Here is a 119,656-nt window from a genome sequence, read left to right on the forward strand (position 1 = left end):
TGCTAGACCACGTGTCTGTGGTCAGATGTATCTTGGCACCGACACTGTGTGCCAAAGATATATTCACTTGCCGCTGAACATGGCCATATAGCTCTGGGATGCCTTTCTGGGAGAAATATTTCTTTCCGGGGACCTTCCATTGCGGTGTGTCAATGGCCACAAATTTTCTAAAGGCCTCCGAATCCACCAGTTTCTATGGCAGTAGTTGGCGGGCTAGCAGTTCCGACAAGCCATCAGTCAGCCGTTGGACAAGAGTGTTATCCGGCGTCATCAGGTTTTTACGCTCGAACATTTGGGCCACGGAAGCCTGCCTTCTGCCAGATGAATGCGACGACGGCACGGTGGACGGTGGAGTGGAGGACAAATGGGAGGAGAGAGGAGAAGGAGAAGAGGCAGGATGTGGAGCGCCGGGGGTGTGGCTTTGTGGGTTCTGACGGCGTTGCTCCCACTGGGCTCGGTGATGGTAGGCCAGGTGCCTTCTTAAGGCGGTCATCCCTAGGTGAGTGTTGGGCTTACTGCGACTTATGCATTGACAGCATAGGCTGCAGATGGCAACACTATTGTCAGCAGCTGACACGTTAAAAAAAGCCCACACTGCGGAGCCATGTGCCAGCGTCCTGGGAGTGCCATAAGTGACCGTGCATGGTGGATGGCTCGCTCCAGATACATTTGCAGTCTGCTTTTTGCCTCCTGTGCACTGCGAGTTCTGCCTGCTTCTCCTCCTTCTCCTCCCTCTCTGCTGCTCCGTCTCTCCCTCTGAACTCCCCTCCTATTCCTCTTTTGTGGGCACCCACGTGACGTCCATCGACACGTCATCATCGTCATCTTCACCACCACTGACATTTGAGATCTCAGAGTAGACAGCAACAGCGGGGACCTCCCTACTTGGGCTGATCTGGATACTGTCGTCAGACCACTGGGTGGCGGCCGTTGCTACCTCCTCTTCCTCATCCGATGTCAAGAATGGCTGCGCATCGGTAAGGTCTGGGAATGGATGGGAAAATAATTCCTCTGACTTGAGTGGAGGTGGTGGTGTATTTGTGGGTGCACACAGCAGAGAGTGAGGAGGGTGCAGATACAGAGGATGAGGATGGTGCAGAAGCGTAAGGGTGAGAGCCACTCAACCAACTCTGGAGCGCCCTATGAAGTAATCGTGCGTGCCTTCTCTAACTTCCCACTTAGGCTCCGGCCTGGTGCACCTGCCCGGCCCCTATCACCCCTGCGGAACGGCCTGCCTCTTCCTCTGCCTGTCATTTTCAAAATGACCCTGTGCCTAAGTCCCTAGAGAAGACCAGTATTTGTGGAAGCATTTTTTTTTTTTTTAAATGCTTTTATTTTGAAAAACTGAAATAAATAAGAAAAAGTATACATATTACGCATTGCCACGTCTGCAACGACCTTCTCTATAAAGATATCACATTACCTACCCCCACGGGTGAATGTCGTAAAAAACTAATTTAAAAAAACTGCAAACACAACAATGAATTTTTTGGTCACCTTGCTTGCCCATGGAAACCCACGTCATGAAGATCACGGTGCAAAGTCTTTGTGCTGATGTGATTGCTAGAGGAGGTTTGGACTCTGCAGTTATTGAATCAGCAGAGCGTTGGTGACTTTTATGCACTATGCTCCTCAGCATTCGGAGACCCTACTCTATAACTTTACATGGTCTCCACTTCATGGCTGAAGTCCTGTGGTTTCTAAACACCTCCAATTTGCAATAATACCACTCATAGTTGATAGTGGAATATCTAGGAGGGAAGACATTCATGATCTGATTTATTGCAGTAGTGGCATCCATGTTGGAATTCACTGAGCTCCTTACATCAACCCATTCTTTCACAAATGGTTGCAGAGGCAGAATGCATGGCTAGGTGCTGGATTTTATACATCTGTGGCAATGGGAATAAATAAAACACCCGAATTTAATGATTAAGAGGTATGTCCCAGTACCATTCAGAATAATGAACACATTGTATTAATTAAATTGATTGTTCACCCTCATGTAAATGAAAGTAATGCAGTATAATATACATGATGGTTGAGAATGAGAACTTTCTGGCTGAAAGCTATCCTGAACTAGATCTACCTAGACTAGACTGTATCAGTCTAGGGTAGAGCGTTACATTTGCCACTGGTTTATTTATCTTATTAGGAGTGTTTTTACTTACACAGTACATTGTAGTAAAATCCCAGCAGTGTCTGCAGGATTTGGTTGAGTTTTCAATCTCTGAAGTGTTTTCATTCACTGACAGATAAAATGTGCATTTTCTTATAGAATGAAGTAACTTTATTTACATTAAAGAACCAGTTGGGTCCATTCACACGTCTGCAAAATGGGTCTGCATCCAGGGGCGTAACTAGAAGTGACTGGGCCCCACAGCAAATATTTGTAAGGGCCCCCCCAGCGCGCTTCGCACCCTCCCTCCTCCTGTGTAAACCCCACTCCTTTGGCACAGTGTAGCGGTATACTGTATATTGTGTGGCACAGTGGATGCTATATGTGTATAACATAAACATATTTCATATGAAAACTTACAGTTACTTGGCCCTTGGGGATCTCGGACACCACTTCAACACTTTCGCCGGAGGCTCGGCGGAGCTGATGTTGTGCTTTATCCTAATGAGAAAGATTTCATAATAAGGATTTGGAGAAGGGGCAGAGGGATAGCAGAGCAGGGAGAGGCTGGTGCTGCTACTAGGGGGCTCATACCATAGGGGAGTAATAAAGCCCACTATAATGCCCCCCCCCCCCAGTAGTAATAATTCTCCTTATAATGTGACAGTGCAAAAATACCCCCTTGTAATGCCCCCAGTTGAGCTAATGTCCCATAGTGCCCCATATGTCCCAGTATAAAAATACCCCTATATAGTGCCCCCAGTAAATTCCCCCATAGTGCTCCTTCTCCCCCCTTCCTGCTAGTGCCCCCCATAATGTACCAGTATAAAATGCCCCATATATAGTGCACCAGTAGATGCCCCTCAGTGTCCGGCCTCTGATAGGCTGCCGGCCTAGTGTCCCCCCATAATGCCCCCCAATAATGTGCCAGTAAGTGTCCCCATAGATGCCCCCCCATCATGTGCCTGTATCAAGTGCCTCTCTCCTCCCCCCTCCACATGTGCCAGTATCATAGTGCCAAACCCCCCGTGTGCCAGTATCAAGTGCCTCTCTCTCCTCCCCCCATGTCCCAGTATCATAGTGCCATCTCCCCCCCCCCCCACAAAAAAAGTGCCAGTATCAAGTGCCTCTCTCCCCCCCATGTGCCAGTATCAGGTGCCAACCCCTCTCCCCCCCCCCATGATGCCAGTATCAGGTGCCTCTCCCCCTCTCGCCCCCCCCCCCCATGTGCCAGTATCAGGTGCCAACCCCCCTCCCCCCCAGGGTGCCAGTATCAGGTGCCTCTCTCCCCCCCATGTGCCAGTATCAGGTGCCAACCCTCCCCATGTCCCAGTATCATAGTGCCATCTCCCCCCCCCACAAAAAAAGTGCCAGTATCAAGTGCCTCTCTCCCCCCCCCATGTGTCAGTATCAGGTGCCTCCCCCCCCCCATGTGCCAGTATCAGGTGCCAACCCCCCCTCCCCCCCAGGTGCCAGTATCAGGTGCCAAGCCCTCTCCCCCCCATGTGCCAGTATCAGGTGCCTCTCTCCTTCCCACCCCCCATGTGCCAGTATCAGGTGCCAACTCCCCCCTCCCCCTTAGGTGCCAGTATCAGGTGCCAACCCCCCTCCCCCATGTGCCAGTATCAAGTGCCCCCCGCTCTCCCCATGGCAGTAACAGTCGGATATTAAAAAAATAATAATAAAGACTTCTACTTACCTCCATGTCAGCGATGCGATGCAGCCTCTTCCTGTGTCCCGCCCTGTATGTCCATATATGGAGTCAGTGCTTGTGTATTTCAAACCCACGACCTTCTGTATCAGAGGCAAAGCATCTAACCACAAGGCCATAAGAGCTGCCTTGCTGCTGACTGAAAAAAATATGAGACTTCTACTGTTATAGCTGGCTAAGTGTACATCTATACACATGACAGCTGCTCATATATAGAGATATAGCAGAGCTGAGTGTGCTGGGACAGCTGTCATATAGAGATATAGCAGTGCTGGGTGTGTTGGGGCAGCTGTCATGTGTATAGATGTACACTTAGCCAGCTATAACAATAGAAGTCTCATATTTTTTCAATCAGTTGCAATGCAGCCTTTATGGTTGTGAGGGTAAATGCTTTGCCACTGGTACATTGGAGGTTGTGGGTTCGAATCCCAGACACATCAGGAGACTTTAGGAGACGTAAGATTAGATCACATTAGCGAGGGGGCCTGGTCAGCCGCCGCCGCTGCTGTGAAGGGGCCCTGAACATTAAGACATCGATATTTAACTAACTTGAAAATAAACTGTCACACACACTGCCGGGGCGCCGAAGCAGCTGCTTCCCCGGTAGTTACGCCACTGTCTGCATCCATTTCACAATTTTGCGGAACAGGTGCGGACCCATTCATTTTCAATGGGGCCGGAATGTGCTGTCTGCATCCACATTTGCTGATCCGCACTTCCGTTCCGCAAAAAAATAGAACATGTATTATTCTTGTCCGCAATTGCAGACAAGAAAAGGCATTTGTATTATACAAAAATCGCTTTTTTAACAAAATGAAACCATGAAGAGAATAAAGAAGACGATTGCAGGAAATAAGGTATTTTATTAAAAATGGCAATGGTGACAGCTTAATATGGTCAAACGAGGTGACAGATTCCCTTTAATACATACTGGTATTTGGTATGGAAATAAGGGGTATGGACATTCCCGCCCAGGTTCAGGTCAATGTCTCCAGAACTGTCCCTGGTTGCCTGTAGTTGTGCTGAATGAACTGTATTGTAGTTAAGAACAGATTCAAGTATTCACACAGGAAAGCAGCCAGATGATGAGACAAAAATTTAGGGCTCATGCACACGACCAATGTTGCTTTGCGGTCCGTTTTTCACTGATCCATTGTTCAGTATCTGAGTTTTTTTTTCTGTGATTTAAGTCCTCTTCTGTTCCGTTATTGCACAAAACATATCCGTATGGTTTCCGTATTTGATCCGTTTTTTTGTGGATCGTATACAGAAACAGTAACTTATTAATCACCAAACACATGAGCAATATGAGCTGGGCATAGCATTTCTACAGTATGGATCCGCAAAATATGGATGAAATACGGATGACATATGGATGTGTTACGCGCGCGTTCCGTATTTTTTGCGGACCCATTGACTTGAATGGGGCCTCGGACCGTGATTTGCGGACAATAATAGGACATGCACTACATGCGCTAACTTCTGTATTTTCTACAGCCCCATTGAAGTGAATGTAAAAACACCAAGTTGGAGCTCACCTCACCATACACCACCGAGGAGCACGGACACAGAACCGGAACCAAGGCTGAGAAGTAGCAAAAAAAGTAGATTGTTCAGCTTCACCTCGCAGTGCGTGTTTTATTAGGAAATGTGCTAGGTGTGGGAGCACACCAACAGGTTCCTTTATACATAAACGTAAAAACACCAAGTTGGAGCTCACCTCACCATACACCACTGAGGAGAAAGGACACAGAACTGAAACCAAGGCTGAGAAGTAGCAAAAAAAGTAGATTGTCCAGCTTCACCTCGCAGTGCGTGTTTTATTAAGAAACGTGCTAGGTGTGGGAGCACACCAACAGGTTCCTTTATACATAAACGTAAAAACACCAAGTTGGAGCTCACCTCACCATAAACCACCGAGGAGCACGGACACAGAACCGGAACCAAGGCTGAGAAGTAGCAAAAAAAGTGTAAGTGAATGGCTCCGCATACGGTCCGCAAAAAAACCAAACAGAAGCGGAAAGAAAATAAGTTTGTGTGCATGAGCCCTTAGGCAGATGACAGGCCAGGGATCAAAATCAGGAGAAGAACAACTGGTAATAACCAAATGGCAAATCCAAGGAGCATGACAAAAGCAGAAACATCAATCAGGAACAGTGCCAACCAAGGGATGTGCCTTAAAGGGGTATTCCCATTATAGACAATGGGGGCATATCGCTAGCATATGCCCCCATTGCCTGATAGGTGCAGGTCCCACCATTGGAACCCGCACCTATATCGAGAACGGAGCGGGGAGCGCTGTGGCTGGAGGACCCCAGATTTCCCGGGGTCCGTCCACCACCAAGCGCTAATCCCTGCCTCTCCCATAGAAGTGAATGGGAGCGTACCGCGCATGCGCGGTCCATGCTCCCATTCATTTCTATGAGGCCAACGGAAATAGCCAAGCCAGGGTTTGGCTATTTTCGGCTGCCCCATAGAAATGAATGGAGGGTGGCTGTGCATGCGCAGTGCGCCCTCCTTCACTTTCGGGGCTCCGTTCTCGATAGAGGTCTCAGTGGGACCCGCACCTATCAGACAATGGGGGCATATCCTAGCGATATGCCCCCATTGTCTGAGATAGGAAAACCCCTTTAAAGGGATTAATTGAGATTTAAAAAAATGGGCTAACAGTGAGAAAAAAGTTGATAAAATAAAAGCAATACTTAACAGTTCAATCCCATTTTTATCATGTTTTCTAGTAGATCAGCACTAGAGTTACATTATCTCTATATAAGTAATGTAGACTACTGCACCGACTCCCTAGAGCGCTCTGTCCTCTATATACTATACCAAGCACAGCGCCAAACACTGTATAGTGTCTGTGCCTGGTACTACAGCTCAACCCAATTCACTTTAATGGGATTGAGCTACTACATAAAGGTCATGAGACCAATGGATATGATATCAAAGGACGAGGATGACTCCTACAGATCCGATATTGATGACTTAATCTGAGGTTAGGTCACCAATATTGAAATCCTGTAAAACCCTTATAACCAACACCTTGACGGCCCAGAATAACTGCATAGTCTGGGGACTGAACTATTACTTTAGAATTGGATTGAAGTTGTCACTTGTCTAGCTCCAGACTGTTTACCTGCAATCCAGGATAACTATTGGTAGTGCGCAGTCTGCTACAACTCATGATGTAGATTGTGAAATATACATTACATTGAAAAAAAAATCTGAATTTATATTTTTGATCTATGCCAAAATTATATCAAGCATCACCATATTTACTTCTATACTCAGTGCTGCATACAACATGAAATTAATTTTGGCGATATTTCATTTTTAATGGATTCTCTAGTGCAGAGATGCCCAACCTGCGGCCCTCCAGCTGCTGTAAAACTACAACTCCCACCATGCCCTGCAACAGGTTGAGCATGCCTGCTCTAGTGTATTAATACGTAACCACTGCAAAATATGGATAAGTACTTAAGGGGTTTTGTCACGTCAGCAAACAGCATTTATTATGTAGAGGAAGTTAATACAAGGCACTTACTAATGTATTGTGATTGCCCATATTGCCTCCTTTGGTGTCTAGAATCATTTTTCCACCACATTATGCACTTCTTGTTTCCATAGTTTCGCCCACCCTGTAATCCATCAGGGGTGGTCGTTCTTGCACACTATAGGAAAGAGACTGGTGCTTTTTCCTATAGTGTGTAAATGCGACCACCGCTGCTGGATTACAGGGTGGTCGTAACCATGGAAACAAGCAGTGCATAATGTGGTGGAAAAATGAATCCAGACACCAAAGGAGGCAATATGGGCAATCACAATACATTAGTAAGTGCCTTGTTTTAACTTCCTCTACATAATAAATGCTATTTGCTGACGTCAGGATGCTGAGTGTGCAGGTCTTTGAATCTGCAACGATAAATCTTGGTTTTCTTCCTAGTAGTGTCTAGTACTTACTTACAATGGACGGGTAATTGTATCAGATGTAGATCCAAGATGCTAGGAGTGAAAGCGTTACCACAAATAATTACTACACCTTTGTTGAACAAAGGAACTTGTCTATCACGTTCAACCAGAAAAATGAGAAGCCTGTCTGCCCTGACTTATCCAGGCAATGCGGGAAAAAAATAAGGTCAGGTCCTAGTTTTTTTTTTATTATGAGAAATTAATTACCCATTCAGATTAGATCAATGTTCAAAAAGTCTTCTTTTATAAATAAAAGCGACCCTGCAGTCCAAACCGTAAATGCCCTCCGCATCTCCCATACTGCATCTACTCCTCCATTCTGGTCACCTGCTGGATTCCGTTCAAGATGGGCACCCTGTCTAACCCCTGGCCTCAGATGATGATGTAGGTGCTATGATCCTCTGCAGATAGTAAGTGTAGAGAAAAGGTAGAAAACTATCAGGAAGAGAGCAGTGCCATAGACTATGGAGTAACAGGGTGCACCATTCAATATTGTTGTTAAAGGGGTTGTGCAGGGCAAAGATATAAGTAGGAACAGCATCTATCTTGTAAAGGCACATGCGCAGCTGCCCTCCGTTCATTTCTATGGGGCCACTGAAAATAGCCGAGCGCTATACAGAAATGAATGGGAGCAGTGGCTGCGCAAGCGTGGTGCAATTCACTTCTAAGGGGAGAGCGCTTGGTAGTGGCCAGACCCGCGAAAACCTGGGGTCCTCCAGCCACCACTTTCCCCGCTCCGTTCTATATATTGGTGTGGGTCCCAGCGGTGGGACCCGCACCTATCAGACAATGGGGGACATATCCCAGCGATATGCCCCCATTGTCTCAGATGGGAATACCCCTTTAACTTCAAAACTGGCTACAATACGTATGAAAATAATTTCCCAACTGGTTCTCTCTGCTCAAACATCTGGTCTACTGAAACTCCAGGTTATATTGCAGTTCTGCGCTGGATACACGGGCCATTATAAAGGAATTTTACTGTAATATTTTATTCATCCAACACTGAAAAATTTCTTTTTTTTAATTTATATATTTTATTTATTTCACAAAGCTATATCTATTTTAGTTTCATAAAGTTGAATCAAAAGTTGTGACAACATGGGGTTAAATATACATAGAGTCAGAACACCATGAGTAATACTACTGCAGTATTTAAGTCAGGGGTGAGGCAAAATGAGAACTCCACCTCAAACAGAAGCCGCGTTTTGATTTCTATTCCTGCTATGTACTTATCTCCATTTCAGGGAGGAGAGTCACCATTCTAATTTTTGCTTAAGACAGTAAAAAGTCGAGAAGCGTCGCTGACTCCACCCTGTCTGAGTCTGATCTTGAAATCTGGAGTTACCATGCCAGAAGCCTTGAGACCCAATTCTGGATAACAAATAAACAGGGTATAGACTTATAAGCAATATACTCATGGACTGGGAACTTAAAGTGGCCCAATGTTGTAGGGGGGGGGGGGTGCAAAAAGACAGAAGGTGGGGCAACACGCTAGTGCAAAATACAATCCCAGCAGAAACACAGTGCAGCAGAATATATTTCCCCAAAAGCTATCCTTCTGTTGCGGCCATCAATAGCTGCCATTTTCTGTCCTCTTGCAGTAGTCTCTAAGGAGCAGGGGGCTTAGGGTGGGAGATGCAGGCCACAGCAGTTGAATTCAGAGAACATGTGCGTTCGCTGGCTGGGTACATGAGGTTCTCACCACGGAGAGCTCATTATCTACCTGGCCAACAGCAGAGAAGAGGGCTTGGGCGGCCCCTTGGACATCGGCCCACCAGGTAATTTCCCTGTAAGGTCTATGGCCAATCCGCCCATGCTCATGAGCCCTGAAGCAGCATACTGTAGGTAATGATCCAGGGTCAAAAACATTATAGAAATCAAAGCAATCCAGTAGTGCTGCTAAAAGTTCTAGTGCCTGAAGTCTCTATTTCACAACTTCACAGCTCTTTCAGTAAAGAACCCTTCTCATACTGGAAGAATGAATCACTTTAAAGTGGACCTGTCAGGTCTTCCATGATGTCCTAGGAGCAACATAAAAAATAGGAAAATATTGCTTAAACTGCTGCTAGGACTGAGAAAGTCATTCACAGCTTTCATTATATACAAAAGTCTGCAAGAAAAGCTGTCAATCACTGTGTCCAGCCTTTACTAAGTGATGGCCTATACTTAGGATAGGACATCACTAGAGGATTGACAAGGGTCCGACACGGCACACTCCCGCCAGCACCGGAAAAGTCAGCAGCTCCTTCAACCTTGTGGTGGAGGGATCTTGATACTACAGGGCTGCTCCCACTGAAGTCATTGAGAGCAGCACTGTATTAACAAGCCAATTAAGGCCTATCCTGTGGATAGCCCATCACTTAGTAAAAGGCTGGACAAACAGCTTTTTATATTAAAATCCGAAAAACAAATAAAAACAATATATCCCCAAGCTCAGCAACTCTGTACTTCTGTATATTGCCCTCAACTGAAGTAGCACAGGAGACCTGAAATAATTCTTTATCTGAGACTTTATCTGAGACTCACCTCCATGTGGAGTATGCCGATGGCATAACCCATGTTGTGTTGTAGCTGTTTCTTCTGTATGTGTTGACATGTTGACAATTTCCTTTATTTGCAGGATAATGGCCCTTTAAAAGAAAGATACCAGCAATGACTGTCAGTGCAAGGTGGGGGTTCAGACCCTAAGAGCAAAAAAAAAGTGATCTCTTCAAATGTTCAAGCAAGGCTTCCACTCCAATGCTGCTCTGCCAAGCAGAAGTGAAGAGCTGGTCCCCATAGGTAAAGTGAACAATGATGTGGCTAGTGTTTCACCCATGCATCGGCACTGTGCAGGGAAAAGAGGAATTCTTCCCCCTGTTCTCATGCCAATAGTGGTGACGATGGCCAGTGCATCAAGGGGCACCATATAAGCTTTAGATGGCAGAAAATTTAAAGAGCGGGTTGAGAGGGTGTCTCCCTACTATATGTACATTTGAGAAAATATTGCTATAATGTCAAATGCTGTGTGCATCCTCCTATAGGGGGTCCGCAATAGCGACAGGTCCAAGCAAACTAGGCCTGAGCCATAGTCCCTTACCACAGCTACAGTAACCTGAACATAGCTGCATACATAAGTGACAGCCCACAGAAAGTGGGAGAAGAGGGACTCTCTCTCTCTGCAAACTTTTTACAGAAGTGGGCTGGAGTGGTCTCGCTCCCTTCGAGTGTGCCACCAAAGGTGAAAGAGTTTGCAACTGAGATGGCTGTAGAGCACAACTACAGAAGCAACGACTAAAGTGGTGATCAGCAAAGGTTGGCCAGTTAATGTCGGAGAAGAGAGAGTCTCTATTCCCACTAATGTGTCAAGTGAGAAAAGAGGTAGCTGGGAAAGGAGTTTGTGTTTCCATGTCTGCAGAGAAGTCGATGCCCTGGCCAATGTATAAGTCCCAGAGAACACTGGAGCATCAGGAGGATGGATGGCACAAGCAAGTGCGAGAAGCTGCAAAGAGAAAAAAGTGGACTCCAACACATCTCAGGCCTAGACGGCTGAACATCACCCCTGGATCAGGCAGGCTCCCCCATATAATTGAATGGATACTAAAGTATTCACTTATGACACGGTGTCACTGTTACATATTACATAAGGGCTTATAACAAACTGCAGGTCCTTACTAAGGAGTCAATTAGCCAGGTAGGGTGCCAGTTGCTTAGAAGAAGCTGAAGGGTTGATGAGTGACGCAGGTGGGTCTCAAGGAGGTGCCCACTAGTCAGCAGGGATTTTTGACTGGCCTGGGTGAAGTAAGAGTGGGTACTACCACTATAGACTACGACTTGAGTGCTGAGAGCAATCCTCTGCGCCACAGGCTTGAAGAGACATTGTAGGCCTATTAAAGTGTAACTATCCTATGGCCAACAACATGTTAAGTTGCCACAAAATTGTCCAGGTTGTAAATAAAACTGCCTCATGTTGTGATGTGACGACCAAGAATGATACCTAGACCATAAGACTATTTGCCTCTAAGTGAGATAAAGTTGAGTTCAACAGGTGTCATCTACATTTTTCCATACCATGCCCTATTGCCTACCCCACAGATATCTTATATTAGCACATGCATGCAACGCAAAAAAACACTACCTCAAAATATTTTGTTCAATGCTTTTTTTTCTGCTCAGGTTCCCACTATTTTATGGGACAACTGCAGCTAACCCCCTGGACACGTATTAGAGTGATCAGCCCATTAACAAGGTTATACTCCATCTATAAAACAACCTTACGACAAAAGAACAGACTAATATTCAAAAAAACAAGACTAGTTGGCATAAAAATGCTAGCCACATATTAAGAAACATTTACCTAAAATAACTTGTTCAAAGTCCATTCTGGGCAGTAAACAGAGCGGTGGACTTTGGATCTTTGAACAACATCCTACTGCAAAAGTGAAATACTAGTGTAGTCATTTTCAATCGTGATGGAAAATGAATGGATTATTCAAGGGCTTTATGTTCTTTGGTTCGACATGTACAGTACAGACCAAAAGTTTGGACACACCTTCTCATTCAAAGAGTTTTCTTTATTTTCATGACTATGAAAATTGTAGATTCACACTGAAGGCATCAAAACTATGAATTAACACATGTGGAATTATATACATAACAAACAAGTGTGAAACAACTGAAAATATGTCATATTCTAGGTTCTTCAAAGTAGCCACCTTTTGCTTTGATTACTGCTTTGCACACTCTTGGCATTCTCTTGTTGAGCTTCAAGAGGTAGTCCCCTGAAATAGTTTTCACTTCACAGGTGTGCCCTGTCAGGTTTAATAAGTGGTATTTCTTGCCTTATAAATGGGGTTGGGACCATCAGTTGCTATGAGGAGAAGTCAGGTGGATACACAGCTGATAGTCCTACTGAATAGACTATTAGAATTTGTATTATGGCAAGAAAAAAGCAGCTAACTAAAGAAAAACGAGTGGCCATCATTACTTTAAGAAATGAAGGTCAGTCAGTCAGCCGAAAAATTGGGAAAACTTTGAAAGTAAGGGCTATTTGACCATGAAGGAGAGTGATGGGGTGCTGCGTCAGATGACCTGGCCTCCACAGTCACCGGACCTGAACCCAATCGAGATGGTTTGGGGTGAGATGGACCGCAGAGTGAAGGCAAAAGGGCCAACAAGTGCTAAGCATCTCTGGGAACTCCTTCAAGACTATTGGAAGACCATTTCAGGGGACTACCTCTTGAAGCTCATCAAGAGAATGCCAAGAGTGTGCAAAGCAGTAATCAAAGCAAAAGGTGGCTACTTTGAAGAACCTAGAATATGACATATTTTCAGTTGTTTCACACTTGTTTGTTATGTATATAATTCCACATGTGTTAATTCATAGTTTTGATGCCCTCATAGTCATGAAAATAAAGAAAACTCTTTAAATGAGAAGGTGTGTCCAAACTTTTGGTCTGTACTGTATGTGTCTCCACAACTGATGGCAGCTGCAGATAAAGTTGTGCACCAGCTGAGGATGTCATTACTAGATAGCACTACTAGAATTTGCTACTAGGGTCGAAACTATATAACTGGCGGCTAACACTAGGCTAATAGTCATAGCATTATGATAAACTTTTCTCCTTTTAATTTTCATTGTGGATCAACTCTGACTTGCCAACCTACAAAAGGTTGGTGCCCCCTGCCCAAGACAGTCCCTTTCTATTTGCTGTATGGGGGCATTGCGAGCTGATAAGGAGTTCCTTTTTCAGGATACCCTGCAAGTTTGCAGAATAGCTTCATATTTTGCTTTAGATACACTGGAGAAATAAGGCATTCCCAAAATCCAGTCAGAAGCCTTATCGAAACTAACATAAAAGCAATCTCTGGCAAACAAGATATGGAAGCCAATGATTTTATCTTGGTCATGCACTGCTGGTTTACAGCCTGATCTGATGACTAGGCTGGAATTTAGCCACATGGGGATAAGATAACAGGGTCTTCTTGGTTGGAAGAAGTCTTTATTTCAGAAGGATATTTAAAAAATGTTTATTTAAAGGGGTCGTCCCATAAGAAATACTTATCCCCCATACATAGAACTCTATGGGTACAGCCACACGGTCAGATTTCCTGATGGACCGTGACCAGGAGTGAATTCAAAGAAGAAGAGAAGTCATATCTGTCCTTTATACTTTCCCTCCCTTTATGATCCACACTTGATTTTGGCTTCCGAAATGCCATGCAGGAACCTGGGAGGGTGGCTGTACCCTATGGGCTCGGCTTTCTCCTCCAGTCCTATATAGATGATTGGAATGGCTTGACCGTTGCTGCATTCCAATGGGAACTGCACAAGAGAAATAAAAAATTAAAATTAAAATTATTCAATAAATACATAAAATATTTTTTTAAAGACACCAGTCTGTCCCTGTCTTGTTAACAATATTTCTATGGATTCATTTAATAAATTTGAATTTTGATTTCTTGTTTTTTTTGTGGGTTTTTATTGACATGGCATGGGTATTTGTATGTGTTTTCTAGACTCTAATTGCGGTATATCCATTCAAATGGAAAAACATGGGGCCCCTGATCTGGTAATAGATGGAGGCCCCTTCTTGGACCCCTGGCTGATCAGAAATTTTTCCCCTATCCAAGTGTTTGTCATGGGACAACCGGTTTGATCTCAGTGGAGGCACACAGTGGGCCCAAAATGGGCAGTAGTCTCACCAAGCATCATTGTTTGAGGGCATATCCCAGCCCTGGCAAAAATTATGCAGGGTGGCCAACGAAAAAGTAGCCTGCCTCCAGCAATAGTATGATGAGATGAACAAGCAAGTGGGTGTTTTTTTTTTGTTTTTTTTATTTACCCACAAGTCATAAAAGATGCTGAAAGTGGTCCGCGTTCAGGTCTATGCATTTTTGGGCACGTCAGATTGTATTGGCTGATACTGCTTGTGATGCTGTTTAATTATGAAGGAGTGAACTGTGAGCAAGGGGTTATGTCCACCACGTTCCCCAGACTTGTCCACATGTGGGAAGATTTAAAACAGAAAGTGTCCACTAACAATCCACATGCCCTGGATGAACTTAAAGAGGACCTTTCAATAGAATAAAACATCTAAACTAACTTCCCCTGGGTGGAGCCTAACTATGAAGATACCGGAGGTTATACCGGGAGAACGGAGCGGCGCCCAGGTATAACAGTAAGTGCGGGGGGATCCCTGGGCACCGCTCTACATGTCTGTATAGTTAGTTTAGATGTTTTATTCTAGTGAAAGGTCCTCTTTAAGTTCATCCAGGGCATGTGGATTGTTAGTGGACACTTTCTGTTTTAAATCTTCCCACATGTGGACAAGTCTGGGGAACGTGGTGGACATAACCCCTTGCTCACAGTTCACTCCTTCATAATTAAACAGTTCATCAACACGTGAGTTGTTGGAAAAAGCAGGACATTTTGTCTTCTGCAGCATCACTGTTGAAGAGCTCCAAGCAGATTCAGCCAACATAATCCGACCTACCCAAAGATGCAAAAACGTGAACGGGGACCACTTTGCACATCTTTTGTGACTTGTGGGTAATAAAAAAAAAAACAATCCACTTGCTCGTCCATCTTGTCATACTATCGCAGAAGGCGGGCTTCTTTTTCGTGGGCCACCCTGTAGAATCCCCACAGGGACATAGGACAGTGGTTGGTTTAATGATTATTCTTGAGTCGCTACAAGACTCCCCTTGTAGAACAGCACCACGTTTATCTGTGGGCATTGTCTGCCATGGTAGATTTCTTGTAAATATTTCTGTGACTGTCCCATTCATTAACCACATTCAGATGGGGACAAACTGATTTTAAAAGTAATTTCTGCAACAAATCCATCAGAAACTGTCCAACTGTATTTTAGGAGCTATAAAGGTGCATTCACATATAAGTTTTTAATGCTGCTTTTCTATGTTTTTCCGTTTTTAGTGGCATTTTTGTTTGCACCTATATTTTTGCTACTTTTATGTGTTAAAAGCTCCAGCTCCAGATGTTAGATGAAGGTCTACAGGAAATATGAAATACAGGACACAAAACTTTTTTTTGTTTGTTTCCTATGGTGTTTTTTTTTTCATTAGTTCTTTTTTTTTTGTCTTTCTGGCTTCTTTTCTAAAAATGCATCATCCTGGAGCTCTTGGTGTTCTTCTTTCAGGCATTTTCACATCACCTTCTCTATAGGAGAAAAACACCATGAAGAAAACGCTAGTGGGCAAACACACTGGGGCAGATTTACTATTGACAATGAGCATTTGCTCCAAAAAACTGGCGTGTGTGCTTCACTAACTGTTTTAGTTGCACAAATGAAATTCTACCGTAAATCTGGCGCAGGATTTATGATACTCGAATTTACAAAGGGCCATGTGCCAGAATAGTAAATGTGTCTAATATTAAGAACTCATTCACATTTCCATGTCCATCTGACATCGGTGGGAAAATAAGTTTGTGCTTCATCGGTCAATATGTCTGTCAAGGATCCGTGTTTGGTGCGTGTGTCATCCGTATTCCGCGGACACTGCTTAGCTGAAAATGTATTTCCAGAGCATTTACTCCTGAAGGTGGGGCCTCCCCGTCCCTAACCTGGCTGGCCCTAAAAAAGCCCTAATAGAATTTGGGTTTCCGTACTGCCCCAACGCGTTTCCCCCACGAGGGTTCATCAGGGGGTCGTGTGGTTAAAAAGGAGGTAATTGGCGGTGCAGCCCTGCTAGCGCCTCCTGGAATTTTGTGCCAGGGGCAACGGCCACCCTATGCCACTGCCTGTATGGAGAAGAGCCAGGCTGAATGTGGTGAGGCCTAGCTGTGTGTCTGTCCCTGTGTGTATGTGTGCCTGTCCGTGTGTGTGTGTCTGTCCGTGTGTGTGTGTGTGCCTGTCCCTGTGTATGTGCCTGTCCCTGTGTGTGTGCCTGTTCCTCTGTGTGTGTGTGTCTGTCCCTGTGTGTATGTGTGTCTGTGTGTGTGTGTGTGTCCCTGTGTGTGTGCCTGTCCCTATGTGTGTGCCTGTTCCTGTGTGTGTGTGTGTGTGTCTGTCCCTGTGTGTATGTGTGTCTGTCTGTGTGTGTGTGTGTCTATTCCTGTGTGTATGTCCCTGTGTGTATTTGACCATCCCTGTGTGTGTCTGTCTGTCCTTGTGTGTGTGTGTGTGTCTGTGTGTCCCTGTGTGTATTTGACCGTCCCCGAGTGTGTCTGTCTGTCCCTGTGTGTGTCTGTCTGTCCTTGTGTCTGTTCCTGTGTGTGTGTGTCCCTGTGTGGTTATCTGTCCCTGTGTGTGTGTCTCTCCCTGTGTGTATTTGACCGTCCCTGTGTGTGTCTGTCTGTCCTTGTGTGTGTCCCTGTGTGTGTGTGTGTGTCTCTGTGTCTGTGTGTCCCTATGTGTGTGTCTCTCCCTGTGTGTGTGTCTCTCCCTGTGTGTGTGTGTCTCTCCCTGTGTGTCACCATCACCATGCCCACAGTGTTACTAAGACTTGACGCTGCTGCATCAGGACGTTCTGTGTGGGGCAGGAAGAAGATGGAAGAGGAAGCAGCGCCGCCAGCATGGAGTCCGTGGGAGAGACACAGGGAGGCACACTAAGGACGTAGGTCACAATACTACATGATCTACACTAGTGTTATCTGTGGTTTTACATAGGACTGCAGGTAACACTACCACATTATCAGCACTAGTGTTATCTGTGGTTTTACATAGGACTGCAGGTAACACTGCTACATTTTCTGTACTCAGATAGCCATCACTGTGTTATCTGTGCTGTCACATAGGACTGCAGGTTATATCTACTATATTATCTGTACTCAGAGAGTTATCACTGTGTAAGGGGGCCCACTGAGACTTTATTGCCCAAGGGCCCACATGAACCTGGAGCCGGCCCTGGCTGACAGATTATAACTGTGTCCTACCGTTATAGGGGACCTGCAATAACCAGTAGGAGCTTTCCTTCACTGCAGAGGCCGGCGCTCACTGATTATTTCCGCCTCGTACCGTTATAGGGGCCCTGCAATAATCAGTAAGCGCTTTAACTTACTAGTGGGGAAGGAGCTCATTGGTTAACCCTTTAATGACCAGGCTTGAAAAGACCTTAGGCCTCATGCACATGAACGTATTTTATTTCCGTGTCCGTTCCGTTTTTTTGCGGACCGTATACGGAACCATTCATTTCAATGTTTCCGCAAAAAAAAACAGAAGTTACTCCGTGTGCATTCCTTTTCCGTATTTCCGTTTCTGCAAAAAAATAGAACATGTCCTATTATTGTCCGCATTACGGACAAGGATAGTACTGTTCTATTAGGGGCCAGCTGTTCCGTTCTGCCAAATACGGAATGCACACAGACTTCATCCGTATTTTCTGTGGATCCAAAAGACCTTTGGGGAACACTGGCCCTTTTTTTTTTTATTTGCACCTTTTCTTTTTCTTTTTTACTTTTATTTGTATTTTATTAATATTTTATTGTATTATTTTTTTTATAATTGGTTTATTACTTATTTTTTTATCTATATTTTCGCCACATAATATGTCCCCCAAGAGGTCATAAAAAGTCTGTTGGGAGGACAATGAACATTATTATTTTGCACGTTTTCCTTTAAAAAAAATTCTTTTATTTGTATTTTGTTTGTATTTTTTGAAATTCCTTTATATTTTTTATTTTATTTGTATTTTCTTTTTTTCTTTTTTTAGAACTTTCCATAATTTTTTTAAATATTTTTTTGCCACATAAAATGTTCCCCAAATGGTCATAAAAAGACTGTTGGGGGACAGTGAACACTCTTTTATTTTGCACTTTTTACTTTTTTTTTATTTTACGGTATTTTTTTCATAATATTCTATTTTTTGCCACAAATTTCTTTTCTTTTATTTGTATTTTATTATATTTTTTTTATTTAGTTTTCAAAAAAATAATAATAATATTTTAAACTTATTTTTTTAATATATTTTTTTCCACATAATTTGTCCCCAAGAGGTCACTGAAAGACCTTTGGGAGACAATGAGAGACTTTTTTTTTTGTATTATTTCCACTGTAACTGGGGTATCCAAAGGAGCCCCAGTTACAGGGGGATCCAGCCTGCTGTGGGAGTTTGCAGAAGGCAGAGCTGATCGGGGTTTCCTGACCCTGCAGCTCTGCGCTCCTCTGCCCCAAGCCGCTCATCTACCTCGCTATCTCACTATCACTTCCAGTGGGGGGCAGGGGTGGGGGGGCCCGACCTGCTACAGTGCAGGAGCACTCTTCGTGCAGCGCTTCAGGCAGAAACACAGCTGATCGCACGATCAGCTGTGCTTCTGCCCAGCAAGACGGGGGCCGCAAAACTTGGTTCTGGGGGTCGCATGCGGCCGGCGGGTTGTGCACCCTTGCTTTAGAGGGTAAAGTTGTCACCAAGTTTTTACCTCCAGTAGAAGAGGAGATGATCCCAACTGGGCCCCCTCTTGCCCTGGGCCCCATAGCAGTCGCTATGGTAGTTATGCCCCTGATTTGTGCCTTTTCTGTGTTTTGGACCCACTCCTGGTTTTAACTTGCAAAAACTGATGCAAAAATACTGACCAAACACTGACTGGGTGAAAGAGGCCTTAGGACTGTATGTATTTTGCGGATCTGTAAAAAAAAAAAGACAGATGACATCCGTACTGCATCCGTTTTTTTTGGGCGGATCCATTGTAACAATGCCTGGTCTTTGTCTGCAAAACAGACAAGAATAGGACATGTTACAGACCTGTAAAATGCAAAAAAAAATTAAGTTTGTGTGCAAACTATGACACTAATAGTAAATCTGCCCAATGTGTACAAAAATGTCAGGAAAAAAAAAGCCCAGATACCCTTAAAAAAAAAATGCCTGCGGTTATTCTGGCATTTTTTTATGGATAAAAAGACACCAGTGCAAATGTGTTTGTGTAGAGGCAACTACACTATCTGCCTATCTAGCAAAATAAGTGCTTACAGGTGAATAAACATTTTAAGGTACATCTATATAAAACTATCTATCTCTGTGTCAAAAACAGCAAAACAGCGAGTCATCCATCTACTTAGGAAAAAGCTAGAAAAATAGCACTGTCCCTTTAAGGCGTTCAGTGAGTCAGCAGTCAGCCAGGCTTTTGTCCTTCGGCGGCTGCCGTCGCGGCGTCTAGCGCTCTGGAAGGTCGGGTGGCAGAGGTTACAGCTGCACCACGTGTGTGTGTGTGTGTTGAGCGGCCGGCTCTGTCCTTCTCGCAGTGAGATCCACCTCCAGCCCCAGCACAGAGGACATGGTGAGCAAGACGGAGGAGGCCGGCGTGCGGAGGCCCTGCTGCGGTAAGTGCCCCTGCACCTACCTGGTACATGACTGGCATTGGCTTGTTTTCTGCATGTGATCCCACTGTTAGTTTTAGGGGCACCTGACAGTCCATATCCAGGGTGGTCTGTCTCATGGCAGCCCATACAGTCTGACGTCTACCGCACTGTGGATCCATGTACCTGAATTCATCGCAATCCTGCCTATGATGGTGGGACATCTAGAAGACTTCCTAATAATAGGAGCCTAGGGGGCGCACTGGTACCTGTCATCAGGGTGGTAGGTAACCCCCAGCGCTCCGGTTGTTGGGGAAACTACAACTCTCCCCGGGCATAATTGCTCTGCTCTTCTCAGAACTCCTGTAGAAATGAATGGCGCATGCTGGGAATTGTAGTTTCACAACCGCTAGAGTGCCAAAGGTTGCTGACCCCTGACCTGTAGGCACTACAGTGGGGTCTTATGTATCAGGTCGCACACCCCCAAAACTTTAGTAGAAGCAATGTTACCCTGTACGGGTCCTGCACATCTGTGTCCGTGTTACATCCGTGTTAGGGCTGTGTATCCGTGTTTTTTTTACCCTTTATGTGTCATCAGTATTCCATGGATGCTTCTCCTATCAGTGGTCAGTGAAAAACGGATGCAACACGGACGCCACCCCTGTTGTGTTCGTGATTATCACGGACCTATAGACGTCAATGGACGTGTTTGGGCCGCGTCATGGACCAAAGTAGTGCGTGTCTCCGTGATTTGTTTTCACTGACCCACGGTCACTATAGAATACGGATGTGTGGACAGACACATTGGAATCGACGGGTATATGTGCCGTCTGTGGAAAATGCGGACAGCACGCGTCAGTGGAAAAACGGCAATGTGAAGGAGGCCTTAGACTGTGCGGCTCGTCTGGACCTTGATGTGTTGACTGGATGCCCTTGGGAACGGAGCTGCTGTGAGGCTTTAGGGTCCCTTTCACACGAGCGAGTTTTCTGCGCAGGTGCAATGCGTGACGTGAACGCACTGACTCCGGACCCATTCATTTCAGTGGGTCTGTGTACACGAGCGTCTTTTTTTTTTTTTCACGCATCAGTTCTATATTCTAATCTCAGCATGTTCTATATTCTGCGTTTTCTCACGCAGCCCTGGCCCCGTAGAAGTGAATGGGGCTTCAGTGAAAAACGCATTGCCTCCGGAAGCAAGTGCGGGTGCGATGCATTTTTCACTGATGGTTGCTAGGAGATGTTTGTAAACCTTCAGTTGATCACGCGCGTGAAAAACGCATCAAAACGCATTGCACCCGCGCAGAAAAAACTGAACGCAATTGCAGACTAAACTGACTGAACTTTCAAAATGGTGCGAGTCTCACTGAACGCACCCGGACCTAATCCGTCGCGTCCTTGGCTTCTGCTCCTGTACCACCACTACTACTACTACTACCCCTGCTGTGTTTATTTGCTGCCTCCTCGTCCTGTGGTCACATTGTAAACTGCCGCTTGGGGAACACGGGATGTCACAGGCCGGAGGTTACGCTATAGGATATTGTTATTATCTCACTTATGTATTAGGCCTGGGATGTCACCGACACACGTCACCGGGTGACAAGGACTGCTGCTGCTTATTGGGGGACATCTACGAAGATGGCTATGCCAAAAGTAGCAGGACCCCGTTACGCCAGTCAGGAACAGGAGTAGATTTGAAACTAGGAGCACAGGCCTCCAGAGGACCTGCCTAATTTAAGACGAGGCGCACCCTCCAGCAGCAGCGCAGGGGCTATAACAGACCAGCCTCAAACTCCGCTCTTTGATAAATGACCCCCATTATGTCTGAAACCCGATGGATTGGGCCAAGGATCTCATCTCCTCGCCCATACCGGATCAGCCAGGATGGCGTGTGGTGCACCTGCTGCAGTTAGCTGTCATGTAATCCCTGATTCAGCGTTTACCTGCAGATCTTGTGTCATTCCTCTTAGGAAATAGCAGGGCGGGTCCACGTGGTTCCTGGTGAGGTCTCCACATTGTGGAGCCACAGGTCTCGGCGCTTGACACGTGGCTGCATTGTGATATTTGCCATTCCGGTCATGAAGTTTCTATGTGGGTTTATACATCCCTTTGATACATTGTTTCAGTTGCTGGTTGTAGCCGGACTGTTCCGTTTCATTGTCGCAGCTTCCTGTAGCCGTTATGAATGAAGCCAGAAGGAGGACTATAAAGGGAGGACTTCTTCTCCTTCTTTCCACCGGATCGACCTCTGGCTTTGGCACCACCTTTTTAAAGGGTTTTTCTAGTACTTTAATATTGACGGCCTGCCCACATCAATATCTGATCTGATTGGTGGGGGTCCGACACCCTGCACTCCCCGCCGATCAGCTGTTCTGCAGGAGCTCCAGAATTTGGGGCTTGAACTATAGTGGACAGAGCGTGAAGCCACAGTCGGTGCTGCTCCCATTCACGTCAGTGGGAGCGGCTCTACAGAAATGGACGGAGCGGAGCGAGGGCTTGCCCTACCAATCAGATAGTGATGGCCCATCCTGAGAGAAGGCAACTGTATGCTTCCCACATTAAAGGGGTTATCCGACCCCATATTCCTGGACCCCTCACACACAATGTACTTACCTCTTTCCCCGGCACCCACGTCACTTGTGAAGCTGCATCTGGGGGGCAGCCAATAGCAGGCAGCTACGGGGATGAGCCTCCCTAGCATTGCTGGTGACGCTAGGGAGGCTCGTTCCCGTCACCACCTGCTATTGGCTGCCCCCCCCTCCAAATGTTGTTGTCACCCGCGTGACTAGAAGACGCAGCGGTGGCCGTGGGTGCTGGGGAGTGAGGTAAGTACATTGTGTGTGTGTGTGAGGGGTCTTATATTGGGGGGGTGGATTTCAAGGGTCAGATAAACCCTTTAAGGCATTATTTCGTGTGTCATTTTTAAGACTCTGGTAAGCCTTTTCCAAAGGTTTTTCTTCTGTACCATCTTGGACGCCAAGTATACGGCTGCCATGGACCCATAATACGCTGATCTGACCAATCAGAACTTTCACACTAGCGTTCAGAGCGGGTCCGTCTGATGTCTGCTCAGACGGATCCGCTCCTATAATGCAGACGTTTGGATCCGTTCAGAACGGATCCGTCTGCATTATAGTTTAAAAAAAATTCTACTGAAAGTAGCCTGAGCGGATCCGTTCAGACTTTACATTGAAAGTCAATGGGGGACTGATCCGTTTGAAAATTGAGCCATACTGTGTCATCTTCAAGCGGATCCGTCCCCGTTGACTTCCATTGTAAGTCTGGACGGATCCGTTTGCCTCCGCACGGCCAGGCGGACACCCGAACGCTGCAAGCTGCGTTCGGGGGTCCGCTTGCTGAGCGGAGGCTGAACGCTGGCAGACTGATGCATTCTGAGCGGATCCGCATCCACTGAGAATGCATTAGGGCTTGATGGATCCGTTCGGGGCCGCTTGTGAGAGCCTTCAAACGGAGCTCACGAGCGGACACCCGAACGCTAGTGTGAAAGTAGCCGGTGTGATCCCAGGTGTGAAAGTTAGATCGCTAGGAAAATGGCTGTCCGGATGGACTGGCAGTACTGGTGACCGTGGAAGTGGAGAGTCCAAGCGATAGACACCAGTATAACTGGTAGTAATCATGGCTTGATGGATGCAATGTATAGCAGCGGTTAGCAACCTCCAGATCTTGTGAAACTACAACTCCCAGCATGCACCATTTACTTTAATGGGAGTTCTGAAAACAGCCAAGCAAGTGTGCATGCTGGGAGTTGTAGTTTTGGCACCGCTGGAGTGCCAGAGGTTGCCCCTTATAACTAAATGAGAGGTATTTTATTTTTATAATGTTTAAAGTGCATAGACACTTCGCTAAGGTTATAGTCTGAATACTGCCATTGCCACCAGTTATTCTGTGCAGGAGGTGACAGTGAGGAGAGCACCATGGGAACCCGCAGTACACGGCCACCCCCAGCGTGTCTGTGACATCTGCTTCCAGAGCTTTAATCAAGGTCACCTTCATCCGACCAAACCATTTTGTCACAATTTTAGGGGCGCAGTACCGATCCGCTCACAGCAGTGTTTGCCGCGGTTGCCGTCCGCTGTTGCCTGTATTCTAATATAAATGAATCGCTGTGTCTGTCGTACTACAGAACCCTACCCGGTGTAAAAGCATTGCGTAACACTTTCCGGAAGTAGGTTATGTAAAGTACAGCACCCCCATGTAGTTGAAGAGTTAGTTGCGCCTCCGTAACCCCGGAAGTGATTGCGCGCCATGCTGTGGCTGGCAATGAGAACAGGAAGTGAGTGCTAGGTTGCAGAGCGGACGTAGACGACTGAGTATTAACTCGTTCATTGCCAGTAGTGAAAGGTTTAGTCACTCCTTGCAGCGGCCGATTTGCGACATTCTCCTAGTTTGGAGACGCGATAATTTGGCCATGCAGGGCTAGTAAGGGGCCATGGCTGCAGTGTTTCCACTCTCGGGTTGTCTCTCCCTCCATGTTCCTCTATTCCCGGCCAGCTCACTTCTTTTGCACTTGGAATTTAAATAAGAATTAGGCCTCTTGCACACAAACGTTTTTTTTTTTTTTTTGTTTCTGTTTCGTATACAGAACCATTCATTTCAATAGATTTGCAAAAAAAAAGGATGGTACTCCACTTGCCTTCCGTTTCCGTATTTCCGTTCAAAGATAGAACATGTCCTATTGTCTGCATAACGGACAAGGATCCATTCTGTTGGGGCCAGCTGTTCCGTTCCGCAAAAAAACAGAATGCACACGGACGTCATCTGTTTTTTTTTTTTTTTTTGCGGACCACAAAATACTGAAAAAGCCATACGGTCGTGTGCAAGAGGCCTTAAAAGCAGGAAAGTTAAAAAAACAAAAACCCCTCCGCTCCAGTGCATCCATGCAGGTCCTCTGATTGCAGCAGTGACTTTCCCTCATAATGCACATGACCGCTGCAGCCAATCACGTCTCCTGTCTTCTACCGCTGAGCCTGGTAATTGGCTGCAGCGGTCATGTGCGGTGTACAGAACATCATTGCTGCAGCGATCATGATGAGCGGTGTGGCGGTCCTGCAGCGCAAGGCGCTGAATCGGTAACCTGCTGCCCTTTATTATATTTTGTTTTTACTTGGACAACCCGTTTAATCTCAGAGAGGCATTCCAGCAGAATATATTTGTGGTATATGCATTGGATATTCTCTAACGCCTCATGCACGCAATCGTGTCCGTATCTCAGGCCGCGGACCATCGATCTGCAAAATACCTTCCGTGTGCATTCTGCTTTTTTTTTTCACTCAGTAGACATGACTCTTATTGTCTGTAAAATGGACACATGGATGCTACGCTGCTATTTATTTCTTTTTTTCTTTTTGTAGACCCATAAAAATCAATCAGTCCGTGTGCAATCTGCAAAAAAAGATACACCACACGGATAGAAAATACATTCGACTGCATGAGGCCTACTTTCACACTAGCGTTTTTTTTGCGGATCCGTCATGGATCTGCAAAAACGCTTCCGTTATAATACAACCGCCTGCATCTGATCCGGTTGTATTATGTCTTCTATACCCAAGACTGATCCGTCTTGAACACCATTGAAAGTCAATGGGGGACGGATCTGTTTTCTATTGTGTGAGAGAAAACTGATCCGTCCCCATTGACTTACATTGTGTGTCAGGACGGATCCGTCTTGCTCCTCACCACATGGCGGACAGAAAAACGCTGCTTGCAGCTGTTTGTCTGTGATGGGGATGGAACGGAATGCATTTTGGTGCATTCCGTTTCGTTCAGTTTTGTCCCCATTGACAATGAATGGGGACAAAACTAAAGCGTTTTCTTCCGCTGTCGAGATCCTATGACGGAATTCAATAGTGGAATTGAAAACGCTGATGTGACAGTAGCCTTAGATGTAGTCGCTGTTCACCTCAGCAGCTAGAGGGTTACACAGCCAGAATTGGAGATCCCTATGTTCCTGGCTAGGCTTGAGCAAATTGAGCTTCAGATCATGGATCAGAAGTTGATTCGGTCAAACACCTCATTTTAATGCTGTACCGAGACCTGTCTCCCTACAGCACTAACATGTATTACCTCTGTGGAGGCAAAATTCGATTCACGCGACACTTCAGTGAATGAGTATCTTTAAAAATATTTCCAATTAGCAATCAAAAGTCGATTTTGGTACAGAGGTATCAGCCGGAACCAAACACGACCTCGAATTCCGATTTTTAAATGCAGGCATCTCTTGCTCCTTCTGGGGCGTCCTAAGTGGAGGACCCTCCTCTATGATGTTCATACGCCCTATTCTTTTAATCCTGTTTCTCACTGGTCAGATTTGGCTTTGAGGGTCACACGTGGTTACTGTGGAAGCGTAGACGAAACTGTCCTAATCCGAGGATCTTGAACATCAACCAGCACTCGGGTATTAGAAGAATGCTCCTTTATTTAGGCACCAAATACAAATATACAAGCAGCAACACAAATGGAAGAAAAAACCACTCCTCCTGCGCGTTTCGGTCCACTGGAGTCCTTATTCAGGGCGTCATGCGATGAATACCTTTGTGCTATGAGTAAGGACCCCAGTGGACCGAAACTTATAAGGCCCCTTTCACACGAACCATACGGATTAGGTCCGGGTGCGTTCAGTGAAACTCGCACCATTTTGCAAGTTCAGTCATTTTTGGCTGCGATTGCGTTCAGTTTTTTCCACGCAGGTGCAATGCGATTTGATGCGTTTTTCACGCACGTGATAAAAAAAACTAAATGGAAGGTTTACAAACAGCATCTCTTAGCAACCATCAGTGAAAAACGCATTGCACCCAGACTTCCGGATGCGATGCATTTTTCACTGAAGCCCCATTCACTTCTATGGGGCCAGGGCTGCGTGAATATAGAACATGCTGAGATTCCTGCGCAACGCAGAACTGATACGTGAACAAAAACCGCTCATGTATACAGACCCATTGAAATGAATGGGTCAGGATTCCTTGCAGGTGCTATGCGTTCACGTCGCGCATCGCACCCGCGTGGAAAACTCGCTCGTGTGAAAGAGGCCTAAGAAGAGTGTTTTCTTCCAATTATATGCTTTTATTTGGATCGCCAGGAAACGGTCATAAGTGTGCCGGGCCCAACCTCGCCCCACCCCCTTCTCGGAAAGTGGCAAGAGCAGCATCGAAACGCCACTTATGACAAATTTTAACCCAATGGTGTTTAAAAAGTCACAAACACTTTGATATATTTTCCTGGAAAACACTTTAAAGGGGTTGTTCCCATGAATGTCAGATAGGTGCGGGTCCCACCTCTGAAACCCACTTGTCTCTAGAAGGAGACTGAAGAGGAGCTGGAGCAAGCCGTGCATATGCAACCACCCATTCAGGCTCAGGGCCATTTTGAAAGGTCCCATACTGTTGAATGTAGGTTTTGCTGCGCTTGTGTGGGTTGCTGGCGTCCTCTCCATTTATTCACATGCATGATGTACATCAGGGGCCTTGTTCTGGAGATGGGGCCGGGTCCCACCTCTAGGACTCGCCCCTGTCTCACAGCTATGGCATATCCTAGTGATGTGCCATAAATGCCCCATATGGGGCAACGCACATGACCTTTTCTGCCAGATGCCATGTACGGAGATATTTTCCTCTAGAAGCTTCTAAGCTGGAATACCTCAGCAATGTGAGGAAGCACTCTACGTTTTTTGTTGCAGGATTTGCACCAAGTATGAAGTTACAGCGGAGTTCTCTTGCCCTTGAATGTGCCCATGTGCATGACATCATTTTCTTCTTTCAATTTGCTGCTGAAGAATTAAATTTGACTGTGAGTCCATCACATGTAAGGCTAGATTCACACAGAGGTTTTTGGTGGAAGATTTGAGCCACATTTTACTGTAGGTTTCTCAGCCAAAGGCCTCATGCACACGATTGTTCAGTTTTTTGCGGTCTGCAAAACACGGAAGCCGCCCCTGTGCCTTCTGCAATTTGCAAAACGGAACAGGCGGCCCATTGTAGAAATGCCTATTCTTGTCCGCAAAACGGACAAGAATAGGACATGTTATTTATATATATTTTTTTTTTTGTTGGGCCACGGAACGGAGCAACGGATGCTGACAGCACACGGAGTGCTGTCTACATCTTTTGCGGCCCCATTGAAGTGAATAGGTCCGCATCCGAGCCGCCAAAACTGCGGCTCGGATGCGGACCAGAACGACGGTCGTGTGCATGAGGCCAAAGCCAGAAATCGAAAGGAACTGTAAATATAAAGGACGGACTTATACTTCTCGTTCCTTCTGAATCTACTTCTTGCTTTGGCTGAAAACCTGAAGGGAAATCTGCCTCAAAACCTCCCCCCAAAATAACTGTGTGAACCTATCCTGAGGGCTCTTTCACACAAGCAAGTTTTCCGTCCAGATTCGATGCATGTAACAAACACAGAGAATCCGGACTGAATCCTGACCCGTTTATTTCAAAGGGTCTATGTACATGAGCGGCGTTTTTCATGGATCATCTAAAAAATCGCGTTGTGCATTTTTTCACGCAGCCCTGGCCCCAAGTGAAAGGGGCTTGCGTAGTGTTGCCACTCGGTTCACGCCCAAAAGCCGGACACTCTGGCCACGCCCCGACATGCCCCCGCAGCCCCAAAAAAAGTCTTGAAGAACGTCGGGTGAGCTGTGGGAGGGAGGGTTAGTTTGTTCCTGCAGTTCATGCTCAGAAAGCACAATGCTTCTGCCTGAGCGTGAGCTGCTGAAAAGGCGGACATCCCTGCGTCCGTCCAGACAGGGAGTCAGAAAACCGGACTGTCTGGCCTAAAACTGGACTTCTGGCCACCCTAGGCTTGCGTTAAAAAACAGAAAGCATCTGGATGCAATACGTTTTTCACTGATGCTTGCTAGGAGATGTAGATTGTTCTTCAGTTTTTCTTCACACGCGTGAAGAACGAATACATTCCAGACGGGAGAAACAAACGCACCCTGAACGCAATGGCGGAAAAAAAAAAGAATTAGCTTGTGTGCAAAACCATCAGTTTTATTCCTGACACAATCCGTGTCGCTCCTGTGAAAGAGGCCTAGGAGTTTGAGTCTTGCAAGATGCCCAGTAGTGGCCTCGAGCCAATGAAACTTTGTAGCCCATGCGCCACCCTTCAGAATTACATTCGGGATCTGCAGGCTGTTCCTCCACAGTCCCTTTATTAATAGTAACTTTGGAACCATGCAGGGTGAGGAGTTCTTGTCCTTTGTCACACACGTGTTGTAAACTCTTCTGCCGTCCTTCTCAAGGATAATGGGGAACATCATTTACTGTCTGTGCTGCAGGCACTGCCGTCAAGTCATTTTCCAGAAGCTGGGCGCTCAGCCGGATGGTGAAGCCGTCTCTCTTTTGCAGGATTCTAAAAGTAGGACGAAAGGCTGTATCCAGGACTTAGCCGCTCGTGATTATGACCCTTGTCAGTATGGGACATTGGTTGAAGGCATGCTGCAAACTCAAACGTCAGCGCTCTACCAAGAGACTTCTGAGGAGCTTCATGAGAAGCCTGCTGACCATGACTGGGAAGAAGACGAGAGAATCTGTGAAAACATTCGCCCCCCTTCCTGCCATTCAGGACACTCTTCAGAGTCTGCTCACATTTACAATGCCTTTCACAGTGACCTTCCAGTTGGCACCACAGACGTGCCAGGCCCCCATCCCTTCCTCCCGGCCTGTGCTGCCCCAAGTTTGAACTTTGCTACACAGCAACTTGGGAGTCCAGGAGGAACAGCTGATCTGTCCATGGATTTTGCAAAGGCAAATGAAGGAACGCTGCAAAGTGAAAGAGGTGCCCGTTCTGATGAGGTCTTCCCTTCTGCTTCTGGTAAAGGCCTGCAGATTTATTGTCCATTATGGGTTTGGGTCAGAGCAGAACCGGATAGCATTCTTCTGCAGGAACACAGAGGAGGTTGTTTCCCAATACAACGTTGGCGCCCACTTTGTGCTGAATATAGAATGAGCCAGACCTGCCACATCTTTAAATATGGACAGTCCTAAGGTCCATGATAGTGGTCTACCATTGATCTGTACACTGAGAAAGGTCCAGATGTATACCTCTAACTGAGGAATGCAATGTATCCCGCTGTATAGGTACACGGTGAGATCCATCACCCATAGGGTCTTAAAAAATCAGTATACCATGCGGTATGTATACAGGCCAGACAGAGGCCTCTGTTGGGTTATTTGAGCCCTATGGACACAGTGTGTACGTTAAGATCATTTCCCAGCATGCATGCTATGCGGATGTCACTAGCATGATTGGAAGAGGGCCCCTCTTCTGCCCCTGTTTTTTGGGGACCGAACCCATTAGAGGAAAGTAAAAAGACTTCTTCAATGGAATCCATTAATGTTTGGGGCTGAAAATAGGACCGCCAGACTACAATGTGCCAGACTTTATTTGTATCTATGGTATTACAGTGTTGGGGGGAAAAAAAAGGTCCCAAGTGCTGATTTTGGGGGCTGGGGTGCAATAGTACAGTGTTTAAAGGGTTTCTGTCACCAGAATTAACCCTATTAAACTGTCTGACATTAGCGATGTGCTAATGTCAGCAGACCCTGAGGCCTCATGCACACGACCGTATTTTGTTTCCGTGTCCGATCGTTTTTTTTTGCGGATAGGATGCGGACCCATTCATTTCAATGGGTCCGCAAAAAACCAGGACAGCACACCGTGTGCTGTCAGCATCAGTATGTCCGTTCCGTTGCTCCGCCAAAAAAATAGTGCATGTCCTATTTTTTTCTAGTTTGCGGACAATGATAGGCATTATTACAATGGTTCCGCCAAAAAAAACGGAAGGTCATCCTTTTTTTTTTTTTTTTTTTTGCGGATCCCAATTTACGGACCGCAAAACACATTCGGTCGTGTGCATGTAGCCTTACTGTACTACTTTTATGCTTATGGATGCCCCGGTTACTACACAATTTTAACTTTGATATGCAAATTAGCCTCTAGGAGTGTTTGGGGGAAAGGGGGGGGGGCGTTGCTCCTAGAGGCTTGGTTCTCCCACCTCAAGTCACGCCCTGCCGTCTTTGATTGACAGGGCCAGCGTTCGTCTCCTCCTGCCAGCCCTGTGTGCTGGGACTGAGATTTATCCAGCGCACAGGTCTGGCAGGAGGAGACGAACGCTGCCTGGCCCTGTCAATCAAAGACGGCAGGGCGTGACTTGAGGTGGGAGAACCAAGCCTCTAGGAGCAGGAGCAACGCCCCCCCCCCCCCCCCCTCCTAGAGGCTAATTAGCATATCATAGTTAAAATTGTGTAGTACCCGGGGCGTCTATAAGCATAAAAATAGTACAGTTAGGGTCTGCTGACATTAGCACATCGCTAATGTCAGCCAGTTTAATAGGGTTAATTCTGGTGACAGAAACCCTTTAACCAGTTGTAGAAGTGCACGGAAATTAAAGGAATGGTCTATGAAAAGGGGCCTTCTTTTCCCCTTCTTTCTCTTAGGCTTTATCTCATATTGCAGTGCAGGTGAATGGGGCCAAGGTGCAATACCAGACACCGCCATTGGACAGAGGAACTGTGTTTTTTCAGGAAAAAAATGGAATAAGACCGTTTTTTGTAGTCTCCTACAATTCTTGATTTGCAAATCATAATGTTTCATGTAACTTTACCAGGCAGATTGTCCAGGCCATTTTATTGCATCGCATGAAAATACACAGGCAGTCTTGGGCTCCATTCAAACGTCCGCAATTCTGTTACGCATTTAGCGGAACGGAATTGCGGACCCATTCATTTCTATGGGGCCACACTATGTGCTGTCCGGATCCGGAAATGCGGATCCGCACTTCCGGGTCCGCAATTCCGTTCCCGAAAAAAATAAAATAAATAGAACATGTCCTATTCTTGTCCGCAATTGCGGACAACATTAGTCATTTTCTATTATAGTGCCGGCGATGTGCGGTCTGCAAAATGCGGAACGCACATTGCCGGTGTTCGTGTTGAATGGACCCTAAAGGTGACAAAGACCTAGGAGGGAATTTATCATGACGGAAATATTTTATTATTATTATTATTTTTCTTTTAAAGGGCTCATCCAAGATGTGGCAGCAATCCCGTGCGCCTGCCACTTCGGGATCACAACCTGCAACGCATGCGTGAGTCTGAATCTCTCGCACGAGATTCAGACATGAATGCGCCGCAGCTTGTAATTCCAGGCTGGGATTACATGCGGAACGTACGGCACGTGATCCCGGAAGTGGAGGCCGCACAGGACCTTTTAGATTTACGTCTCCCTTGGTGTAATTTGCTCCAAACATTGCACAGTGTTTGATAAATTTGGCGCATCTTCAAACATAACACTTTTGTCTCTAGATGTTACTCTAGTTTTCGTACACCACCTTCTTACTGAGCTTATAAGAGCTTATTCACACATCAGGGATTTATGTCTGGGTGCTATCTGCGTTCTCCTCCAGTTCTCTGTGTATGCAGAAATCGCCTTTTTTCTTTTGTTCACTGATCCATCACGGAAAACATAAAAATTTGGTAAAAAATCAACTCAAAAATCAAATCAACCACGGTGGAAAAAACAGACATGTCCTGAACTCCGAACTTCGTAGTACAAAATCGATTAATCTGGACTGCACGTAATTAACATGGCTAACCATACCCACTTTAGCATCAATATTTCAAAAATGTTGAGAGCCAGGTGAAAACGCGAAATTTTTGCTCAGGCGTGCACGCCAACAATTGCACTGTGCAGCCCAAGATTTGTGACGTGTGTATCGGACATGCACGATAGGGACCGCCTTACATGAGAAATGAGGCGGAGAAGAAAGTGAGAAGGGTTTTGTGATTTAATAACGCGTTTGCTGCGACGCTTCGTTTCTGTTTGTTGTTGGCGTGCTCTGCTCTTCGCTCTGCAGAAATGAGATCTAATATCCCTTTGTGCGGATCATATGACAATCCGGAGTCGCGGTTTGTTGGAGCATGACATGTACATTCCCAGCAAGTAGCACGAAAGCCTGACTCTGGTTCCATAACCCAGAGGGAGAATCTATAGAGTAAACCCACGGAGCCTGTTCTTCCCTCTGCCTCCAGAGGCGGACACACCCAGAGCTAAGCATTTTTTAAACTTTTGTGCCAGTATTGAAGTTAATCGTCTCCCCCTCGTACAGTTAACACCGCAGTATCACAGCACGTCTTGTGGTCTCATGTAGAGAACTGGTGTGATGGGAAACCTCCGCACCCGCTAATCATGGAAATCAGACTCTCTGCAGGTAACTTTCTACATGATGTTGTACTGTACGGGTCTCCATTTTTGTGCACATGCTCTGCGTTTCATACGCCTCTGCTGCTGTCATTTTAGAGGGATTCTGTCTGCAAGATTTTGCCTGTAGACCCGATTACATCTTATTGGAGGGCTCCTTTAGCATGTCAGAAATATTCCAGTATGTTTTGCTGAAAAAATGATTTTGGATATATGCAAATCTCCTGTAAAAGAAAAAACAAAACAGGGTGCTGTCCTAACCATCGGCGGAGCCCAGCCGCGTCTATTCCGAGTGGGCCCAGCACCTCCTCTCATCCTCAAGTCCACTCCTAGCTCCTCCAACGTCATTCTGAGGCCGCACTGTACTCTCACGTGAGCGCTTTTACTTGCCACCCAAGTGCCCGCACCATCAGCCTCATGGAAAGAACTGCGCAAAAAAAAAAAAATATTAAGCTGACTCATTTTTTTTTTTTTTTTTTTTTTTTTTAGCAAAACTACAACATACTGGTATATTTCTGATGAGCTGTAGGAGACCTCCAATAACATGTAATCAGGTCTATGTGCATGATCTTTGACAGAATCCCTTTAAGAGGATTTCTGATGTTTCCCATGACAATTGAAAGGATATCGATTTTTGAAAAAAATGTTGTAGACAACTGATGACGGACATGAGGACAAAGCCGCTCACTGGAAATAGTAATATTTGTGCGTGAAGTGCTGCGGTCTCCTGCATGGCCATTGCTATATGGAGGTTATTGGGGAAGCGTTTATGCTCTCTTTAGGTTCCCACCAGCCATTTATGAACATTGCTTAACTGTTTTATTATTTTTAGACAGTTTTCGATTGTTACTTAGAAACCTGGGCAGCTATTTTTGAGATCTCGCTGGCTATTGCTTTAATGAGGAGCTGTCGCGTCTCCTGACATGTATTATTTTTATTTTTTTAGTAACTATTTGCATTCCCCATGTATGACTCTCTGTGGTACCATTTCCTTATTATTCTTGCTAGAAGCTTAGAAATGAATTGCAAGCAGCTTGCAATGAAGGTCCAGCTGGGTGATACCAGTTTGAGGGGGGGGGGGTGTGCCTGCACAGCATGTCACTATCCAGTCAATGCCGCCAGTGTCCAACTCTGTACGGACACACCTCCAACTGGTAAATCTCTTCTGGGCCTTCATTGCAAGCTTCTAGTAATTCATTTTTGACTGACTTCTGGCAGGAATAATAGAGGAAATTCACATCATAGAGTTACAAAAAAGATGTTTCAGAATTGTTGTTACATGGGGAATACAAGTACCATATTTTTCACCATATAAGACACGCAAAAGTGGGGGAAAATTGTCAGTGCGTCTTATAGGCCGAATACTATTGAGCGCCTCCATTATGGAAGCACTAGTTAGTACAGTAGCGGACTGGGGAGCGGTGAATACAGCACTCCGTGTGCTGGCTCTACTCGCCGCTCCCTAGTCCTCTTCTGCCAGTGTTGCGCTGTGAGGTGACCTGTGCACAGCGTGGGGATGTAGACTTGCGCTGTGAGGCGTCGGGTCACAGCACAGCAGTAACTGAAGAGGTGAGTTGATTGCTATTTTTTTTTTATTTTTTTGGTGTCTGAGCTGAGGTCTAATTAACATTGACTGTCTGATTGGGGGTCTAATTTGAGGTTCGAGGTGTAATTAACATTGGGGCTCTGAACTGAGGTCAAATTTTTTAAAAATTGTATTATTTCCCCTCTCTAAAACCTAGGTGTGTCTTATAGGGCAAAAAATACAGTAGTTGCCAAAACAGACTTGTCAGGAGAGGTTAAAAAGGGACATTTATTTACGCAGTTTACACTTTTGTGGAGTAAATGGGTCGCAAATTTAGTTGCACGCCATCTGTGCGTTAAAATTTGTGATTCCCCACTCCCGCCACTTTTCCAAAGTGGAGAGTATAGGGGGAGTGGTGTGGGGCCTGGCTCATGTAACATTTTCCACACCGTTTTTTGCCATGGAAAATGGCTTAAAGGGGTATTCCCATCATAATGATCACTGTTAAATCTGTTAATGATTTGACAGTGATCAATTTTGTAAATATATTTGATTAACCAATTCCCACTGTTTAGGAGAAAAATCATCCCCACTTACCTCATTGTTGTCATTCGGTCTCCCCTGGTTACGGCCACCGCTCTTCTCCGGAATCCTGGTGGCCGCGCTTGCGCAGAAGACTCCTTCTCTCCCGGCCGGGCCGCTCGCTGTCCTGAACGCGCGCGCCGCCGCGATGGTGATGTCTTCCTGGCCATAATAGTACAGAGCCGCGAACGCGCACTCCGGCTCTGTACTATACTGGCCAGGAATAAGTCACCATGGCGCATGCGTGGCGGCGTGAGCATTCAATCCAGCGCGCGGCCCGGCCGGGAGAAGACTTCAATCAAGATGAAGCCCGCCCCCAGCCAGAATCCAGGAAGTGAATGGCGCGCTGGCAGCAGGTAAGTATGAAAATGTGAAGTGGGATAACCCCTTTAAATCTACACCAGTAAAAGGGCTGTGGTACAGTTAAACCTGTCGGACGGCCTGCTGGACGAAGCGCCAAACTTATGTAGAGTCCTGCGCTTTTACATAACTTTGGCGCTTCCTCTGGGAGTGCAGAGGGACTTGAGACCGGCATGGAAAACACCAGTCTTAATAAATGTCCCTCATAGTCTTGTTCTCCTGTTGTGGTATGGCAGAGCAGAACTGTGACACAGAAAGGCCACTGATTGAAATTGCATTGTTACAGTATGACTTCTGCATCAGCAAAGCTGAGACTGCAGGCTGTTATGCCACCTTGAAGCTTTTGATTGCATTACTTCACACCTCTCTAGCCAGTGGATAGCGCACAATACACTGGCTGTGGGTTACCGCAAGCCTGGACAAAACCCAGGTGCCAAGTAAGCCCTGTGCCTGGAGAACTTCTACTGGAAAGAAAACCTTTAGGTTGTATTTGCGTCAATGCAGATTGTTATTGCTGAGCCGCAAAGGTTGTCCCACCAGGAACTTATCCCTTAAGGCTCATTCAGACGGCCGTATGCTGTCCGCAAAAATGCGGATTTTTTTTTTGCGGATTAGATGCTGACCCATTCACTTCTATGGGGCCCTTTTCTTCCATTCCACGGCTCCGCAAAACAAATGAAACATGTCCTATACTTGTCAGTGAAAATCAAAACCTGGCCCAGGGCTCCAGATGGCAACCAAAATAGTCGCCAATGCGACCTAGAATTGCAAAATGGCGACAAGACTTTGTAGTCTTGTCGCCATTTGCGCCTAGACCCTCCGCTGCTCTGCCGCTTTAAGAAGAACGGGGTTTCATACAGCAGGCAGACGGCAATCCAATAACAGAGCTCCGCACAGTACAGAGCTCTGTTATTAGTGAGGAGGCTGCTGATTGGTCATAGTATCCCCGGGCTGCCCTGCCATTGGCTGCTCCTCTCACACCCCCATTCTCCCGCGCTGAACACAGTAGCAGCTTGCTCTTCAGTCATGAAGACAGGGAGCCGCTCCATGCCGACTGCTCCACAGAACAGAAAAGCTTGAGAAGTTTTTCAGCGCATACTTAACATTCCACAACAGTCAGTCACCCCTGCGCTGCCGCTGCTAAAGGCTACTCCTTATGTCTTTACGACCCTGATAACACTCAGGGAGCCACTGCTGGTGCTCCGTGTGAGCTACCTGCCTGGGCTCACAAACATTCTTAATAAGGGAAGAAAAGGGTTAATAGGAGCCCCGCGCTGGTCAAGACACTAAAAAGCCAGTGAACCATATCTCTTTCAATAGTCCGTGCTTAGTAGGAGGAGATAACCTCCCCTCCTACTAAGCACGGACTATTAAGAGATATATGTTCCCTGGCTTTTTAGTGTCTTGACCAGCGCAGGGCTCCTATTAACCCTTTACATACTTAACATTAGCAAGTGGCGAGATGACTGATGATCACCTTGCCACTTGCTAATGGCAGCCGCTGCCCAGTATCCCCCCGCCTACCTAACTCTCTCTGCGCGTTTCCTATTTTATGCTGAAGTGTGGGGGGGGAAGGGGGGCTTTTCTGGTGTGAGCCCGATAAGTGCGATTGTGACCAGTTCCATCGGTTGGCGCACGTGCGGCGGTATGAGGGAGCACTCCGCCATTTGTACAGCCTACGATGCGGAGATGCCACCACGCTGGGGAGGCTCAAGTGTAGCTGGCAGTGAAGGTGTTAAGGCCGCAGGGCTGCCAGTCGTTAAAGTAACTAGCCTGGTATAACAGGCTGATATAAGGAGCAGCCGCGCAGCCCACCTACTCCTTGCAGGACTCTGATCATGCACCCTCCCTATCCGCCCTTCCCAAACTATGGGCCCACTTACCGGCTACAGCCCCCCTACTACAAACCCAAGGGGCCCTACTGGAAGCCTCCCTACAAGGGGGCCCCAGGGCCCATGAACTCTGCCCTTCCCTTTGACTGCCTGGATAACTACCGGTGGGCTCAGCTTCCCTTTGACTGCCTGGATAACTACCGGTGGGCTCAGCTGTAGGCCTTGCTCAGCCAGCTGGGGCCGGAGTTGGGGCTGACTGAGCCGCTCTTACACCAAAGAAGTAGGGGTTCAGGTGAACCCCAGAGTGGACGCGTCTGTTCAGTGTTCACTGGGGCCCCGTACGCTGAAGAGCCGCAAGGGATGGCCCCTACTGTGCCGTGTGTACTATGCACAGAGCTGCAGGGAGAGTGTAAAGTCCTATTCACCCTTATAGAGCTCTATTAGGGTGAATAGGACAAGGGATGAAAGATCCCAGGTTCTAGCCCCTAATGGGGGAAATAGTGTTTTTTTTTTTTACCTTTAATAACTAACACCAAAATATTAAGTTTAAATCACCCCCTTGCCCAATCTTACATATAAAATATATAAACAATACAAAAAATTACATACGCCACGCCCGAAAAAAGTGCAAACTATTAAAATATTTAAAAATATATCCTATGCGGTGAACGCTGTAACATAAAAAATATATAAATAATTAGCAATTTTTTTAGTCACCTTGTCCCGACAAAAATTAGGTTAGGACTGTTCTATTATGGTCCAGACGTTCCATAAAATCTGGAATGCACGCGGATTTTTTGGTGTTTTTATTTTTTTAACGTGGTATCAAGTATCGCAATACTTTTTTATGGTATCAAAATAGTCAGAATTTTGGTATCGTGACAACCCTAGGTAAGACCTGTGTTTGTTTTTTATTATAATGTAATTATATGTATTTTAAATTTGGCGACTAAAAATGTAAATTTGGCGACTAAATTTTTCAGGTTAGGAGCCAATGGCTCCTTGATATTTTTTTTTTAGTCTGGAGCTCTGTGGCCCCATTGAAGTTTATGGGTCCGCAAAAATACTGAATGCTATCCATTTTTCTGCGGACATGCGGAACTGTCCTCAAAATAACGGATCCACAACTTTGCGGACAGCAGTATACGGCCGTCTGAATGAACCCTTATCCACAGGTTAGGGGATAAGTATCTGATCAGTGGGGGTGCAACTAACGGGACCCCCAACAATCACAAGAATGAGGTGCCGGAGTGTCTGAAGTGAATGGAGCAGTGGGCACTCATGTGCTCTGCTCTATTGAACTTTTATTGACTGCTGAAAATATCCACTACCTGTGGACAGGAGATATATACTTCTTGTAGGACAACCCCTTAAAGGGCCTCTGCAGATTTGTACCTATGACACTGACTGACCTGTTACGTGTGCACTTGGCAGCTGAAGGCATCTGTGTTGGTTCCATGTTCATATGTGCCCGCATTACTGAGAAAAATTATGTTTTATAATATGCAATTGAGCCTTTAGGAGCAACGGGGGCGTAGCCATTACACCTAGAGGCTCTGCTCTCTCTGCTAGTGCCGCACCCTCTGCACTTCGATTGACAGGGCCAGGCAGTGAAAATGTTATCACACCTGCCCCTGTCAATGAAAGTGTAGGCGGCTCAGCTGTTCCAGAAATTCCCTAGGTGTAACGGCAACGCCCCCATTGCTCCTAGAGGCTTATTTGCATATATTAAAACTAAATTTTTCTGTGCGTGCACATATGAACATGGGACCATACAACAGGTCAGCCAGTGTCATAGTTACAAATCTGCTGACAGATGCCCTTTACGGGTGTGTTCACACTTGGTGTATATGTTTCAGATTTTCCATCTGGATGTACAGGTTTGCAGAGTATGGTAGCTGCAAATTGGATAAGATTTTAAGGAAACATGTCACCAAATTTTTTTTCTTGCAAGTTAAAACCAGATAGCAACGCATCTTTTTTTCTAATTGTATTTTATTTTCTGATTGCAGACTTTTTTTTTTCTATTTGCTGAACATGATTATGGGGGAGGCCATCTTGCCTGAGCTGCTGTTAGCGTTCTGTTTTTATGGGGTCATTTATAGTTCTGAAATTGGGTATATTTCAAGGGCAGATTACGGGGCAGCAGCTAGTTGCTCCACAATCTGCGACTTCGTCCTGCTCGCGCCATGTCTAATTAAGTGGGCGTAATGGGGGTGAACCGGTAGGCCTGTCTGATTTACCATTTTCTACGCCTGTTTCAAGAGTAGAAAATGGTCTAAATGAAACACTGCTCTGAAGCTGTCGTACATTTAGAACTGGCTCTGGATGGGCCGAAGTTATGGAGAGGCCTGCGTCTCTTCACAACTTCGGCCCATCCACCGCCGGCTTAGGGCTTTAAATGGACCTAAGGTCTTAATAAATGTGCCTCTTGGGGCCCATTCAGACGGCCGTAGTGCTTTGTGGATCCGCAATTTGCAAAACACGGATACCGGTCATGTGCGTTCCGCAATTCGTGCACCGCACATGGCCGCAATCATAATAGAAAATGCCTATTTCTTGTCCCAGATTGCGGACAAGAATAGGACATATTCTATCTTTTCTGCGGAGCCGCGGTACGGAATAACGGATACGGACAGCACACGGTGTGCTGTCGGCATCTTTTGAGGGCCCCTAGAAATAAATGGATCAGCAGACCTTCCGCTAAATTGCGGAACGGGTGCGGATCCGTTCATATGGCCGTGTGAATGAGCCCTAAATCTGTATTTAATGTGCTGAGGTGGTAGCACATGCTCAGTTCATCCTTGAACTGCCTCCAGCTACATCTACTGTTAGAAGCTGTGACGAGAGAGCTGCAGCAGAAAGGACCCCCCCCCCCCCTAGCTTTGATAGGGAAAGAGTTGCAACAGAAAGGACACCCCCCCCCCCCCCCCCCCCCGGGATGTCACCTTGAAGAATAAGCCTGAGGATAGGTCATCAGTTAAAAAATCCTGGGAAAAACCCTTTAAGGCTACTTTCACACCTGCATTTAGGTCGGATCCGTCTGGTATGTGCCCAGACGGATCCGCACCTATAATGCAAACTCTTGTATCCGTTCAGAACGGATCCGTTTGCATTACCATGAACATTCATGATAATGCAAACGGATCCGTTTTGACTTTACATTGAAAGTCAATGGGAGACGGATCCGTTTGAAAATTGAGCCATACTGTGTCAACTTCAAACGGATCCGTCCCCATTGACTTACATTGTAAGTCTGGACGGATCCGTTTGCCTCCGCACAGCCAGGCGGACACCTGAATGCTGCAAGCTGCGTTCAGGTGTCCGCCTGCTGAGCGGAGGACAAACGGAGCCAGACTGATGCATTCTGAGCGGATCCGCATCCATTCAGAATGCATTAGGGCAGTACGGATCCGTTCGGGGCCGCTTGTGAGCCCCTTCAAACGGAACTCACAAGCGGAGCCCCGAACGCTAGTGTGAAAGTAGCCTAAGACACTTCATCTTGGGGATTAGATACCAGTGATGTTGTTTTCAAAAATCTGTAGACATTATTGGACTTTTTGGTTCTGATTTATTAGGGTGCAATGACAGGGAGCAGAGGCCTTGTCGTCTATTGTCACCTTCTGCTGTGAAAGAAGAGTCCGAGACCATTTGAAGACGATCAGAACTTCAGTTTCCAACATTGAGCTGAAGTTCTTCTATAATTCATTAAAAGAATGCGACCTGAAGGTGTAACTAATGTTTGAAAAGGCTGAAATGACCTAGCGACGTAAGGTTCCACATCAGCCTCAGAACTAAAGGGTGCGGAGCGCTGTTTTCCTTTCAGCTGTAATTTGCTCAGTTTTACTTTCCGTAGGGAAAGTAGTCAGCTGAGCGCCTCTGTCCCCTAAAGCCACCCATACACAATCAATAGCTGTCGGCAGCGGCTTATCTCACTGGAGAAGAAAAGGATAGCCGAAAATATTCATTTCAACCCTCCCTGCTTGAGTTCTCCGGATCCGGCACTGCCGCCCGCCCGCCAATCCCATTGACTATAATGGGGTCTGAGAATCGGCCAGACAAAAGCCACTGCATGCAACATCCGACACTCTGTGGAGGTCCCACCTCTTCCCCGACATCATCTGTCAGGGGAGAGGTGGGACCTCCTCACCCACAGAGTGTCGGATGTTGCATGCAGTGGCTTTTGTCTGGCCGATTCTCAGACCCCATTATAGTCAATGGGATTGGCGGGCAGGCGGCAGTATTCGGCAGTGCCGGATCCGGAGAACTCCGGCAGGCCGTTCTCTGCTGCAGATGTGAAACTAGCCTAATGTGTATGGCCTCCCAAACCGTCTTGTGACATATCACTATGACATATCAGAAGTTTTTTCACATTTTACATTTAAGATATAGACAGGGGGATTTATTAAAGATCCTACACCAGATTTGTAGTGTAGAAAAGTCCCACCAAAAAAAAAAGTCAGCGGGAGGGGATGGGACCTGCATGATCCTGCAGATTTAAGGTAACTTTTCTTGTACAAGTTAAGGACCCTTAACACGCGTTGAGAATCCGCTAATTGCAAACAAGCTTTTATAGGGACGCCGATTACCCGAACGAGCAAAACGCTCATTCAGAATCCTTTACAGTTGCAAGAAAAAGTATGTGAACCCTTTGGAATTATATAGATTTCTGCACAAATTGGTCATAAAATGTGATCTGATCTTCATCTAAGTCACAACAATATACAATCACAGTCTGCTTAAACTAATAACACACAAAGAATTAAATGTTATCATGTTTTTATTGAACACACCATGTAAACATTCACAGTGCAGGTGGAAAAAGTATGTGAACCCTTGGATTTAATAACTGGTGGAACCTCCTTTGGCAGCAATAACTTCAACCAAACGTTTCCTGTAGTTGCAAATCAGACGTGCACAACGGTCAGGAGTAATTCTTGACCATTCCTCTTTACAGAACTGTTTCAGTTCAGAAATATTCTTGGGATGTCTGGTGTGAATCGCTTTCTTGAGGTCATGCCACAGCATCTCAATCTGGTTGAGGTCAGGACTTTGACTGGGCCACTCCAGGAGGCGTATTTTCTTCTGTTTAAGCCATTCTGTTGTTGATTTACTTCTATGCTTTGGGTCGTTGTCCTGTTGCAACACCCATCTTCTGTTGAGCTTCAGCTGGTGGACAGATGGCCTTAAGTTCTCCTGCAAAATGTCTTGATAAACTTGGAAATTCATTTTTCCTTTGATGGCAATCCGTCCAGGCCCTGACGCAGCAAAGCAGCCCCAAACCATGATGCCCCCACCACCATACTTCACAGTTGGGATGAGGTTTTGATGTTGGTGTGCTGTGCCTCTTTTTTTCCCACACATAGGGCCAGATTTATCATTAGCTCAGGTCAGAATAATGGAGTGAAAAAGTCCCAAACGCTAAAACTGCGCACAAATTTGCGACTTTTTTCTGCTCTGCACTATGCTCGCCAGTTTTCTGAAAGTGGGCGTGTTTTCTTATGTAAATTAATCTCTAGACAGATTTACTATTGGGACTATTTAAAAAGTCGCTAAAAAGTCGCAATTTCACTCCAGTGAGGACCATGCTTATCTTATGAGACTTCTTAATAGAACATGCGACTTTTTCATAAAAACGTGCAACTTTTTCGTAAAGATGTGCGACTTTTGTAAAGCTGCTTACTGACGGATAAACTGCTACCGTCAAACCACATTTATTACAGTCTTAAAGGGCCGATCATAAATCTGACTTGGCTAAAACTGACTTTAGTCATATGTTAAAGTGGAGTGAGCTGTCAGTCATGATAAATCTGGCCCATAGTGTTTGTGTGTTTCTTCCAAACAACTCAACTTTGGTTTCATCTGTCCAAGGAATATTTTGCCAGTACTGCTGTGGAACATCCAGGTGCTCTTGTGCAAACTGTAAATGTGGAGCAATGTTTTTTTTGGACAGCAGTGGCTTCCTCTGTGGTATCCTCCCATGAAATACATTCTTGTTTAGTGTTTTACGGATCGTAGGGATGTTAGCATATGCCAGAGACTTTTGTAAGTCTTTAGCTGACACTCTAGGATTCTTCTTCACCTCATTGAGCAGTCTGCGCTGTGCTCTTGCAGTCATCTTTACAGGACGGCCACTCCTAGGGAGAGTAGCAGTAGTGCTGAACTTTCTCCATTTATAGACAATTTGTCTTACAGTGGACTGATGAACAGCAGGGATTTGGAGATACTTTTTATAACCCTTTCCAGCTTTATGCAAGTCAGCAATTCTTAATCGTAGGTCTTCTGAGAGCTCTTTTGTGCGAGGCATCATTCACATCAAGCAATGCTTCTTGTGAAAAGCAAACCCAGAACTGGTGTCTGTTTTTTATAGGGCAGGGCAGCTGTAACCAACACCTCCAAACTCATCTCATTGATTGGACTCCAGTTGGCTGACACCTCACTCCAATTAGCTCTTGGAGATGTCATTAGTCTAGGGGTTCACATACTTTGTCCACCTGCACTGTGAATGTTTACATGGTGTGTTCAATAAAAACATGGTAACATTTAATTCTTTGTGTGTTATTAGTTTAAGCAGACTTTTTCTTGTAACTGTGTGTGGGACCAAAAAATGTGTAAACAACCTCTGCCGCCGGCTAACAGTCAGTGTGGGGACGAGCGATGGCATTATCGATTGCTCTTCTCCATACTGTAGAGGAGATCACTGCATGTAAATGCAGCAGACTCCTCCACTGACTGTTTCCTTTCCGACAATCGCCTGGTGTAAAGGGACCTTACATCTGAAATGTACTCCAGCTTCTAGCTGGCGTGTATTTTAGCTTCTGGCTCGGGGACCTGCTGAGATACTCCAAAATTATTAAGAATTGTTCGCCTCTTAACAGGGTGGATTTGATTTAAATCAAACTGATTTAAATCACTAGTCAGTAAGGCTTGATTTAAATCATAGTTTTCTACATGAAGACTAATTCTTGCTGGTATAACTTATAATATGCAAGTAGATGAAGATTTTTAGAATAACAACTTTTCATATTAGTTTGATTAGGTTGATTCTGTATTCATAGGTTTGTATAAGTTAGGATTAAGGTATTTTTCTCAACTCTGTTCATGTTATAACATTGTTGCTGTGAAGAGGAGGCATGTGATCTCTGCTGAGTCAAATTCAGTTTTGAGAACTGCAAAAGTAAACCAAGCAACTGTGATATCTTGTAGGCAGAGAAACTGCCCAATAATCTTACAAAAACCTCTGGAAGAGCATGACATTGTGAATGGATTAATGGAATTTATTTACCAAAACAATTAAACATAGTACAGTGGTCCCTCAAGTTACAATATTAATTGGTTCCAGGACAACCATTATATGTTGAAACCATTGTAAGTTGAGTAATCGGTTCCACAGTCCCAAAATGTCATCCAAGATGAGAGAAAATGAAGATTTAAGAAAAATAAGCAGATAACCAAGACAGATAAAACAAGTCTTTACATATAAGAGTCTGGAATAGCTGCTAACTAGCAACTAATACAGCCATTTTACCAGAGAAGTGGACAAGATTCGTTGGGTCTGAGTCTGAGATATTGTATGTTGAGTCTAGTTTCAACTTACGATGGGTCAGAAAAGACCATTGTATGTTGAAAATATTGTATCCTGAGGCCATTGTATCTTGAGGGACCACTGTACAGCCTTATTCTACATAATTAAAAAACAAATCTTTATTTCATGATGGAATAACCTCTTCATGGTAATATATTTTCCTCAAAAAGCATTTTATATAAAACAAAAATCCAATTCCCCCCCCCCGCTCCCTTCTAAAATCATTAGATTTTTATCCACCCTGCCTCTTAATAAACTTGGCACATCTCATGCCCCTGCAAAGTAGATCAAGGGACTAGAAACTCCTGTCTTGATAAGTTTGCTTTATAATTTTTATGTTCGGGTTTCTGCTGTTTTGCATTTTGAACGTAGAGCCTAATCTGCAAGCAGGCGCCCGCCACAGTCTACGCGGAAACCACTCCAAGAAGGGACATGTGCCTTCTTGACGCGTTTCTGAACTCTGCACAAAAGGGGTCTGAACCTCAGCACAGACTTCCATTTGAAACAGTGGGAGACGGCCTTCATGTGGATTGCACTCTGTTTTGGTGCAGAATATGCATAGAAATGCTGTGTAAATGTGTCCTAAAATCTGTGTTTAAAGGGTGTATTCATGAGGGGGGGGGGGGGTTTGGCAAACCTGTAAAGGGAAGCTTACTTGCCTGCTTCCCAGCGATGGCTCCACACCCTTCTCCTCCCGGCTTGCGATCATCCGCTTCACTCCCTCGTTGAAAAAATCCGGTTTGTTACCGCCTGCAGCCAATTGCTGGATGTGGCGCTGACCGACTTCACTTATGTCATGACAAATGGTCACATGACGCAAAGAGATCTGGCCAGTGATTGGCTGCAGCCATGTCAAACCTGATTTTCTTTTTTTCAGCAAGGGAGTTTTATCTCAGTCCAAAAAGACTGAACACACATAGAAATGTTTTGGTGCCGGATCCGGCATTAAAAATACCAGAATGCCGGATCCGTCTTTCCATTCGCAGACCAGTAAAAATGTGAAAAAAAAAATAGAAACAGATGCGCTTGTCTGTATGACAAACTGAGAGACGGACAGGGGCTGACTGACAACTCATGGGGCCCCCGGGCAATAGGAGATTATGGGGCCCCTGTGTCCCGCCCACCCACACACAGCCCCACCCACATATTGCTCCGCCCAATCACCTACACTTGGTACAGAATTTCTCTTTACCATCCCCCCCACCTTCTCCAACAACTCAGCACCCTTACTCACATAAAACAAGTAATATATATATATATATATATATATATATATATATATAATATATATATATCACATACATACACACACACACATACACTGCTCAAAAAAATAAAGGGAACACTTAAACAAAACAATGTAACTCCAAGTCAATCACACTTCTGTGAAATCAAACTGTCCACTTAGGAAGCAACACTGAGTGACAATCAATTTCACATGCTGTTGTGCAAATGGGATAGACAACAGGTGGAAATTATAGGCAATTAGCAAGACACCCCCAATAAAGGAGTGGTTCTGCAGGTGGTGACCTGACCACTTCTCAGTTCCTATGCTTCCTGGCTGATGTTTTGGTCACTTTTGAATGCTGGCAGTGCTTTCACTCTAGTGGTAGCATGAGACGGAGTCTACAACCCACACAAGTGGCTCAGGTAGTGCAGCTTATCCAGGATGGCACATCAATGCGAGCTGTGGCAAGAAGGTTTGCTGTGTCTGTCAGCGTAGTGTCCAGAGCATGGAGGCGCTACCAGGAGACAGGCCAGTACATCAGGAGACGTGGAGGGCAACAACCCAGCAGCAGGACCGCTACCTCCGCCTTTGTGCAAGAAGGAACAGGAGGAGCACTGCCAGAGCCCTGCAAAATGACCTCCAGCAGGCCACAAATGTGCATGTGTCTGCTCAAACGGTCAGAAACAGACTCCATGATGGTGATATGAGGGCCCGAAGTCCACAGGTGGGGGTTGTGCTTACAGCCCAACACCGTGCAGAACGTTTGGCATTTGCCAGAAAACACCAAGATTGGCAAATTCGCCACTGGCGCCCTCTGCTCTTCACAGATGAAAGCAGGTTCACACTGAGCACATGTGACAGACGTGACAGAGTCTGGAGACGCCGTGGAGAACGTTCTGCTGCCTGCAACATCCTCCAGCATGACCGGTTTGGCATTGGGTCAGTAATGGTGTGGGGGGGCATTTCTTTGGAGGGCTGCACAGCCCTCCATGTGCTCGCCAGAGGTAGCCTGACTGCCATTAGGTACCGAGATGAGATCCTTAGACCCCTTGTGAGACCATATGCTGGTGCGGTTGGCCCTGGGTTCCTCCTAATGCAAGACAATGCTAGAGCTCATGTGGCTGGAGTGTGTCAGCAGTTCCTGCAAGACGAAGGCATTGATGCTATGGACTGGCCCGCCCGTTCCCCAGACCTGAATCCAATTGAGCACATCTGGGACATCACGTCTCGCTCTATCCACCAACGTCACGTTGCACCACAGACTGTCCAGGAGTTGGCAGATGCTTTAGTCCAGGTCTGGGAGGAGATCCCTCAGGAGACCGTCCGCCACCTCATCAGGAGCATGCACAGGCGTTGTCGGGAGGTCATACAGGCACGTGGAGGCCACACACACTACTGAGCCTCATTTTGACTTGTTTTAAGGACATTACATCAAAGTTGGATCAGCCTGTAGTGTGTTTTTCCACTTTAATTTTGAGGGTGACTCCAAATCCAGATATATATATATATATATATATATATATATATATATATATATATATATATATATATAAATAAATATAATCTATATCTCCAGAAAATGGCAGGGCAGCACTCCTAGCTTCAAGTGATTCAGGTGCCAGCGTTTTCCCCTTGGTCCTGGGGTCCAAAGACAATCCAAATAAATATAACGCAGCACTCCTTGGATAAAAAGTGAAAAAATACGATATTTATTCAACACATGTTGATACAGAAATCACCAAAAAAAATGAATGAAACTAACTTACATATGTATGAAGATCCAAAAAACTTTTTTGTAAGTATATATAAACAATACATACATATATAATAAAACAGGCAGCACAAGGCGGGACACACAGATGAGTAGCAGGACCCAAGGAGAGGCCGGGAGATCAGTGCACGAAAAAACAGGGAAAAAAGAATGCTAGCTGAAAGAGCATACCTCAAAACCTCATAGCAGCAACGCTAACAAAGTGCAAAGGAGGCAATTGTGGAGATTGAGGTTGAAATAAAAAGGACAAAGTATAAACATACCCTGACTGGTGCAGAGATCTCTCGGCCGACTCCTGACCCAACGCCGTTTCGGCAGTATATCTGGCTTCTTCCGGGGATACATTGGTTGACCAACATGTTGATACAGGCAATGTTTCAGCTCTCGCACAGAGCCATTATCAAGCTCTCACATTGCCTGTATCAACATGTGTTGAATAAATATCGTAATTTTTCACTTTTTTATCCAAGGAGTGCTGCGTTATATTTATTTGTATAGCTTACAGTAAATTACTGTAAATACTTACAGTTCTGAAGACTCCAGCAGGCTCAGGATCAGTGCTCTGGGCTGGAAGTGGGCACCGCTCTGCAGTTCAGGAGACCTATAGGAGGCACCTAGGTTCTAGAGGGAGACAATAAGAAAAAAAAATATTTTTTATTACACCTTAGGTCAGACCCCCAATGTTAATCAGACCTCAGCTGACAGCCCCAATCAGACTCCCAATGTAAATAAGACCCCAATAAGACCTCAGCTCAGACCCCAATGTAAATTACCCCCAATCAGACCTCAGATGAGAGCCTCATGCCTCTCATCATCCCCCATTATCAGCCCTTGTGATGCCTCTCAGCCCCCTCAAAGTAGTGACGCCTCTCAGCCCCCTCACAGTAGTGGTTGCCTCTCAGCCCCTTCACAGTAGTGGTTGCCTCTCAGCCCCTTCACAGTAGTGGTTGCCTCTCAGCCCCCTCACAGTAGTGGTTGCCTCTCAGCCCCCTCACAGTAGTGGTTGCCTCTCAGCCCCCTCACAGTAGTGGTTGCCTCTCAGCCCCCTCACAGTAGTGGTTGCCTCTCAGCCCCCTCACAGTAGTGGTTGCCTCTCAGCCCCCTCACAGTAGTGGTTGCCTCTCAGCCCCCTCACAGTAGTGGTTGCCTCTCAGCCCCCTCACAGTAGTGGTTGCCTCTCAGCCCCCTCACAGTAGTGGTTGCCTCTCAGCCCCCTCACAGTAGTGGTTGCCTCTCAGCCCCCTGTTCTATAAAAAAAAACGAAAAAAAAAAAACACAAACCTTTTTTCCTGATGACGCGCTCCCACACTCACATTGCACTGCTGGCTGTGCTGGAGGCCGATTCCCGGGCCTTCAGCGCTCCTCCCACAGCCGGCAGCGCAATGTGTGGCCAGCAGGGGGAGCACTCAGAAGAACAGTGAAGCAGGGAACGGAGAGCACTCCCTGCTTCGCTATGGAAACAGCCCGGCAGTGACTAGAACTGCCGGGTGTGTGAGTGCGCACCGAGCGTGACCCCCCCCTTTCTTGCCTCATATGATACATGTTTGTGGAGCGCTATGACAGGGCCCGACATGGTCACTGTACTTCATGCCGGGCCCCGTCAGAGCTCTCTTTTACATGTGAGTGTAGAAGATGGCCCTGACAGGGCCCCCTAGTGGCCGTGGGCCCTCGGTCCTGCTCAAGTGCCCAAATGGTCAGTCCGCCCCTGGAGACGGTTCCGTTCTTGCAATGCATTTGTGAGACTGATCCGCCTACAAATGCTGTCTGTTTGCCGGATCCCTCTGCCACAAGTGTGAAAGTGTCGGATCCGTCCTTCCGCTATTTCGCCGGGCCGCCGCTCCGTCCCCATTGACTATAATGGGGACGGGGGCGGAGCTCCGGCACAGCACGGCGAAAGCCTCCGGACTAAAAAGTCGGACATTCATGTCGGATCCATCCTGCCGCAAGTGTGAAAGGGCCCTTAGTAAGCTTCCCTTTACAGGTCCTTGCACAACCCCTTTTTTATTACATTGTCAGGAAAAGCATTATTAATGACTAAAAACTTCTTTCTGACATATGTCATTATTTTGAACTGTATCAGGTTTCCAAATCCCTGAATATTTGCAGACTGAGCAAGGAGGCTGAATATCAAGTTACATAACGCTGTTAAGTGCAGTACTTTCCATGCCCTTCAGCACTTTCAATATTTGATGGAGTTTTCTTTTAATAATTCATACTTTTTCAAGGCCCATCTCTGTAATAAACCACAACAATAATAAAAAGGAGATAAAAAAAAATCTTAGAGCCCAGAGCACCCTAAACTAACTAGAGACCCCGTCGACGATGCTAAGAAACTGTCGGGTGACATGACATGAAGTATGGACACCACATCATTAGGGGTGGGTGACATGGATAGGCGAGTGGTAGACCAGTATGTGATGCTGTAACAGCTACTATGCTATGTTATACATGTAGTTGTTCACCACCACTTTTCTACACAGGAAATTGTCAAAAATGAACCAGTTGCAACCACAAACCAGTTCATGGAGACGAGAAAATTTTAAAAAAAATACCCATCTCACTGTATTAAAGGGCATCTGTCAGCAGATCTGTCCCTATGACACTGGCTGACCTATTATATGTGCACTTGGCAGCTGAAGGCATCGGTGTTGGTCCCATGTCCATATGTGTCCGCATTGCTGAGAACAATGATGTTTTTAATATATGCAAATGAGCCTCTAGGAGCAACGGGGGTGTTGCTGTTACTCCTAGAGGCTCTGCTCTCTCTGCAACTGCCACGTCTGGTCCTTTCTTCTCATAAAGTCAATCAAAGTGCAAAGGGGGCAGCAGTTGCAGAGAGAGCAGAGTCTCAAGGTGTAGCTGCAGCAGCACTTGCTCCCAGTTGAATTGAAAATGATCTTTCTTTTTCGTCAGAACATCCGGGCAGCATGACTTTGATGAATGGAGATGGGGCACACGAGCATCAAGCCGAGGTGGAGGCGAAACAAAATGGCCATGATGTGGGTGAACAAGCAGAGGATGGGAGTGAACAGGAGGTTATCGTTATTCAGGATACTGGCTTTACGGTGAAGATACAAGTCCCAGGCATCGAGACGTTTTCAATTCAGGTAACAAGACGCAGCATACATGTTCTTTCAGCGTTCTTTCTGCACTTCTCTGGAAACTCTCGGTCTTTGATGTGCCTTTTTTCAGGTGTCACCTCAGGAGATGGTTCAGGAGATCCATCAGGTTCTTATGGATAGGGAGGACACCTGCCATAGAACATGTTTTTCCCTTCAGCTGGATGGGAATGTGCTTGACAACTTTGCAGAGTTGAAGACCATAGAAGGCTTTGAAGAAGGTTCTGTTCTGAAAGTTGTTGAAGGTGGGTCATATGACAAATGTATTTGCAACCGGTTGGTGCTCTGGGCAGAAGAGCATTCTGCTACATGTACATTTTTAGCCTCTTATGCTTTGTGGTCCTATTGAGGAATCTTGGCCTCTTTTGGATGTGTCTTGCGTTGGTATATATGGAATATAACAACACTTACACATAGAAGTAGCAATATTGTACACTCCCATTAAGCAGTTTGGGTGTTCGATAAGAAGGTATTTGAATTTGTTTGTTTTTTGTTTTGTCTAATACTTTGTAATAATTTTATTTGCACTTTTAGAACCATACACTGTGCGTGAGGCCAGGATCCATGTTCGACACATAAGAGACCTGCTAAAAAGCCTGGACCCATCTGATGCTTTCAATGGAGTGGACTGCAACTCCCTGTCATTCTTAAGTATCTTTACTGATGGTGACCTCGGAGGTATGCCTGATTCGATCTCTAGTAGTCTGAACTAAAGCTAGCCATAGATATGCGATGCCAGTTGTCTGGTCAACGACTATCTCTCCTGATTCACCTTATTTATGTTACCCACTTATATAGCGCCAACATATTCCACGGCGTTTCACAGACATCATCCCTTGCTGTCCCCGGTGGGGGGGGGCTCACAGTCTAAGTTCCCTATCAGTATGTCTTTGAAGTGTGGGAGGAAACGCACAAAAACACAGGGAGAACATACCATCTCCATCCAGATATTGTCCTTAGTCAGATTTGAGTGCTAACTACTTATACTGTGCCACTCAAACATTCACATTCTTGAGGGAAAAGGAGAATCGCCTTTCTCATGGACAAAATAATTAGGCATGTTGAAATCCAACAACCAATCCTTACTTCCCCTGACATCTGAAGTTGGGAGAGAGTCAGGAGACCATGGTACACATTAGATGGTCAGCTGATATACATCTAATGTGTATGGACTTCTTAACATACTTGTTTTGTCTTTACTGAGGCTCTGCCAAGACTTATCATAGACTGCTGCGGGGAAAAGGTTAACCTTGGGATCTATTATAAGTCACTGGGATCTATTACAGCATGGATCCATCATAAAAACATTAGCTACAATTCCAGTGTGAACAGAATTTCTTTTGACCCATCCAATAAAAGGGGCAGCAAGATTCTGAGTACTTCTGTGTGTGCGCTACTCTTCTCTAGAAGTATGCGCTAATATTTTGTTCTCAAGGCATTTAATATAAACTTTGTGGTTTTCTACTCTTTAGATATTAATGACTTATTAAAATCAAATCAGTGGGGAGCCCAGCACCCGGTAGCAGCAGTTTTCTGCCACTGCCGGAAATAAAACAATGGACAGACTTGAGAGCAGGCGGCTTTGTCCACTGTGTAGTGGCCACGCTTGATTCCAGTGAGTGATAGCTGAGCTGCAGTAACCCAGCATGGCCACTACACAGTGAATGGAGATTTCTTCCTCCAGGACCGTCCACCGTTTTATTTTTACCGGTGGTTGCCAAAAAAGCTGATCAGTGAAGGACCCAGATGTTCAACCCCTACTTATTTGATATGGGTGACCTATGAGGAAGATTAGTCATCAATATATAAAGAGTGGAAACCCCTTTTAAGATTTGGAGATGCTGTGTTAAAGCAGTAGGACCCGTTTATCTCAAGAGAAAACCAGTAACTCTTTATCTTCCTGTTTTCAGAGAGTGGAAAAAAGAAAAAGAAGGGCACTGAACTTGAACAAATAGATTGTACCCCTCCTGACAATATTTTACCTGGAAGCAAAGAGAGACCTCTCTGTGCGCTGCAACCACAGAACAAGGACTGGAAGGTAAGTGTTGGCTTTGATGGCCTAGCGCCAAATCTTCAGCGTCTGTAATGGGCTAATAGCTTAAAGGGGTTCTCTTGCCTACAGATATTGATGACCTATCCTCAGGATAGATCATCAGATCGTTGGGATCTAACACCTGGCAACCCACCTATCTGCTGCATCGGACTGCTGTGGTGCCGGATACGATCAGTATATGGACTTGCTGTTGCGTAGTTTCTGTTGCCAGTGCACTGAAGTTCTGCTCATATTCACTTGAATGGGAGCTGAGTTGCAGTTCCCCAGCATAGCCACTACACAGTGTATACAGTCTGCCTGCCACCTTCTGCATATGCTTTAGAATTCCCGCCCCACAACAGCCCGAAAAGCTGATCGGTGGGGGAGCCGCTTGTTGAGCCGCCATCAATCTGATATAGATAGCTGGAAGATAGGCTGTAGAATCCCTTTAATCAGTTCCCTATTAAAAGGACCACCCTTGTGCATTTGGATGTCATGGGGGGGGGGGGGGGGGGGTGTCTAGCACTGGGACTGGACCTATCTGTAGGGTCATGCGTGATAATATTTGCCATTTTTGTAATAGATTAATAAACTGAAGTAAGTGGGTTGCGGTGTGTTCCATATGCCCTCCGTGGCCATTATCTTGCTTGAGGGCTGGCTAATATTTCACTCTATAACACACATCACACTTTGCTCTCCAGTTTGTATTCCTCAACGCTTCAGTAATTGTTCTTCAACGAGTCTACAAATAAAATTTAGTCTTTTTAAAAGTAGTACATTTGTGATTTTGTTTCTTTTGCTCTTGACTTCTAGCTAATGAGGATTGTTTTGCAGCCTTTGCAGTGTTTGAAAGTGTTCACTATGAGTGGTTGGAACCCCCCTCCCGGGAACAGGAAAATGCACGGAGATTTAATGTACTTATATGTGATCACAATGGAGGACCGGCATATTAGCATCACCGCGTCTACCCGGGGATTCTACCTCAACCAGTAAGTTTTAGGTTTATGTGGCTGGGAATTAGATTGGTTCTTTTCCTAAATCACATAATTTGGTTTTCTTATTTAGTGCACAATAAAAAAATATGACACTTAAAGGGAACTTTCCCCCCCCCCCCCCCCCAACTAAATAATAGTATTCCACACAAAATGGCAATTCTAGATGGTTTTGTGTCGTTCCTCTATTATTCCTGCTAGAAGTTCATGAATAAAGCTCCAGTTGGAGGTGTGCCCCAACATAGTCTGACATTGGCAGCACTAATTAGTGTCAGATTGTGCAAGGACCCCCCCTCCCTCAACTGTTAACCCTCAGCTGTACCTTTGTTCACAAACTTGTAGAAGGAATAAGAGAGAACTGACACAACATAGTCATAAGAATAATGCTCCAGAATTATCCTTTTATGCGGCATAGCTTCTCTATAAAAATACACTGCAATTGTAGATCAAGGCACAACAGATTTTATACAATTTCCGTAAGTGTCACAAAGGAATTGATTGAATGATTTTATATATATTAGATATAATCATTCAATCAATCATTCTATGCTCCCATGATTATTAGATCAATGCTTTACTTAGTGTGTGTGTGTGTGTGTGTGTATATATGTGTGTGTGTATGTATGTATATATATATATATATATATATATATATATATATATATATATATATATATATATATATATATATATATATATATATATAAATAAAATTTATTACACACACACACACACACTAGGTGTTTCAGGAGCACAAAACATTCTACAAGCTAACATGGTTATAAATGTAGATGTAGTTCTCATAAACTACGTATACCATCCCCCATTATTAATCGCCTAACTGTTCTGCTCGAGTGGAAAAGGGGGGCTGCTTTAACTGCTGATATCTCTTGATTGGGCATGGTCTTGTTTCAAATCTGGCATTCCAAGTAACAGCATTAGCCGATGATAAGTAAGTAGGTGATATCACTGTTAGGTTTTACAGCGATTATTCCGAACAATGAAATCTTCCTATGTTCTGAAGATAAGGCTGTCATTCTGGTATCGCTTGAAAGGTTGGAATGCCAGCTTTCAAACAAGACACAGCCCAAATCTCTAGCAGCTACCTAACCAGAGATATGAGCAGCCCCCCATCCCCTCCAGTCTGGAGGAAGAGGGGTGAAGCAGTTGCAGTGCTGAGAGGCTGCAGGAGGAAAGGAAAAATAATAAATCCACATTTCTATACATTTTTATTTTATTTTATTTTTATCATCATTGTAGTAACCCACATAATAAAATTGTTAGTTATGCCACACAGTGAACACCGTAAATAAATTCCACAAAATTTAATTATTTGTATATTAATTATAAAAATAAAATCAGAAGTTATTTACTACACTATATATACCCCAAAATGGTTCCTAAAAAAACCTGCAACTAATCACGCAAAAGAAAATGAATTTTAGAAGAAAAAAATAAAAAGTTATGACTGCTGGAACTCGAAGGGGGGAAATGTTACTGGTCCTGAAGGCTAAAATTAATTATCTCACTAAGGGGTTAAAAATGCAATTATGTCCAACAAGACTTACTGCAGACACATATTAAAAATCTGCAATAAAAGTAACATTTTTGGGAGGCTTTTTCTAATTTTAATGTGATGGTTAGGAGGTTACAGGGTTTATCCTGGAAAAGATAATGATGACTTATCCTCAGGATAGGTCCTCATTATCACATTGACGGGGGTCTGAGTCCTGGCACCACTGCGATCTGCCATTTTGGGGAGCTGCTCTGCTCACAAGAGCATCAGTATCTTTTCCCGGATAACTGCTTTAAGCAAATACATCCCTCACCATTGAAATATTATCAAAGGGGCTTCTTTGTAGCTGCCATTTAGGTACACACAGGGTATCTGTCCATAGGCCACAGATCGCTTCAAATTTTGCTTTGATCTTGAGTTTCTTGTAGAGATCATATCACAGCATTCATCCTGGAGATAAACTTCATCTTGGAGGAGGAGGTCCCCTGGATGCTAGAATGGTAGAATGATGCAGTATTCGGAGAATGCCTACTGATACTCCACTCGACACCATGCCCTCTCCCAAGACCCTGATATACATGCTTTGAGATCCACAGAGATTCGAGTTCCATATACCTTGTGTATATGTATTAATGACATCATTACTAAAGGGGCAGAGTCTGCCTTTCTGACTGATAGATGGCATCCCAAAGAGCGGGACTCCTTTCTGATGGCGTTTCAAAAAGGGTTGGCGTGACGGCTGTGCTTAGAGTTTCTTATTGTACCACATTCGCATATTCTCACTGGGAAGGAGGGGGCACCACGGCCCCCATACACTACACTGGCATTCCCATACGCGCTGGAGTGAGATGCGTTTAATTTATTAAAATATAATAAATTAATCACATCTCTGGCAGTCCGTGCGCCAGAAACTGAGTTATACGCCTCTCGGCTATAACTTAAGTCAGTTTCTGGCATAAATTATAGTAAATCGGGCAGGCCATGTGAAGCCCCACCTCTTTCCACTCCAGAATGTGATGACTAGCTATAAAAAAGTCAGATACGCCGTGTGCCATATTTAGCGACTTTTTAAATGCCGTTATAGTGGCATAAACACTTTACTAAATTCCCTCAGCATTCTTTTGGCCTATTTTCACTGTACAGACTATGCTAATTCATGAATATGCTATTCTGTAAAAGTAAAAAAAAAAATTACTGCATGGTATAATAATTTATATTTTTACAATGTAACCCTGCCACCTGTATCTTTTTTTTTTTTTTTTTAATACTCTACTCTGATATCAGAGGTCAGAATGGGCTTTGATCATTTTGATCACATCCATTGTTTTATTTGGGCACCATGTAATTCTCCAGAAGTAGGTTCTGTGGCCATCTATTCAATTTAGGAATTTCCCAAATCTGATCTCCTGATCACTGTATAACATTTTAAACGAAACTATTGCCCAATTTTGGTCACTTTTGCAGATCTACGGCGTACACCTTCAATCCCAAGCCAGCCAACCCCAGCTTCCTCAGTCACTCCTTGGCGGAGCTGCTCAATCAAGTCAGCCCTGTATTCAAGAAGAATTTTGCCGCACTACAGAAGAAAAGGTAACGTTTTCTACATTCTTACACATTAACGGAGCAGTGTACATGTAAATGACTTGCAGGGATCGTGAATACTGTAGGTAGCCAAAGGGCAGAGTTAAAGACCTCAGTATTTTCTTAAATATTAACTGCACCAACAAGATGATGATTTTTTAGTATAGTAGAGAGTTCACAGTGACAAGTCATCATGATCAACCTTCAGCTAAAATTTTACAACTGCCATGCCTATGTTTGCCTGAAAATGTGCTCTAAGGCCTCTTTCACACGAGCCAGTTTCACGCTCGGGTGCGATGCGTTAAGTGACACTGAATCCTGACCCCTTCATTTCAATGGGTCTGTCTACATGAGCGGTTTTTTTTTCCCCCCCAAGCATCAGTTCTGCGCTGCATGAGAATTGCAGCATGTTCTATATTCTACGTTTTTTCATTCAGCCCTGGCCCCATAGAAGTGAATGGGGCTTCAGTGAAAAACGCATCACATCCTGATTAGTGTTGAGCGAACCTGTGTTTTAAGTTCGGTGTCTAAAGTTTGGCTTCAGGTTATCGAAGAATCGCGTTATGGATTCTAAATTCTGGTATGGTCCGTGGTAGCGGAATCCATAACGGGATTCTTCGATAACCCGAACTTTAGGCGCCGAACTTAAAACGCAAGTTCGCTCAACACTAATCCTGATGGTTGCCAGGAGATGTTGTTCGTAAACCTTCCGTTTTTTTTTTTCACACCAAAACTGATTGCACCCGCGTAGAAAAAACTCAAACACTGAACGCAAATGCAGACCAAACTGACTGAACTTGCTTGCGAAATGGTGCGAGTTTCACTGAATGCATCCTGAGCTAATCCGTATTGTTTGTGTACAAGAGGCCTAAGGGTATATTCACACACGTGGCAGGTACCCTGTGGGTTTTTTCCATCTGAATGTGCAGATGGAAAATGTGCAGCATATTACAGTAGCAGTGTAGTGGATGAGACTTCATCAAGTCTGTGTGTAAAATGACAAGCCATTACAAACTTTAAATCCACAGCAGTCCTTTTACTTCTGCGAATTTTGTCGCAGATTTCACCCTTTGCATTGCAAAGAGGGAAAATCCACGTTGGGAACTTGGCGGTTTGGATTTTCAGTTTACATTTTGTAGTTCTTCAGCACCTGATGGGAGGAGAAGTATAACTGTAGGCTGTATTCCCAGGTTTACGTGTTAATTGACTTTGTATAATGTACGGACCTGGCGTTGCACACCATTTTAGTACTTGGCCTCTACCTAGGCAGGCATGTCACAAGAGCACACAGATAAGTACCATCTGTTCATGCAAAAAGGAGGAGTGCCGTAGGTCTGGGAGGGGGTTGATAAGAGTTGGCAGAGTCCTATTCAGTTGTTGAAACAGCAAGTGCTTTTGTACATGAACGTGTGAAATTTGTTTGACATATTTATTCAGTTTTTTCTTTACATTTCTGGCTATGAAGTCTGTAGGGATCCCATCTAGTTCATTATAATAACCTCTCACTTGGAACGTTTTGGATGCCACCAATATCCAATATTTGCGGGTCCCACCTCTGAAACCTGCACAAATCTTTAGAACGGAGTGCCTAAAGTTAGGGAGAGAGCACCACGCATACGCAGCCACCCTCCATTCATTTCTGTGGGAGCGCCAGAAATAGCAGAGCGGTGTATTTTTGGATGTCCCATAGAAATGAATAGAGAGTGCACCGCGCAAGCGCGTTCACCACTTCGTTCACTTTTTTGGAACTGCTGGAAATGGTTGAGCCAGGGCTTGGCTATTTTCGGCGATTCTATAGAAATGAATGAACGACGGCCGTGCATGTGCGGTGCGCTCCTGTTATCTTTGGGAGCTTCGTTCTAGTGATAGGTGCACCTATCTGTCACTGACGTTCCAGGCGAGAGAGCCCTTTTAATACACTCCCTTATTAAACCTTTTATGTAATTGCCATCTTTTTTGATACAGGCCTATTATACGTGAAATGTTCCCTCTATTTGCCTCTTACACAGAACAGGGCATCCCCTGTGTGAATGTTGAGCATGACTTTCCTATGAACACAACCAATTGAGTACATGCTCCTGCGGCAGCTGCTTTTCTGTGCCAAGCTTAATTCGTGTGTGCCGGGACTGCCTGTGCTATCCATTAGTAGGACATTCTTGTAAGCGTGGAATTGTTATGCTTACTGTGCCGGGAAGTCGCTGAAACTCTGCGGGAGATGAACGGATGTGATTTTTCCCTGTTTTAAGATCTATGGAATTATCTCATTAAATCGCATCATTAGTGTAACCCCGCAGGGAGCTGAATAGATAGCGTTCCTCTGCTCGTTGTGATCCATCAGAGGCAGGCGCAAGTTGGGAGAGGAAACCAGTGTGTCTGGGAAATTAAGAATGTGAGTGCAAGTCTGGTGTAGTTAAATGCTAGAGAGTGGCAGTGAGACCGAATTACTTGGTATTTCTGGCTAGGCATTTAACCCCTTATTTCCAGGGTTTTACAGCTGATGGTCTATCCTCGGTACAGGCCATTATCTAATCAGAGGGAGTCTGACACCCTGCACCCCTATATGTGGACTGTATTTGCAGAAGAAATTTAGTACAGTAGTAGGATTTTAATAAATATCTCACTGAACACAAGAACATTTTCCCCCAAATTTTGATAAGCCTTTTAACCCATAATATTAAAGTAAGGTTAATAATATAACTTTGAAATCTAAGTCTTCAGTTTTACTCAAATTAGTCGATTCAAAAATGAATACACCCCACATCAAAAGCTACTACATTTAGTGTTTTGGATGACCTCCATGATTTTTAAAAGACGGCAGCAAGTCTTCTAGTTGGTGACATATTGCAACATCTATCTTTTTCCATTCTTCAAGAACAACCCTTTTTAGAGCCTGGATGGGGAGAGTGAGGCTCAACTTGTCTCTTCAGAATTCCCTATAGGTGTTCGATTGTGTTCAGACCAGGAGATATACTTCTTCTTCAGAAATGCAATGTGGTTTTAGATGTGTGTTTTGGATCATTGTCCTGTTGGTAAAGTGCATTACAAATAAGTGCTCACAATGGTCCAGGAAGCTGCAATAGATGATTGTCCTATATAGCTCATGCATAGATACGTGTAATATCTTTGGGTGTATCGGACATAATTCTGACCTACTTTTTTCCAGGGTTCAGAGACACCCTTTTGAGCGCATTGCCACCCCATTCCAGCTCTACAGCTGGACAGCACCCCAGGTCGAACATGCCATGGACTGTGTTAGAGCGGAAGATGCTTACACATCCCGTCTCGGTTATGAGGAGCACATTCCTGGCCAGGTACTGTCGTAATACATTCATTCTTCTGCTGCATTATTCATCTGTCTTTCTATAGAGTAATTAGAATATGAACAATCCAGTGTATATAGTTCATAATGATTTTCGGGGATTGTAATATGTAAGGTAAATGTTATATCTGTTTTGAGGTGTGCAGGTGTACAATTTATTAGGGGAATTTCTTAAAGGGGTTGTCCCATCTTGGTCTTTCATGTGTGAGATAGGAATAACCCACAGTGCCAACCCAGGTTGGCCAGAGTTAAGAAAATGCGCGAGCGGGTGGTGCTCTCCTTTTTCTGTAATTCCCATAACGGTGAATGGGTGCTACCCAAACACTGTTTCCGTAACTCCCGAGTTACAGAAACACCATAGCTTACGATGCTGTGATGTTTGTGTATCTCCATTTCACTGCTATGGGAAGAAAGGGATGCAAATAAGCTCTTAACAAACTCTACCTCTGATGCCACCAGATGTAAGGCAGCTTTCCTAGAAGTCAATGTTCCACCCATTAAATAGGCCTTGAGACATGACTTGGATATTAAATAAGCCAGCATCTCATCTGCAGGATAGCTGCCAGGATTCCAGAGGATCATGCAGGGCATAGAGGTCTCCTCACGCCGATTAAGACACTCTCTCCCCAAAGAGAGAGGGTGCCTCCCCAAATACTGCTATGGGAGTAGCAGAAACAGTGGAATGCCAGCCTTTTCTGCAACTCTCGCCACTCTGCACTGGCACTTACTATGGGTTATTTCCATCTCGCCCACGGAAGACTGCGATGGAACCACCATTTTAAGGATAGTTTTACAACATTCTGCTTTGCCATAATTTGGGCCAAATTAATCAAATGTTGCACAGTTTTTGAATACATTTGGTGTATCTTTAAGAATATAATTCTGTCTTGAGATTATTGGGCTTTCTATACTACTCCTTTACTGGGGTGAGAGTGGCAATTTTTGTGCAAATAAACTCAAACTTGCAACGCCTTATGTTGTGACTTTTTGAAGCCAGAATTCTGCATTGCAGGACTTGATAAATTCACCACTCAAACTTTCCAGTGTATGTGTCCATGGTTTATGAGCCGTTCCAGATTTTAGCTTTAAAAACTTGTAATGAGCATCTATTGGTATTGACTTTTTCAGACCAGAGACTGGAATGAAGAACTGCAAACAACAAGAGAGTTGCCCCGCAAAAACTTGCCAGAGAGACTATTACGGGAGAGAGCTATTTTCAAGGTGGGTGATTTTGAAGAGTTTAGCATGATAAGTTAGCATTGAAAGTTTATTGATGACCTATTCTCAGTATAGGTCATTAATATCAGATCGGCAGGGGTCCGGCTCCCGGCACCCCCACCGATCCGCTGTATGAAGTGAAGACATGCACGCATGCCGTCTCTCTTTCTGCTTGCCATATACAGCGAGATAGCAGCAGCGAGCCGGGAGAGACAGAGGAGACTGCACATGCGCATACCTTCTAATACAGCTGATCGGCGAGGGTGTCTGATCCCCGCCAATCTGATATTGGTGACCTATCCTAAGAGTAAGTCATCAATATTAAAAGCCTGGCTTTTCACAGCTATACACTGTTGTACCTGTTCCTTATGGTGCTTTTCTTTCAGGTCCACAGTGACTTTACAGCAGCTGCTACCAGAGGTGCTATGGCAGTCATTGATGGGAACGTCATGGCCATTAACCCCAGCGAGGAGACAAAAATGCAAATGTTCATCTGGAACAATATCTTCTTCAGCTTGGGATTTGATGTCCGAGATCATTATAAAGATTTTGGTGGGGATAGTGCTGCCTATGTATCTCCAACAAATGATCTGAATGGCGTAAGGACATACAATGCAGTGGATGTAGAGGGACTATACACATTAGGGACAGTGGTGGTGGACTATCGAGGTTACAGGGTTACGGCACAGTCCATTATTCCAGGTATTTTGGAACGGGAACAAGAGCAGAGCGTCATTTATGGGTCCATTGACTTCGGCAAAACTGTTGTGTCCCATCCTAAGTACCTGGAGCTGTTAGAGAAAACCAGCCGGCCACTTAAGATCCTGAAACACAAAGTCCTTAATGACAAAGAAGAAGAGGTGGAGCTGTGCTCCTCTGTAGAGTGCAAGGGGATCATTGGCAACGATGGGCGTCATTACATTTTGGATTTGCTACGCACTTTCCCTCCAGACCTCAATTTCCTACCTGTAGAAGGTGAGGACATGCCAGAAGAATGTAAGAAGATGGGTTTCCCCAAAGAACACAGACACAAGTTATGCTGCCTACGTCAGGAGTTGGTGGACGCTTTTGTGGAACACAGGTAACATGGTCTTCATGTGCAGAAGTGAAGTTGCATAGCGGTTCAGTGCACAAAATACTGGTGTGTTATAGACCAACATTTCAGGGTATGGTGTTAAGGGAAATTCATCATCATTTATTTTATTTTTATTTTTTTAACAATTTTTTTTTTAATCTTATTTTCCAGCTCTACCTCTGAGCCTCACATTAGGCTGACATATACTTCACCTTCATCCCCTTCCAGGGGTTAGAACAGAGAGAATCTAGAACATAGTCCATTTTTATTATCCACATTGACACATTTCTTATGATACTCTTTCAGATACCTCCTGTTTATGAAATTGGCTGCCATGCAGCTCATGCAGCAGAAGACCTCCTTACAGGAGAACCCCGCTGCCCTGGAAAATGGGGAACCTGCAGACTCCTCTGATTCCTCAGTCCAAAGCGAGCCTCAGGAAAAGAGCCAGTCAGCGGACAAGACAGAGGACAATATAGATGGAGAGGCCAAAGTCAAAGAACTGGAGGAAAATATGGCATCTAATGAAATGGGTATTATACATCAGAACCATTATAATAAAGAACCGTGGTGAATGTATTGGGCTCTGTTCACATTGGGTTAAGAGCCTCCTTTGGGGGGTTGTCACTTGGTACGCGCAAAGTTGTTTCTGCCAGAAAACGAAAAACCGGGATGAAATCCTAATGTAGGTTAGCACGCATATGACTAATGTGGCATTGTCATGGCTAAATGGAAGCCATGACACCAGTCAGAAGAAAGCCTTAAATGTACACACTGGAGATGAAAACATCTTTATTGAAGATTATAAACATTTTATATAAGTAAGAGCCAACAGAGAATATGACAAAGTAAACTAGTAATGTGTGGTAAGATAAATTCTGTCCATCAGAGTATAACGATGAGAGAAAATTCATGGGCGCTAACCGTACATAATGTCCCTTCACACTACAGTTGCAAGAAAAAGTATGTGAACCCTTTGGAATGATATGGATTTCTGCACAAATTGGTCAAAAAATGTGATCTGATCTTCATCTAAGTCACAACAATAGACAATCATAGTCTGCTTAAACTAATAACACACACAGAATTAAATGTTACCATGTTTATATTGAACACACCATGTAAACATTCACAGTGCAGGTGGAAAAAGTATGTGAACCCCTAGACTAATAACATCTCCAAGAGCTAATTGGAGTGAGTTGTCAGCCAACTGGAGTCCAATCAATGAGATGAGATTGGAGGTGTTGGTTACAGCTGCCCTGCCCTATAAAAAAAACACACACCAGTTCTGGGTTTGCTTTTCACAAGAATCATTGCCAGATGTGAATGATGCCTCGAACAAAAGAGCTCTCAGAAGACCTACGATTAAGAATTGTTGACTTGCATAAAACTGGAAAGGGTTATAAAAGTATCTCCAAAAGCCTCGCTGTTCATCAGTCCACGGTAAGACGATTTGTCTATAAATGGAGAAAGTTCAGCACTGCTGCTACTCTCACTAGGAGTGGCTGTCCTGTAAAGATGATTGCAAGAGCACAGCGCAGACTGCTCAATGAGGTGAAGAAGAATCCTAGAGTGTCAGCTAAAGACTTACAAAAGTCTCTGGCATATGCTAACATCCCTGTTAGCGAATCTATGATACGTAAAACACTAAACAAGAATGGATTTCATGGCGGGATACCACAGAGGAAGCCACTGCTGTCCAAAAAAAACATTGCTGCAGGTTTACAGTTTGCACAAGAGCACCTGGATGTTCCACAGCAGTACTGGCAAAATATTCTGTGGACAGATGAAACCAAAGTTGAGTTGTTTGGAAGAAACACACAACACTGTGTGTGGAGAAAAAGAGGCACAGCACACCAACATCAAAACCTCATCCCAACTGTGAAGTATGGTGGTGGGGGCATCATGGTTTGGGGCTGCTTTGCTGCGTCAGGGCCTGGATGGATTGCTATCATCGAAGGAAAAATTAATTCCCAAGTTTATCAAGACATTTTGCAGGAGAACTTAAGGCCATCTGTCCACCAGCTGAAGCTCAACAGAAGATGGGTGTTGCAACAGGACAACAAAGCATAGAAGTAAATCAACAACAGAATGGCTTAAACAGAAGAAAATACGCCTTCTGGAGTGGCCCAGTCAAAGTCCTGACCTCAACCAGATTGTGATGCTTTGGCATGACCTCAAGAAAGCGATTCACACCAGACATCCCAAGAATATTGCTGAACTGAAACAGTTCTGTAAAGAGGAATGGTCAAGAATTACTCCTGACTGTTGTGCATGTCTGATCTGCAACTACAGGGAACGTTTGGTTGAAGTTATTGCTGCCAAAGGAGGTTCAACCAGTTATTAAATCCAAGGGTTCACATACTTTTTCCACCTGCACTGTGAATGTTTACATGGTGTGTTCAATAAAAACATGGTAACATTTAATTCTTTGTGTGTTATTATTTTAAGCAGACTGTGATTGTCTATTGTTGTGACTTAGATGATCAGATCACATTTTATGACAAATTTGTGCAGAAATCCATATCATTCCAAAGGGTTCACATACTTTCTCGCATAATTCCTTGGGGGACACAGGAAACCTTGGGTATAGCTCAACTCCCTAGGAGGCGTGACACCAAGTGAAAACTGTTCAGCCCCTCCTCCAGCAGCTATACCCTCAGCCTGGAGAGAGAGACTACCAGTTTTTGCTTAGTGTCCAAGGAGGCAAGACACTACCTGCTTTGCAGGGCTGTTTTCTCCTTCATTTTTAATTTTATTTTTTACAGGGACAACAGAGATGCCTGGACCTCTCTGTTTCTCCCGGGGTCGAGCTGAACCAGTGCCGGTCATCCGCACTGCTGCCTTCCCCACAGAAGACAAGGAGGACCAGGGCAGCCCAGCTCCCCTGCATCCCGCCAGCGTATGGGTCGCCCACACATCAAGCCCCTCTCCAGCTACCTGCCACTGCGGTGCCAGCAGCTGAAGGGATGACCCTGCTGGAATGGACAGAGGGTGAAGACTTCAGGATGGTGAGAGTGACTGTTCCAGCCTCCCCCCCCCCCCCCCCATGGCCTCCACCGTTTCCTGGGGCATCATCTTAGGCGCCCTACTACAGGCTAAGTGCCTTCAGGGCGTCCAGGCTAGAGGCAGCCAGCAGGCAAAAAGGGAGTTATTTCTGCAGAACCGGTGCAGCCCAGGATCGCTGGCAGGCAAGGCCTGACGCTACAGCAGCAGCCGGCACACTTTCATTGCATCGCGCGGACTGTTTTATCCAGCGGGGGTAACAAGGCTCTCCCTTACCTGAGTGCGCGTCTCCTTTTTCGGCGGGACATCTGCGGCGGCCGCATACTTCTTGGGGGGGAGGCTCGGCATTCAACTATGGCAGCGCGGCTTTTCATTACAGCGCCGCAGTTCGCCCCTCCCCCCCCTTCTTCGGTTTCGCTTCCCGCTCCCCTTCTCATTCCCGCCTTCCACAAGAGCCTCGCCACCGCTGCTGTCTCTTTTGTTGGATCCCTCCTGCCACTGTTGCTGCTGCTGCCGCACTACCTGTCTTCGGTCTGGTAGGACTGTTAACCCCTCCTGACACCAGCCCCTAGCCTGGACAGTTTCCCCCAACCTTATCACCACCAACATGTCTGACCCCTCAGGGGCCTCTAGGCCCTGGTATCACGCCTGCACCGCCTGTGAAGCACCCTTTCCACGGGGGCAATCAGACCCGCACTGCTCTGCATGCCAGTCCCCAATACAGGGTCCGCCACTTGCTGTGCCGCCCCCTGTTTCCTTGGATCCACCTGATTGGGCAAGATCCCTGTCCCAGGCCGTGGAAAGGCTTACTCATGTTGTAGGCCGCCTTGTAGACACACAGCCTGCCACGCAGTCTGCTACAACCCCTGTCGTACCCCCCGGGTCCGCTACTTCTGCCGATCCGTCTGGGTCCCTCGCTCCCAGTGATGCCTCCAGGGCCCGGCACCTCCAGAAGCGCTCCAGGGCAGAGTGCACGTCTTCCTCAGATGCGTCCCTGTCTCCTCCGTGGGTGCGGACTCAGTCGGGTCCGTCCTACTCACAGAACATGCCCTCTGAGGGAGAACTGGTGGATTCGGATTGAGACATGGACTCGGCGTTGCCGTCCAAGCTAGCCTCTGCTGTGGGTCACCTCATTACCAATATTCGCGACACCTTTAAAATTCACGACGACACTCCCAGCACTGACGAGGCCGGTGTGTCCTTTTTCCGCCCCAAACAGGCGTCCACGGTTTTCCCCCTCCATGCGACTTCTCGTCGGTGGTCTCTAAGGCTTGGGCCCGCCCCGATGCCCGTTTTACTCCCCCTAAGAAGTTGGATATTTGTTATCCCTTCCCAGCGGATTGCATCTCCACTTGGGCGTCTCCACCGACGGTCGACCCTCCCATGGCCCGCTTGTCTAAAAGCACGGCCATTCCTGTGGCGGACGGCTCCTCTCTTCAGTCCACTGAAGACCGTCGTATGGAATCCCTTACAAAAGCCATATTTGCCGCCTCCGGTTCAGCCCTCAGACCAGTCTTCGATTCCGCCTGGGCCGGGAAGGCGGTCTCGGAATGGGCTTCCCAACTGGACCAGGAACTTGATTCGGATGTCTCCCTTCAGGACCTCTGTTCTTTAGCCCAGCTCGTTGTTCAGGCAGGGAAATTCATTTGTGAGGCCTCACTTGATGCGGGTGCCCTCATTGCTCGTTCCTCTGCTCTGGCGGTCTCGGTCAGGAGGGAACTTTGGCTAAAAGTTTGGACGGCGGATGCCGCTTCAAAACGGTCTATTGCTGGACTTTCCTTTGCGGGTTCCCGTTTATTCGGGACCCGCTTGGACGAGCTCATTTCTGAAGCCACGGGGGGGCGGGGAAGAGCACCCATCTTGCCCAGCCTAGGACCAAGAGCACCACTCAAGGCCGTCCTGGTTTCTCTCGTTTTAGGTCCTCCCGCAGGTCCTCCGGCCCTTGACCTGCAACCGGTCTGTCCTCTAATCCCTCCCAGGATAGACGTAAAAAGCCTTTTTTTCGGACTCTGCCCTCCTGGCGTAAGTCCCAACCTGCTCGCCCCTCCTCGGCCAAGCAGACCCCCGACTGAAGGTGTGCCCCCACCCACCCGGGGGGGGGGGGGGGGGGGGGCGCTTCCTCCTTTTCAGGGACATCTGGCAGGCACACGTCTCCGACGCCTGGGCACTCGAGATTGTGACGTCCGGATACAAAATCGAATTTGCGTCCCTCCCTCCGAATCGCTTCTTTCGTTCCCATGCCCCAAGGGACCCCCAGTATGCGGCCGCCTTCTCCGAAGCCATTAGCACCCTTCTGGACAAGGGAGTGATTACTCCCGTTCCGCCAAGGGACAGATTCCAGGGGTTCTACTCAAACCTTTTTGTGGTCCCCAAAAAGAAAGGTTCGGTAAGGCCGATATTGGACCTCAAACGGTTAAACCGGTTTCTCCATCTTTGCCGGTTCAGGATGGAGTCCCTCTGATCCGTGGTGGCTTCTCTGGAAAAAGGGGAGTTTCTGTCTATCGACTTCCAAAATGCTTACCTCCATGTCCCGAACGCTCGGTGTCACCAGCGTTTCCTTCGCTTTGCGGTGGGGAACAACCACTATCAATTTGTCGCCCTCCCCTTCGGCCTGGCGACGGCTCCTCGGGTGTTCACCAAGATCCTAGCCCCTGTCCTGGCCTTGCTCCGCTCCAGGGGTGTTTTTCTACTTCCCTACTTGGACGATCTGCTCATCAAGGTGCCTTCCTTTTCCGTGGACCTCACGCTGCATACCCTGGAGCGGTTCGGTTGGATTATCAACCTTCCCAAGTCTTCGCTTACCCCCTCCAGACAGCTTGTCTTCCTGGGGATGCTGCTGGATACAGAAGTGGTGGAGGTTCGTCTCCCGCCGGAAAAGTGTCTAACCCTTCAATGTTCGGCTCGGACCCTTCTTCTCCACCGCCGTCCATCCTTCCGGTCCAGCATGCGGGTATTAGGACAGATGGTGTCCTGCTTCGAAGCGATCCCGTTCGCGCAATATCACTCCCGCATCTTCCAGACGGCGATCCTGTCTGCCTGGGACAAGTCCCCGGAGAGTCTGGACCGGCCCTTCCCCCTACCTCCCCATGTTCGGACCTTTCTCCTCTGGTGGTTACGGATCCCCCTCCAGGGAAAATCCTTTCTGCCGATGACCTAGTTAGTGGTCACCACCGACGCCAGTCTGTGGCATACATAAATCATCAGGGGGACACTCGCAGCGCAGCAGCTATGCGGGAAGTGTCTCACATCCTCCGCTGGGCGGAAACTCATGTTCCGGCCCTGTCGGCAATTTACATCCCGGGGGTGGAAAACTGGGCGGCAGACTTCCTCAGCCGGACCACGATCGACCCGGGCGAGTGGTCTCTACATCCTGACGTGTTCCAGTCCATTTGCCTCCGTTGGGGTCGTCTGGATGTGGATCTTATGTCCTCCAGGTTCAACCACAAGCTCCCCACCTTCCTGTCCAGGTCCAAGGACCCGAGGGCGTACGGCGCCGACGCTCTCGTTCTTCCGTGGACGGAATTTTCCCTCCTGTATGTGTTTCTGCCACGGGTTCTCTGGAAAATCGCGACAGAGGGCATGCCTACGATCCTGATAGCCCTGGATTGGTACGCCGACCTAATGCTGCTCCTGGGAGACGCGCTTTGGCCGCTGCCTCTAATAGAAGACCTGCTCTCTCAAGGGCCGATCTTCCACCAGCATTTAGGGTCGCTACGTTTAACGGCATGGCTATTGAGACCGCAGTTTTAACGCGACTGGGTTTTTCGGCGGATGTGGTTCGTACCATGATCCGCGCACGGAAGCTGGCATCGTCCAGGATTTACTACCGGACTTGGCGGTCTTACCTAGGTTTTTGCGAAAATCTGGATGTTCATCCTCTTCTTTTTTTCCCTTCCCACGATCCTGTCCTTACAGTCTGGCCTGGACCTGGGTCTGGGTCTCAGCTCGTTAAAGGGTCAGGTCTCTGCGCTTTCCATCCTCTTCCAGCGTCCTTTGGCTCCTCTCGGACCTGTCAAAACCTTTATCCAGGGAGTCGCTCACTCTGTTCCCCCGTATCGCTCTTCCATTCCACCCTGGGACCTTAATGTTGTGCTCTCTGCGCTCCAGTCCTCCCCCTTCGAGCCGTTACGGAGGGTCTCTCTTCGCCTTTTGTCCTGCAAGGTTATTTTCCTTGTGGCCATCACATCCCTTCGACTGGTGCCTGAATTGGCAGCACTTTCTTGTACTGAGCCCCTTTTGGTCTTTCACCAGGATAAGGCTGTTCTCCGTCCGGTTCCTTCCTTCCGAAGGTGGTTTCCGCCTTTCACCTCAATGAGGACATCCTCCTCCCTTCCCTTTGTCCGTCTCCTTCTCACCCTCGAACGAGGGCTTCACCGCCTGGATGTTGTTAGGGCCCTGAAGATTTACCTGGCGGTCACCGGACCTTTTCGGCGCACTGACTCTTTTTGTAATTCCGGAAGGTCCGCGCAAGGGGTTGGCGGCGTCCAGGGTTTCTATTGCCCGCTTCATCAAGATGGCTATTGCCGAGGCTTACCGTGCCAGTGGCAGGGAGACTCCTTTTGGTGTTACCGCTCATTCTACCAGAGCGGTCGGTGCCTCTTGGGTTCAGAGGCATTGGGCTTCGGCTGAACAACTGTGTAAGGCGGCCACTTGGTCTTCCTTGCACACCTTCACCAAGTTCTACAGGGTGAACACCTATGCATCGGCGGATGCTGCTTTGGGTCGCCTGGTCTTGCAGGCAGCGGTTTCTTGATACCTCCGGTGGTTTCGCCTTGGGCTGTAGTCCCTCCCTTCTTGGACTGCTCTCGAACGTCCCAAGGTTTCCTGTGTCCCCCAAGAAATTGGGCGAGAAAACGAGATTTTTGTATAACTTACCAGTAAAATCTCTTTCTCGCTCTTCCTTGGGGGACACAGCACCCACCCATTGTTCTGGTTTACCGTTACGGTTTAGTTACCCCTGTCAGGTAGTTGACTTGTTTTGGTTTCATTGCCTTTTTTCACTACTTGGACACGCAACTGGTAGTCTCTCTCTCCAGGCTGAGGGTATAGCTGTTGGAGGAGGGGCTTAACAGTTTTCACTTAGTGTCACGCCTCCTAGGGAGTTGAGCTATACCCAAGGTTTCCTGTGTCCCCCAAGGAATAGCGAGTAAGAGATTTTACTGGTAAGTTATACAAAAATCTCGTTTTTTTTCTTGCAACTGTATGTAGCCAATCAGAAATGGTCATCATAGCCAACTAAGGAAGAATAATGAAAAATAACATGGATAACCGACAAACGTGATGGACGGGAAGTAGACGGGAGACAAACTGGGGGGATGGCAGACACCACAAGTGGTATTTGGTCTATTGTAAAGCTACAGTTTGAAGTGTTCCATTATATGGCTCAGCCAATGGACTCATTGCAAAACAGTATTGAGGTAGTAGAAATGAAATTGGGTATAAAGCATTATTTATAGGCCAGTATCCTGTCGTTACCACGATTTAATTATAGCTTTGTGGTGCATGACAAACCACGGGGGTGGGGAGAGGGGAAAGGCATCTCTCACGGGGTGGCAGACACTCGCCAGCATGTATAGCATGTATAGGTAGATTCTTAGATACTCTGCTTACATACATAGGATCTTTACATGTTAATGACCAGCTTTACAGGGATATGTTCACGTGTGGTAGATTTCTTATACTTAAAGAGGACCTTTCACCGATTATTACACTATGAACTAACTATACAGACATGTAGAGCGGCGCCCGGGGATCTCACTGCACTTACTATTATCCCCGGGCGCCGCTCCGTTCTCCTGCTATGCCCTCCGGTATCTCCGCTCACTAAGTTATGGTAGGCGGAGTCTGCCCTTGTTCTTCTGTAGCGCTGGCCAATCGCATTGCAGAGCTCACAGCCTGGGAGAAAATAACCTCCCAGGCTGTGAGCTCTGCGCTGCGATTGGCCAGCGCTAGAGCAGAACAAGGGCAGACTCCGCCTACCATAACTTAGTGACTGGAATCTCCGCCTACTATAACTTAGTGAGCGGAGATACCGGAGGGCATAGCGGGAGAACGGAGCGGCACCCGGGGATAATAGTAAGTGCAGTGAGATCCCCGGGCGCCGCTCTACATGTCTGTATAGTTAGTTCATAGTGTAATAATCGGTGAAAGGTCCTCTTTAATGTCAATGCAGAAACCCATGCACAACCCCATGTATAGAACTGATTTCAGTTACAAATTTCTGAAACTAATTCTGAGTGGCATTCGTTCCCCCTAAGCAGCCATGGTAAAGGAAAAAAACATATGCAGGTTAGACTTTTTTTTTTTTTAATACTGAATGCCTCTTTATGGAATATTGCAGGCTGCCACAATATTCCATGCAGTAAAAATATCAATCCCTGGAAGATACAAGCACAAAACAACCCTCATTTCACATCCTTTGGTATAATGGATCCAAAGGCCATGCCATAATTCTCCAAGAACGGGGCACAGCCTTGTGCCGCTGGGGATAGAGAGGTAGCTTGTGGATATGTCATAAATGTCCATATGGGGGTAACCTTTTAATAAAGATATGTTCCAGAGATTCATTTGCTTACTATATATTAGTATTATCCACAGGAGATAATTTAAAGAAACAAAAGTGTTAGCAGCTACTTAAGTCTTAAAAAGCTATCCACCAGGATAGTGCCTGTGCCATTATAGCAAAGCAAGCCATATTGGGGTAAAATGGTAGCGCACACCCTTCTTTAGAAGCTACCCACAGAGGGACTCTCCGGTCCATAACTCATACAGAAAAATGTAATAAAGCTGTCTTTACATTAGCGCTTGAAAGGAATGTGCCAAGATTGTTCTGCATAGGACAAGCCATATGGCAGCAAAACGTTTCTGCTTCAGTTTGTTTGAGTTTGTTCTATACCATTGAGCAGTTTCTGTGATTGTTTTTTAGTGGATCTGAAGAGCAAAGAAGTGATCCGGAAGGCATGCCAGGCTGTAGGCTCAGTCAGTGAGACCTCTTTTGATATCCGTTTCAACCCGGACATCTTTTCTCCAGGTAATTTAGAACACAGATAATCATAATTAGAATGAAAAAGATATTTAACCCCACTCAGATGCCTTTTTACGGCGGTCACTAAGGGGCCTTAGGCTGGGCTGCCGCCTTTTTATGGCGGCCCAGTTTAAGTGCTGCACGGTCCCCCACACTCACATGAGAGCCACGGCCTTGCTCAAACAGCCCGGACCGGGCTAATTAACACTTTACATGCCACGGGCACCTGCCGCGCCCGCGCATATAAAGTGCTGACAGGGCGCAAACTCCCTCTGTCTCCCATCTGCACCCCACAAATGCGATCGTGGGGTGCCGATGTGTGTGAAGGCTGCCTGGGGTCTGATGTAGGCCCCAGATCAGCCTTTAGTAATTTCCAGCAGGCTGCTGGTCAATGTCAGAATAGCACTGATATTAAAATGCAATGCACTAAAGGGATAATGCATTGCATTTTAAAATCAATCAGAATGTTGTCTGTTATAGTACCCTTGTGGGACTATTAAGTGGTAAAAATCAAGAGTAAAAAAAAAACAACACATTTATTCAGTAAAAAAAATCCCATAAAAAAAATTACTTTATTTTTTTTTTTCATTGAAAATACACTTTTCAATGAAAAAAAAAATTGCAAAAAATAATCTCCCCCATATGCTTGGTATTGCCGCATCCGTAACGACCCGTACTACATAAATATCAAGTAAATTATCCCCTACGGTGAACGCCGTATTTTTTTTTTTAAATAGACAGAATTGCTAATTGATTCTTAGTTGCCACTGAAAAAACTTAATAACAAGCGATCAAAAAGCGCCATTTACTCCAAAATTATACCAATGAAAAATACAAGTTGTCCCGCAAAAATCAAGCCCTCACACAACTCAATAGAAAAAAATATATAAAAAGGTCATGGGTCTTGGGAAGCGGCAATGCAAAAACATTTTTTTCTTTAAAAAAAAAAAGGGTTTTATTGCAAAAAAGTAGTAAAACAGAAAAAAAAACTATATGTATTTAGTATCACTGTAATCGTAGTGACCCAGAGAATAAAGATATTATGTTGGTTATAACGAAAAATAAACGCCATCAAATTTATTATGTAAAAACACAGTGGCAGTATTGTTGTTTTTTCCTATCTCCCAGAAAGAGTTAATAAAAGTTAATCAGAAAGTTATATGTACCCCAAAATGGCGACTTTAAAAACTTCAACTTGGCCTGCAAAAAGCAAGCCCTCATAAAGCTATATAGACGGAACAATAAAAAAGTTATAGCTCTTGGATGGGGAAAAAAAACGCTTGGTCAGTAAGGCCCACAACAGGATGGTCACTAAGGGGTTAAGAAAAGCAAAGATTAAATGGGTTTTCCCATTAACAACATATGTCATCTATCCAAAATATAGGGTCTAACTTTTAGATTGCTGGGACCACCATGGTTACTAGTATGGGAATTCCCAGACCCCTGTTCCTCCTAGTTGATTCTAGGTCATAAATATTTGTGCAAAATCCTCTTTAAAAGGAGTGTCGTCCTGCTAGGATCCACAGTGATCAGCTGTAATCTGTCCGGGAACCTGTCAGTAAGTGTTCAGTTACCCTACAGGGCCACCGCACTGGAAATTAAGCATTATGCATTGCCCATTCAGATGGGTTGTCTAACGTAGGACAGGTCTTCCAGAGCAAGAAACACTCACCATTCTGGCCAAGCGAATTGTGAACTGGAGACCCCTCTATTTACTCAGGATTTCCTAATAGTGTATATGGATGTCTAAACTGGGCAACCCCTTTAACTCCACTGTCTCAGAACGTATACCTTCCTTGTGTCTGCTGTCTGACAACAGGTGTGCGCTTCCCCGAGTCTGCACAAGAAGAGGTCTTCAATCAGAAACAATTGCTGAAGGATGCAGCAGCTTTTGTACTAACCTGTCAGATTCCATGCTTGGTAAGAACTGTTCATCAGTGTTATATTAGTGTTGGGCATACATAAGTGATGTCCCCACCTTTCGGCAGCCTGTTGTCCTGCTTTTTCTGCTTGTAGTCAGTCTATAAATGGTAGAAGTCCATTTCAGCTGTGTTCAAACTGCCAAAGGTCCCTGTGAGTGTAGAATGCATCCATAGTCTTGTCATTAAAATGTTGGAACTTATACAGTAAATCAGTGGGGTCTATTGGGCACCAGTGGGAACCAAAATATAACACCTCATGGCACATGCGAATATGAACTGAGCCATAAAGGAGCTGCTTCTGACTGCATTTCTGCTTAGTACCACCTGCATAGATCTACGTACCAGCCGGCCGTATGCTGTCCACAAAAATGCAGATCCGTTTTTTTGCAGACAGTTCAGCATGTCCGCAAAAAAACTGATTGCAATCCGCATTTTTGCGGACCCACCTACGCAAAAACGTAGGAACGTTTTCTGCGGACAAATATAGGACATAGAAGTTTATTTTTGCGGAGCCGTGGTACGGAATAACGGATGCAGACAGCACACTGTGTGCTATCCGCATCTTTTGAGGGCCCATAGAAATGAACGGATCCGCAGACCTTCCGCAAAATTGCAGAACAGGTGCAGATGCGTTCATACGGTCGTGTAAATGGGCCCTTAAGGGTTTTAACATGTCCTTGGGTGAAATCTTCCTCAATCCTGTCAGCTCATCAACACCACTGCTCCACTGGGGGATTCTGGACCTATAGCAGAGTTGCAGCTTTTTGAATCTTTTGTCCTTCCCCCATGCTCTGGCTAAAGTAGGGCACATTTAATGTCTAAGACAAAAACTGAGAAGGTGGCAATTCTTCCCTGCTTGTCAGAGAGGCTGAGGATGCCCATCTGCCTGACAAGCAGAGAAGAAGCCAAGGAGCAGTGCATAGTTTGCCCAACAGCAGGTATCTCCCCGTACTACTTCCAAGGATGCACTGAAGAAGTTAATAGAATGCACATTTTGTCAATCGATACACAATACAGAAGGTGGACGCTTTAACTAATTGGTGGGATAACTCCTTTAAAGGGTGTCTGTCACCAACAAAATCTGTTTCAAAGTAAGCATACCTCCATGTAGGGTAGGAGCCCCCATAACCTAACCATACCTTTCTTGTGCAAATCCTGCCCTCTAATCCAGAGAAGTGCTTCATTTTATTTTTATGCAAATACATTTTTCGGTGCACCATGGGTTGCCCTGCTTAATTTGGTGCTCATTGCTCTGCCATAACGTCTCCGAGTGCCATCTTCTCTTATTTGAGAGTCCCTGAGATTTTAAAGACAGTACAGATAATGCAGGGGAAGCCTACAGGGTGGTATGTTTACTTTACAGCAACAAGAGGTTAATGTACTGCAGTGCTTCCTTTCCCTAATGTCTGTTTCTGCTCAGTAGCAGAATGTATCCTTATTCATAAATGTGGCAATGTGAAAACCACCTGCTCTTTTGTAATAATTGTCTCATTTCACAGATCAAGGACTGTCTTGACCATAATGTAGTTCCTATGGATGGAGCCACGCTGGCTGAAGCAATGCACCAGAGAGGAATCAACATGCGCTACTTAGGCAAAGTAATAGATATTGTCAAAAAATTCCCTGTCCCATCCCAGCTAGATCATGTCTATGTGAGTACTTTTTATTATTCTGCATTTGTGTTAAAATTAGATTTAAGTTTTTGTATTAAGAAAGAAGTTTCCCATTTTATATACCGTATTTGTGCCCTATAAGACGCACCTGCCCATAAGACACACCTAGGTTTTATAGGAGGAAAAATATATATTTAGTCAGACCTTAGATCGGACCCCCAATGTTAATTCGACCTCTGCTCAGATCCCCCAATGTTAATCGGAACTCAAATTAGACCCCCAACTTTAATCAGACTTCAGATCAGACAAAAATTAAGTCAACTCGCCCCTCTCCTGTTCCGGACGGTGCAGCCACTCAGGAGGTCACAGCACAGCATGCAGCGCTGGCAGAAGAAGACTAGAGAGAGGTGAGTACAGCCAGCACAAGTAGCGCTTTATTCGCTGCTCGCCGGTCCTACTGTGTATTAATAAGTGCTTCCATAATGGAAGCACTCATTAGTATCCTCCCTGTAAGATGCACTGCCATTTTTCCCCCCGAATTTGGGGTGGAAGGAGTGCATCTTATAGGGCGGAAAATATGGTACTTAATAAAAATCGCATGAAAGGTCCTCTTTAAGGGAGATATATACCTGTACTTGCGGGGTACCCCCGCTGATGCTGCTACCCTGCTTGATTTTTTTTAAATATGCCTCTTACACCGCAAGTACAGGTATATATCTCCCTTATTAAAATCCCATGAAAGGTACTCTAAGCCCAGATTATGAGAATTCATGCTAGCACTTTGGCGTGTTACCAAGTGATGACCATATTTCTTCATAGGCTGCTTTAATCATAGCAAGTAAAACCTGACCTTGTCTTTCTTCAGCATTATTGACTTTGAATCAATATACTTTTGTTATTTGCCTTAATGTGCAATTCAAGCCTGAAGCTGATTTGTTCTTTTATTATTCTAGAAAATATTAATTAGTGAAGTGATCACCAGGTCTGCAAAGCACATCTTCAAGACCTACCTGCAGGTAAGACATCAATAGGTTTAGGTTTATAAAACTCACCCTGCTTTACTTTACGTATGATGCGGCTGATTAATAGCTAGACATCTTTGTTTCCATTTTATTGATGGCAGATTCTTTACTCAAAAATAACAAATTAAACAACATAAGGGCTCATGCACACGAACTTATCTTCTTTCCGTGTCCGTTCCATTTTTTTTTTTTTGTGGACCATATGCGGAACCATTCATTTCAATAGCTCCGCAAAAAAAGGAAGTTACTCCGTGTGCATTCTGTATGTCCGTATTTCTGTTCTGCAAAAAAATAGAACATGCTCTATTATTGTCCGCATTACGTACAAGGTTAGTACTGTTCTATTAGGGGCCAGCTGTTCCGTTCCGCAAAATACGGAATGCACGCGGACGTCATCCGTATTTTTTGCGGACCGCATAATACGTACGGTCGTGTGCATGAGCCCTTAAAGAGGTTTTCAGGAAGTTTGACATTGAAGGCTTATCCTTAGAATAGGTCATCAATATCTGATTGGTTGGGGTCCAACACCCAGCACCACAGCTGATCAGCTTTTTGAAGAGGCTGCAAGTGAGCGCTGCGTCCTCCTTACAGCTCACCTGAGGTCACTGACCTATGAGGAGGCCGCAGTGCTCACTGGAGTGCTGCGGCCTCTTCAAACAGCCTCTCAGCAGGGGTGCTGGAAGGCAGGCCCCTACTGATAAGATATTGATGACCTTTCCTCAGGATAGGCCATCAATATCGAAGTTCTCTTTATTCTTGATGCACACAGCAGAGCCCATATGCACATATGGTGCCACTGTACAGCACCATAATATTCTGCACAACATGGAGTTTGCCATGATTCTTTTTTTTTTTTTTTTTTTTCATAATAAAAGTCTGCTGTATGAAATTGGAGACATGAAGAGGTACATATTAGGACTTCTTTGGGTGCTTTATTATGGCTCCATATAACTAAGATTGTACTGAGCTGTAATATGCCTGCACGTATAAAGCCTTAGAGAGATCTTGAATAAATGTATGTGTAAAACCTCAATCGGGGACATTTATTAAGGATGGCATTCCCATACGCCTGTCTTGATCCCTCTGCGCACCTATTTTATTAAGAGGCAGATGCTTCTTAATAAATTTGGCGCATCTCTGCAGTCCACGTGCCAGAAACCGAAGCCTACTCCAGCTAGAGACTAGTGTAGACTTCAGCTATAACTTCAGTTTCTGGCATCTTGTAAATCCGGCCGGCTGCACGAAGTACCGCCCTCCTGTTAGACCCTGCCTCTTATCTCATCACTTTAGAAAAGTGTCAAGAAGCTTAAAAGTTGCAAATTATGGTGCAAATATAGTGTGTGCCATAATTTTAAGACTTTTTAGTAAATGTCCCCCAATGTGTCTCTATTTCAAACTAGCAAATTATTCCTAATATGTCTTCTTCAGATGTTTCTATTTCTAAATCTGCAATAATATTCTTTCCTATAGATGCCAAGGTAATATGGTGGCTTTCTTTTCTGCTGGAAACAACCCTGTTTTGGTACAAGGGATCATCTGCAATTTAATCCTATGTCTATTTTCTCTCCAGGGAGTAGAGCTGTCTGGTCTATCTGCTGCCATTAGCCATTTCTTGAACTGCTTCATCAGCTCCTTCCCCAACTCCGTTGCTCACCTTCCCGCTGATGAGCTGGTCTCCAAGAAAAAAAACAAGAAGCGCAAAAACAGGAACCTCAGCAGTGCTGACAACACGACCTGGGCCAGCGTCACCCCTCAGGAGCTGTGGAAAAACATCTGCTCCGAGTCCAAAGCCTACTTTGACTTTAGTCTTGAATGGTAAGTGGCCACTGAAATATTGTGTGACTGGTCCAGATTACTGGGAAACGTATACAACCAAAGAGAAGTCTACCAATAGTATTCCATAGTAGTAAAACATATTTTTTCTAGTGAAAATGTGGACCAGGCTGTGGAGACGTTCAGCCTCCAGAAGATGAGCCTTCTCCGAGAAATCTGTATCAAAGTTGGCATCCAGGTACAGCTTTGCCCCTACTCCATTCTTTGTTGTCTATTTCAAAATCACACGCTAGCTCACTGACTGTTAGGAGTTTCAGCTCTTAAATAAGGATGACCTATCCTCCAGATAAATCATCAATATCAGATCGATGAGGGTCTGACACCCAGCACCCCCACCGATCAGCTGTTTTCTGCAGTCGCTGGGAACAAAACAGTGGACGGAGCTGGACGTGGAAGTTTCTATCCACTGTGTAGTGTCTATGCTGGCACACTGCAGCTCAGCTCCCATTCACTTCAATGGAAGCTAAGCTGAAGTCTGCCTTTATGGCCGCTGCACAGTGGATGGAGTCTTCTGCTTCCAACTCCATCCACTGGTTTGTTTACAGCACTGGCGGCTGCGGAAAAAAGTTAATCTGTTGGGATACTGGATGTCGGATCCTCACCAATTTGATGTTGACCTATCCAGAAGAGCGTAGCAAATTCTTTTAACCCCTTAGTGACCAGCATGTTTTTGGGCCTTACTGACCAAGCGTTTTTTCTTTTTTTTCATCGTCTCGTTCCAAGAGCTATAACTTTTTAAAAATTTTCTGTCTATATAGCTTTATGACGGCTTGTTTTTTGCAGGACAAGTTGTAGCGTTTAATGGCGCCATTTTGGGGTACACATAACTTTCTGATTAACTTATCTTAACTCTTTCTGGGAGGGAGATGGGGAAAAACTGTGATACTGCCACTGCGTTTTTACGTTATAACTTTTACGGCGTTCATATTTCGGTATAAATAACATAATATCTTCTCTGGGTCACTACGATTAAAGTGATACCAAATACATATAGTTTTTTTTTTTTTTTTTTACAAGAAAATGTTTTTGCATTGCTGCTTCCCAACTCTATGGAGTTGTGTGAGGGCAACTAAGAATAAATTAGCATTTCAGTTTTTTATTTTTTGTTTTTTGACGGCGTTCACTGTAGGGGATAATTTACATGATGTTTATGTACTCTGGGTCATTCAGGACGCGACAATACCAAACATATGGGGAAGATATTTTTCAGCAATTTTTTTTAATTGAAAAGCGTATTTTCAATGGAAATAATTTTTTTTTATGGTGCTGATGGCAGACAGAGGGAGTCTGCTCCCTCTAGCAGCACTTTACATGCGGCGGGTGCCATTGCCCCTGCCGGTCCGGTCTGTTAGAGCAGGGCTGCGGCTCTCATGTAAAAAATCGTAAAAAAGTGGCGGCCCAGCTTAAGGCCCCTAAGGACCGCCGTAAAAACACATATGGGTGGTCATTAAGGGGTTAAGAGTAAAATGCTGATCCGCAACCATACCAGTCTAATCTGCTTATTTAGGAAATTCTGAAGAGAATACAGGCCCCTCCCCCCCCCCCCTTTTTTTTTTCCACATGGATCTGTGAATCAGTCTCTGAATACAGGTACAGATGCGTCCTCCCATACTTTTTCTCTTGGTTCAGTATATGCCAAGATGGAAAATTACCAGCTGTGAAGAAAAAAAAAAAAAACCTTTTGTAACGCAGACATTTTTTTTTCCAAATAGTTGGTCATCCCTGAATATCTTGAACCAAGAGAAAATATAAGGAAGGATACATGTATAGTATGGGCCCATAGCTAGATACGGATCCATACAACATGGAGTGGTGCTACGTGCCTTTTAAAGGGGTTATCCAATGTCATAAACATTCCCCCCCCCCCCATGTGCTGGGCCCCTCACACGGAATATACTCACCCCTTTCCTGGCGCCGCTCCTGGTCCCCGCACCTCCACTGCTGCTTCTCCCTATACACGGATGAAAACATCCGGTGTCGGGAGGAAGAAGCCAATGGCAGGCGGGTGCGGGGACGAGCATTCCTAGAGTCACCCGCGATGCTAGGGAGGCTCATCCCCTCCTGCAATTGGATGCTCCAAAGCCCCCCCCCACCCCAACACCGGATGTTTTTATCCATGAACAGAGAGAAGCAGCAGTGGCGGTTCGGGGACCAGGATCGGCGCGCGGGGTAAGTATATTTCGTTTGAGGGGCCCGACACATGGGGGGGGGGGGGGGGGGGGGGGCTGTTTGACATTGGATAACCCCATTAATATATCATGCTATTATTAGGCTACTTTTTTATGTTTTAGCCGTTTGACCCAATCAGCGTATAAAATGAGTTCTAATAAAATATGCTCAGTTATAAGACTCTGACTATAAATGCCTCTGGATCTCAGGTCCTGCTCAAAGAGTACAACTTTGATAACCGACATAAACCCACCTTCACTGAAGAGGACATTTTGAATATTTTCCCTGTGGTGAAACATGTTAATCCCAAAGCATCTGATGCTTTTCATTTCTTCCAAAGTGGACAAGCTAAAGTGCAGCAGGGTGAGTACGGTCAGTAGGAGGGTCCGCCAGTCTATTGCTTGTGGCATGCTTCAGAATTTGTCTTCTTAAGGGTAGTCCAGTAATATTAGAATTGTGCGTGAGGGTCTACGTTTAATCAAAGCATTAGTAATCTTGATGACATTCCAATAACAGGTTATTGGACTGTGGAATCCAGTATTTTTTTTAATTCATAATCACATCACACTCTTATGAAGTATCCGAATAATGCTTGATTTTCTTATCTTTGCCCCAGGTTTCCTAAAAGAAGGGTGTGAACTTATTAACGAAGCCTTAAATTTGTTTAATAACGTGTATGGCGCTATGCACGTAGAGATCTGTGCGTGCCTACGTCTACTTGCCCGTCTCAACTACATCATGAATGACTACTCAGAGGTAAATAGTTTATGCATGGTTATTGCATTGGAGCCCAGTAGGGAGTGGGCAAAGTAAAGCTCAGGAGTATAGAGAAGTAAATATGGTGCTGATGATGGCCTATCCTCAAGATGGGTCCTCAATATCACAGTGGGGAGGTCCAACACCCGCACTCCCTCTGATCAGCTGTTTCATGCATCCGCTAGTGCTGCAGCGTACAGAGCTGGAATCAGAACCCTCCAACCACTGATGGTGTTGGGGTACTTCAGCTCTGAATGGGAGTAGAGCCGTCGTAAGCGGACATCAGAAACTACACAGTGGACAGATCCTTACGTGCATTGTATAGTTTCCGGTGTCGGTGGTTTTCTGAAACGGCTTATTGGTGGGGGTGCAGGGCGTCAGACCCATACTAATCTAATATTGATAACCTATTCTGAGACTACATGACGAATATCTAAGTACAGGAAATCCTTGATAATGTGAAATTGAAGTCATCTATGCAAAAATATAACTTGACTTCTCACTTGACTTGGACAAATGACCATCAGTATGAAAAATGCATATTGATATACACAATCGAGTCGTAGTATGACCACCAGCTAATATCCGCTGTGTACAGTGCCTTGCAAAAGTATTCACCCCCTTGACTTTTTTTTTGTATTTTGTTGCCTCACAACCTGGAATTAACATGGATTATTTGAGGATTTGCATCATTTAATTTACAGAACATGCCCACAACTTTGAAGATGTGTTTTTTTGTTTTTTTAAATTGTGAAGCAAACAACAAATAGGACAGAATAACTGAAAAAGTCAATGTGCATAACTGTTCACCCCCTTGAAGTTAATACTTTGTAGAGCCACCTTTTGCAGCAATCTCAGCTCCAAGTCGCTTTGGATAAGTCTCTATGAGCTTGCCACATCTTACCACAGGGATGTTTGCCCATTCCTCCTTGCAATACTGCTCCAGCTCCGTCAAGTTGGATGGTTTGAGCTTGTGAACAGCAATCTTTAAGTCTGCCACAGATTTTCTATTGGATTGAGATCTGGGCTTTGACTAGGCCATTCCAACACATTTACATCCCCTTAAACCACTCAAGTGTTGCTTTAGCAGTGTGTTTGGGGTCATTGTCCTGCTGGAAGGTGTATCTCCGTCCTAGCCTCAAATCACGCACAGAGTGGTACTGGTTTTGCTCAAGAATATCCCTGTATTTAGCACCATCCATCTTTGCCTCAACTCTGACCAGTTTCTCAGTCCCGGCTGCTGAAAAACACCCCCACAGCATGATGCTGCCACCACCATGTTTCACTGTGGGGATGATGTTCTTTGGGTGATGTGTTGGGTTTGTGCCAGACATCGTGTTTTCTTTGATGGCCGAAAAGTTAAATTTTAGTCTCATCAGACCAGAGCACCTTCCTCCATACATTTTGGGAGTCTCCCACATGCCTTTCTGCAAACTCACAACGTGCCTTATTGTTTTTAGCTGAAAGTAATGGCTTTCTTCTGGCCAATCTGCCATAAAGCCCAACTCTATGGAGCATTCAGCTTATTGTCGTCCTATGTACAGATACTGCAGTCTCTGCTGTGGAACTCTTCCGCTCCTCCAGGGTTACCTTAGGTCTCTGTGCTGCCTCTCTGATTAATGCCCTCCTTGCCCGGTCCGTGAGTTTTGGTGGGCTGCCGACTCTTGGCAGATTTACTGTTGTGCCATGTTATCTCCATTTGGATATTTTTTTCATAACCTAACCCTGACTTGTACTTCTCAACCACATTGTCCCTTACTTGTTTGGAGAGTTCCTTGGTCTTCATGGCAGTGTTTGATTAGTGATGCCTCTTGCTTAGGTGTTGCAGCCTTTGGGGCCTTTCAAAAAAGGTGTGTATATGTAATGACAGATCATGTGACACTTAGATTGCACACAGGTGGACATCATTTCACAAATTATGTGACTTCTGAAGGTAATTGGTTGCACCAGAGATTTTTATGGGCTTCCTAACAAAGGGGGTGAATACATACGCACATGCAAATTTTCTGTTTTCTATTTCTAAACAATAGTTTTATTTATATATATTTTTCTCATTTCACTTCACCAACTTAGACTATTGTGTTCTGATCATCACATAAAATTCAGATTAACAAAACCTTGAACTTACATTACAGCTTTAACAAAACACAAAAAAATAATAATCAAGGGGGTGAATACTTTTGCAAGGCACTGTACAGCACAGGCAGCAGCTATACACACTGGGAGTGACTCTTAAAGTCCTAGTAGGTTGTCACAGGTATCTGGAGCCATGCCAACTGGAGTGCATCCCACACCTGCTGGAGGGTGCGTGGTGGAGGATCCATAGAGTGAGCATGACAATCGAGGTGGCCCCACAGATGCTCAATAGTGTCTCGGGGGCCAGGCTAATACTTGGAAGTTTTTCTAGCCTTGTGACATGTTGCCTTGTCTTGCTGAAAGATCCTGTCTGCCCCAGGGAAGACAATTTACATGTTTGTAGGGTGTACGTGATCTGTAAGGGTGGATTCATACCAAAATCGGTTGAGAGTGCTTTCTACATGGATGAGTGGGCCCAGAGAATGCCACGAAAACATTCCCCAGACCATAACACTGCAACCACCAGTTTGTGTTCTTCCACCAGTGGTTGCAGGGTGTTTGTTCTCTGCTGACGCGCCAATGTCCATCTGTTGGATAAAGCAGAAAATATGACTCATCAGAGAAGCCAAATCAGCAAATCCAATTCCAATAATGCCGCAAAAATGTAAGCCTTTTCTGCCATTGTAACTTTGTTAGCAGAGGTGCAGTGACGATCCATCTGCTTAGGATCCCCCTAATCAGTAGAATTCACCGAACTGTTTTAGACACGCGTCTGGTAGTCTCCTGGTTCATTTTGGCGGTGAGGTGCTCCAACGTAGTGCGTTGGTCCGCCTTTGTAGCTGACTTTCACCGTTGACCTAAATGGCATGTGGTGCTCACATCGCTTATTCGCATTGGTGCCATTTCTCCACACACTTGCACTTTCACCACAGCAGCAGGTGAACAGTTCACAAACTGCAGTTTCAGAAATAATGACACCCATGGCCCAGAATCCAATAATCATCTCTTGTTGCAACTCTGAATAATTGCCCTTTTACCCATGACAGCAACAAGGGATATGTGTGCAGACAGTCTATCGCCCACCTTATATACTCCTATATGAGCTGACGAGGCGGCATGCTTGACTTCAGTATATTTCCTGTTGTGTTTAAATTTTGAGTGATGAATGACCTCTTGCTTTTTTTTATTTTATGTAAGGCCTTAAGCAATCAGCAGAAAGCAGTACTGATGAGTGAGAGAATTCTGGGTATTGAGCACCCCAGCACCATCCAGGAATATGTAAGTATGTCCCATAATATACCAGTATATCTGATCAGGCCAGCTGGGCCGGTATCACTCTCTACCTCTGTTTTTCTCTTGAATACATTTCTAGTGTCCTTACTGACTTGTGTGTTTCGTTGCAGATGCATCTAGCTTTGTACTGCTTTGCAAATAACCAGCTCTCCATAGCATTGAATCTGCTGTACCGAGCACGTTATCTCATGCTGCTTGTGTTCGGAGAAGGTCACCCTGAGATGGCGCTCTTAGATGTAAGTAGTTTTCTCAGTATCTAAGACTAGTTCAAGAAGCACTCCACAAAAATGTTCATTCTTTGGCCCGTTAGAAAGGTACATGGTGTAAATTGTAGTGAAGGTAATCTTTTTTTTTTTTTTTTTCTGGGTGCCTGGAAAAAGTGAGTTTTTCCTCTTCTTTCTGATCCTCAGCTGTGTCATGTGACCAACACTGACTCAACTGACACAGCGTCTTAAGTCAGTTCTCTATTCATTGCAATGAGACTGACAATGGAGACTCTCATAGGAATTCGGAGTCAGCCGAACCACCGTACCTGCCCCTATCCAAATTGTTGGTTATTGATGGTGGAGGGTGCCAGTGTATTGTGTAGAGTGGTATTATTACATTTAAATAAATGAGAAGTTATTCTAAGTGGGCAACCCCTTTAAAGTCCCCTGAAGGCACACATGTTAAGAAAAAGTACAGCACTTTCTGTCATATCCAAACAGTTTTTGTGCGACTTCCTTCAGTATAAAGAGAGTAATGTTTATTTGATTTTCCTGCCCATGTGTGACCACGTTTTTATTGTCTCTCCTTAGAGCAACATTGGCCTGGTGCTTTATGGAGTAATGGAGTACGACCTGTCTCTCCGCTTCCTGGAGAACGCACTTAACGTCAACTCCAAATACCATGGAGCCAAGTCTCTCAAGGTCGCACTCAGGTGAATAGATATCTGCGTCTTTGGTGTAGACATGGTTTATATCTAGATTTACAGTACTTGCCACTGGAAATATTATTTAATACACTGAAATTCATATGTGTTTTCAGTATATTCCTTGATTATAGCTTATTAATGCAACATAGTTTGGTACTTTTTGTAACTTTTTATTATTGACCTTTTTTTGTGACTAGTCTTTCTACACTATTCACCGTGCGGAATAAGTGACATAATAACTTTAAGTGTTTTTGTGCCACCGGAATCAAAGGCCCATAACATTTTTACTTTCCCATCAATGGAGCTGTGTGAGGGCTTTTTGTAGTCTTCGTTAGTCCCATTTTCTGGTACATTTAATTTATTTATTTTTTCATGTTGGAGGCAGAATGAACAAAAAAAACTGCATGTTTTTTTTTCCACTATGCAAAAGGAATAACTTAATTGGTACAGGAGAGGTGCAGGATTGGGCAGTCCAGCACAGCCTTCAAGTTGACTGCCTGGTTTCCATACAGCACCTCCCTAACAGGTCGTCTTCTAGGATTAAAAGACTGAGCTGACAGAGCGAACGTGGCCCCATCGGTTATCACATCTGTATGCCGCACTTTTATTATTTAGATTACCTATGTAACCTGCAGCAGAGGGTGGCATGAGTAAATGGGTACACCCGTGCTGGCTGCGCCCTGCTGTTTCCATGGCTCCCATAGTAGTGAATGGGAGTGACACACATAGCAGAGGACAGCCAGCTACGCGGTTTCCTAAGCTTAGAATTTACAGAAATAGCATAGCTAGCCATTTGTATGGCTCCCATTCATTGCTACGGGAGTCACAGAAACAGCAGAGCGCAGCTGGCTTGGGAGTTCCCGTAAGTCTGCCTACCGCTGACCGGAGCTCACTCCAGTTCACATCTTGGCCATGAAATCCCTTTAACTCTTCCTGATTATCTGATGTACATTGAAACATGTCAGGGAGACTGTGGTGCAACTGCAAGTGCATTTGTAGGAACAGACTTTGCAACCTAGGGGTGCCTTTTAAGGATGGGACATCTGCTCTTGGTTATGTTGAGGGTTAGACCCCGTGTATTGCAGTAGGTCTCGGCACTTAGTAGCTGAATAAAACTGGTGTGACGGAGTGGCATATTATCATAACCGTAGCAAATTATCCCGAAGCTAGCCTCGATTCCAAACAGTCCTTGATGAATTTTTCTACCTGTATGGGAATTTTTTTCCACTTTGCACTAAAAATATGATTTACTACTTTATAACTTACCTAGTGAATATATTTGTCCAGTGTGATCACTTGATTTGAACAGTTGTTAAGTATGCAAGCTAAATATTGTGCAGGTCATTACAGACATTCATATCCCATTTATGTATATTTTTTGTGAAAGGGGTATTTATAAAAAATGTGCTTTTTTTTTTTTTTTTACTTTTCTATTTTTATTTCTCATCTGTATCATTGTGGGACACAGGCTTGACCTTGGGTATAGCTATTGCCACTAGGAGGCAATACTGAGCACAAAAGTGTGAGCTCCCCCCTCCAGCTATACCTTTCCTACAGGGACTAAGCTAAAAGAGTTTTAGCTTAGTGTCCATAGGAGGCAGATCTTTCCTGCTTTGCAGGTCTGCAAACATTTTTTTTTGTTTTATTGTTTTTCTTTTTTCCTTTCTTCCGGCGCAATTACAGTCAGTCCTAGCTGCCTGTACTCCCTGACAGGAGACTAGGGGGTCCCCAAGCCTTCCGCTCCTTCCCGGTCTCCAGAAGACAAGGAGGACCAGAGGTTCTTAAAGCCTCTGCATCCCGCCAGCCTTCGGGTCACCACGGCCGCCCACGACAAGTCTCCTCTGTTCCGGTGTAGCAGACCTCCCAAGGGGCCGCACACCGAAAGTGATGACCCGGCTGGAACCAGAGGGGCAGAAGATGCCGGACTGCTAAGTATTCCTGGCTCCAAGCCCTCCCCCTTCACAGGTTACTTGCTAGGATGGCCCCCACGAAGCCTTGTGGGAAAGAGTTAACAGCTACATGTCGGCTCTCCTCTGGGGTGAGAGGGGTGAAGGGAAGACCTCTGTACTTTCCAAGCTTCTTTCTGGGCCCTAAACCCCCCCCCCCCCCCCCCCCTCCCTGCCCGCTATTTGTTTCATGCAGAGTTCTGCTTTTCTCCTCCGCCGGGGCCACTTGTAAATTGAGGCTCCGGCTTCTACTGCGGCCTACTTCCGATCCGCTTGCCACGGATACTTCTCACCTGGCTGGCATCTCTGCTCAGCCAGGCCTCCTTGCGGCACCACAGCTGTTGATGCGCTCCTTTTTCTTTTTCGCGGGTGGCATGAGTTCTCCCCGCTTCCCCCCTCCTTCATCTGGCTTCCTGGCACAAATTTTTTACGCTGGTTTCTCTGACGCCGCCCATCTCCTGCTCAGGAGGACCTTTGCAGACTCTGGCACCAGGTTTTCTCCGTACAGGCTGCAGTAAGGGGCACAAGCCGGGTAAGCTCTTTCCCCTCCTTCCTACAGGGTCTAGCTTTAATCTTCTACCTTTCAGCACAGGTACTCACTATGTCTGAACCCAGGCCCCAAAGCTGGCGGTCACTTCCTTGCGACATTTTGCATGTGCTTTTTGTCGCTCAAAATTTCCCATCTGGTCAGTCGGACCCCTCTGCTTCTTTTGCTCCACCGCCAATTGGCTCTGACCCTGTCTCATTCGCCCCTCCTGCCCAGCCCATGGAAGTGGGTGCGCTCTCTAAGATGGTTCAGGACGTTTCCCATTCCAATAGAGCCATTGTGGACATGCTGGGGGGTTTAGCCGCGCGGCCACCCTCTGACCGGTCAGACTCTAGGGGACGCTTCTGCTGTCCCTTATCGTGGCCGTCCTGCAAAAGGGCCAGACCACCGTCTCCTCGAAGGGCGTCTGCGTTTTTTTTTTTTTTTTGCCTCGACATGGGTTAGTAAGGCTATGACCGAGTAGGCAAACAAGCTATGTCAGGGCCTCGCCTTTGGGGACTCAACTGAGGAACTTTTGGATATTAAAGTGCAACTTTCCCACACCAGCTCTTACATCTGTGAGGCCTCTCTGGACGTGGCCAGGCTTTTGGCCCGCTCTTCGGCCCTTTTGGTGGCTATTCGTCGTACCTTGTGGCTATCTTGCTGGGCGGCGGATAATGCTTCTAAATGGGCCTTGATGTCCCTCCCCTTTGCAGGGTCCCAGAACAGATCCCTGAGGTACCCCGCTGGTAACAAGACCATGGTCTGAATATACTCCATTGACTACAATTCTCTGTTGTCTGTCCCTCAGTCACTGCCTCATCCATTTAACAATATGGGAGTCCAAGCACAAAGACTGCTGAGACTTTGCTGAGATAATCCATCCCATTCTGTCCATTTGGGATCGTTCCCCAGCCTCCCTGGAATAGCTCATCCGTCTCCCTGCCCTGACGCACCAAGACCTTCGGTGGTGGTTGATGGTCTCCGATGCTGACGTCGGGCCGCTCCTTCCTTCCCCTCCGCTGGATAGTGTTGACGACGGACGCCAGTCTCCAGGGCTGGGGGAGAGTTCTGGACAATCTCTTGGTCCAGGGCTCCTTGGTTCCACGAGGAACGCCAACTTCCGATCAATATTCTGGAACTGCGGACGATTCGCCTCTCTGGTTTATTGGACAGACCGTCTCCGGGGGTATCCAGTTTAGGTTCAATCCGACAATTCCATGGCAGTCGCATATCTGAACCACCAGGGTGGCAACCGGAGCCCAACAGCCATGTGGGAAGCAGCAATCATCCTCTCCTTGGCGGAGAGCCATGTTCCAGCTCTGTCGGCAGTTCATATCCCCGGTGTCGACAACTGGATCGCCAAATTTCTCAGGCGAGAGAGACTCGATCCCAGAGAATGGGCTTTGCATCCACAGGTTTTTCTCGCAATCTGCGATCGATGGGGTCGGCCGGATGTGGATCTCATGGTCTCCTGCTTCAACCGCAAGTAGGGATGTCCCGATACCGGGCATTTGCACGAGTACATGTACTCGTGCAAATGTCCCCGATACCACTGCCGATACCTGTGCACCGCTTCTATGTGTCCGTCCGCGGCCCCTGCATCTCCCACAGCTAACAGCTTCACAGGCAGCAGCAGGCAGTGTAATTGGAGCCTAGAGTGGAAGCTAGGCCCGCCCCTCCCCGCCCTCCAACCAATCGGAGGCAACCAGCACTGACTCACAGCACAGGGAGCTTAGTGCAGAGACTCAGAGAATCGCCTGACAGTTTATTAGTTAAAAGAATCCAATGAGTCACAGACCGTGTCACCGAGTCCCTGCCAGGCTTCCTGCTCTGCGGCTCCCTGTAAGTCCGTCCGGGGGGGAAGGGGGGGGGGGGCATTATTAGCATAGCATGTAGTGGGGCTGTGTGTGTACAGGGTGCATGTAGCAGAGCAGGAAGTCTGGGGTGACACAGTCTCTGACTCATTCGATTCGTTTTAACTAATAAACTCTCAGACGATTCTCTGAGTCCCTGCAATAACTATAATTACATCACAGTCTGCTCCACTGCATTCACTGCAGCAGAGCTGTGTTTGCCAGGAGCGAGTCCCTCTAAAGGTGATAGTGTCTGTCTTCTATGGCCCTGGTCCTTCCCTTCCTGCCTGCAAGCTGCACATTGATCTCTAAAAGCAGGCATTAGGGCAAGAAGAAATATACATTACTGCATGATGGCCACAAGACTATTTTATACTGAGGAGGGGGGCTTCAAAAATTGTTGTCCTGACTCCTTACAGTAGCGTCTCCTTGTGGCTGCCCCCATACAGTATAACGTCTCCTTGTGGCTGCCCCCATACAGTATAACGTCTCCTTGTGGCTGCCCCCATACAGTATAACGTCTCCTTGTGGCTGCCCCCCATACAGTATAACGTCTCCTTGTGGCTGCCCCCCATACAGTATAACGTCTCCTTGTGGCTGCCCCCCATACAGTATAACGTCTCCTTGTGGCTGCTCCCATACAGTAGTATAACGTCTCCTTGTGGCTGCCCCCATACAGTAGTATAACATCTCCTTGTGGCTGCCCCCATACAGTAGTATAACATCTCCTTGTGGCTGCCCCCCATACAGTATAACATCTCCTTGTGGCTGCCCCCCATACAGTAGTATAACGTCTCCTTGTGGCTGCCCCCCATACAGTAGTAGAACGTCTCCTTGTGGCTGCCCCCATACAGTAGTAGAACGTCTCCTTGTGGCTGCCCCCATACAGTAGTAGAACGTCTCCTTGTGGCTGCCCCCATACAGTAGTAGAACGTCTCCTTGTGGCTGCCCCCATACAGTAGTAGAACGTCTCCTTGTGGCTGCCCCCATACAGTAGTAGAACGTCTCCTTGTGGCTGCCCCCATACAGTAGTAGAACGTCTCCTTGTGGCTGCCCCCATACAGTAGTAGAACGTCTCCTTGTGGCTGCCCCCATACAGTAGTAGAACGTCTCCTTGTGGCTGCCCCCATACAGTAGTAGAACGTCTCCTTGGAATGTTATAGTTCTGTTTTTGGGCCTTTTGGTTGGTCAGTGGTCAGAAAATACATGTGTGTGTGTATTTTATTGTTAAAATTAGTATCGGTAATTGGTATCGGTGAGTACTTAAATAAAAGTATCGGTACTCGTACTCAGTCTTAAAAAAATGGTATCGGGACATCCCTAACCGCAAGGTAGAGACCTTTGTGGCGAGGTCCAAGGGTCCTCTTGCTCGGGCGTCAAGCGACCTTGTGATCCCGTGGACGCAGTTCACGTTTTCTTACGTGTTCCCTCTTCTGCTCATTCCGCGTCTTCTCCGAAAAATCAGGTCCAAAGGTCTGCCTGTCATTCTCGTGGCCACGCAGAGAATGGCACGCATCCCTAGTCTCCCTCCTCGCAGACGAACCCTGGCGTCTTCCCCTTCGGGAGGACCTCTTGTCGCAGGGACCAATCTTCCACCCAAATTTAGGGTCGCTAAATTTAACGGCATGGCTGTTGAAGACGCCGTACTAAGGGCTTGGGGTTTCTCGGATGCTGTTGTCCAGACCATGATTCGGGCTAGGAAACCATCGTCCTCCCGGATCTATCACTGGACCTGGAAGTCTTACTTTAGTTGGTGTGAACGCCACCAGTTGTCTCCCATTCGGTTCTCGTTGCCTCCACTCTTTTCCTTCCTGCAGTCAGGCATAGACTTGGGGCTATCAGTTCCCTCAAAGGGAAAGTTTCGGTACTTTCCATTTCTTTTTCAACGAAACCTGGCTTCGCTTTCTGCGGTTCGAACCTTCCTGCAGGGTGTGGCGCACACTGCACCCCCTTTCTGTCCTCGATTGAATCCGTGGGACCTTTATCTGGTTCTCAGCGCTCTCCAGTCCTCTCCGTTTGAGCCTTTGTAGCAGGTGTCCCTTTGCTTCCTGTCCTACACGGTGGCCTTTTTGGTGGCAATCCCTTCCATCCGTAGGGTGTCGGAGCTAGTGGCTCTTTCCTGCCGGTCTCCCTTCCTTATCCTCCACCAGGACAAAGTGGTCCTTCGCCCTGTCCACTCCAAAGGTCGTGTCAGCATTCCATCTCAATGAAGAGATCATTCTCCCTTCCTTTTGTCCTGCTCCGTCTCATCCTCATGAACAGTCGCTTCACACTCTGGATTTGGGTCAGGCCATTCACATCTATCTGTTTCAGACGTCCACTTTCTGGCAGACGGATTCTCTATTTGTCATTCCAGAGGGACTGAGGCGAGGGCTGACTGCGTCCAATCCTTCAATTTCCCGATGGATTTGTTTGGCCATTGTGGAAGCGTACTGCATCAGTGACAGGGCCCCGCCCTTCCAGGTTACTGCTCATTTTGCTCAGACAGTGGGGGCCTCTTGGGCAGTATATCATGGGGCTTTGGGCCCTTCAGGTATGCAAGGCGGCTACCTGGTAGTCTTTACACACCTTTTCCAAGTTTTACAGAGTACACACTTATGCATCTTCTGACGCTTCTCTGGGGCGTAGAGTATTGCAGACGGCGGTTCTCTGATTGGCCGGAGGGCTTCTTTGTTATGGCCCACCCCTGGGACTGCTCTGTAACGTCCCAAGGTCAAGCCTGTGTCCCCCAATGATACTGATGAGAAAACTAGATTTTTGTACTTACTTGCTGTAAAAAAAAAAAGTACGTAGAAAAATCTAGTTTTTTTTTTTTTTGTCTCAGGCAGAGCCCAGTAGGCTTCCATACCTGGCAGCCCTGGAGGCCATTGTTAGGCCCTAGGCTGCCTTAGCAACCTATGACCATGTTGGAGGTTGGCCAGTGGTACAAGAGAAAGAGCTCCTTTTATCTAACCACTTAGACACCACAATCAGCATTGATCAGACACTGACTGTTAAAGCATGGTGCCAACTGTATAACACAGCTCCTTTGCCGGTGCCGTCACTGTGCCATAATGGTACAGCAGCACGTGCTAACAACCTTCCTGCTGCAAAATACTATTACAGGGTGGGAAGAGGGTTAAAGCACATAAAATGAATGAGTGGTGTGGGGATTTGCTCTGGTAGACAGGCTAGCGGACGCAGTATAGAGACAAGTCTTTAGCTTAAACAGTTTGGTGTTTATTCACACATAAGGATAATCAAAACAAAAAGTCAGTTTCAAGGTAAACCGTTACCTTGAGTCTGGTGTTTGTTCACACCATTCAGCAATGCAGAAGTCCTTGGACATAGCATAAACAACCTGCTCTCACGCCAACAAGGTAGCCGGCCTTTATCCAGGCCCAAACTCCCAGGTTCCAACACAGAGACTGACAGAGCTTCACTGTCAGAGAGGAGTCAATTCCCACCACCTGACAGTGCTGCCCAAACCAAGACCCGGCCTGGAACGTGGGGAGTAGCCACCCACCCACCCTGCACTTTGGCTGCTCCCAGTAAGAGCCGGCCCGGATTGGCTTTACAGCCATACTAAATAGCAAAACCATGTCAGCCAGCACTAGCTGCCGCTGACACATGAAATTACCGGCTCTTACCTCACAGAGGCCAGGAATCTCGGTGACACATACCTTCTGTCAATGATGGACCCTTGCGCCTTCCTACAGTGGTTATTTGAGAGGCTTGATATTACTGCATCTGCAGCACTCTCTACGGGGAATGTTGTCATTTCAGAGGTGTTTTTCTTCTCTGATATAGGGGTGCCTATACATTTACCTCCCAAAAACCCCAGAACATAATGGGGGGAAAAATAATACTGATTTAATGAAAATTAACCATAATGATATTAGATGTTACTAACCGGTTAAGCTGCCGATACTCTTACTTAAGAATGTTGGACAACATAAGGTCTGTTGTCCAGCAGTGTTGTTACCAAATATTAAATCCTCATCTTCACATCTTTACCCAGTCAATTATTTGTCTTATTTGTTACAGTCACCATCTTGTAGCTCGTGTACACGAGACTAAAGGGGAGTTTCGCTCGGCTTTACAACACGAGAAGGAAGGATACACCATATACAAGAACCAGGTGAAGTATTAAAAGCCTTTTCTAGAGCAGTGTGGTCTTGGAGCTCTCCCTGTTTCTCGTGCATGGCATTGGGGGACACAGCACCATGGGTATATGCCAAGCTGCCACTAGGAGGCTGACACTAGAAACAAAAGTGTTGGCTCCGCCCAGGTGGGCTATACCCCTCTGCAAGAGCCGAGATACACCAGTCTAGTTCTAGTGTCCGTAGGAGGCAGACATGACCTGTTTTGCAGGTCATCCTGCTAATTTAATTTTTTATTTTATTCTATTTTTTCTCTTTTTTTCTACAGGTTTCTTCCTGATGCAGGGGTGGCTCCATCGTGTTCCACTTTAGTTGCCCCCCTGCGGGCGCGTACTCGGGTACCCGGCAGCCACCCAGTCCCCACTTATCTGCTTCCGCAGCGGAATTCCGGCGGACCCACGGCTCCCGTGTTGAGTCCGCCGAGGGGGTGGTCATTGCTGCGCTTGAAAACGTCGGAAGGGGAGTATGGCAGTATCCTGTACCCCCCCCCCCCCCCCCCCCCACCCTGTGTATCCTCTTGTCCTGGTCCCCTTTTTAGTTTAGGGAGGATGGTGGCTCAAGGGGGCACTGCACGCTTGCCTGGGCATCTTTTTTGCGTGGGGAAAACTTCCTTTGGGGCACCCTTGTTTCTAGGGCCTGGCCCTTTAAGACGGCCGATTCTGTTCTATTGGCTCCTACCTGGCCTTCCGGGCCCCCCGCATCGGCGCTGCGTCCCCGCTTCTGCATGCTGCCTCCGGGCGTTACCGCGATCGCGGGCGTCCGTTTCCGGCAGCATTTTTCTACTCGAGGCCCCGGCTTTTCTCCAGCCTAGGCTGCAGGTCACGTGGGGCGGAGCTCCGTCTCCGCCTTCTGCCTTCCCGGGCTTTTCTCTTCTCCCTCCCCTCTGTGGGTGGTGCCCTGGGAGGCGTGTTTTTTCCTACCAATCCAGCACCAGCGCGGGCTGCTGGGGGGGTGTGTCTTTCTCTACTATCGGCTCCTGTCCTGCCTGCAGCTGTCGCATCTTGCAGCTTCTCCTGCGACTCGGCTCTCTGGACGTGCTTCTGTGGGACACAGCACCTTGGGTCTGGTAGGCAGCCTCTGGCTGACTCTTTTTTTGCTTTGCAGGCTCCTCCATCGCCCTCATGTCTTCTTCTGGTCGGGCCCCCACTCCCCCTGCCGCCATTTCCACTCATTACGCCTGTTCTGTGTGTAATAGGAAGTTCCCATGCGGTCAGTCTTCCTCTCTCTGCGTGCAGTGCCTTCCCCCCCAGGCCCACCCAGTCCGCCCCTGCGGCCCCCTCTTTGTCGGTCCTTCCGGAATGGGCTGCTACCCTATCCCAGGCCATAGGTAACTTTGCCAGCCTCTCCCAATCCCTAGCGCAGTCCTTGGACCGTCTGCCCGCTCAGATTGCGGCCGCCTCGGGCAGGGACCCCCCCGCCGGGGATGTCCGTTCCCGCTCTGGTACGAGGTCCAGCAAGCGACCTCGCACAGCCTCGGCCGGGTCCCATTCTTCCTCAGCTACCCCGGATCACTCCCTGGTTAGGTCTGAGTCGGGCAAAATTTCTTCTTCAGCCGCTTCCGCCGTTCCTGGGGACTCCTCCGCTTCTGATTCTGAATCAGAGCGGTGCTCGGCGATGTCTGCGGCCATTCAGGACCTCATCAAAGCCGTCCGTGACGCGCTCCATGTGCAGGACTTTCCCTCCTCCTCCCTGGAGTCGGTGTCCTTCCGCCGGGCTAGACGTTCCACTGTGGTCTTCCCGAATCACGAGGATCTGGACGCGCTTCTGGCTAAGGAGTGGTGTCATCCTGATCGGCGCCTTCATCTTACCAAGGCCTCTGACGTCCCCTATCCTTTTTCTGAGGAATCTGTCAATACTTGGACGGTTCCTCCTCAGGTTGCTCGCCTGGCGAAGGCTACTACCCTTCCCCTGGCTGACGCGGCTTCCTTGTCGGATCCCGCTGACAAACGGGTCGACTCTTTGGCCAAGTCTGTTTTCATCGCAGCGGGTGCCGCCATCCGCCCTGCGTTTGCCGCCTCCTGGGTGGCTAAGGCCTGCGCTATCTGGGCAAAACAGCTTGTTCGCTCCTTACCCCCAGACTCTGATCAAGGGGAACTGGCAGTGCTTGCCTCTCAAATTTACCAGGCGTCCAAATTTCTTTGCGATGCCTCTATGGAATCGGCCCGCCGATCCGGCCGTGCGGCCGCTAACTCTGTGGCCATTCGCTGCACCATCTGGCTTCGTTCTTGGGCGGCAGATTCCGCCTCCAAGAAGGCTCTGATTTCCCTTTCTCGGTGGGAAGCTCTTTGGGAAGCGTTTGGAGGAGCTCATCTCGGAGGCCACTGGCGGTAAGAGCTCTCTTCTTCCCCAGAATCAGCCTCGCCGCCGTCGCTTTCCTGGGTCGTCCTCTCGGGCGCAGTCCTTTCGGGCCCCCCCTGCCCAATCTGACAAGAAGGCCTCCAGGCCTTCCTTTAAGGCCAAGCCCTCCTGGCATGCCAAGCCCAAACCTGCTCGCCCCCAGTCCACTAAACCTCCTTCCGCATGACTCTGTCAAGGTGGGAGGGCGTCTGCTCGCCTTTCAGGACGTCTGGCAAGCAAGTGTAGAAGACGCTTGGGTTCTGGAGGTAGTCTCCTCCGGATACAGGATCGAATTTTCCGATCTTCCGCCGAGACGGTTCTTCCTGACGTCGCCCCCCAGGTCCCCCTCCGGGGCAGAAGATTTTTTTCAGGCCATTCGTTCCCTTCGCTCTCTAGGGGTCATCGTTCCGGTTCCAGAATCGGAACGCTTTCGGGGGTTCTATTCGAATCTGTTCACGGTTCCCAAAAAGGACGGTTCGCTCCGTCCTATCCTGGACCTGAAGGCGCTGAATCACTTTGTCCGGGTCCGTCACTTTTGTATGGAATCCCTCCGGTCGGTGATCGCCTCCTTGGAGTCGGACGAGTTCCTGTCGTCCATAGACATTCAGGACGCCTATCTCCACGTCCCCATTGCCCTCTCCCACCAAAGGTTCCTTCGCTTCGCGGTAGGTTCTCTTTATTTCCAATTCGTAGCCCTGCCCTTCGGCCTGGCCTCTGCTCCGAGGGTCTTCACCAAGGTGTTGGCGCCTCTCATGGCCCTTCTACATGCCAGGGGGGTCGCCTTGGTACCTTACCTGGACGATCTTCTGATTCGGGCCCCGTCGTTGGAGGACAACCTGTCCAGCCTGCACATCACCCTCTCAGCTCTTGCCCAGTTCGGGTGGCTCGTCAACCACTCCAAGTCCTCCCTCGTCCCATGCCAGAGGATGCCCTTCCTGGGCATGATTTTCGACACTCGCCTCGGGCGGGTGTTTCTACCCCCAGAGAAGATTGCCTCCCTTCAGGCGGGGGTGACGCTTCTCTGCGGCCCGTCCACCCTGACTATCAGGACGTGTATGCGCGTCATGGGGAGGATGGTGGCTTCCTTCGAAGCCATTCCCTATTCCCAATTCCACTCCCGGGACCTTCAGTTGTTTCTCCTATCCAGGTGGGACAAGTCCCAGGCAGGTCTCGATCGCCTGGTTCGTCTCCCTCTCCAGCTTCGCCAGGACCTTTCCTGGTGGCTGCTTCCTCGGACGGTGTCCCTGGGCCGTTCCTTTCTTCCCCCCAGTTGGCGGGTGATCACGACGGACGCCAGCCTCTCGGGTTGGGGAGCGGTCCTCGACTCTCTCACAGTCCAGGGTCTTTGGTCTGCTCAGGAGTCCTCCCTGCAGATAAATGTGCTCGAGCTCAGGGCAATTTTCCTGGCACTGTCTCACTGGACCCCACGTCTTTGCGGTCTCCCGGTCCGGGTTCAAACAGACAATTCCACCGCCGTGGCTTATCTGAACCACCAAGGGGGCACCAGGAGCGTGATGGCCTTGCAGGAAGCCTCCCATATCCTGCGTTGGGCGGAGACCCACGTTCCCGTCCTCTCCGCGGTACACATTCCCGGGGTCGACAATTGGGCGGCAGACTTCCTCAGTCGTCAGCTAGTCGACCCGGGCGAATGGTCTCTTCACCCAGAGGTGTTCCTCCAACTTTGTCACCGATGGGGAACTCCGGACGTGGATCTTTTCGCGTCACATCTCAACCACAGGATCCCGCGCTATGTCGCGCGGTCCAGAGACCCTCAGGCTTTCGCGGTAGACGCCCTAGTTCTGCCTTGGTCTCAGTTCAACCTTCTGTACCTGTTCCCCCCCCCCCCCCCATTCCCCTCCTGCCCCGAGTGCTCAAGCGTCTCAAGGCAGCCCGGGTTTCGGCAATCCTGGTTGCTCCGGATTGGCCCCGCAGGGCGTGGTACGCAGATCTAGTGTTTCTGCTCGCCGACGTCCTGTGGCGACTTCCTCTGCGCCACGATCTCCTTTCTCAGGGCCCTCTGTACCACCCGAATTTACCTCAGCTTCGTTTGACGGCGTGGCCGTTGAGACCGCGGTCTTGAAGTCCCGTGGCCTCTCGGATTCTGTCATTCAGACGATGCTTCACGCTCGCAAACCCCAGTCAGCCCGTATTTACTACCGGACCTGGAGAGCGTATTTTGCCTGGTGCGAGTTTGGGCGTTTCCGCCCTCTCCATTTTTCCGTCCCTAACAGTCTGGCCTTCCTTCAGGCCGGTTTTGAGAAGGGTCTTCGCCTGGCTTCTCTCAGAGGACAGATTTCGGCCCTCTCAGTCCTTTTCCAACGTCCCGTGGCCTCGCGGGCTCAGGTTAGGACTTTTCTACAGGGTGTCGCTCGCCGAGCCCCTCCCTTTCGTTTTCCAGTGGAGCCGTGGGACCTGAATCTCGTCCTTGGCGCCCTTCAGTCTTCTCCCTTCGAGCCTTTGGCAGAGATATCTCTGTCGTTTGTCTTGTTCAAGGTGGCCTTCTTAGTGGCAGTCACCTCCATCCGCCGGGTTTCCGAACTGGCGGCGCTTTCTTGCCGTTCGCCTTTCCTGGTTTTTCATCAGGACAAGGTGGTGTTGCGTCCCGTTCCCTCTTTTCTTCCAAAGGTGGTTTCCTCGTTTCATATCAATGAAGAGATCGTCCTTCCCTCTTTCTGCCCTAATCCTTCTCACCCTAGGGAGAAATCCCTCCATTGCCTTGATGTTGTTCGGGCCCTTCGCCTGTACCTTCGCCTCACGGAACCCTTCCGTCGTTCGGATTCCCTTTTCGTGGTCCCGGCGGGTCCTCGTAGGGGTTTGCCTGCCTCCAAGACCACCATCTCTCGCTGGGTTCGGTCGGCTGTCAAGGAGTCCTATATCGCAAAGGGCCGTGCTCCCCCTTCCAGGTTGACCGCTCATTCGACTAGGGCAGTTGGGGCTTCCTGGGCGGTGCGTCATCAGGCATCTGCTTCCCAGGTCTGCCGGGCCGCCACCTGGGCGTCAGTTCACACTTTCTCTAAGTTTTACCACATTCATTCTCTGGCTTCCGCTGACGCTAGCCTGGGGCGCAAGGTTCTGCAAGCAGCTGTGCTTTAGATTGGCGACATGGCGTTCTTCTTCCCTCCCTCAGGGACTGCTTTGGGACGTCCCATGGTGCTGTGTCCCCCAATGCCATGCACGAGAAAAATGGATTTTTTGTACTCACCGTAAAATCCTTTTCTCGTGGTAGGCATTGGGGGACACAGATCCCTCCCATTTTCTTATTGAGTTTCTTCTTGTTGTGGTCCCGGCGATTTGTGGTTGTTGGGTTTCCCCAGTTGAAGACTTGTTGGCGTTCAGTTTCTGTTTGTTCAGGTGTATGGCGTTCCTACTGCTTTTGTACCGACTGGTGTATCTCGGCTCTTGCAGAGGGGTATAGCCCACCTGGGCGGAGCCAACACTTTTTTGTTTCTAGTGTCACCCTCCTAGTGGCAGCTGGGCATATACCCATGGTGCTGTGTCCCCCAATGCCTACCACGAGAAAAGGATTTTACGGTGAGTACAAAAAATCCATTTTTCTCGGCAGTGTCTACACACCTGCTCTGTGTAGTTTTGTGTTTTCCTCTGTCTAGGAGGAATCATTACTAGCGGGTGGCATATTGGTTCTCTGTATCTAAGGCCCCATTCACATATGTTTGGTGATCCGGTTCAGTTCCCCTCCAGCGTGAAGCAGGAAATGCTGAAGCTAGAACTGATCCTGTAGTTCTCAGACATTCTGCTGGACGCCATATTGCACTGGACAGAAAAAAGCTGCATTCTCCATTTTTCAGTCTGGCACTATCGATGCATAGACGCCAGATCTGTGCAGTTCACATATCGGTTGTGTCCGGCTCCTGGCCTAAAATAGCTGACCAGACAAAACTGATATGGGAAGAGAGCCTAAGGAGTTCATATAGGGGACTTTTACTAGAGCAGCTTTGTGTATAGTATATTAATGTCTCTGCTTTTATCATTCTACATTCAGCTGGGGGAACAACACGAAAAGACCAAAGAAAGTTCCGAGTATTTGAAGTACCTCACCCAGCAGGCTGTAGCCTTACAGCGCACAATGAATGAGATCTACAAGAATGGACCCAGTGCTAATATAATGCCTTTGAAGGTATGTTGGAGATGAGATTAGAAAACAGAAACTGTCGCTCTTGTCCATGGGATGTCTCTGGAATTGCAGCTTAGTCTCATTCAAATAGTGTGGAGAAGCACTTTCCTGATCTTCCAGGATTGCGGCCAGTCCCATCCTTCACTGATGTATGAAGCATAATAAGGCCATGTGCACTTGACTCAATTATTGGGAACAAAGAAATGTGTTTCTGATCATCCTCTGAATGAGAAAACGCTAATTTTTCTGGTGATCACATGTTTTATGCAACAAATAAAATCGTAGTTTGTCGGCAGCGCATTGCCTTGTATAAATGTGAATGTGCTGGCAGCAAACAATAGATCTGTGTGGGGATGAATGATCACAGTAGCGTTTATCTCCGTACATAGGAGGCAATTGCTGGATGTAAATGCAGCTGGCACCTTGGCTCACCGATCAGGCAGTTATCGTGATCATCTAGTTTGTTCCCAATAATTGTCCGTGCATTGGCCTATGTAAAACACTTACTGTAGTTGGTCTTAACTTCTGTAATCTTTCCTGTTCCCAGTGTTGTATGTTTAAAAGGATGTTTGCTCTCTTGCAGTTCACCGCTCCCAGCATGGCCAGTGTCCTAGAACAACTGAATATCATTAATGGAATCTTGTTCATCCCTCTCAGGTAACTGACATTTCGGGTAAAACATTTTAATGGTGGTTCACTTTAATGCAGGTACCGTATTAGATTTATGAAAGAAAATAAATACGGTCCTACATTCATTGTATACTGGGTTGTATGGTTATGAGCAAGAGCAGCCATACAATAACGAGCCTGCCTGCGAATCAGTGCAAAAGGGCTCATCCCTACTCCTGTAAACAGACACAGACGAGCCGCATTTTTTATTTTTATTTTTTTTATTCTGCATTTACTGACCCTAGTTATAAAATAGTTTTACAGTATGTTCCCACCTTGTAACCTGTAGTAGCTGTCGTTTTGGTTTATTTTTAATATAGTGTAGGGACAGGGATGTTAAACATTTTTTGTAATATACTTTATTTTCGTGTTGGGGAAATCACCCCGATGACATTAGGAAATAATTGAGGTTAAGGCTCAGGCCTCACACTCTGCCAGGGGGTTCCCAATTCGATGGAAAGGAAGACTTGAGGCACAGACACTGTGTGATTCAAACTTACTCTGATTTATTAAAGACTCATACAAGACATTTATAGTAGTTTAGAGTATTCAAAAGTGCCCATAAAATGTAACTGAAAACAGCCTATCAGGATACTGAGTTAATAAACCAATCAGTTGCACAAAAAGGACCTATAGAAATGTATGGCACATAACACATTATAACTTCAGCTGCGTGTGATAAGACAGAACCGCTGGCTTCCGTTACATAAGCCTCTATCAATGTGATACAGAATGGTGTTTAGCATATATACAAAATGGGGGATGAGAATAGAGAATTTACGTGAGCTGTCCTCACCTTAACAATGGGGAAACGAGAATCTGTCTTCAGTATTTTACTGAGTACTGAAGACACCTTTGTGTAACATAAAGAGGCTCCCAGCCTGGCTCTTGTTATTACCCCAGTCCCTGATTGAGTACATTTGCCCTAATTATCACTGCCCTTCACTCTGCCTTGTTTACTTGTTACACACAGGCATCTACAGCGCTCAATAAAATGCTGAAGACAGCCTTTCCTTAGCAACATTGCTAGAGCTTTACTAATAAGACTTAAACTAGAAACGGTAGTTACACTTTAAGCGTGCACACGCATTTACACACACACTTATTATGTATAGGCTGATGATTTTGACCACTTTGTATAATAGCTTTGCTAATGTTGCTATTTTTGCAGTCAAATAGACCTGGAGAATCTGAAAGTGGAGGTCCAGCGTCGTCAACAGCTACAAGAGGCCATTAAAGGAGCCAACAATCAGGAGACTGAAAACAAAGAAACTGAAACATCAGAAGCCACCGGGACAAGTGTGGCCACAAGTGACCCTGTAGAGACACCTACCTTTGCTTAGCTCTGTCTTCTCTTCCTTCTCAGACGCCACTTTCAAAACTGTTACCCCTACACAGGGTTTCCACCGAGATCTATAGGTTAAATAACGCGTCTTGGCAATATTGTTGCACAGGTATAAATGCCGATAATTCACAATGCAAGGAACTAATCTATAAACCATCAATGAGTTTGCTGCACTCAGACCCCTCTGTACCTAAGCAGCTGTGCACGCACGAGAATAAGGGGCTTCAACTAGCCCCATTCTGGGACTTCAGTGTAGGCAAGTTGGGTGTGTGTCCATGCAAAATCCATTTCTGCATTTTGTGTTTGTACCTTATAGGTAATCGCTCTGCTTAAAGGTGACTGAATATTTCTCAGGTCAGTTAGTAATGTGGACTGGGATTTCTTTCACAGGAAAGGGCCCATCAAAGAAATTCAAAGCCAGATCTAAATTCCTAGCCGCAAGGCTGTGGTCTGAGCCAATAGATACCGCTTGTGGCCCCAGAATTAAGCCATACACTAAATGGGAAATGATCCCCATATCATTATTCCATAGCACATTAGGTTGAAACAGACATGGATGATGCACTCTTTGGGATTTTTTTTCATTCTGTATGTTGGAGGACATTGGTTAAACCATTTGCTTTTCAGCTTGATTTTATATCATTTTTTTAATGGTGATTCTATGGCACGTGTGATTAGGTATGCCTGTGTTATTCATGTTCACAGATTATCCAAGGACAATAAGAAGCCTCTTGTCCACGCTTATATCACCCACAAAATGAGTGCCTAAAGGTATAAACTGTGGTGAAACAGCATTTCTCCACAGAACCCTTGATGAATGCTGAGGCTCAGTCTTGAGGAACACCTTGAGTCCTTAGTTTTCTTCATCCATTTGTAGACATATCATTACTTCACTGTTCATTTTGAGACATTTGTCTTCAAACTTTTTAGAGCCTCCTGATTTTTTTTTTTTGGGGGATTATTTTTTTTTTTCAAAAGCAAGTGGTTCATTTGATCTAATGTATAATAGGCCTCAAATCGTCGGTCAAATATTCTTTTGCCATTCATTACAAATTATGTAAGTTTTGGGATGTTGGTTGCTTATTCTTCTTTGTCATTAGGCAGCATTCGATTGTAAAGAACATTTTCACTCATCTGCCTTAAATCCCATAATTCGGCAGTGTTCTCTTTGCACTCTGTGTACAGGTAATGTAAGGTCATTGGCCTCTCCGTCCATTTGAGGAAAAGTTGTATGGAAGGTTGGGCTAATTGCTTGTCTAAAGTGCATTAGGTCAGATTCATGCATTGCAATCACCACATGCATTTTTCATTATAGAAAACTGGGAACAGATCCCAAAAAGAGAAGTTTTAAAGATAAGCTTTCCACCTAACTCTTTGGCATCCATTGTCAGTTTGCACAACTGCTTGCTTTGCATTTGGCGATAAAGTGTAACAGTGAGTTTTATGCAGGTCAGGACTATCACACTTTTAGTAAGGTTGTTGTTGCTAAAGCCTCCTAAACTTGTGGTTTTTACCACTTTGCTCTGTATCTTTAAATCCCCATCGCGCCGAGCATCATGAGAGCAGAAGTCCTTCTCAACAGGAGAATTCCCATCTTGTAATCTGATTGGACAGCCTCACACTTTTAATGAAAGTATTGAAATGTAATTTTTTTTTATTTAGATTTGTTTTCTGCAGTTTTTCTGTCTACTACGTTGTGTTGAATGTTTGCTTGTATGAGTTGTTGCCATTATATACTAGAAAGTTCTTTTTGTTTGTTTCCTTAATTTTATATTGTTTTTTTTTTTGATCCTTTACCTTATATTCGCTTTTGACCTCCTTGTCCTGCATATACAAATGACGGTAAAGCTTCAATCCAGTGTATTGGGGAAGGGGGGGGGGGGGGGGTGACTGAGAGCTCCCGTGGCTAAGCTGGCACATATGATAGGTTGCAAGATTTCTGGGAAGGCGCCCAGTTTAGCATATCAAGTGACTACTGCTCACCTCCAATCTGTTTTGTAATTGTCTAAATGCTGCTGCTCTGTACTGTTTCATGGTAAGTGTATTTTTGGGAAATAACCTTCACTCTCAGACAGCAGACGCACTGTTGTCCTTAGTCCTAAATGGCATATTCCTAAAATTTGAGAATTTTAGCCTTTAATAAATTGATCTTAATGCATATTACTGTGTTCTGGCATTCTTACAATTATTTATTTTATCCATTTACATTTTCTCCCTCAACTGAATTCACATTAAAAAGTATATAGATGAAAAATCATTTTATGAACTTTCTTTAAAAAAAATAAATAGTGTCTTTAAATCCGTTTTGTTTCTACATGAAAACAAGTGCAGACAACAGTTTTACAAGAAATGAATGTTCACCAAATATACAAAAATATGTGCAGTGTCTAGACAAGACAGCTTGCAACCTAATGTTGAAAAAGTGAGCTGCACATGACAGAAAACCGCATTCTAATTCACTTCCTCTAGTGTGACTGCTTTTTTTTTTTTTTTTCTATGAAACAATCTTACGTTTTATCAAAAGTGCCTTTCAAACCAGACGGGTAAAGTACCAAGTAGTTAGACAAAACTGTTTCACAACTGGCAAAATCTTAGCAAATGCTTAGCAATAAAAGAACACCACTTCTTAAAAAACCTTGCTGCCTGTGTCTCCTTATGCTTTAGAACCTCTAACCTCTCTGATTTGTATCACAGCTTGTTCCACTGTAGGAACCTCAGGTTGTAGCCATTTTTCTAAAAAATACATCTTTTGGCCACCATTAAGTGTCACAGGCAGTAGGTGAACAAAGCCTTTACTGTCGGCCGCATCTGCCATGAGGTGCGATAAGCATCTGTCCTCAGATGGCAGCTGACCTGCCTCTATGGGGGCGATAGTTTGCAGCGGGGTACGAGGGCCTATGGCTCCTGTCCCCACTGTTCAGCCTCATCCTGCAGGCCACTAGGTGTGAAGTCTCTGAGGCAGTAGAACAATGCTAAGGGTGCATTCACATCACAGTTTAGCTTTCCGTTCTTCTGATCCGTCAGAAGAAGAGAGAAAAAAGAAAAACAGGATCCAGTAAAAAAAATTCATCCTGTTGCATCAATTGTCATCCGTTTGAGCCATTTCCGTCGGAAATCAGTTTTTTACACTGGAAAAAAACTGCATGCAGTACTTTTGTTTCCATCTAAAAAAAACTGATCTCAGACAGAAATGGCTCAAACGGATGACAACTGATGCAACAGGATCTGTTTTTTTACTGGATCCTGTTTTGTTTTTTCTTTCTCTCTTCTGACGGATCAGAAGAACGGAAAGCTAAACTGTGATGTGAATGCACCCTAAACGTAATGATGACATCTTCGCAACCTCCTGCGCTGGGTCTCAGACGTAACTATCAAAAGTGATTTTAAATTTAAATGAATCTTTATTCAGCATCACAACATTAAAAAACTGTATACAATGGAAGAAACCTTATGTAGGACTTGTATATGTCCTCACATAAATGTGTGCAAAATGAGGATAATCCTGAAAGCCTGGACCTACTAAATAGAATAAATCCCTGCAAATATTATCACATCCAATGATGAACATGAAATAACAATACCAATGATGCAGCAGTAGGAGTCTAGGATAGTGAGCACACAGGTTTTTCATCACGTGTATTGCCGGAAAAAACAGCTTCCTGATGCAGGTGTTCATATTCATGTCTTTGCACTGCGTCTGTACAGCATTAAAATGTATTGCCTCTAGACTTTCAGAGAGATTATAGTACCTCACTTGACAAAGGTCTGCAATGCCTTTCTTTCTGGAAGCTTCCTTCCCAGACAAACCCAAGAGGCTTTTATTACCCCTAATTCCCAAAGAAGGAAAAGATCCTTCAGAATGCGGCAGTTATAGGCCGATTTCTCTGTTAAACCAAGATTTAATAATATGGGCAAAATTGCTAGCTAACAGACTCAGACCTATCATCCCCTCCTTAGTAGGCCCAGAACACGTAGGTTTCGTCCAAGGTAGAGGGAAAAACAAATTCAATGCGTCTGTTCCATGCCATCCACATGGCTCATATGTCCAAGGTCCCCCTAGTCCTTCTTGGCATAGATGCCGAGAAGGCTTTTGATAGGGTCAAGTGGACTTACATGTAAGCAGTACTCCGCAAATTTGCTTTCCCACAGCCACTGATTCATGCACTATTTTTGTTATTCCAGTGCCCCCCTGCCCTTCTGAACATTAATGGCACATTGTCACCTACCTTTTGTGTCAAACTTTAAGGTTAATTCTGCCAAGTCAGAGATACTGAACATATCAATCCCTTAGCCATTACTTCCCAGACTGAAGTCCAGCATTGATTTTGCATGGGCCTCTTCTTCCATTACCTACTTGGGAGTGTGTCTCTCAGGAGACTTATCAGAGTTCTATCACCTGAACTACTCTCCGCTACTAGTAGAGCTTACTAAGATGTTGAAATTTTATGATTCATTGTGGATATCCTGGCTTGGTTGACGGAACCTATTAAAAACGTACATCATGCCAGAAGTCCTGTATATTTTGCAAATGGTCCCGATCCTTTTGTATCCTGCATTCTTCACTCTCTTTTCTAGGTTCTTGTGGAAAAATAAAAAACCTTGTATGTCTCGCTCAATGCTGATTAGGAAGTGGGGTTCGGGAGGTATGGGCCTACCTGACTTGTTTTCCTACTATAAAGCGGTACAGCTGAATAGATGGTTACAGTTGATGTTCCCAGGCGAGGAGGATGAGCCCTTCGCAATTCTCCCCTCATATAATAGTGGCTCCAATCTGAAGAACATGTGGATCCCCAACCCTAAACCTAGGGCGAATGTGGACTTAGACCCAATGCTGCAAGGCCTGATGGAGGTTTGGCATCAGATGGGCCCGACATCTCCCTTGTTACCAATGTCCCTATTATCTGCTTGTATATCTTCCCTAGGTGTTGCTAAAGAGTTCCTGTGGCGTTCTTGTAGTAAGAACCCCTTTCACCCGCACTGAATCCTGACCCATTCATTTCAATGGGTCTGTGTACATGAGCATTGTTTTTCACGCAGCACTGGCCCCATAGAAGTGAATGGGGCTGCGTGAAAAACGCATTGCTTAAGCAAGCAAGTGCGGGTGCGATGCATTTTTCACTGATGGTTGCTTAGAGATGTTGTTTGTAAACCTTCAGTTTTTTTTTTTACCACGTGTGAAAAACGCATTGCACCCGCGCGGACTGAATTTGCTTGCAAAATTGTGCGAGTTTCACTGAACATACCCTGGAAGCATCTGGACCTAATCCGTCACGCTTGTGTGAAAGAGGCCTTCACTGGGGGTACCCATCCCCTCTATGAAGGATTTCTCTCTGCAGGCATACCCGAGGTGACCTTATCCTTTTATTATGCTCACTCAAGTATATCTGCACTAAATTCCTAGCTGTGGCCACCCCCGGGAGAGACCTCGCAGCCTTTGAGCAATTGATGTTGACAAAACTTCCCAAAACCAGGAAAATCTCATACCTTTTACAAGCATTTTGTTTTAGGTCCGTCCCGTTTTCCTCAGCACCTGGGAGAAGGAACTGGGCATTGTTTTATCGGTCACAGAGACCCGCTTTATACTGACATTCTCAAGGTTTCTCCAGATGTGTACGATTGCAAGAAAACCACTATAAGCTTCTGAATGTCTCTTCTTACACAATATATCCAACACAGATATGTGCTGGAGATGCTAGGGGTTCCTACTTGCACATCTGGTGAACATGTGATGCCATAAAAGCATTTTGGAAGAAAATAGAATAAGTTATCCATAAGATATGCAAGTCGACCTTTCAAATTTCACCAGACATGGTCTTGTCCAAACCAAGCGACTTGTACGGTCCTTCTAAAACAAACCTTATCACTCGCCTACTGGCAGTAGCCAAGACGTTGATCCCGCTCTATTGGTTACAAACATCTCCATCTTTGGAAGAATGGCGCACAAAGCTCGACCAGGTGTGCAACTTTGAGGAGCTCATTAGCTGGACAGAGAGGAGACATGATGCCTTCCTGAAAATATGGAGGCTTTGGAGGAGACTTCTATAAGGAGGCCATACCCACACACACACCCCCCCTCTAATCCGAGGAAGTAATAACTACTCTTAAAGAGGACCTTTCACTAGTGTACAAACTAAAAACTAACTATATCAGTGGGCAGAGCGGCGCCCAGGGGTCCCCCTGCACTTACTAGTATGTCTGGGCGCCGCTCCGTTTGCCCGGTATATGCTCCGGTGTCTGCGCTCCCTCTGTTGTACTGGACTGATTTTTTGTATGAGGCGTGTCCCTTGCTGCAGCGCTGGCCAATCGCAGCGCATAGCTCATAAAGCCTGGCTATGAGCTGTGCGCTGCGATTGGCCAGCGCTGCAGCAAGGGACACGCCTCATACAGAAAATCAGTCCAGTACAACAGAGGGAGCGCAGACACCGGAGCCTATACCGGGCGAACAGAGCGGCGCCCAGACATACTAGTAAGTGTAGGGGGACCCCTGGGCGCTGCTCTGCCCACTGATATAGTTAGTTTTTAGTTTGTACACTAGTGAAAGGTCCTCTTTAACTAGTGATGAGCGGCAGGGGCAATATTCAAATTGTTTGGGAGAATATTCACAAATTCGAGATTATTTTCTTGATTGCGAAAATCGGCAATCTAATATGCGCGCGTGCAATATAGGCGTGGGTCACTGTTACAGTTTCCTGAGACTGGAGAACATGGTTGGCACGGCAGAACATTACAATAGTTTTATATGCACTGAGCGCAATACCAAGCAAAAGCTGCTATACCATGTACGACGCTGTGCTTGGTAAGCTGTGAGAAGGGCATGGTGCTCACAGGAGCACTGATGCTGTCTCAAACAGCTGATTGGCAGGGGCCCGTGTGTCAGACCCCCCACCGATCAGATGCTGATGACTTAACCCGAGTGTAGGTCAATATTAAAATTTCTGAAAACCCTTTAAGTGGAATGGGGAACATATGCTTTACGGAAATAAGCCTTCAGAACTCTGTTTTTAAACAGCTGTGTAAAAATATGTACCCATGTGCACTAGGAGACATATTTCTCAGAAATCAATAGGATGCTGTTTGGTAAAAAATTGAATTTTTATGAGAGAATACGCTTGTTATTCCCTGCGAGAGCATAACCTTATATAAAATACACTGATAAACATTCATCACCTAAGGCTACATGCACACGAAAACGTTGTTTAAGTGTCCGTTCTGTTTTTTTCATTTATTTCAATGGGTCCGCAAAAAATTTCTATGTCCGTTCCGTAGCCCCGCAAAAAAACCCCATGTCCTATTCTTGTCCATTTTAGGCAGTTACAACGGATCTGCAAAAAAAAAACAACTGATGGCATACGGATGTCATCCGTTTGTTTTTGCGGACCGCAAAACACATACGGTCGTGTGCCATAGCCTAAAGCTTCCTAATGGCATACCGTTCTTATATGAAACATCATTTTTTGTTAGTTTTTGCCAATCTAAACAATTTTAACCTTACATATCAATTCACTGGGATAAAGGGTGCCCACTGCTAAAAAAATAAAAAATAAATAAAAATATCTATGTAAGTAAAAAGGAGATTTTTTGTGAAACTCACCTGTAAAATCTTTTTCTCGTCTTTTCCATTGGGGGACACAGACCATGGGTATAGCTTAGAGGTATTAGTAGGAGGGACACTATGCAAATGAAAGAGCTCCTCCTCCTCGGGCTATACCCCCCGACTCCACCAGGAGGAACTCAGGCGTTGCACAAGCAGTAGGAGAAGGAGCAAGAAAAAAAATTATGGAAACCATCGGACCAAGCCATAAGGTCCAACCATAAACAGAAACTGAATTGAAGACCCCTCCTGCAACAGGCAGAATGGGTGGGAGCTGTGTCCCCCAATGGAAAAGATGAGAAAAAGATTTTACAGTTGAGTTTCACAAAAAAATCTCCTTTTCTCGTACTTTTTTCCATTGGGGGACACAGACCATGGGACGTCCTAAAGCAGTCCATGGGGTGGGAAAAAATATCAGCACCGCCAGGAGGAACGTCCAACGGTCAAACAGGAACCACAGCCTGCAAAACCCTGCGGCCAAAGACCGCATCAGCCGAAGCCAGTGAATGCAACTGATAAAAATTTGTAAAGGTATGTAAGGACGACCAGGTGGCCGCCTTACACAGCTGAGACACGATTGCGTCTTGCCCAGGAAGCCCCCACCGCCCTAGTGGAGTGAGCGGTAATCCTAGCCGGGGGAACTCTACCACAAGCGCGATAAGCCGCGGAAATAGCCGAGCAGATCCAGCGCGCCATCAACGGCGGACGGAAGCCGTAGCCGCGAGATACACCTTCAGGGCCCGTACGACATCCAGGGAATGCAGAGTGCGTTCCTTGGGGTTAGCCGGAGAAGGGCAAAAGGAAGGCAGGACAAGATCCTCATTAAGGTGGAAGGGAGAGACCACCTTGGGCAAAAAGGAGGGGACCGGACGGAGCACAACCTTATCCTGGTGGAAAACCAGAAAAGGCTCCTGACAGGAAAGAGCGGCCAGCTCCGACACCAGTCTGATTTAAAAGCTTGTGATGGGATTTGAACTCACAGCTTCTGCATAACAGCCCAGAACATTAATCACTACGCTATGTAGCTGTATTAGAAGTTATGGCCACAAGGAAGACCACTTTCCAGGTGAGAACAGTCAGAGAGACCTCCCTCAAAGGCTCGAAGGGGGCCGACTGCAGAGCGCGCAGGACCAAATTGAGATCCCAAGGAGACAAAGGCCAAACATACGGGGGAACCGAATGTGCCACCCCCTGAAGAAAGGTCTTCACCGGACCCATAAGAGCAAGGGACCTCTGAAAAAAAAAAAGACTGTCAGCGCCGAAACCTGACCTTTCAGGGAACTAAGCGACAGTCCCTGCTCAAGCCCAGACTGAAGAAAAGACAGTACCATCAGGATGGAAAAGCGAAGGGGAGGGAACCCCGAACTCTCACAAAAGGACAGGAAGGCCTTCCAGGTACGATAGTAAATCCGGGAGGAAGAAGACTTCCTCGCTCTGATCATGGTCCTAATCACTGAATCCGAGAACCTCCTCTTCTTCAGGATGGTGGTTCCAACAGCCACGCTGTTAAACGAAGAGACCGTAAATTCTGGTGGAAGAGCGGGGCCCTGAGACAGTAGGTCCTGTCTGTCGGGAAGAGGCCATGGGGCGTCCGCCAGCATCTGAGCCACGTCCGAAAACCACGCGCGGCGAGGCCACTCTGGGGCGATGAGAACGGTCGGGATCCCTTCCGCCTCAATCTTGCATAGAACCTTTGGTAGGAGAGGAAAACATAGAGGAGGCTGAAGTCCTGCCACGGAGACACCTGCGCGTCCATCCGTACGCCTTCGGATCTCGGGCGCGAGCCAGGAACACTGGGAGCTTGTTGTTGAACCTGGACGCCATTAAGTCCACATCCGGACGGCCCCATCTGTGGCAGATTTCTTCGAACACTTCTGGATGCAGAGACCACTCGCCTGGATCCACCTTGTTGCGGCTTAGAAAGTCCGCTGTCCAGTTGTCCACTCCTGGAATGTAAACTGCTGACAACACCTGAATGTGCGTCTCCGCCCACGTCAGAATTCTCGTCACCTCCTGCACCACCATCCGGCTGCGGGTCCCGCCCTGATGGTTGATGTAGGCCACGGCCGTGGCATTGTCCAATTGAATCCTCACTGGGAGGCCCGCAAGGAGAGGGGTCCAATGGGAGAGAGAGAGTGGAAAATCGCCCTCAGTTCCAGAATGTTGATTGGAAGGCGAGACTCTGCCGCCGACCAAATCCCTTGAACCGTGCAAGACTGGAGAACGCCGCCCCAACCCAGGGTGGCAGGAACACTCTGGCGGACAAAGTGTCCAAAATTATTCCCAGGAAGGGGAGCTTCTGGGATGGGAGCAGAGAGGACTTTGGAAAATTGATTATCCAGCCGAACTGTTCCAGAGTCTGAACAGTGATCCGGACGCTGTCCTCGGCCTGCGGAAGCGAGGGGGCTTTTATCAGGATATCGTCCAGATAGGGCAGCAAAGGAATGCCCCTGGTACGAAGAAGCGCCATGATCGGTGCCAGGATCTTGGTAAAGACCCGAGGGGCGGTTGCCAACCCGAAAGGAAGGGCGACAAACTGATAGTGACGAGCCCCAATGGCGAAGTGCAGGAATCGTTGGTGAGATTCTGCGATCGGAACATGCAGATAAGCGTCATGGATGTCCACGGACGCGAGGAACTCCCCTGGAAGAAAAGAAACAATAACGGAGCGGAGGGAGAAAAAACATTCCGGTGGTCTGGACGCGAACTCTATCTTGTAACCAGACGTGACAATCTCTAGAGCCCATGCGTCCTGAACATAAGTCCAAACCTGCTGATAAGAAAGCAGGCGGCCCCCCACCACGAGGGGTGGGGGCACCACTTCATGCAGAAGATTGCTTGGGAGCGGCAGGGCGGGTCGACTGTATCCTCGGGCGCCAGGTAGGCTGGGGTTTGAAAGAGGGCTGCTTGCGGGAGTCCTGTGACCCTCCTGCAGAGGAAGCAGGCGACGACTTGTTCGCAGAGAAATGGCGAAAGGACTGGTACCGAGAACCGGAAGTCCTCGCCCGAAAGGGGCACTTAGCCCTAGCCTGGGGAAGGTGAGTGCTCTTGCCCCCAGTAGCGGCAGAGATGAACTCATCCCGTTGAGCCCCAAAAAGTCTGGAACCCTCAAAGGGGAGGTACGCAAGGGAACGCTTGCGTCAGCATCCCATACCTTCAACCAGACCTCCCTGCGTTAAATGACGAGAGGGCCGAAATGCCGGCAAAAAGGGAACCGATGTCCATGGAAGCCTCACAGAGGAATTTGGAGGCCCAAATCCAGCGTGTCCGCCGACGCACCTTGGTCCGCCAGGTCCTGGTGATGGCGCTGCAGCCACATTGAGAGAGCTCTGGCCACCCATGCCGAGGCAAAGGCAGGTCGCAGGGACATGCCCGCCAGTGAGAATATGGATTCTGCCAGAGAATCTAGGCGCCTGTCCACAGCGTCCTGCAGAGAGGAGCTGTCCAGGACAGGGAGGGCTGTGTTTTTGGCCAACCTGGCTACCGGGGGGTCCACCCTAGGGGGAGAAGACCACTTCTCCACGCTGTCCGCCGGGAAAGGATAGAGAGTATCCATGCGTTTTGTGGCGGAAAACTTCTGATTAGGACGGTTCCATGCCATGGCTATGACAGCGGAAAATTCCTCATGGACCAGAAAGACAGCAGCCTCCGGTTTTTTGGGAGGAAAAAGGGCGAACTCCCTCCTAGAATCCCCTTGGAGATTAAAGGTGTCACGGACAGCCGCTACTAGATCAGCCACCATGGTGGAGAGCTTTGGTGGAAGGTCCCGCTCCGTGACCTCGTCCGAGCCGGACAATTCCCCTCCAGACCTGCGCTCCCTAAGGGGGGGGGGGGGGGGGGGAGGGAGGGAGAGGAGTCTGAGCAAGCTTCTAGCCGAGGGGGAGAAGCGGAGTCATCCGAGGAGGGATGCTGTCGCTCACGCTGCCTCTTAGTAGTCAGGCGTCCTCTGCAGGACATACGTTCTATGAAAGACATGGCTGCCTTGGCGAACAGGGCCAAATCAGCGGCCGCGCTGGACATGGCAGATGCCCAAGCGGGGGCCGCAGGCTCCGCAGTGACGGGGGGGGGGGGGGGCTGGACTGGGCAAGAGAAGGTGGAGAAAGGTGATTCTGTCCAGAGGCAGGGCAGGAGGCACAGGCACCAGTGACCGAAAGTGGGAGCAGACACTCCAACAGGACCCTATTGGGGTCTGAGAAGAGGTCTTACCGGACTTAGTCTTAGGCATGATGGTCTCTTCACAAAAGTGACTGGAATCAGTACAGAGAGAAAAAATCCTACCGCTCAGGCAAGAGCATCAATCCAGAGAGGAGCGGGGGAGCAGCCGTTCCGTTCCGTGTGAGAAGCTTCTCAGCAGCAGCAGGAAGGAGCCGGAGTTCCGATTAGGCTCCGCCCCCAGCCACGATTAGGCTCCGCCCCCGGCCGCATCATAGGAGCGCGAAAAGAGCTCTCTGTGTGAAGAAGGGAAATAAAATTGCCCCCGGCGCCGCTCAGCGTGAAAAAAACGAAAGTAAGTCGTCCCCAGCAAGGGGGATGGCAAGCCCAGAGAAGCAGAGACCGGAGGGAGAGACATGATATGCCACCAGAGAAGGAGCAGGGACGTCCAGAGACGCCTGCCCAGTTAAGTGCCTCCATGACCCTTGCGCCCCAGACAGAATAACAATGCCACCTAGATCCCCATTTACCCAGGAGGCCCATAGGTCTCAGAGCAGAGAGGTAGGGAGGGAAGGAGGGAGGGGGGGGGACACACAGAGGTGCAGCTTCATACTTATCTGCTCCTGCAGATCTTCTCCCTCGACTCCAGGACCAGCAGGGATGCACCTCTTCAGACATCTGACTCCTTCTCAGGAGTGCAGTGCTCTGGAGGAGGGTGGCAGCAGGTGACCCAGGAGCTGGTGGGATGCCGGAGCTGACAGGTCGAGCCCGGATCCACTTGCCTTCTTGGGGGGATAATGGAGGCAGCCTAACAACGTCAAACAAACGGCGGCGGGCACTCCATGGGGGACCTGGACGGCGCAATGCCGACCTGCGTCCCCAGCTGGAAGAAAAATAACAAAATGGAGACTAATGAAAGTGTCAACCTCCTTCACCAGACACTAAGCAAAGACTGAGTTCCTCCTGGTGGAGTCGGGGGGGGGGGTATAGCCCGAGGAGGAGCTCTTTCATTTGCATAGTGTCCCTCCTACTAATACCTCTAAGCTATACCCATGGTCTGTGTCCCCCAATGAAAAAAAGTACGAGAAATAGTGATATTGATGTTTGGATGCCATGATTCTCAACACCATTACAAGCAAATCACTGATAGTATACGTATCAATAAACTAAACTGCATTTCAGCCCTCCAAGTGGATGATTTGTTCTGTAGTTATGCCAATGACAAGTACGCTGGAACAGCGTTCATATGAGGCCTTTATATCCAAGTCACCCATTTCCTAGGCTGCCTGGATGGAATGGTAGCATACCAGGATATGGAGATTGAGAAGAGGGTTGCCGAGGAAACACTCATTCAACTAATTACAGACCTCTGACCTGTTCAAAGGAAAGTATTTCTGGTACATATCTGGATGTTAACCATTAAAAGGTATAGCAGTCATTTCGGTTTATTTTTATTATAGTGTAGGGACTACATTTTTGTAGTATACAGTACTTTGTTAGGGAAAGATTTGCCGTAGAAAATAGGATGTATAGAGTGTTTTTCGCAAAGCTAAGGCCTCATCCACATGACCGTATCCATTTTGCAGTCCACAATCCGCAAATCAGCAAAAGAGACGTACCATCCGTATTTTGCAGACCAGAATAGGACATGTTCTACAATATGCAAAATAGACATGTAGATCCACGGTGTTTGGACAGCAAAACAGGTAGGGAAATGGCCTTACTGAGAGTTCTACCGAGTCTTTGTGTAACATGTCAGATAGGCAGGGATCGGGGTAGTGACAAGAGGTAGGCTGGGAACCTCTGTTTGTTATACACTGGTGTCTTCAGCGCTCAGTAGAACTGAAGACAGACTCTTTGTAGTAATCCTCAGTTTACACCCTGTTTTCTAGTACAAAGAAACCTGTTTCCCTATCAAACTATATTACAAAAATGAAATGAAAGCTACACTTTAAGTTTAGAATCTTTCAGGGCACAACATGTTGTATGGGCAGGTTCCAAATTATAGGGGTATGAAAAACTGGCTTAGCTGCCCGTAGCAACCAATCAGATTCCACTTTATTTTCCAAAAAAGCTCTGAAAAATTAAAGGTGGACTCCAATTGGTTGCTATGGACAATTCAGCCAGTGTTCCTTTACACCAGTTTTGATAGATCTCCCCCTTAGTATTTCTGCTGCTTTATTAATTTTCCTTTGCTCCTAAACAGTAAAGTCAGCAAAAATATATGTTGAATTATATGTTCCAAATCAGTCTTACAAAATAAATAGAGCGTGTATGCCCTGTGCCCGTATTGTCCTAATATATATATTAAAAAAAAAAAAAAAAAAAAAAAACAACATCTATGTTAACAGATACCTCAGAATGATGCCATACAGTAATAAAAAGTACATGAACGTATACTTTTTCTTACCAGACTCTTCAGGATGGAAAAGCGTGGTGTGCTACACTTTTGTATCCCTTCCCCCCCCACCCCACCCCCAAATCAAACAAATGGCAAAAACATGACGAGATTGTCACCTCTGGGTTGTTACTTATCGAATTGGCCGCATTTGTAATCAGTTTTTTATTTTATTTTTAAATGCTCTAGTTGTCTTCTGCAGCTTGCATGTATTCTCCTATGCTGTAGGCTGCGCAGTCCCATTCAGTGTGAAATCTAGGCGATACATTGGCGACAGTCTATAGCCTTCTCCTTCCTCTGTTTTCTGAATGCTCATAAGAGAGACGTCCCTTTTGATGTAAGTTTTATTTAGTCGTAAATACACTGCCTGTCCAAAAAAAAAAAAGTCGCCACCTGGATTTAACTAAGCAAATAGTTATGGGCCTTCTATTGGATAATTACTGCATGGGCGATTATCTTTCAGCTGGCAACAAGTTATTTAACCCCAACTGGTGCAATGAGTTGCTTCTCATTTCTTAAACAACCATGTCGAAAGACATCTTGTGGTCGTGGAAAAGATGTTAGTCTGTTTGAGAAGGGTCAAATCATTGGCATGCATAAATCAGAGAAAACATCTAAGGAGATTGCAGAAACTACTAAAATTGGGTTAAGAACTGTCCAACGCATTATTAAAAACTGAAAGGATAGTGGGGACCCATCATATTCGAGGAAATGTGGCGAAAAAAAAATCCTAACTGATCGTGATCGGCGATCACTTAAACATTTGGTGAAATCAAATCGAAGAAAAACAGTAGAACTCAGGGCTATGTTTAATAGTGAAAGTAAGAGCGTTTCCACATAGGAACTCAAGGGATTGGGACTGAACAGCTGTGTAGCCGTAAGAAAACCACTAATCAGTGAGGCAAACCAGAAAAAAAAAAAAAAGGCTTTAATTTGGTAGGGAGCATAAAGATTGGACTCTGGAGCAATGGAAGGTGGTCATGTGGTCTGATGAGTCCAGATTTACCCTGTTCCAGAGTGATGGGCGCATCAGGGTAAGAAGAGAGGCAGATGAAGTGATGCACCCATCATGCCTAGTGCCTACTGTACAAGCCTGTGGAGGCTGTGCTATGATCTGGGATTGCTGCAGTTAGTCAGGTCTAGGTTCAGCAACAGTATGTGCTCCAAAAATGAGGTCAGCTGAACATACTGATTGACCAGGTTATTTTTTTTCTTCCTTGATGGCATGGGCATATTCCAAGATGACAATGCCAGGATTCATCAGGCTCAAATTGTGAAAGAGTGGTTCAGGGAGCATGAAACATCATTTTCACACATGGATTGGGCACCAGTGTCCAGACCTTAACCCCATTGAGAATCTTTGGGATGTGCTGGAGAAGGCTTTGCGCAGCAGTCAGACTCTATCATCAATACAAGATATTGGTGAAAAATGTATGCAACACTGGATGGAAATCAATCTTGTGACATTGCAGAAGCTTATCGAAACAATGCCACAGCAAATGCGTGCCATAATCAAAGCTAAAGGCGGTCCAACAAAATATTTTTGGTGGCAACTTTTTTTTTTGGACAGGCAGTGTATGTCAACCAAGTTTGGTGCACAGGGAAGCAGAGAAGGTGGCTGCACATTGAGCTGATGGATTTCACACTGAACAGTGCTGAATGAACACTTGAATGGGAGGTAAAATGCAGTGCAGCGGCATGACCACTAAAGTGCTGTATCTAGTTCCGTCCTGCCCAAAAAAAAGCTGGGTGGTCAGAGTGCTGGACAGTATGTCATCAATACCAAGAGACTGAACACACAACTATATATTTAAAAAATAAATAAAAAATGCACCAACGTTTAATGCTGCAAATGTTTTATACATTTACAGGCCCCTTGCGATGCAGTTTGCTACTGGCTTTATTAAAGGGAACCTGTCACCTGGATTTTGGGTATAGCGCTGAGGACAT

At 46.3% G+C, this 119,656-nt stretch overlaps 1 protein-coding gene across 4 annotated transcripts; it reads left to right on the forward strand.

Moving 5' to 3' along the window:
• The first annotated feature begins 19,872 nt into the window (after nucleotides 1-19,872).
• Nucleotides 19,873-105,723, forward strand: CLUH (clustered mitochondria homolog). Of its 4 annotated transcripts, XM_040423495.1 has the most exons (28): nucleotides 29,678-29,682; nucleotides 29,826-29,833; nucleotides 33,966-33,972; nucleotides 51,047-51,240; nucleotides 51,326-51,497; nucleotides 51,787-51,930; nucleotides 53,163-53,290; nucleotides 54,119-54,273; nucleotides 57,257-57,382; nucleotides 60,537-60,684; nucleotides 61,821-61,913; nucleotides 62,297-62,991; nucleotides 63,292-63,518; nucleotides 72,917-73,021; nucleotides 74,835-74,935; nucleotides 76,437-76,589; nucleotides 77,504-77,566; nucleotides 79,143-79,387; nucleotides 79,499-79,583; nucleotides 81,784-81,937; nucleotides 82,191-82,330; nucleotides 85,604-85,684; nucleotides 85,810-85,935; nucleotides 86,497-86,618; nucleotides 94,967-95,060; nucleotides 101,420-101,554; nucleotides 102,135-102,208; nucleotides 103,392-105,723. In XM_040423495.1, the coding sequence occupies exons 4-28, from the start codon at nucleotides 51,061-51,063 to the stop codon at nucleotides 103,561-103,563; spliced, it is 3,918 nt and encodes a 1,305-aa protein (XP_040279429.1). In that variant the 5' UTR covers nucleotides 29,678-29,682; nucleotides 29,826-29,833; nucleotides 33,966-33,972; nucleotides 51,047-51,060; the 3' UTR covers nucleotides 103,564-105,723. The 4 variants fall into 4 exon arrangements, with proteins under 4 accessions (XP_040279427.1, XP_040279425.1, XP_040279429.1 ...); XM_040423493.1 differs by lacking the exons at nucleotides 29,678-29,682; nucleotides 29,826-29,833; nucleotides 33,966-33,972 and adding an exon at nucleotides 19,873-20,059; XM_040423491.1 differs by lacking the exon at nucleotides 33,966-33,972 and having other exon boundaries at nucleotides 29,235-29,863.
• The last annotated feature ends 13,933 nt before the right edge of the window (nucleotides 105,724-119,656 follow it).

Source organism: Bufo bufo, chromosome 3 (genome assembly GCF_905171765.1).
Source record: "Bufo bufo chromosome 3, aBufBuf1.1, whole genome shotgun sequence".
NCBI classification, from domain to species: domain Eukaryota; kingdom Metazoa; phylum Chordata; class Amphibia; order Anura; family Bufonidae; genus Bufo; species Bufo bufo.

Coding starts and splice junctions, on each gene's coding strand:
- CLUH (XM_040423491.1), top strand. CDS start 29,296: ATGGGGAACATCATTTACTGTCTGTGCTGCAGGCACTGCCGTCAAGTC. Junction 77,567..79,142: donor TCTTCAAGACCTACCTGCAG/GTAAGACATCAA, acceptor TTTTCTCTCCAG/GGAGTAGAGCTGTCTGGTCT. Junction 101,555..102,134: donor CTAATATAATGCCTTTGAAG/GTATGTTGGAGA, acceptor GCTCTCTTGCAG/TTCACCGCTCCCAGCATGGC.